Here is a 144,179-nt window from a genome sequence, read left to right on the forward strand (position 1 = left end):
CCACTCGCATTCTAATTTCAAATTTAAATATTTGGAATCCAAGCCTCTCTTTTAACATAGATACTATCTATCTATCCATCTATCTATCTATCTATCTATCTATCTATCTGTCTGTCTGTCTGTCTGTCTGTCTGTCTGTCTATCTATCTATCTATCTATCTATCTATGCGTGAAAAGCATGAAATTGAATATGTATCAGTATTAACATATTCCCCTTATTAATAATAAGAATACATTTACATTGATAAATAGGAAGTTTTATACGTGCATATAAAATACTATAAATGTTATGTAAAATTGTTATTATTTAGTTTCAAAAACATATATAAAATACTTTCATACTATACTATAACGACTGAATATATAAGACATAAATATTTTTACATTTATACATAATACATTTTTATTCTTTACTGTAAATACTGTACAATTCTTTTATATATAGTAAAAATTAAATACTATTTTTATATGTATATATAAATAAATCTTACAACTGTCATACTTAAATGTAAATACTATATATAGATATATATATATATATATATATATATATATATATATATATATATAGCATTTATGTATGTTTGCATTATATTTGCATTTATATTTACAGTCAAATTTATATTTACATTTAAACATAAACTCATACTGTATATGCTGCTATGTAAATCAAATTATATATATATAACTTTGATAATATATATAACTTTATACTTTATTTAGTAAAAACGTCAATTTACTAATGACAGTAAAAATGTTTAAAATATTAAAAAAATGTTTTTAATGTTTAAAGCATCATGATATTAGCCTATAGCAGCATCCTAATGGCTATTTTTATTGTCGAGTCAAGCTTATGTGACACGCAGAGTCATTACCTAGAGTCATTACCTAGTGTTCCACTGTTAGAATGCTGCCTTAGTAGGCAACAGACGGCAAGACGGCTCACTAGGTACAACAATGCTGTGCAACGTTCTAGAGTCAAGCCGTTAAAAGGGGGCATATGTTTGTTTGATTGAGGATGACAGCTTGTGTTTCTCTCTGAGAGCGTGTGAGGCGTCCATGCTGCTGAAGTAAGAAGTGAGGCAATCTATTCTTTACCTGCTGTGGCAAACTCCCAAACACACACACACACACACACACACACACAAAACACACTCCCAACCCATATACGAACACATTGATTATTTGATCTATACGGCGCTGGAAGCCTAAGAAGCTGTTTTCTTGATATGAAGTAAACAGAGCGTCTGACAGTAGCGTCGTCCTCTGTGTTTCATTTGCGTCGTGGCCTTTCCGACGCCGTTCCTGACCTCGTCCCTCATCTAATTTCCCCCATCACATTCAGATCAGACGGCCAGCGGTCAGCCTCATTAGGACCAATGTTTTAAATCACCTCTCTCGTGGCTCTTCGCCGGCCTGCGCCCCGTCTCTCCTGAATCATCAGCATTTAAATTTGGCTCCGGTGATTGCGGTTGCAGGTGGTAATACATTAAGGGACTGAGGCGGTTGGCTACGCCGGGCTGAAAGCACCTTTTCCTATTTGCGCTAAGTTCGCCTGTGCATTCTCAGGCATGTAGCCTCCTAATTAGGCCGCTAGTTTCGCTTGTTGTCATATTCAGCCGGGGCAATTTGATCTGTGTTGTACAACTCGCTGATTCTATATCACAACAGCGTGTCTATAGGTTTAAGATGGTGAACTGGTAAATTATGTCATGGGCTGGGGGAATTTCAAGGAGAGACGCTGACTTAATTCCTGCCGGGAAAAAGGCACGGTTCCTTTTTAAGCTTTACGGGCTCCGGATCCTGCAGGGACTACTTTAAACCTGCTCTTCAGAAGAGAAAACCAGACGTTCAATTTAAAGCGACAGGCTCAAAATGGGAAATGAGATATTACGGAACTGATCAAAAGACAAAAAATTGCTTTCAAAAATTCACTGGGAACTTAATTCCCATATTGATCAACGTCTAATGTATATATACATGAGCGATGTGGAGCTGAATTGTAGGGACAAAAAGAGGAACATATACTCTGTTAAATATAAGAAAAGTTATAAAGAGTTCTGATGCAAAAGCCTGGCCTCTAAGTACCGTTTAAAACACTTCACTATAAGGTGTCATTTGATAACATGAACAAACAATTAACAATACGTGTATTACAGTATTTATTCTTCTTTGTAAACGCTAGTTAATAAAAATGCAATAATTCTCAGTGCATTCATTAATTTTATTACACGGCTTTGTGGAATTACTCGATTCCGATTGGTCGGTCGCCACATTGCAAGGTTTGTTATTCCCAGGTAACAACCGGTAAAACTAATAACACAGGCTCGTCCGGGTACTCCGAGTCATCTTGACCGTATCACTCCGCTGTCGCTGACAAGTTTGGCACCATCTTGCGGCTTAAAACAATTAACCACGGTTTAAAATAGAGGGCTTCATTACTTACTCACACATTGTAGGCCTATGCTTCATGCATTCATTTGTTAGGAACTAGTTTTTTGCGGAAGCTTTACTTTTAATGAAAGAGTTGATGTCTCAGATGTGATAAACTGGATTATGTACACCATGGATGTACATTACCCCTTACTTAACAAACAGAACTTGAATTTAATGATACAGTAAATGTGTATGCTCATTTTTATTGTTTTAGTTAGCAAGCTAGTATTTTTAAGTAATTGCTAGTGATTATCGTCCATTTGATTCCACTGACCGTCTGCATTTACTAAAAATGAAGTGCTTAATCTTGTCATTGTACAGTAAGATCACTCTATTCTACTATTTGATACTGTTCAGTGCCTTCACACAATTTGCATTGTTAAAAAAGCTATAAAAATAAAAAAAGTTGTATATATCTACCTAATCAAAATAACCCAACCGCAGTTAGATTGAGATGAACTGGAATACACATTAAAAACTTTCGGTCTATACCAAAACGCTGCTAATTTTGAGCAGTCTTTTTTAGTTATTTACAATGAATGACTCACGTGAACGCAACAAGTTAAGAACCCCCGCTCTAATCTAAACATCCCCAGTCATTACAGCCCCGAACGGACGTGCAGAAACATGCATTTTCCTGCGGCAGCTTCGTGAAAGCATGTCACACGTTTCCCCAAATCGACTGCAAGTGCGGATAAAAAGCCGCCCTGACATCCAGCCGAGGGAAAATCCGCTTGAAATGACACCAATCAGTGTGTGCGGGCGTCAGAATCCACAGTCTTAGAGCAAAGAGAGAGCCTTTGTCCAATAGAGCTCAATCTCGGCCGCCCTCCTGAGGCTCTCGGAGGCGGGGGGAGCGGATTACGGGTTTCCCCCAGCACTCGGCCTAAGGCCCATCCAGGCGCCGATCCCTCGGCTCACAGCCCATGGAGCAACCCACCAGGCAGCCAGAGAGCAAAGAGACACTGGGGACTCGTCTAATTGTTCATGCTCTCAGCAGCGCTCGAGCAGCTCAGCGCCAAACGCAGAAACCCCCCTCGTCTTCTTCCTCCACAGTTCCCAAGACAGCGCCGGTCCTTCTTTCTTTTTCTTCCCCCTCCTCCTCTCATTGGATGGAGAGATTTAAAACGGAGAGCTTTGGTTTGAGGTTCTTAGGGACCGAGGCCCCCAAGTCCACCTGGAGATTCAGGAGAGAAGTCCAGAAATACTTCAATCAATATGGCTGCCTGCCAGTGCCATAGCAGAATAAGAAGGTCAGACCTCTCCACACTAGAGCTGCTGTGGCTCTGCGCGCTGCCCAAAGGACAAGCGCTCTCAAGCACAGTTTGTATTCATTTCTGAGTCTCAGCTTTAATAGAAAAGACACCTCCCCTGATAAATGCACAAGCTGAGTTACAAACTAAGCTTACAAATAAACAAAGTAAGCTTTAAAGTGGTAGTCCACCCTAAAAATATTTCAGTGTTTTTTTTAATGTCCATGCATTCTTCCAAAGTTTGCAGTATCTAAAAAGGAGAAAAAAATACCATACGTGCACCATAACGGCAGTCCATCACTGGTCCTTCATTGGCCTTTAGCAGCAAGTTCTTCACGCTAAGAATGCAAGTAGTTCTTTTGAAGAAATAGTTTTCATGCCGCCCAAGATGTAGATTAGTTTGTTTCTTCATCAGAATAGATTTGTAGAAATGTAGCATTACATCATTTATAGCGTATGGGTGCCGTCGAAATGAGAGTCCAAACTCCTGATATCAACATCAAAAACCAAAAACACCAAAAAAAAAACATAAAATCTTGAAAAGCTGAAAGCTGCATGGAAATAAGAAAGAAATCCATCATTAAGACATTTTTAACTTGAAATTGTTGCTTTCAGCCAAAATAGTCCTTTTTTGTTGTCCACAACTGTTAAAATCCACCTGTATGTTTGTTCAGCGATGTTTTGGACTGTTTTTACTCGTAAATGGTGATCTGTGCATATTTCTCTCCTGATTCGCATGAGACTTTTTCATTGGAGAAGGTAATATCAGGAATAGAGTTCTTGTTTGAAGTTTAAAAAGTCTTGAATGATTTATTACAAAAACATTTTTGGATTTACAAGACATTAGCTGATGGACTCTCATTCTGACGGCACCCATTCATTGCAGAGTATCCATTTTTTCGAGCAAGTGATGAAATGCTACATTTTCTCCAATTGTCTTCCCATATAAAGAAATACTCATCTACATCTTGGATGGCCTGAGGGTGAGTGCACTGTCTGCTAATTAAAATTCTGGGATGAAATATTGACGGGTTTCTCACACAAACCTATTACACGGCTTCGGTGTAATGGTGTTTAATTTTATTCAGTAGTAATTTTTTCTACCATTTGCGTTATGATGAGTCTTTTGTTTATGATCATATCCGAAGAGTCTTGACAGGATCCTGAGATTGAAGTGCAAACGGCACTGTAGTGACTTCCAGGTGGCTTGTAGATAAAGGTCTCGACAGCGATGTTTTCCCATACGAGACCACTCTGATTGGGGATTTCGATTGATCTTTATTGAAGCATCACCTGACAGACTACCTCCTCTCAGCGAGGGCTAAAAAGAAGAGACATTTGTTCTGGACATATTACAAATATCACCATGTTTCCCGCTGATTGTCACACACACTACCCAGACTTCACGCTGACACGGCTGCACACAGCGGCTCCGCTCAGCAGAGATTGTGTGCAATGATCTGAGACTCTGGTGTGGAGCAGCACATATTGTTTTTCGGCGATGCTGCTGGTCTCCTTCCTGTTTTATTTATTGTATCAGAAATAATGCCTGCCAATGAAGAGCTGGGAGGGTCAGGCCGGTGTGGCCGTTTCTCTGTGTGTTTGTTCACTGACGCAGGTTAATGCGGAGAACTGGAGAAACGCTTCTGTGCTTTTTGTATGAATATGAATAACCGTGAGGTGCAATCGGCCAGAAGTATATTAAACCCAGTGAGTGGAAAGAAAGCCACGAGCGGCGTAGTTTTGCACTTTACCCTCCAACATCTTTAAAATCTAGCAGTGCTTCAGGTGTGATGTGCGTGAGATGCCAGTGATGAAATAAAACAAAGAAAGGCTCAGTGCGTTAAAGTAAGCTGTTCAAGCAAGAGTTTTTCACCACTGGAGTAAAAAAAACCTATTTGTTGTTGCCAGTTTACAAGTTAATATCACATATATTTAGTTTATATAGCTCATATACTAAAAAAAATCCACCGAATGGTTTGTTTGAAGCCAACAGTTGTGTTAAATGTTTAACCCAACCTTCTGGGCAGTAACCTAACAGCTGGATCAAAAACAACCCAATTGCTTAGTTGCTTTACTCAATGCTGGGTTGTATTTAATGTTAATGTAGGTGTAGGTTAATGTCTTGTAATTGCAACTGTATACATATTTCGTTCACAATTCAGACTTTGTATCTGACAGTGTGTCTTCTTTCTCTTAATTGCTAGTTCATGTCTCATTTTGGACTCGCCATCGCAACTTTTGTCCCGACAGCAATTTTTGTATCACTTAGCTTGTCACTTTACATGAATTTGTCTCAAAATGTAATTCATCTCAGTTTAATTTCTTAATTTCTAATAATTCATATCTCACAAAGTGGCATTATTTTTTACAGCAGTACCTGAAGCTTTACAGTTTCAGTTTTAGTTCTCGTGAACTGACTGAACTCTTTCATAGTTTTGACTTGTTGTATCACATTCATGGTTTTATTTCTCATTATTGATTTTCTTACAATTATTGATTATTAAACAGGTTTCTACATAACAAATTCTCTAATTCAAATTCTTTAACTGCAGCTGCAATCTTTCACAATTATGTAGTTTTAATATTTTAAAAAAGTGATTTTATTGTTACATTTCTCACGATTGCGATTCTATATTTCATAATTATGCTTTAGTTTCTCATAATGTGACTGTATTATGTAATTGGAAATGTATTTTTCATAATTAAGATTTTATCTACTTTTTATTGCAACTTTATATATTATAAATCATCATCTTAAAATGGCAGCTCTTTTGTAAAAATCTTAGAATTAATTCTGAGAATTCATCTTAACCTAATTCTCATGTCCTCATAAGGATACAGTGTCCTTACTTCTGACGAATTGATTTTCATTTTTACATTTGTGACAACACAATTGCATTTGTATCTCATAATTATGACTTAATTTCTCATAATGTGATTTTATATCATGCAACAGCAAATGTATTTTCCATAATAATGAACAGATCTTACACTTTTTTTTTTTTACATTATGTTAAATTTCTTTCATATCTCAGAATTAATCTAAACCTAATGTCTCGTAATCGCAACTTGATTTGTATAATAAGTTATTTTGTTCTCACAGTTGCCATTTTATGCATTTTTTTACAGTTAGACGTGTTTGGCAAAAAAAAAAAAATGAACACTGACATTGTTAGATAATTGTTTCTTAGCTCTCCTGTAAAAACCTGAAGCGATCCAAATAACCAGCTTCACCAACGGATATTTTCGTTATTTCCCAACGACACGAGCGCAGCCACTTTCGCAAAGTTTGCGAGGTGGACGAGGGTCAACCGGGGGTCGTCTTAAATCCGAACGCTCGAGCCTTCCCCCGTCGATCACGAGAGATTGCGCCGCGCCGGAGCCTCTGAATGGCTGACACAACCCAAATTAGACAACCCACATCCTCTGGTACAGCTCTTATTGTCAGACCATTGTAAAAAAGAATGAGAGCTAAAACGCGCGAGCCTCGCGTGGCCGTCACGCCGGAGGCAGTGCAGCGAGAGGACAGCTTCACAATACTCGCTAACTGAGCTATGACAGGCTAATTATTGGCCCACTGTTGTAAAATTCTCTCTACATAGGTCACTTGGACAGTGTAATTAAAAATGCATTACAGATTCTTTTTATTGAAGCAATTAAATCAAAAAAGCAAAAAGTAATTAAGCGGCGAGGTAATGATAGTGTTAGTCAACAACGTTTATTTGAGAGATGAGCTGTGTTTGCTCAGCCTCTTAACGCATCGCGCTGTTGTATTTATAGCCGGCGATTTGATGAATGTGTCACGCAAGCCTTCAGTAAGAGCCAATTATGTTGATAATGTCAAATTTTGAGCAAAATTACTTTTATGGCTGTATTGTCATCTAGGAGGTAATTGGAGGAGCGGGTTCTGAGCACGATTCAAATCGTGAAGTGTACTTTAGCGTATTACGCCATTCGAAAATACTGCCGTTCCATTTGTGCCACCAGGTTTATAATTACATTAAATTGCTTGTCTTATCAGCACTTAAAGAGCCGGGATTATCAGAGTCGGGGCTGTTCCGGCCTTGCCAAATACCTCGCGGGCGTTTGCCCACAGCCCCGTGGAAAGAGAAGAAGAAGAAAGAAGATAATATTCCGAGGTTAAAAACCACAATTTCCTCTTTAAAGAGGGGCTCTGTGTGGAGGAGTCATCATATTAAAGCGCACAAAGCTTTGTGAGGTAAATCAGTCTGACTTTGAGTGTGGGAGGCATTAACATCCACTTGACTTTGAGTGTGGCTGGATCTTGCTGCCGACGTATATGTGGAGCTGACACATCAGAGCCCCGCATCTCTGTTATTATGTCAGGTAACTGAATTCTGATGATATGGAAATGCCGAGAGGCGGGCGGATTGGCGACGCCGGCCTAGTTAGCATATGGAACCGGTCCTCGCCGTCCCGGGCCGCCATTAGAATTCAGCGCGTGCACGGAGCCGCAACGGAAATACTAATGTAATTGTCAGGTGTGTGTGGGGGGGGGAAGCTGTACGGTGGCTATTAAGGTCAAATTTACATTCCTAACGAGGATAAAAAAAAGCACTCGACAATCACATTTCTCACGGTTCTGAGATGCGTGCTTCCAAACCTGTTTTTACTTTGATTTGAGTTCATGTTTAGTTATTTTGTTGTGTTCTTTTAAATATGCCCAAATGGTATTGGTTTTTTTTAGTTCGTTTAGCTACTTGAAAATGAGAAATGTTGCCTTGGCAACTAGCCGACAAAATCAGTTTTGAATTTTTTTTTCAGGCGAGACACTGCAGGTCAATAGGGTAAATAACTAATAGTTATCGCCTTAACTAGTTGATTGATTGTATTGATCATTTTTTTTTGCGTTACAAGTTTTCTCAAATGTTTGGTTTATATATTCAAATTCTTCAATGAAATATGCATTTATTTGCATATATTTCTAGTCCTAAAATATAAACACTGGATGAAGTCGGGTTTATATTGTTTAATTATTTGATTAAAAGATTAAAATGTTTTTTCACTCTCTCGGCACGCGAAAAATACTTCGAACAGACAGAAATCAACATATTTGCACAATCTTTTCTTAGGGAAAAAATGCTGAATATAATTAAGCAAATTATATACGAACAAATCCCTCTGTAAGAACCTATAAAAATGTGGTTGGTGTATGTAGATTAAGTGGAGGTTTATGGCTCAGATATATGTAAAAATATGTATTGTAATTGAAATCTGTTGACACAAATAAATAAAGTGCTATAAAAGAAACACTTAACAGTGTCTTTAGGATGTTTTATTTCCATTAGTTTGAAACAAACAAAAATAAATACTTTATGAAAAACCAATGAGCCCAAAACTTGATGTGCATGAAAAAAAAACAGTGTCTCCCCTTAATGTTTATTTTATATTAAGTTTTATATAGTTTGAGTCAACGATAATAACCCTGCCATGTAGTGAGATGTGCAATGCATAGATTTCTTTTCTGTAGAAAGCATAGCACGAAGCCAGTTACAGTCTTTATCTCAGTGTTCGCAATCAGCTTCGGCTTTTTATCTTCAAGAGATGTTTAGCGCAGCCGCCATGCTGGTTCATTTACAGCCGCTGAGATGATAACACCTCAGTATTACTTTTAATAACAGGTAATGCTCTGGAAACGATCTCTTATTAAGTTATGAGAAACATTCTCAATAGGATGGTTGTTCAGTGTTCGGTCTAACACGTTCTCGAAACGTTTGCACAAAAATGTTACCGGCGCACGGAACTTTTTTCCTGAAATGTTTTTAGATGTTACCAATCGTCTCAGAATGTTTAGGGAACATTCGAAAGTAGCATTCCCATAATGTGTGCGAAATGGAAAAAATGGAATGTTCCTCAACGTTCACGTAACCAAGAACTTTTTTGGACATTCAAAGAAGATTCGGAAATTTCCTTAGCAATTCAGTTCAATATATTGCGCAGGAAATAATATGACAATACATACAACGTCAGAGTCCAAGGCTAACTGTCATGCTTTTTACTACAGCGAACATTGCTCAAGGTAGACTGAAGTGCGTTTTTGCTAAAAATGGCATATCTAATGTGACTGCATTCAGCAGCATTTATGAAACAAAAAATGTTGCTATTTATCGACTCGAGTGCAAAAGGTAACACTAATCGATCCGTTGTTTTAAGTGACGTATAAAAGCATATCATCCAAAGCGCATTTGCCCTGACGTTACATTTATGATAGACTTGTGACGATTAGCCCCGGTCTCCCCTATACAGTTATTCGATAAGACGAATGCTGCACAAAGCTCAATGGAGGTGTCAGTAACGATGCTGTCTCCACAAAGCTCAGAGAGAGACGACTGCTCTTCCCGAGCTCTATTGTTATCATCCTTTGTCTTGTCATTGAGACAATCAACAGTAGAGGGCAGCTTGAATACACAAATAAATACATACTTCCATCGGTTAACACACGTTGAAAGCCTCACTCCTGTGCCTTTCTCCAGAAACAGCAGCGTTTGCATGAAGGCAGAGTGACTGACATTAACAGTCATATACTGTAAGCTATACAGCAGCCTACAGATGTGAAAGAAACAGTAACATACTGAATAAAATACGAAACTTAACATTTTAGCAGATGGATATCAGGTCATTGAAGTGCATTTTAAATCACCGCTTAGCTTGAATCAAAGTACTTTTGAACGAAACAACGAAAGCCTAGCAATTTATTAAGAAGTTTTAACGAATTTTAGAGGTTGTCGGATAAAAGCGGCACCGTTATATTATGTAACTGTGTGCAAGTCACTTAAATGTGTATAACAGACGCCAATTTCCATCCTGTAAACCAAAAAAATGCCAGTTCCCTATTGACATCATCTTACAGGAAGTGACGTCATTTTGTAGCGCGAACAACATCGCAGTCGTTAGCGAGGTTTAGCAATGAATCTGATTAATTATGTGGCGTTCGTCAGTTTGTATCACTCTAACAATGCATTTCACTCAAAAATTAAAAAAATGTTTGTTTTGCTTCCTGCTTGATTTACTTAATTATAATGAGCTCATTTGAAATAAATTGAGCGAGCGGAAAAAAAAAAGGCATTGCTTTTAAGTGAGAATGAATAGTTTACTTAATCCGCATATGCTGGGACTACCTGGATCATTTTCATTTGCATGAAATGAACTGGCTAGGGGATTTCTAGTTCCCTGTATGCTTTGCATGAGATTAGATTGGGAGCGTAAATGCTGAAATTAGTGATGTTTTGAAGATAAAAGGAGAGCATTTTTAATGCTTAAGCTACAATTACATGGATCTGGAAGTTTGGAGTCAGTATTCATTGACTGATTAATTGAAAGAAATGAATACTTTATTAAGCGAGCGTGCGTTAAATGGATCAAAAGTGACAGTAAAGACATAATGTTACAAAAGGCTTCCATTTCAAATAAATGCTGTTCTTTAAAACTTTCTAGACTAGAAAATTAAAACATATGATTTTTACAAATCACGTTAGCCTAATACAGATAATAATACGAAATGCAAATCAGCATATTATAATGATTTCTGAAGGACCGCGTGACACTATATGGAGTATGGCGGCTGTAATCATAATATTTCATAATATTCCTCTTTTAATATGCCATTTATGTAAACGTAGCCCTCTCGCGCGTAAGCAACCTCTTTCAAAAACAACTAACAGACCCCAAACGTTTGAGCGGTAGTGGACGTCCTTGATTCCCTTATAAGTTACTGTAAGCGTGTTTTGAAATGTAAAATGCAGTTTTTTAAAACTGTAATGCAGTGTTTGCGCGCGCGCGCGAACCGTTCTCGCGCTCGCGCTCGCGCGGAAGCTCACGAGATGAATCTGCGCGCGTGTGTTTGCGCGCTCCATCACTGTCAGGCGCCTGGCGGTGGTCCTCCTTTCCCTCCGAACCGGGTACCAACTGCTGACCAGAATTATCCTTCACCAACAATCCCACGGCTTTAAATAAACAGAGCGCTCAGTGGTTTGGGGAGTGCCGCCCATCCATCTTTAAGAACGAGAGTCACTTTTTCACTCTCCGCGAAGGCCGCCATTTTTAACAACCCCCACTAATCACATATTTCGCGCTCAGAGTAAACGCGCGGGAAAATGCTGTCATTTTATTGCGACAAACAAAAGAGCTCTGCAACGGACACTGTTTTACGAGCGACGAAAGAACAATATGATAAAAATAACATGTATTTGAGTCAAACTGGAGGAAATCTTCCCACTGCCTTTTTTAAGTCGTGACCAGCAACTTTTCAGACGGAAAATGAGCACAGGTATGAAAAAGGTATTTACTTATATATTTCTATAAATGTATTCAGAATATTTAACTAAATGACCAATGGGAATCAAGTATTCAGGAGGAGAGGTCATGATGTCACATAAAATCACAAGCTTCGGTGTAAGGTTTATATTTTGTCTGTTTACCCAGCTAACAAAAAGAATATTTTGCTAATGTTGCCATTACGTTATTAAAACGTTATTTCTGAAACGTTCAAAACATAATTTTTTAAAAAGCTTTTTCTTTTTCTTCAGTTACTAAACTAAATAAATAAATAAAAAACACGTTCCACGAATGACATAAAAATAACATTTTTTTTGTTCAAAAGTTTTGGGAACGTTATTACAGACTAGAGAACTTTCCATAAGTATGTTTGTTTGTAACTATAAGCTATAAACTATAATTAGCTTTAAAAGTTTTGAGCGCATTCCCTGTTCTGGGTAGAAATTTGGTTTTATTTAAATAAAGATAACGTTACCTTTATTCAGATGAAACATTGCATATTCATACCTGATAAATAAGGCACCCTTAAAGGAATAGTTCACCCAAAAATAAAAAAATCTGTCATTTACTTACCATCAAGTAGTTCCAAACCTGTATGGATTTCTTTGTTCTGTTGAACACAAAGGAAGATATTCATAAAAAAGTTTGTAACCAGGCTGTTTTGGGTCACCATTGACTTCAATAGTAGAAAAAAAAATTGTCAATGGTGACCCAAAGGAGCCTAGTTACAAACTTACTTCAGAATATCTTCTTTTGTGTTCGGCAGAACAAAACAAATTAATACAGGTTTGGAGTTTTAAACTATTCCTTTAAAATGAACCAATTTTAGACATTTCATTGGTAACTGTGGTTTTTTTAAAGCATACCTTCGTGTGTAAATGGAGAAAAAACACAGACTGGTCGATTGAATTCTGACTCGTTAACAGGCCATTGTAAAGGTAAAGTATTGTTACTGTGTTATTTGACTGGTGTAATAATAACACTAGCTGATGTTAAAGGCCTACTGTAAAAGAGACACGATTGATTGGATGGCTCCAGCATCCATTAGTGAGGGGGTGGTGGGGAGCGCCGAGGTAAAATGATGGAGCTCCCCCCATGCAGAGGCCCTCGCTGTGGGGTGGGATGATCCCTGCGAGGGGGTAGCAGGGCCAGCGATGCTACATCTGATGGCAGTTTGAGAAACTACAGGAGGGATCTGTGTTAATTAGGCATTTTTCAGCACACTTGGCTCAGCCTGCCTGTGATATTATTATCCGGAGCATTTAATCGGAAATATTCCTAAACAGCTAAACACGAAATCAACACCGACCCTATTTATTTTTTAATTAATGCACGTTGCTGGTTTTATCGCGCGTGATTCATCAGCACACGTTTGTTGTGTTCTTTGACCAAAATGTAACGACTTTCTTCATTACAGCTCGCTGTCCGGCTGACGTCACGGATCCCTCCTACCGTACTTTTCGGGGCTCCATTCTGGTACGTGACGCCGATTTTTCACAATAAGCCTCGCCCTAATATGTTTTCCATTGCATAGGCTATACTTTGCTCGAAAATCTCAGATAACCAAAGTAACAAAGGTCAGTTTGTTTTTGAAGTGCATGAAAGCCAATGAAGCAATTAGCGTATAAACGTGATTAGCAGCAGTCAGAAGAGATTGTATGTGCTGTATATAATCTCCAAAAATCTCGCGTTCTTAAATACCACAGTGTAGATTTGGTTTAGCGATTTAATTGCATATTCTGCATAAAAATGTTCTTTGACCAAAATGTAATGACTTTCGTGTTTCTGAAACAGCTTGCTTTCCAACAGGTGTCATGAATTCCTCCTACTTTTCAGATCACATACAGCAACACCAATTTTTCACAATCCAATCGACTCAAGTGTCATTGTACAATTTTTCTCATTCAGTATCTTATTGTGCTTTGAAAAAAAGAAAGTCGGTAAAGCAAGATTTTTGGTTCTAACCTATATATAGAAATTGCTGTGTTGTCTTATTTATTTGTTTTAAATAGGCAATAAACTCACTAACGGACATGAGAGAAAGACAACTTGTTTTACTTAGGTAATCTGACATTTTTAGTAAAACGGACCCCTTTCATTCATTTATTTTAAAATTCATGGTACAGATTTTATTATGCAGTGTAAAAAATGTTACAGTTTCTGAATCGGTTTGCTTTGTCATAAATCCCTCCAACTTTTCAGCTCCTTCTGGTACGTAAAAACCCATTTTTCATCCATGCAATATCCCGTTAGTAAAATGAGTGGACATAAAAAAAAGTCAGTTTAAAGTATAAAAAGGTCTATAAAGCAATTCATATATAAATGTAACTTACATCAATTTAATGTACTATGGCAGCAGTCGAAAGACATTGTACACGCCTTACTCATTTTCAAATATAGAAGCAAAAATTTCCGATTTGAGTCCGTTCAGAGTGGTTCAGATGACTTTCTTCGTATTGCATGAAGTGGGACGTCACAGTCACCTGTGGATGAGGAGGGACAGTGATTTAATTGCCTGTTAGTGGGATATTATGCAAAGCAGCGAGCGTCTCCTCCATGCCAAATGCCTCACGCTCGTTGGCCTTCACCGGTTACAAAAACGTGATTTCTTTTTCCTCCCTGACTCCGTCAATTTACCAGACCGACTTGCGTGCACGTTTTGTTTAATGGTTAGAGATAATGCAGCACGGGCTCCGTGATATTAAGCTAAATGAAAAGAGCATGGATTCATACCGCACAGAAATTAAACTGCAATATGACAGCCATAAATCACCTTAAAAAGGAACCCACCTGGAATACCTCTTGATTAGGAGTTAAATAAAATGACCCAGAATTCTAGACCTTTAGTCAATCTCATATGAAAGTAGGCGCTCAGATCTTTCCCCTCCCCCCTCCTCCCATTTTTCCCGCTCGAAACGCTCCTCGATCCAAATACGCACTTATTAAGTTCCCTAAGTTCAATTTGAAATGAGTTTCTAATTAACAAGTAAAGCCAAAGCTTTAAAATGTCAAATTTATTGTATTGCTATATCTCTGAAATTCAGAACTGAGGCAGAGTTCTACGGCGCCGTTGATAAGAGGCTTACACGGGCCGAATCTCAATGCTGATCACTCCGCTAACGACTTTGGTGGCCACTAGTTAAATTGGTTTCACCCTCATATTTGGGCCCTTTCTGGAGAGATACGGTTTTGAATGGTGGTAAGCAGTTTAGCTCGTCTTACAGGCGGAGGCCGATGCAAATTACCTCGGTTTTGTTTAATGTCCAACATTACGTGAAAATCTACGTTCAGCCCATCCGGCGCGTTATATGAGCTTAGCTTAGACACACCTTCGGTGGTCTTTAAACCCTCCTTGCATATCAAGGACGCCGGTACGCGGTATCTGATAATGCCATGCATTCATTACATTAATGAATCTAATATGAATAAGTGTCCCCCCATCAAGCCGCGCTCATTAGCATAGTCATTAATATTAATATCAATGCAGGTTTGTGTCACGGCGGAAGGCTGCGTTCGCAAAAATACAAAGAACTTCCTCCTAAATGCTAAACGCGGCACAGTGACAAAGTGTGATTCGTGAAATGTGCAGCAACAGAGGAGGGCGAGCACGTTGGCCGCGTCTCAAGCATGAATATTACTCATATGCAGATCAGGCTGGGGCATGCTACGCTTCGACTGCTCGTTTGAGGCCGGACAGAAGGAGGGGTGGGAAGCCTTTGACTCCGTCCACGGGAGATTGAGCAACCGAGACCATTCGCTGTCTTCTGCCAAACGCGGGTTGTTGTTATTATTATACATACAATAATGAAAGAAATGGTGGCGAGCGTTTGGCTTTATTTGATTAGGTCTGACAGTTTTATTAATCAGGAGCCTAACTGATCTCTTAATTACGTTTCAGGTATATATGCTTTGTCATATATGTGTGCATTCCTGTAGTTAAAACAGAAGCGCTTGGCTTCAGCAGTGCCAGTGTCGTAGGTTGGCTTCTCAGAGATTTCATAAAGTGCATAAATTATAAAATTGCATAAAGTGTGTACAGAGAGAGAGATGTATATAATGCAATGTAAGTCACTTAATTTTTTATTACATTTTCATTTAATTTCAAATTTTATTTGTCACATACATATACATACATGGTACGATATGCAGTGAAATGCTTTTTTGCAAAATTCTTTTATGAAATTTTCATACGTTTTCAAATGCATAAATACAAAAGTGGTTTTCCATAACAGTAGAAATGAGACAGCCGTTGTCAAACAGTATAGCATTATATAATATACAGCAATGCACTCAAATAATTTGATGATTTTGGTATAAGAAATTGAAATAAGAAATGTTTCAGATTATATTAAGAATTTGACTGCATACTTTAAATCTGATCTCATATAGGGTGCGTTGTAAGTCACTTTGGATAAAATTGTCAATTGCATAAGTCTTTCTATACATATGTGTGTGTGTGTGTGTGTGTGTGTGTGTATATATGTATATAATTTGGTCTTTAAAACTGAAAAATGCTTGAATTTATAGAGATCTATGACTTTTCACTCTGGTTCTGCAGCTGTCAGGTGACATTTAAAGGGCCTTTCATAGCCTCCATTATATAGCCGAGCTTCCCCATCATAACATCTTAAAATCATTTAACAGACATACTGTTTAGTTAAAGCAATAAACTCACACACTGTCAGAGCAGCTGCACTGAATTCATTTGAGCAATCAATATGAGTTAACCCTCGTGTTCTGTAGGGGTTCAGACAGACGCCGAGGCCCTTTTAATATCTCAGAAACACATTTAACATTAAAGGATCTAGTTGATACTTCGTGACTTTTCTTAATCTTATGAGAACTGATTATAAACAAACTTTTCAGTGCTATGGCATGCTGCATGAATTATGCCTGTTTCTTCTTCTGCCAGTTTGCATTTATTTGTATTTGTTTGCGCTTTTCTGCAGCTTGACCCCAAAAAGAACCGTGTTACTACAGTATATTCTATACAAGTTCATCTGAAAAGTTCACAGTTGTTTACAACAGAGGGTTAAAACTTCAATAACATCTGCTAAATGGCTTTTGATTAGGTCAGAGGAACGTATTAAAGAATTTAAAGGGGTTAATTTTAAAACCGCTGTTATATTTGTACAGAGAAAAACGTTACGGGAAAAAAAAAACCATTACATGGTTCTATTACAGTTCAAATATAAAGTATTCTTGATATGATTAGAATATTAGGTAACATTTTATTTTACAGTTACACCTAGTTGCATATTAGTTGCATCAATTTATTATGTATTTATGTCTTTTTCTACATCCCTAAGCATACCCAAGACCTAAACTTAACTAACTTAACTATTAATATATTGAGGGAAAAGTCATAGTTAATGTGTTACCTATACTAAAGTGTTACCGAATGTTATTTAGAGGTTACAAAAAAAGGCAACATTTCTTAGGAATGGCATCGTGAGAACGTTCTCCTTAAGACTTTTTCTCTCAGTGTTGTATATAAAATCATATAATATATGTGATATAAAGTTCTATAACTTAAAAAGGTTAGTGAAAGTATCTTTAGTGTAGATGGGATGTCATCTGCCCCCTGTAATCTATCACAGGAGGGCCGTTGGTCTCATCCTGCGCCGCGGCCCAAGGGTTCCTCTCAGCATGCTTTGGGTTTGGCAGCTGAAGAGATGCACTTTCACATGCCAGCGGAGGTCACCCAGATTTTCTAAAGTGGGCGGCCTCCCTCTTTTTTCCCAGCTGTTTCCAATCAGCTGGCCTCTTCTTGGCCCATATTTTCGGACTCTCTTTCTCTCATTTATTTCTTTCTACAACTCCAAATACCAAAATCAGCACCAACATCTGAGCACACTATGCCTGTATTAAAATATCAAATGTGTTTTAAAACAATGTGACCCAGAACTCCAGTCCATTGAGACTTTATAGATTTTGATTAGTAGCTTTGATTATTTCAAAGATGAAGTGTGTGTGTTTATGTATATAGATAGATAGATAGATAGATAGATAGATAGATAGAGGAGAAGCTACAGTTTTTTACCTGTAAATGTAATTGTTTTGTTTCATGTCCATTTCATTCAGTTTTCTGCAGTTATTTATTTAAACAATTGTGCAATTCATAACTGTACCAAAAGATGTATTTTAAAATAGCGGGACATATTGAACTCCAATCTGTTAATAGTTTATTCAGGTATTTTTTGATCAGTAGATTTGTTTTTTCAAAGGGGTGTATTTTTAGAACACTATGAAAACAAACTGTTTGTTATTAGTCTAACCAGCCCCACACAGCAACAGCAAATCAACCAATGGCCTCCGTTTGGGGGCGGGGTTAATAGTTTTTCTTAGCAGTAGCAGAAAAGGGTAAGTGTTCTGGAAACTATTTTTTGCATTTTCAATTAAATTAGTTTTTTGTCTCTGAGGTGCTATGAAAACACTGATCTGCTTGTTTGGTGTTATTCTAACCAACCCAACACAGCAACAGTGACTCAACCAATAGTGTCTGTTCGGAGGCGGGGCAATTTATTAATTAATTTTTTATGCACTTTATCTTTAAATGTCAATTTTGTTCGCTTTTCTTTTGTCTGTGTTTGAAGTCATAGTTAAAACTTTATTTTAAGTACACTGAAAAACTTTTCATTTTTCAATTTTCACCCATTCATTAAATGAAATAGTATTTTCTTGTCAAATGTACTGCAATTTTTTAAAGTGTATACCAAAATATGAGCAAAAAATACACTTATTCAAAAAACCAGAGACAGAGTAACCAGACTGGCTTCAACGGTGGTGACATTTCAATCTTGTAATTTAGGACCGTATTCCAGTGCAAATATGAAATGATATCATTTTAACATAATTGTCTGCCGTCCTCTGGGTAATTTTTTCAGTCCTGCCCCCCCCCTCAACGTGCATTCATAGAGACGTATATTAAATGTGACGCTTGGCGATATTCACTAAAGAACAGTTGTACCTCAAGGATCAGAGATGATTCATCACAACGGCGAAAAAAGCGGGAGACGAGGCGTGCTAAAACCGTCCAATGCAAATTAGTCCGATTTACAATCGTGTATTCTTCTGCAGACCATTGCTAAATGGTCAGGCTAGCTAGTCACAGATATTAAAATAAATTATGTCTAATTTGAATTTTAGTCACGGTACATTAACTAATAGAAAGTTATTAACATTTCAAGAGAGGAGGAAAAAAAAGCTTTTGCCTGCAAAATTAACAGTGGCTGGGCCTGACCTGTGCCGCGCACAGTTTGATCACTGTAATGACAGCCTAATGGCATATTTACATTTAAATCTCTGTAGCTAATATGGGATTCAGAATGGGACGCTAAGTCAAGGATTATTTGGTGTGGCCTGCTGGCCCCTCCGAGAGAATTTCTTCACTTCAATCCTTGGCAGAAACTTCTTATTTCATGACTATTTATACCAGAAGCCTCTGCGGTCTTGCCAACCCCTCCCATGTCCTAATGTGCTCTTTGGTGCGTATCTTTTATCTGCGTTCCTCTCTTCTCTCTTCCTCAGTCTTTAAAGGCAATTATCATCGCCCCGCTCCTCTCCCGCGTGCTTCCAGAGCCTCGTTAGATGAATGAAATTGCACACGGAGAGTGACGGCTGTTCGTTCGTAGCCCTCTGCCGCCCCCGTCCTCCAAATCCTCGAGCCCTGAGAACGGCGCAGGAGAGTTTTCTTGCATTTTAAACGCGTTTCTGTCTCTGCCCCCTCCGTTTTTTGCCTCCCTCTTTTTTTTTTTTTTTTTTGAGCAAGCGAGCGTCATCGCCGTGCGGCTGCACCGATGATTTGATTTCTCAGCTGAGGATTTAAGGTGCTGCGATCCACAAAAAAGTGTGTGATCTATATGATCGCAAAATACTGAAGCTTGTCAAAACAGCCTGATGCGTTGGCAGGTTTCGCGAGTGTGCGGCGTGAACACGACCCGTATGTTTCAATGCAAAGACAACCGGATAGATGTGAGACATTCAAAGAATTTTTAAAGATACGTTTCACGAGTTGATAAAATGAGAGAGGTCAGTTGCTAAGAGGAGTGATGTGAAATACTGACTGGCATAAAAAAATATTTTTTTTTTTCCTGTCAAAACTTTAAGTGTTTGAAATCTTTCTTAGCATGGTTAAAGATTAGATCCATCAACATCCTCTCGTGCCGTAAAACCTGATCAAAACGTGTTCCTGAAGTTTGACCTAAAAATATAAATTCGCATTTGAATGCTGAATCGAGAAGAGCTGAACTGACTAACTTAAGCACTTAAAAGGCCTGGTTTATCTGCAGACTATCTAGCCGATTCATCTTGTTTTTCCCCATGTGCTCTTTGCGGGAGGCATTTGAAAATAAATCTATTACAGGGAGCTGTGCCGCCGGCTGATGCTATCGGACTCTGACATTCTGCAGGTGGGGGGATGTGACGTGTATTTAAAAATGCAAAATGACATCTAGTGTTTGCGTGCTTGCGTGTTCTTCAGACCCCGAGTGTAGCCGGCCATCTGTTGATCTGGTCACATGAGCTGAGAGCTGGCACGACTCGAAACACAGCCTCTGTGCGCAAATGAGGAGAAAAGACAAGACCAGAAATTAGGGGCAGGGTGAGAACGGGAGAAATTAGGGAAAAAAGGAGCAAGAACAAGAGAAATGAGAAAAACGGGAGAAATAAGGACAAACTGATATTAACACGTACAAGGTAGTGGAGAAATAGTAGAAAAAAAATGTAAAAGTAGCTGGAAAAAAAGGTGAAAAAAGTAAGGAGAATTGAGAAGAAATGAGATGAAAAGAGTATCGAAGATGAGAAAAAGGAGAACAGAATCAAAAAGTAAAATTAAGAAAAATTAGAAGAAAAACAAGAGAATGGACGAGAATTGACAAGACAAATGGAAAAAAGAAGAGAGAAGGCAAGAGAGAGGTGAAATGAAATGGAAAAATGAGCAGAAAAAAGGATTTTGAAAGAAATGGGGAGGAAAAAAGTGGAGAAATAATGAAAAGGAGAAGAGAAATTAAAAAAGGGAGAAAGGGAAAGAGGAGAAAGCTTTCGAGGGGAAAGGGAAGCGAGAATTGAATAGAAAAACAGAAGATTAAAAAAGATGAGGAGAAAACAGAAGTGGAGAAATAATGAAAAGGGGAATAGGAATTAGAAGAGAAGAGAAGAGAAGAGAAGAGAAGAGAAGAGAAGAGAAGAGAAGAGAAGAGAAGGTGATATAGTGACTCCATGTGGAAAAGCAATATGGCCGAGGAGTCTCCACAGCGGTGAGACAATGTCACATTACTGATTAAAGCTCTTCAGAAAACACTAAAAATTAATATCATAAGCACACACAGAGTGGCCATTAGGGTGCTGTAATGTGACTCAGGAGGGACATGATGGATGTCCGGCGGCTCGAGGGCCTTATTTGCACACAGGCTGTTATTAGGCCAGCGCTGGAGGCAGAGGAATGGAAAGATGGCTTTTTATTAGTGGAACGTCCACAGAGTTGGACACAACCCATCACTAACACGGCCCCTGCTGCTCTCCACCCAGAACTGGTCGCAGCGCTGAAAACATGCTAATATTAATAATATCATGCAAATGAACAAATAATCAGTGAGATCCGGCTAACAAACATATGTTCTGAGAATGTTTTACTAATGTTCCCATTTTATTATTTTTCAATCATGTTTAAATCAGCTTTTTTTATTGATTTAAAATTGTCCGATCTCAGTTAATTGAAATGTTAGTGAATTGTTATGTATGTTCATTATGGAACTATTACTTTTAAATGTTCTCTGAATGTTCTGAAACAATGTTCAAAATGTTCTCTTGATTCTATGAATGTTCCATTTTATTATTATGCAAACATTCTCGGAACATTCAGAAACAAATAGTAACATTTAAAAATAGTTAGGCCAACATTCAAATGAAACATTTCCCCAAAAAAATTAAACACCAGATATATAGGTATGAAAACATGCTTATGTTTTGAGAACATTATTAAAAGCCAGAACTCTGAACTAACGTTCTATTAATGTTACCAGATGAACATTCTAAAAACGTTCCTTGTTAGCTGGGAGAAAAGAACCATTTTAGGTTTTGCAGAGAACCTTTCAGTTCTTAAGAGAACCATATTTCTTAGTGTGAAGATATATAATACAAACCTTTTGTGCAGCAGACTAATGGACCTTCAAGGTTCTTTATGAAACCACCTGCGCCATTAAAAATGCTTATTATTTGCAATGTATTTTATGTTTAATACGGTGACCTATTTCTTTACTTTTGTGTGTTTTTTGCTCTTTTGTGACACCAGCTGAGAAGCAGTGTTTTAGAGTGCAGCTTTTTTCCATAAGCCTGTCTTATCGGCCCTCTACGGTTCTCCTTCTTGATCAAAGCGCGAGTCATATCAGACAGTCTCCTAAACTAAAGCCATTTCCCTGTAAAACACTTTTTATGTATGGTTTTCACATTCTCAAACATAGATTTACTCCCTGGCTTTGCTCTCTCCCCCTTTGACAGCGCTATTGCATTCTCCTCCTTTTTATCTTCTCACATTTTAGGAGAATGAATTGCCCATCGCTGTCACTGGGCTCTGGCCGAGAATTCATTTTTGTGGGTCAAGTGTTTCAGAATGTCATCTCTGACAGGAACCATCCAACACGATGAATACAGGGACAGACCTTGGCTCGCCTCATCCTCCCATCACAGAATACACAAATACAAGGCCTCTGCCACGAAGACGTCCACTCGATGGTGGGCAGCATGCAGAAAATAACCACAATAAAATACCACAAAGCAGGGAGAATTTATGTGTAGAAAACGACTGACATATTTTAACCTCGCCTTTGTGTAACTGCCAATGAGGCGGTCCATTGAGCAGGTTTGAGAAGAACGGTTTTTAATGAAAAAGTCCCTTCCAGTAGATTTCTTGATTTTATTTTTTATTTTTTTATTTAGTTGTATTGATTAGGAATGGGCCAAGATGGTCAGCTAGTCTACTGACAAGTCATTTAGTGAGGTTAAACAGTATAAATACATATTACATTGTTAATTGAACACAAAAATCTCTCTCTCTCTCTGTGTATATACATATATTTATTAGGAAGTATTTATTAGTTTTCCTTTTTTTTCCGCAAAATTATTATTTTATGTATTTTTTGTTTTTATATTTCTAACACATATTAGGATCTTATGCCAATACTGCAAAATGTATTTATTAAAATAATAATGCAAAAGTAAATGTACATTGATTGCATGATATATCTACATTAATTAATTAATTATCAATTGCAGTTAATCTTAATGAAACTCTAAGTTGGTTTATTTTGATTAGGTAAAAAATAACTACAGTTATTAGCTATCTAACAATAAAAGACAAGAAGAAGCTAGCATAATAAAAAACATGATTTTCACACACTCACACACATACACATATAGTATATTCAGTAATTTAATGCTTAATGAAAGAAATAGTGCATATATTGCATCATTAATTTAATGGCTTAAAATAGAGAGAAAGACAATGTAATACTATTATATATAATATAATAGAGAGAATATTATATAATTATAATAAAATAACTATATATATATATATATATATATATATATATATATATATATATATATATATATATATATAACAAATATAATAGGATGATATTTATATAATTTTATTTTCTAATAGATATCATTTTATTTATATTAACATTAATGTTTTTTTTTTTTTGTTTGTTGCTGTTGTTGTTTTTACAAACATTCCAAAAATGTTAATTTGAATTCCATAGATAGATATTCAGGATTCAAATGCAACCAACAGCAATGACATCATAATACTTGCCTATTGAATTGTTATTGGCCTTGCATGTATTTAACCATTTGTAGCCACCTTTAAACTGCATGTCGACTATATTCATGTGCGTTTTTTCTGTTTTTAACAGAAAAAAAACCCGAAACCTAAACTTCCTAAAACTTCTCTAAAACTTCCTTTAGGAAGTGCAAATGTAGTCGTGTTTTTGATGTCTCTGCTCCTCTTGCTTTATCCCCTCGGCCCTGGTAATGAAGCTGAGGCTATGTGACAGAATTCAGCAATTACATCGGGCATGGTGTGGCTTTAGACATAGCACAGCGTCGCTAATGGAGAACGCTCTGCTGGAACACGGTTCGCTCTGTGTGGAAGCAGACGCACAGCCAACAGGAGGCTGGGGGGCTTCTGAGGGGCTACGTGGTCTCTAATGCGATCGGACTGTAACGGACAATCTATTTACAGGGTGCTCTGGGGAACTAATAAACAAATGTTGAGTAATTTCAGCCAGCAGTAATTACCCTTGCAGCTGACAAGGAGAGTGTGATAGTTTCTCCTTCACCCTGCACCCTGAGCAGGAGGCTGAGGTCCCAGGCAGTGAAACATACACATGGATCTGAGCCAAAAGCCAGTCCTGCAAGATCACTTGACTTACCACAGCCGAGAACAGAGACCGAGATATGAGGGCCCTCTTTGTGCTGAGAATGTGCATTGTGAGTGAACAGCACAGCAATATTAGCTTGATTTCTTGGAAAAATTAATGAATCAAGTAGGCTGGTTTGGGTTTTCCCTAAATAGCTATTAGGGCTGGACGAAATATATAAACACACACACAAACATATATATATATATATATATATATATATATATATATATATATATATATATATATATATATATATATATATATATGTGTGTGTGTGTGTGTGTGTGTGTTTTTATGTGAAAAGAGAGAAAAAAACAATATGTGTAATATATAAATAAATAAATATATAATTTTATTTTTTTAACTCGTGGTATGGTTTATTGCTACACATTTTCAGAATTAGTCAGTGTTATTAACTATAATATTTAGCTAGTTTTTCAGTTTTTAACCCAATATTAGATTTATTTATTAATTTTTTTTTTTTAAATTCTGTTTATTTCCACCATGAATAAGGCTTTTAACGCAAGCTATTCTTTAACATATTTATAAATTAATAACCAAATAAATTACAACCCAGCATTGGTAAAATACGGAGAAGCACAGTTGGGTTAAACATATGGAAAACAACGCAATTGCTGGGCTCGTCCATATTTTATTTAACCAGTACTTGGTTAAATAAAATATGTAACCCAGAGTTGCTTTGTTGTCTTACCCAGCGCTGGGTTATATTTAACCCAGCATTTTTTAGATTGTAGGGATGCAAAATTACTGTTTTCAAACAGGTTTCCCAGACTCTCCCCTATGAGCAACTATATTGGCTAGCTGCATAAAACTGATAGTCCCGCCCCTTCCCAAAGACCATTGTTTAAGCCACTGTCCGTTCTGTGGTGAACGGAATCAAACTGTTTTGTTTAAACCCTCCCATATTTGCAAATCGCTCGCAGAGAAATTGTGAAATTAGTTTAATGACGTGGCCTTTAGCAAACCTAATGGTGGAATAAATAGCGCATTCAAATCAGAAACATGAACACATTCAATATGTTCCAGGCCTAATGAGCATTAACAGAAATGATGTACGGCGCATGATTAATTCCAGACCGACTCTTTGTGAAGGCATTGGCGTTCTCCTCTGTCTGCTGTGGAGGTGTTCGGTGGGCCAGCGGCGTCTTCATCCCCACGGCTCACATCTTGATCCCGACCGCCATTCGCTCGGGCTGCCAAATAGATTTTTATGCAAATTCCCCTCTATCGATTGCAGCGCCTCTCATTGACGGACTGGGGGTTTGTGGAAAGCAGCAGTAATTAGATTATGTGATAATGATTACAGCGTAAACATCGGTGGATAAAACCAGTTACATGTATCTGTGGGGCAATCTGGCACAAACAATAAAGCATCTGAAATCCATGAAAATGTTTTCCGCACTTCTCTCTCTCGCTCGCTCTCTCGTTTTCCCCCGACTCGTTTTTTTTTTTTTTTCCTTTCCTTCGCTCTCCCTGTACTGAATAATAAGTGCTGGATGGCGTGACAGGCCAATATGATCCGCTGACAGACGGGCAGAGGGGTCTGCGAACGCCTCCCTCTCTCAGACAGGCAGATGTCGTGCGTCCCCGTGCGGAGCGAGCCGGGGGAGAGCGGGCGGCTGCTCAAATGAGGAGGTGGGAACTTGAGCGCTCCTCGGGGGGTTGAGTGGTCATTTGATGTCCGGCACAAGGGCAGCGTGTGATGGAGAAAGAGCCGGGCGTGGAGAACGGCAGATCTCTCAGTCTGCTGTAAAACTGGGCTGGCAGGAGGGCGAGATGGACGGGGGGCAGAGAGCAAAACACAGACAGGCTTCATCGCGTGTTTGGGGTCCTTTTATTTATTTATTTACTTACTTTTAGTCTTTTTTTTTTTATTTTTGACAGAAATGCACACCAGCAAATTTACTCTTTCAGACGCTTTAATGCTAAAGACCCCCTGCAGGGAACCCTCTTTATAAAATATAAATCTAATTATACGCATTTGTACTGCATCCATTTATACAAAAAAATTGTGATTTTTAAATAACTGGTATTGTGCTCATAGATATTAAAAATAACATATTCTGTAACTACTTTGTAACTTTATTTAATATGCTTTTCAATATAAGGCAAATTTAATAGAATAGGAATTTTCCACAGTATTTACAAATTTAACGAATGCTAAAAAAATAAATCAAATAAAAAAAAAAACAGGTAATAGGGATAGTTCAGCCAAAAATGAAAATTCTGCCTCTGCCCTCATCCTGTTCCGAACCCATAAGACCTTAACATTAAGATGCTTTGAACGAATCCTGAAAGCTCTCTGATCCTCCCGTAGTCAGCAATGATGATTTGCAGGGAGGGTGAGATCTTATTACTGCCAGCCTCTCTACCTTTAAAGATTGCAAAATGGCAGCGCAAACGTATAATAAACTGATTATTGTCATTGCATGCATGTCGTTTTTTTACATTTCTGCTGAAACAGCCATTTACAAATATTCTGAAGGCCCATTCACACCAAGGAAATAACTATAATGCTAACTGTAAAGTTTTAATAATCTTTCGCACGGTAGTAAGTAGGGAAGTCCATACTCCAAAAATAACACAGGAACCACTTTCAGAGCTTTTTTTTTTCAGCTGATGAAAGTCGTTTTAGAACATTCAGAGAACATTTAAAGTAGCATTCCCATAATGTTTGCTAAGTGATATAACGGTTCCTTAATGTTCATATAACCACGAAAAACGTTTTTTAATTCATGTAAAAAACATTCAGAAATAATGTTTTCACAACTTGCGAATGTGAACACAAAAACGCTATATACAATGTTCAGTGTTCAACAAAAACAAAAACAGCTGGATGTTAGTCTAACTTTTTTTTTTAATATTACCATTTTCAGATCGCATGCAAAAGCAATGCTCCCATCTTGTTTGCTAAATCATAAAACAAAAAAGCTCCCTCCATTTTTGCCTAACCAAGAAAAAATGCTTTAAAACAGAACATCCACAGTGTTTTCATATCGTTTTAATTGCACATTTGTAGTTATTATGCTTCACAGTGTTTATTTCTGTATAAAAATCAATAGTTATCATGCTTGACTCGTAAACGTCCCTATGTATCATCCTGTGTATCATATGCAGCTCTCGCGTGTTGGTGTTAAGCAGGAGATGTGAATATCGCTAAATGCCACCGTTGAGCTGGTGTTGAGCTCTCCGGGTGACGTGATGGTCTTTGATTTCCTGTGAGGGGCTCAGATGAGCGGAAGGCCAGCCTGGAGAAAGAGAGCGGTCACCGCACGGCTCTCAGTCTGTAATTAATCGCCAGCGATCGGAGGTGCGCTCCTCCGGTACCCGGTATGAAAAGCCGCTCGTCTCCCAAGCGGCCCAGCCCGCGGTCAGCAGACGTTAGGCTACATTAACTGCCTGCGCCGTAGCTATTTCAGAGAAAGAGGGCAAGGGAAGAGTAGGAGACTCATGAAGGTGCTTGATCCCTCGGAGCTTAGGTGCATGAGACAGAGGCTGTGTACCTTTCATCTTAGCAGAGATTTGGAGAGGGTTCACACCACAGAGGCTCCTTAATTCTCACTAATTCATTTGCGCTCCAGATTCGCTTGGCGGCGGATAACCTGAGAATGATAATGAAGACGAGGGAGTTTGGGAAGAGTCCCCTGCCTTTGAATGTGCCTGGAATGGATCGGGGGAATCTTTCTCTTTGAATCTTCACAAGGAGAAACGAATCTTATTAGTATCTGTCATAAGATGTCCTGAAGACAGAGTACGAGAGGTTTTAAAGGCACAGTTCACCTAAAAACGAACAAATTTTACTTTACCTTTATGTTACTCCAAACCTGTATGCAGTTTTTTTCATAATACAAAATAGTTCCAGAAAGCTCCAGAAATGAAGCTTCTCTGGCGTACACGCTGCAATTTCCTGTAGACCCGCTCACGTATATATTAACGAGATAAAATAATAAATGCAATATAGCTAAAACTCAGTGGATATATCGGATATTTCAGAATACTGTCATATTACCCAGCCATAAAACTCCTACCCCCCGGTTTCAAAGACAAGACTTATGCCTAGTCCTAGGCTGAAATGTATGCCTTACACTGACTGAGCCTATCTCAGGATGCACCCTAGTACGTTTTTTTCTAAGCATGTTTATAAAAATTACTTAAGAGTCCCAAGTGAACTGTGGCCTAATCCCGACTTAGTCTAACCGGGCTCTAATGTTAAAGCATTAAAGGGAAAGATCAGCCAAATATGAAATATTTGTCATCATTTACACAAACACAAAAGCTGTTTTTAAGAATGCTGGGAACCAAACCATTAATGGTAGCTGTTGACCTCTATATTATTCTTTTTCATACTATTGAAGTCAATGGCTGCCGGCAACTAAGCTTTCTTTAAAATATCTTCTGTTCAAAAGACAAAAGAAAATCGTGTAGATTTAGAACAACTTAAAGTTAAGAAAATGATGACTGAGTTGTCATCTTGGAGTGATTTTTGCTTCCATAATGATGTCTTTTTACACATTGAGGTGCCTATTATACTATAATTTATCAATTTGTATTAAGTTTTCAATTACAAAACTGTTTCCTCAAAAAGAGTCAGAAATCTCCACTTCAGCAGGACTTACACACACCAAACTTATCTATATTCCTAAGGTTTTTACAAATAGGTTCATTAGTTTGCCTGCATTATATAACCATTATATAATTATTGTTCCTTAAAACATGGCTTTTGACAGTATTTTTAACTCCAAAAGGTCAGCAAAATAAAATCGGAAATTTGAACCTGGCTTTATCCGGTGTTCAGATTTCTATTCTGAAAATGTTCTGCGAATCAGTCCGCATTTAATTATTTGATGAACAGTTTGCATAAAAGACACAATAATACAAATACATTTGACCTGACTATATTGACTATATTTCCAGTCTTCTGAACTTATACAAGAAATTGGTGTGAAGAACATACTAAGATTTTAGTCAATAATCCCTGAAATCTCATTTGCCTTCATGTTCACATTTCAAAATGGTGCATGACTAAAGATTTAAATATTTAACAGATTTTTCCAAAAAAAAACAATTCAATAATTTCTACTATCTATCTGTCATTTCAAGAGCTTGCCCGACTGTCGCTGTGTAAAAAAATAAATGCGAAGACTCTACAAAAAATGTCCTTTTGTATTTTACAGAAGAAATGAAAATCTGCTACGGATGAGTAAATACTGACAGAATTTCCATATTTGGTTGAGCTATTCCTTTAAACGTTCGAGCTTTTGCATGTTCAGTTTTTTTTTTTTTTTCTTTTCCAGGCCTCCCGTGTGAATTTAAAGCGGTGGGTGAGCTCGCTCGGTAGCAGCTGTGGTCAAGCAATTACGTCCGCTGATGTTGAGGCATGGAAAGCCATCCGTTCAAATGCTGATCACCATTTCACAATCAGATTCCGCAATGAATATTTATCACTCTGGAGCTGTAGGAATTCTCAATCAATAGATTTTACCCACTAGCAGAAAGATCTTCTCTCTCTGCTAACACCAACCTACACAAAAGTGGTACATTATCATCAGAGATGAGCAGCACCGTATTTACATTTATGGATTGAAATGCCACATTTTTTTTTCCAAGCGCACAGGAGTGAGTTGCTTTATTCCTAGCGCGCTCGGTTGTGAACAGGATATGCAGTGGAAACAAATGTTTTTATCATCAACAGTGTTTTTTACAGTGTCTTTAAGTTCACAACAGGCCATGAAAGTGCTCTCAAAACCCATGAACTCATGGGCCTGTATATCACTGAAATCTGACCTAAGATTTAAGGAGAAACTTTGTAAAAATGTCAAGGAAGCAACTGCCATAAATCGACAACAGTAGCACATTTAACATGCAATTGAAATGTCTAGTGCTAACATTTTTGTTGGTGACCTTTGTTCTCTGCAGATGTGTTTAGCAGTTGCTGTTTCTTGCCTTTTTTTCAGCTAGACTTTTTGAGTTTGTCAGTGCTTTTAATGCAAAAGTGTGCATTTTATGTGCCTGCAGCATCACCCAAAGCAAAGCGTCTCTAAATTGCAAAAATAATGACCTGCAGTTGGTCAGATCAATTTACTATTAAGAGGAATTCCTGCCATTGAAAAGACACGACTATGTTGATAATGAAATAGAACAGTACTCTTACTATTTCAATATTTATACTGTGCACAAGATGATCAGAACCGCACCTATATGTTTTTAGTTAGTAAGTAGTTAGTATTTTATAGTCAGAGAATAAAAAACAAACAAAAATGTAATTGCAACTTTTCATGTCACCGTTCTAAAATCTTTATAATCGCAAGATATAAACAATTCTGAAAAGAAAAAACAGAGTTGCAATAAAAAATTAAGAATTGTAAGATAATAAGTCACAATTACCTATTATTAATTACCTGCCTTCCCATGGCAAAAAACAGAAATCGTAATAAAGATGCATATTAGAGATGCAATATTAACTTGAAGTAAACTAGTATATGTGTGATTTTTTTTTTTACAGTTGCAAGAAAATGAAGTCTAATTTGTGAGATATCTAAAAGTTCTTAAATCAGAATGATTTTCCACATTTTCAAGTAAACATTATTGCCTATGTTTTTTAAGGAAAAAAAAAAAAAGTCAAAACTTTTTGTTTGCAAAATAATCTTATTTAATAAAAAAAACAAGATTGTTTTGCTTACCCCATTAGTAAATTAATATCCTTGTTTCATGTAAAATCATGTAAAATGATATTTTGGTTATAAACAAGACAATAAATCTAGGCTAGAAAAACCATTTTTTGCAGTGTATAAAGAAAAAAACAATTATAAGAAATCAGAACGTACAGTACGTTTACGTTTTTTGGGGGTTTTTTTATATTGCGAGATATTATCAACCTTGCTTTCGTCAATATACTTTTTTTTTCCATGCAACATATGTATGGTCAAAGCATAAATTCATTTCAGAGACGCATCCAATAAAAAGCCGCATCCAATTCCAGCTGTTCATATTAAGCCCTGCATCCTCCTAAATAAGCTCAAGGAGGCAGAAGCTGGTTCGTTTGGCTCTCTAGGCACTCACACTGAGATGCTGGTTATGATACGATGTTGAGTTATACACTTTAAACTAATTCCCTCAAGCTCTCGCTGTTCGTCCGCCAGTTTGGCAACGCAGAGCCGCAGAACTAAGACAGATCAATGAGGTGTAATGACTCTCCAATCTCCGTCAATACTCAATTAATGAAAAGGATGGAGAAAATATCAACACGCTGCCAGCCAGCGCTGCTCCAGAACTGTGAGTAATGATTACTCAGGAAGCACTTTACAGCCGGAGAGAATCCCAGCAGAGCTCTGGACACCGGGCTCCTGGGAGGTTTGACCATAAACAGGGAGATTCGGCCCAGATTTACGGTTTGGGGAGTTCTGCGAGCAGAGCCGTTGAAAAGCTTCACTCTCTCGAACTGAAGCGAGTCTAATTTGTAGCTCTGCCGGGAGACTTTTAAAAGAGAAGTTTTCTCCCTTTACAGAAATAAATGAAACTGGGCTGCATTAGGGTGAAATCATTGTGAGTCTTTTTGGGCATGTGGATTAAAACGTGACAATGAGGTAACGTTAGTGATTAGCATTTCATTATTGCAAAAATAAGAAGTGTAAATGTCTTTAACAGTCAGTAATGATCGCTAAAATAAATAGTCAAAAATTAAGTGAGTCAGACATTGATTTAGGAGCCGGTCTCATGGATTCAATTCAGCGATTAATTCTAACCGGTAACAAGTTTTTAGACTAGGCTTATTCATCGAAAGCTCATGATGGTGTGTGGGTGATGGTGGTCGGGCTAATGTTTTGAGTTTGACTGACAGGCTATCTGACCAATCAAAAACGCAGAATTTTGGCAGACAAAGAAACCAGACAGTAGAGTAGATTAACTATGGTGGACTCAGATGTATCTTCTGATGTTCATTCATGTTTATTTTGTGCTTTGAGTAAATACGAAAAGATGATCGGTTCACATGCTGCTTGAACTGAGGCACTACAGTGATCTGTCACGACGCATTAAAGAGCCACAAAACCTTATTTATTGTTTGAATTTCTACCCCAAAGAATTATGGAATTTGAAAGCTAAGACTTTGTTTCGTACCTTCGTACCTCTTTGCTCCACAGCGTTATTTTTCTCTGCATGAGAACACCACGGCTTATCGGACATACAGTAGCAACATTGTGGGTCCATTCAATCGAACTACAACTTACCAAAAGAATGCTTCTTGTCCTTAATGCATTATTTTATTGCATCACATTGAATTAAGATCGCAAACTCACGTCCACTAAGGTAAAATTATTTCTGTGAGCAAATTAGGGCAAATTAGCGCGAGATCGCAATTCCAAAACATCACAGATGGATGGGTGTGAAAATATCTGCTGGTGATTTACCGAATTCGAGCAAATTAAACAAGACGGATGCATTTCAATAATGGCCAGTGCAATCTACCAAGCGCAGTGCAAATTAGCGTAAGGATATGTTGAAATTGTGTGTTCTAAATTAATACACAATACAAAAAATCCTCCTTTTACCTCACTTTCTCTGAAGCCATTTCAAGTGCAAAATAGTTTACGACATGCTTGTTTTGCATTATTTAACTCATTTCACAACTCCTTCGAATGCATATTCAGTAAGTTCTGGTGCAAAAATAACCGTGTCCATGCATTTTCACGTTCTTTCACTACGTGTCTTTAGTTAATCCTGACAGTACTATTTAAAACCCAAAAAACAGTTCGATTTTAAATGACGTGTTTTCATAATAATTTTTATCAAAATGCGATAAGTTCTAGACTTCTAAAATGAATTTCCACTCCCATTGACGGAACAAATCATTCTTAATTTGCAACTCATTTTTATTCTTTTATACTACTTTAAAATTGCATCAGTTCAAGTTCAATGGTTCGGTGAATTATGTTATTGTAGTTATTGTGAAAAGAACTACTGTACTGGTAATTTTAATGTAGTATTTCAGCATTAACCACTAGTACATATAGCTAGGTTTTATAAATGGTAAACAAATTGGTAAAAGCACCCTACAGACAATTTAGCAGAGGCCTGTAACTTTTATTGTAAGATGATTCTATGCACGTCTTTTTTGCCAAATCTGATTTTTCGGCTATTTTATGTTGATCGCTACAAAAGAGGCCATGTTAAGTGGCTCGCTCAGCGAAACACTAGTATGAAAGCGAAAGCGTAGCAGGCCTGCTGGATGACTGTATAAACATAACAGGTTGTGAATGAATCAGAGGTCATCGCCTGTCTGCTGGTTAATACATAATTTATGTCTCAGCATTGCTTCATTACAGAGCATCAAAGAAATCAATGGCCCAGCGGGGTTGCTATCACAGAGTATACAAGAAATCTCACCCGTATCCCCGTCGCACCTTGAGCCGTAAAACTCTCCTGAGCGTCTCTGCCTGCGCGCCGACGCTCTGACAGCTAGGAAAATAAATCCCCTCCTTTATTCGGCGCAGAATTCAGCGCACAAGTGGCTGTAATCAATAAACACACAGCCGAGCGGAGTGATTTACGCGGCCCCGTGTTTCACGCACAAAGAAAAGCTCAGTTCCCCCCAAAGGCAGGCACCATAATGGAGGCCTTTCAATCTTAATGGACGGCTACGATTGTCATGCTTGTTGTAGCAGTATTCAAAAGCGCCATCCGATCAGCCTGCAGGACAGCGCGGAGCAGACAGATGATTAGGTACTGCAAACGAGCCTTATCGCCAGGGGAAATTGATGACTCAATCCAGGGGAAGATGGACGACTTCATTTGTGTCATATAAAGAGCTGTATCGCTCATAACACAGTTATGATTGAGCTTTAAGGGAAGCGTTCATAATGACATTACATCCAGATATGCCTCTCCTCTTCATCTGGCATCCATCCATGCGTGTGTGCGAGGGCTGGTAGGAGGCAGAGACGAGAGAAAAGAGAGAGAGAAACGAGCGGGGAACGCTCTTTCGCGATGCTTGGGAGACTCACTGGAGTTCTCAGCTGAAGTGTCAACCTCGTCTCAGGTGTTTCTCTTAAATTACTATCAAATTTTGACATGCAGTATCAGCGTAGCTCCGTATTTCATTTCTGACAGGGATGAAAGCGAGGCTGTGAGGGAGATATATGTAGAGTGCCATTAGTTATATTGTCCAGTTCGCAAAACGTCTTTTTTCCGAAAAAGTAAAAAACTTCCAGTGGACGAAAACTCTATAAAACAGTTTTGAATCATCTCATACCATTTTAATACTCTTATACTCAACATGTCGTCTAACCTGTCCACATGGAGCCTAGATAGCAACTCAGATTGTGTTTTGGGGCAAATTTGGTTGAGAAATGTTTGAGTTCTCAGACTTTGATTGCAGAATGTCTTGGTACTTCTGAGACTACTTGTTGAGATCTCTACTGAAAAGTGAGATTTCTTTATGGGTCGGAGGCTTGATTTATTTGATCAAAATAAATTGAATTGAAAATGTTTTGAAATTTACATTTCCAAAAATTCATTTTGCCATTAATTGTAATAATTATTAGTGAACTAAATTAAATCAACATTTGGTGTGAGTTTTTTCCCTCTGTGCACTTGAGCAGAGTTTCTCAGGGAACTTTGCAGGTAGGTTTCTTGAAGCATTTTGGAGACGTTTCCACAGTTCTTCTGGATTTGGTCTGTCTCAGTTTGTTCAGTTTCTTCATGTCGATCCAGACAGACTGAATTATGATCAGATCACATCAGATCTGTGTATGGAGCTAACAAAAATCTCACTGGATTATTACAGTTACTGGCACAATGAATGTTTAGAAATGTAAACTGATATGTCTTACTGACACATTACAGATAGAAATAGCTGGCTATAAAACATCATAATAATTTTCTCATAATTTTGGCCACCACTGTATGCATTTAGCGTTCTTTTGGTTTTTGCATTTAGTGCTGCTGTCTTCAACCCTCAGAACACCTGCGACCCCCTGGTAAAGAGAAACGATTGATATATTGAAGAGATCTCAATTGTGATTTTTTTTCTTATAGTAGGAAGTACAAGTGAGTCGGAGAAGGAGGAAAGTAAATCGGCGAGGGAACAAAGAGAAAACACTTGAGGCGATCATTCCTGGCAGAGAGCTGGCAGCTCCTGTGCTTTCTTTCCCGTTTTTTTCCTTTTCTTTTTTTCCTGTAATTTTAAAATGTTTCCCTCCACCTCCAGCAAAGTGCAATAACAGTGTACAGATTGCTTATGTCATCACATTTTGACAAACCTCCCAATCCAATTTGACCTTCATTTTCACCCATCTGCTTCCCCTTTATTTCACCGTTCCAGCGGCCTTTTTCTTTCTATTTCTCTAGATTTCCCTTCCTGTCATTCAGTCGTTCCATTTTAATTCATCCTTATAGTCAGTAAACCCAGTTTTGTTTTCATAACCTCTCACGTCTCCCATTTTCATGACGTTAATGTTCATTTTCATCTGCAGACATAAACGTGAAGACTCATTAGACTACACGGTTCAGTTATTTCCAAATGTACTCTATTGGCAAATGGGTTGAACTGTTGCCATCCATGTTTCTAGCTTGGAGACCAAAATGTCGCATTAGTTATCGCTTCATTTTCAAAGATCACAATTTCAGGACTTGAATGAAGTGTCTGTTTGGACTCAATTACAAACCTGTTTGATATTTACGGTTATATTGCTGTTTTCTGAATTACAGATGTGTACATATAGACTGCGAAGAGTTCCAGTAGAGCCACAAGATCCATTTGGTAACATTTTAAGGCATCGTGAGATGATGGCTACTGCAGAAGGTAAGCAGCTTATCCTTCTGTTGGCACTGCATGCATGTGACCCAAAAATGCAGTTAGAAATGGATGACTTTACCCAATATTTGTGCTTTTTGTTTTTTCTTTTTGTGCTCATAGAGCACTGAAGACAAACTCGAAAGTTAGAATTGACAGAAACCCAATATGTTTTCTCCGTTAGCTTTTGTATTATTATAGAAAATAAGCTTAGTGACAACACAGGTTTATGTTTCTTACATGTTTTGTAAATTAAGATGATTTTCACAAATGGACACAATGATTTTTGGTTATTACCATTAAAATGAAAGCATGAAAGTCACAGGTTCAGTATTTAAAAATTAATCTAGTTGTCTAGATATTTTGTTTAGTTGAAGCTGAAGTACTAAAATAACCAAAGCTAGTTAATAAAACAATATAAAAAAACTGCATGAAAAACTAAAACATTACTAACATTTTAAAGAACAGAATGAAAACATTTAAATGAATATGATACATTGCGCCCAATTTTTTTTACTGCAAAAGTAAAAATCTACAGTTAAGATCATTGGATTTTTTTTTTTAGTTTTTGTCATCGAAATGATTTCTACTGATGAGAAAACCTGATTTAAAATGTTCTATTGACGGATGAAAGTTTCAGAGACACTGTGTAAGCATGATTGACATAAGGTTGTATTTATTTTTTAACGTATATGAAAATTTGAGACTGTAAGAACTATACCAAGTAACTAGGTTTCGGACAACTCTTTCAGTCTTTGAAAATACATTTAGAAATTTGAATTAAAACAGTGTGGTTATAAACACAGCGAGGCTGTGAAAGCGATTAGTGAGTAGCTGTAGGCCTGTCGCAATAATCAATATATCGACTTATCATTCAATATATGTACATGAGCTCCATCATTTTTGGTGATGCAATATATATTGGAATATATCTGGATATTTACATAAAAAATAATGATAAAAATGATGATAATTATGATAAATAATGATAAAAAACACAAAAGCATATACTTTTTTTTTTTGCATTCCACTTTGCATGCCTATGTCTTTTGCAGCTTCTTGTACAGAACGTGCTGTAATTATGAGAGGCTAGTTCACATTTGTACAAATCCTTCTACAAAAAGGTTTAATCTGCAGATATGGCATTGTTTAGGGATCGGTGTTTTTTGCGCATTCAGAGCTCTGACCGATGAACAGGGATTGGGTTTTTCAGCAATTGTGTGCATTTTGAAAAAAATCTGTAGATGGAAAAATCTCCATAAAACGTTCTTCGTGCATCTGTCTTTTACTACCTGTAAGAAAATTTGTATTAACTATTTATTCAAGTTTTTTAAGGTATCTAATATTTTGATACTTAGTTTCCACGATCTAAAAATGGCCTTCTTGCACTATTATGCTGTTTTACTATGATTATACATTCAGTGACATAAAATGGTGTTGAATTGACAATGATATCACTTATCGCAATTATTTACGGGGCAATATGTCGCACAACAAAAAGTAGTCATCGTGACAGGCCTCTGTAGTCTTATTTAGCCACTTGTTATCAACTGCCTAATTCAGAAAAACATTAAAAAACGTGCAAAAATTGCGAGTCAGGTATTCCTGATGTATTTTATGTTGCAGAAAAGCATATGAAAATATCTTGAACACACACTTTATTTCATGCATTCAAAGCCAATTGACTTCAGAATTGCCAAAATGCAATTAGTTTCCAGGTTGATATTTTTAGTATCACAAATTGTACTAAAGTTAATTGGAAAAACTAGCATTTCAGTTAGGATGCTTTCTTCTAAGACAGTTGCCTGTGTAGGCCGCAGACAGCTCACTAGCTGTCTATATTGGCGGTCCAAATGTGATATTTAATATTCCCCTTCATGAATTGTCATCTGAAGTGTGTGTGGGACTATATTAGCTCAGGTTTGGTGTGAGTCAATCACTCATCGGAGGCAGCGCTATCTGATTTTCATGTGTGATAAACAGAGCAGCGTGAGAAAACCAGAGACGCTTCCCGTATCAAACAGACGCGATCGTCGCGCGAAACACTCACCGCGGGAGATGGAGACTGACATTTACCTGTGATTCTTCCAGTCGGGCCTGAAATGACAGAGTGCGTAATATGTTCAGGCCCTCAAAAAATGCCACTTCAGATCTGGAATCAATTTGCATTTCCCCCGAGCCCGGATAACACAGGCCTGTCAGAGGAGGATTTAGATCCGCCATCAATAATGATGTTACGGGAGAGGTTTGCGGAGGGGAGAGGGATCAAATTGAAAGACTGATGCTATATGTTTCAAATGATTGCCCTGTGAGCCGTGTGCTGGTGTGTGTGTGTGTGTGTGTGTGTGTGTGGTTATTGGACGTGCTAGCGTAGCGCACCCTATTAGCTCCTCTTGTTCTTTGCTCCAGGTTAAGACTAGCAGGAAAAGATGCGTTAGAACTAAGAGACGAACACGACAGCCACTTTTACAGAGGCTTTCATTTCAGAAGTGTTTTCCCCATGCATCTTTTCCCTGAAGGCTTTTACCAAAATACAAAAAAAATACATTTTATAAAATATATAAATACTCTCTAGTTCTTATATGTATAGAATGAACCAGACATCAGTATTATTTTAAAACGAATTTTGAATTTCATTTTCATTTAGTAATTTATTTTTATTGGTTACTGTATTTGTTTGAAAATCTGTAGCTTGTGTAATTTTAAAACAAAATAGGTTTTGTGTTTTGTGTGTTTTGATTAGAAAAAAAATACCAAAATATAATAGCTAACTAATACAATAAAACACAATAAATACATCCTAAAAAGCATGATTTTTGAAAATTGTTAAAAATGGAGACTTTCCTAAACCAGAAACCAAAACTTGCGCACACACACACACACACATATATACATATAATATTATATAACTGTAATAATCCTGCTACTCAAAATCAAATCAGTGCAATAATAAAACTGTTGACTTTTGCTGATTATTAATCAGAAGTATCCACATTATTTATTGTTTGTTTGTTTGCCTTTTTGACTTGAATGTGCAAGGCTTCCAGTCATTATCTTCACCAAAACACTAAATTAATGTCCCGATTAATGTTTCAAACTCGTATTAGTCATCACACTTTACTTTATAATAATCATAAACGCATTGAGTTACATTTATATAATGCGAGAGTGCATGGAGTCTTGAATGCTAAATTCTCCCATTTTCAGTAGTCCTTTTCAATTTTGCAATTAAACAAATTTCTAACGATAACGTGTGGCTTCTAAACAAATATCATCACTTAACATTCCTGCGCTCGCAGCGCCAAGGTCATGTATAATGCACACCTTGAATGCAATGGAAGTCGCTTTGAATGAAAGCATCTGCTGGATAAAATGCTTAAACATAACTTAAAATCACGGTCACAGTACGTCTGGTTTGAAAGGTTTGTATTTAATCTTCACAATCATTTCCACTGTGAGGAAAATTAATGGGATTTTGTCCTCTGGAACCTCGCTTTTCGTTTGTAGAAAAAGAAGGAAGTAATTATTAATAATTAAACAGCGGGAAAACAATAACCAGACATTCTTTTGCTCTCTTACACCAATTTCTATATTTGAAACGACCTACAATCAATAGAAGTGCTAAGTATTACAGTCAATTAGGGATTTCCAAATAGTAATTAAGATGTTAATAAAAATCCACGCTATCGGAGTTTGAGCCGGAATGCTGTAACAACTTCATTTATTGTCGTAATTAAAATGTTACTTGGATATTCGAGTAAAAAAAAAAAAAAAAAAAAAAAGATGGATAATTGCCACTGAATTAGAACAGAAAATTGTGTCACTCTACAGATCAAGAAAAAGCGGCTTTATTAAGACATAACTTTTAAATAATGGGCCACTCTTTGGTTTCTTGACGTTAATGAGGATATTTATTGCGCAGCGGCAGAGGAACAGGTATCAGCTGTTATCAGCACATCATTAAGTTCTTCCAGAGCTGCCGTTCTCGGCACGCTAAAAGGGGAACTACATGACACTTTGGCCACTTTGTGAAAATGTGCAGCCAATGAGGGATGATGGTATGATTATCTGGCATGTTCCGTCTTATGTGGTGGGGGTCGTTCTTGTGTAAATATATATGTGAAATGACAGGGAAGGGAAGCTGACCTCAAGCCGTCGGTGTTTGGATGGATATCATTGCTGGGCTCTTATCGCGTGAGACCGGGATGATTCGTTTTGGGCGTGAAGCGAGTGAGAATCGGTTGTTGTTTGCCGGAGATCTACTCACCCTCAGGCCATCCAAGATGTAGATGACTTTGTTTCTTCGTCAGAACAGAGCGTGCCATCGCTGAGGAATGGGTGCCGTCGGTGTCAGAGTCCGAACAGCTGATTAAAAACATCAGAATAATCCACACCGCTTCAGTACATCTGGAGAGGACAGCTGTGTTTGTAAGAAATAAATCCATCATCAAGGCATTTTGAACTTCCAACCATTGCTTCTGGCTACAATATGAGTCCTCTGTCTATAATTTGACTTTCTCAGGTGCATTTGATTGCGGCATCATGAGCTTAACTATATATGAGACTGACTTTTAGAAGTTCGTACATTTGTGTGCAGTTTTCTCTTTCCGGAAAAACAAGCCAAAAATGCTTATGACTTTTCATGCCCTGCTCAGATATTTGTCCAATTAATGCTGTACTAAATGAGAATGTCCCTTCCTCAATGCCAACGAGAGAGAGGAGTTACTACAATGAAACTTTCCACCACAGAACAAAAATAAATAAGCATAGTAACTGTGACATTATCTCACAGTTCTGATTGAGCGAGACAAAATGTTCTTTTTGTTTGACACCGAGTTTATATCATAATAACGTTTTTTTTTTTTTTACAGAATTTCTTTGGCAGGAAATATTTAAAATGTGAGGAAAGTTGCAATATTTGTTTTGTAATTCCATGGCAGAAGCAAAAATACATGAATAAATAACTGCAATCTAAATTCTGAATTCTGAGAATAAAATGTCTGAACTGTGAGAAAAAAAGTATTTTTAAACCATTAAAAAAATGTATATATATATATATATATATATATATATATATATATATATATATATATATATATATATATATATATATGTGAAATACATGTTAAGTGAAAAACACAACAAAAACATTTTATTTCAGATAGGTAAGATTGCTCATTTTCATTTAGTTAAACATGTTATTGGCCACTAAAATAACTAAATAAACGAATACTAAATTAATAAAAGCTGTACTGTACATCGTCTTTAAAGCTCCAAAGAAAATAAAACATCTAAATTAAAATCTGTAATAGTATGTAAATGATATCAAAAACAGCATTGGCACCGAGTCAGCTCGGGTACAAACATGCTGTTCATGTTCCCGTAGACACAGGAAGCAGACATCATCTCTATTTTAAACTCCGCCCCGAATGCAACCGGCAGGTATTCTGGCCGATCGGCGAGGCTAAGCGAGGTTGACGTCAAACACATCTATACACGTCGCAAGCGCTGCCATCTCGGCTCTCTCAAAATTCAGCAGGTTGACCTTTGCACCCTTACCCAGACACCTCTTCTCCTCCGTGATGGAGGAGTGAAGGTTGTGCGTTTTTAACTCTATGCAGCGAAGTCAAGTGCTAATTGGAGGTGGGCAGTTTGGCGGTTTGACTGGAGGCCACAGCCACCTGCTCTCGCTCTCTCTCTGCAAACACACACACGTTCTGCATGCACTTACGCCTTTGCTCACACAGTCAGTCCTGCCTGCAGCTAGACAGCAGCCTCTGTGGTCTCGCATCCCTGTTTGGACCGAGCAGCTATTCCATATCGATTTTTTGGAAGCTCTTTAAATGCGTTTATAAATGCACGAGTGTGTAGTCTGCTTCTCTTGGCAGTCCACAAACACTTTCTTTGTTTCTCTGTATAACCATATATATATATATATATATATATATATATATATATATATATATATATATATATATATATAATGATAACAGCAGATATTCCGTTAAATATCTCCTTGCTTGAAATAAATGTTTTTAGGTGCATACTACAAAATCTGTCGAGAACATTTACAGGCCAAATCTGATTCTTCCCCAAAACGTATTAGACAGATGCCATTTTTTTAAAATAGCTTATTGTCTTAAATCTTAACTTGAAAAAGGAGAAATTAATGGCAATAAAACATTATTATTATTATTCATTTTAATTTTTCAATTCAAATAAAAATAATTTTTTTTACACATTTAAATCTGACTGTATTTAAGATATTTTGAATAATGGCATTATTTTTCGAATGGCATAATTTGCATTACTTTTTCATTATTAGTCCATTTTTTTATCACTGTAATACGGTATTTTTACTGCGTAAAAGGGCAGAGCAAATATATACTACTGAGATATTTACAATTTTATATTTTAAATACATAACTTCATATTGTGTTGTAAAAGTCTTAATGCACAAGCACATAATAATATTTAATATATATTTATACACGCACAAACTTGTTATTGTTTGTGCATTTATTCATTAATTTAACCCACACAAACAAATTTAAAATAGGAGGGAAACTTCATAATAAAATAAATGTTTTTCTTGAGTAATAAGAAAATACTAGCCACAGTTAATCAAGTCGGTTCAAGTCGGGGAACTGTCAGAAGCTTGGTTTGTTCTCAGTGACCCATTTTCATTTTGATGTTTGTTTGTGGATCATTGCCCTGTTGAAAAATCCAACCTCTGCCCATTGTACAATTTCAGTAGCCCACAACAGTAAAAATACAGTAGATTTGATTGTACAAATGGGGTACTTTTTTATTACCCATCTTGAGTGTTTGCTGTCAGAAAGCTCATTTTTAGACCATAGAATACAGTCCTGTTTGAGGATCCAGTCGTGTCTGACAACAGAACATGTTGGAGTTTATTTTTGGATGAGGTAGGAGAATTCTTCTTGTTCTGCACATCAGAACTATATTCTTTGATTTCAATGACTTTGTGATCGATGATTGTGGCCTTTGTGTTACAGGAAGCCAGGGCTGAGTAATGCTCCAATTGGTGTGACAAAAAAATGCAAACATGAATAGGAAATATCATTCAACCATATTTTAATCATAAGAATGGTCACGGCTGTTGGTACCACTTTTATGTATTAGAGAAAATTTCATAATGTGATTTTTTTTTTCCCATAATCACAATTTTTATTTATTTTACTAAAGTTAAAGGTTGTATTTTTATCGTTTTGAACGAATGGTCAAATGAATAAACAGCGCAGACTTATTTTCACAGCCGTCTTATATTTGGGTCAATTATTCTTAAGAATGATTCAATATTTTTTCTTCACTTCTTACGTCGAGGACAATGGTCTTGACAGGCTGACATCCGCTCAAACGTATTTATCCTTTTTTCCAGTTTAACAACTGAGCTCGATTTTAGATGTAGTTTATCGTCACGTGCCGCTAAAAATACGACACGCAAACCTTATGACATTGTTCTGAATGAGCAAAATAAAACTGGCAAGTGATAGAAAAACACATGCGTGTGTTTGCAAACGTGTTGGAGAGCAAGAGAACGATTACGGGCACATTGTCAGATTTTATCAAGTAATTGCAGTAGTACTCAGATGTGGTAAGGCAAAGTACACATAAAAAGCATGCTCTTCTTTTTTTTATATCGTGCACTTACACACTTCACACGCACACAAACCATTAACAAATCCTTCACTTTTTTTCCCTCCCGAACACACACACACACACACACACACAGAGAGGCGTCAGGGATTGTGTGTATGGCTTGTTAGAAATGAGGAGATAAAACTTAGCATAGTGCTCCCAATTAGTGCAGCAGTGACCATGCGCTGTCTCGGACTAACGCTCTCTCCTGACGGCGCGCCGGAGACTCTGCGTGCGGAGGGTGAGAGAGGGAGATAGTGGAAGAAAAGAGGGTCGTGGGGAGAGAGAGAGAGAGAGAGATGAAAACGGCTTAAGCATTCATTCTGAGTAGAGAGACAGGTCCTATTAACATTTAACAGCATTTGTGCAACTTGGTGCGGAGGTTATGATGCAAATGAAGGAGAATTAAAAGTGGCCAGGGGTTTGGCATTGATGGATTGCAGTCTGGCAGCTCTCACACTTCCCAGTGTCCATCAGAGGCGATTACTATGTAATTAAAGCTTATTTCTGGACTCTCCGTCGCATAATTACTTTGTGAATGTAACCATCATCTAAAAGCTAGAGAAAACGCTTTAGCGTTTAGCCGGCCAGTCATTTCCGCCGGCTTGTGTCAGATATAGCCATCAGACGGTGCAAAAGAACTGTCACTTTTAATAAGAGGCAAAAAATTAAATGAAACAGTATGCTTATTACAGAAAAATTAGGCTTTCAAGAGTCCTTTCTGCGATTTGCATAATTTATTCTTTTTCTCCCCCCGCCTCGCCCGGAGCTTTAGGCAATTTCCCTCACATTTAAATCGATTGCACATTTAAGGCTACTTAAAGAAAATTATCACTTTGCATATTTTAATTGTTATGAAGGAAGTGATTTGAGAGAGGTCCGCGCCTCATCCTCTTGAGCGGCGCGTGTGTGCGAGGGAGAGAGAGAGAGAGAGAGAGAGAGAGAGAGAGAGAGAGAGAGAGAGAGAGAGAGAGAGAGAGAGAGAGAGAGAGAGAGAGAGAGAGAGAGAGAGAGAGAGAGAGAGAGAGAGAGAGAGAGAGAGAGAGAGAGAGAGAGAGAGAGAGAGAGAGAGAGAGAGAGAGAGAGAGAGAGAGAGAGAGAGAGAGAGAGAGAGAGAGAGAGAGAGAGAGAGAGAGAGAGAGAGAGAGAGAGAGAGAGAGAGGCGCGCGTCAGATAACCTCCGAGTTCACAGACTTTCCACTCCACTTTCATCAGAATGCTAATGAGGAAGCTAACGCTAGGACAAGTGGATCTTTGATATTTACAAAATAGGCCCTAATAACTGGAGTGTAATTTATTTCACACAACTTTAGTTTTCCCCTCTTTTCTTATCAACGCCTGTATTCTATTTCTTTCTTTCTTTTTTCTTGGCTCAATTGGTTTTGGCCAGAAATAAAACAGAATAAAGTTCACAGATTTCCACTTCACTTTCATAAGAATGCTAATTAGGACGCTAGCGCTAGTGGAGCTTTGATATTTATAGAACATTTAGGTCCTAATAACTAAAGACTAATTTGTTTTACACAACTTTACTTTCTTGTTTTTTAATCACCATTTTTATAAATGTTTAGTGTGCGTATTGGTTTTGGTCGGAAATACCCTTCGATTTTCCACTTTCATCAGAATGCTAACGAAGACTCCAATGCTAATAGGTTCTTATAACTGAAGTCTGATGTTTTACACAACTTTATTTGTCCCGTCATTGTTATTTTTGTTTATTTTGTATTTGTGTGTGTGTTTGTTCAGTTGGTTTTATCCAGACTTTCCACTCCATTTTCACCAGAATGCTAATGAGGATGCTAGCGCTATAACAACTGGATCTTTGATATTTACAAAATATGTCCTAACAACTGAAGTCTAATTTTTTTTATATAGGCTAGTGTTTTTATTTATTTTTTATTTTTAGTTTGATTCAGGCTTTCGTCTTCACTTTCATCAGAATGCTAATGAGGACACTAACAGTAGCGGAGCTTTGATATTCACAACATTTATGTCCTAATTACTGGAGTCTAATTTGTTCTACACAACTTTATTTTTCCTATACCGCTTATTTGTTATTTGTGAATGTATATGTGTTTGATTAGTTGGCTTTGTCCAGTAATATCTACAAACTTTCCACTCCACTTTCATCAGAATGCTAATGAGGAAGCTAACGCTAGGACAAGTGGATCTTTGATATTTACAAAATAGGCCCTAATAACTATTTTTCTGGAGGCTCGGTAAAAACAGAATAAAGTTTACAGATTTCCACTTCACTTTCATCAGAATGCTAATGAGGACGCTAGCGCTAGTGGTGCTTTGATATTTACTGAACATTTACGTCCTAATAACTGGACGCTAATTTATTTCACACAACTTTATTTATTTTTTTAATTCATTTTTATTTTATGTGTGTTGGTTTTGTTCATAAATATCAATTTCCACTTTCATCAGAATGCTAACGTAGACACTAATGCTAATTAATATTTGCAACATTAAGGCTAGGTCCTAATACACCTAATTAGTTTTTTTTATTAATAATAATAATTATTATTTGTGTTCTGTTTGTGTGTGTGTGTTCATTTAGTTTTAATCAGTAATACATACAGAATCCACTTCATTTTCATCAGAATGCTAACGAGGACGCTAACTCTATAACAAGTGGATCTTTAATGTTTCCAAAATAGTTCTTAACAGCTATTTATTATATATAGCATTTATTTTTATTCGGCTTTTCCACTTCACTTTCACAGAATGCTAATGAGGACGCTAATTTGTTCTACACAACTTCTTTTTTTCCCACCACCACTTATTTGTTATTTGTGAACGTATATGTGTTTCATCAGTCGGTTATGCCCAGTAATATCTACAAACTTTGCACTCCACATTCTTCAGAATGTTAATGAGGAACACTAACGCTAAGTGGATCTTTGATATTTACAAAATAGGTCCTAATAGCTGGAGAGTAATTTAGGTGCACTATTTATTCTGTGACGTTTGCTTGTATAAATAGTACAAGTAGTGCGTTCCAAAAGAAGAAAAAGTGCACTTTAAAAACACAGATAATTCACTTAAATTATTAAAAAAGAAAAGTGTGGGATGTCGGACACTTTATGCACTCAACTGTGGCAGATTTAATGATTACGACTGACAAAATAACTCCATTCATACACTACATGGAGTACATAGTGTATAAGTGTATATATAGTATGTCATATGGGACACAGTTTTTGTTTTATATGATTTTGCCCGTGTTTTAATCACATAGTGCATATAGTGTAAGTACATGCACGTGCGTGTTTATATAATATATACAGACTTTCTGCTGGATTTCCAAAACACAGCCTAGCTCTCAACTGGAATCTAATTTCTCTTATCTTTTTTTTTCCCATTTTCTTATCACCACTTATTTACTATGTTTTAAATATTATTGTGTGGCCTTTTGTTTTCGTCCAGAAATAAAGTCTACAGACTCCATGAGAATGCTAATGAAGAGTTTAATGTTAGTACGAGTGGATCTTAGATGGAAGAATTGTCTCAATTCTATGTGGCTATTTTATCCCCATCGTTGTGTGTGTGTTCTGCTCCCTATCATTTCTGTAATTATTTCTAGAAATAAAATCAAGTTCAAAGACTACATTGACGTTCATCATTCCAATTAGCAAGATGATATTGATATTTGGAAGACAGGGCTTATAATTGTCATTTTATTCAACGTTTTCTCAGTTAATGCTCGAGGAAGCTGGCAAATCTTTACGGACTGGACCAGATTATGCGCAAACATTTCCCGTCGTCTTGTCATTAATACATTTTCTAAATAGCTGTGTATATAATAAGTGCATATGAATATTAAGTGCACGCACGCACAAGCGCACATGATATTCTGCAGACTCGCTTCCACGAAAACACTCACCAGACAATCAATACCAGGAAGGAAGAGTTTTCTATCCGGCTCTGTTTGTTTGAAACTGAGAATCAAAGGAAAGCGAGTATCTCATTCATCATACTAAAACTGATGACAGCGAACCGAGGCCTGAAGTTTGATTTCACAGCCTGCCTTTGTGAACGGAAATGTTCTCCAAATCTTCTCTATCGAACGTTAAACCACAAAGAAGAGATCGGTTTAATTGCCGCTTTACAGACGAGCACAGAATATAGCGCCAGTGCATTTTAAACTTGCTGTATTGCATAATAAAGGTTGTGTTCTTATGTTGGAAATACTGAAAAAAAAAAAAAAAAAAAAAAAAAAAAAAAATATATATATATATATATATATATATATATACACATATTTACATACTGAGGCAAACGTCTTCTGCTTCTTTCCCGGTCTGTTTTGGGAATGTGTTAGTTTGTAGATTGGGGACCGAAATTCCTCGAAATATGGCAGGAACGAATGCATGTTTACAGCCAGCCGAGAGACGGTTATTATTATTAGGAGTTACCGACCTCCGCGGCTCTACCGGTGAGGAAAGTAACGATCAGTTTGGATCAAATGCGTCTTTGATAAGCGATCGCATCACAGCTTTGATCCAGTTAATCGCTGTTTACAGATAGCTATTGTAGAAATGAATGGCAAGTGCAGTGAAATTGAACGCTACCTGCAGCAAACGTGTCTATTATCACACTTATTATAAACTCTAATATAGATTCCTTCAAAACGAATGCTTAGCGGCACACGTCAAAGGGTGTCCATTGATCAAATGCTTTTTTGCCCCATAAAAGCGGTTTATTAATTGTAGTGAAGCCTGTCTTCTATTAGGATCCATTAAAAAAGGTTTCCAGTCTCCTTTCCTGTGCCGCAGTATTATGCTTTTGTTTGCTGACCTTGAAGACTTGTCTGTATATACAGTGATCCGCTGTTTAAAAAAAAAAACTACATACAGTTGGTTTAACTTTTGCAGTGAGATTAAATGACTCAAGAAAGTGAAAAGAAATCAGTCACCCTGTGTGCTTATGTATATGTATATGAAAGGGATGCGTGGAACTGTATGTTCTCTTGTGTAGATATTGCTTGTAAACCGTATACAGTACATAAAAGTATATATAGCTGCAATAGTGGACGTATGACAATATGCAATTGAAAAAAAAAAGATAAATCTTGAAGTGTTATACTTGCCAAGAAATTCAGATGTAGATCTCAGAAAATGAAAGACTAAACTCCTTTTTCTATCTGATTGCAGGTAACGACACACTATATATAATATATAATAACACTGTTATTTTTCATGCACTGGTCAGTTTTAAGGTTTAGGATTACAAATAATGTCGAAAATAATTTTTTTTCTCCCTTGCATTTGTGTTAAAAAACAAAAAAAAAGATAAAAAGTGACTAGAACAAGCTTTAAAATTCTTCTTTGGAAAATGATGCATATTAAAAAAGATTCACCTGTTAACCTATGGTGTCTTGCCTTATATGTATGAATTAATTTCTATTGGATATGCATGAATGCATATTTATATACTAAATATATACTAAACTAAATATTTACTAAATGTAATGCACACACTGCTGAGCAATACAGATGCGCGGTACCTGAGCTTGACATTAAGGACAAGCTTAAGGAAATAAAAAGTGACCAGAGACTTTTGATGGTGCTAAAGCCTCTTGATTAGAAGCCAACATCAGTCGATGCATGACTCAGCAACACTAGCCGGTATTGGCTGCCACGCTGTGACCTATATCGAAGTAAAGGAGACTTGCAGACACCATGCTCTCAACAGCAGAGTTGCAGAATTAATTGCATTTTAATGAACACTGAGGCAACCTTCCAGGTATTTGAAATAAAAAGGAAATGTACAGTCAAAATGAGAAAGAAATTACAACGCGTCTCCCATTAGTGTCCGATTCTGAAGGCGTTCTCGTGAATTTATCTCCCCACGAAAAGGCCATAAACACAAACTGCATGTGACGTTCGCCTTCTCTCTGTATTTAAGACATAAATTACAAATATGATCACCTCATAAAAACTACTTCTCACCGTCCCCTCGTCCCTGCGTTTCCGTGGAGGACCCTGTTGAATTGCATCCATTAGGAGAGAGTATTTTAACATGTACAGCCGTGGAAATGACACACAGCTCTTTACAAATGAAACATCCATGGGCACCAAATGCACCAACTTCCCAATGTTAATTGTACTGCAGCTTCCCACGCATAGACCATCCAACTACATAATTATGCCATCAAAAAAAGGGGTGTGGGGGGGGTCCAGGGCATTAATGGAATGTCTTATTCGAAATGAAGAATAATGAAATATCACAAACAATGGAAACTGTATTTAAGAAATGCAGCAAATGGTTTTGGAAACAGATGCTAATGGTCATCTTTCAGAAGCGTAATTACCGGGTAGCATCAGGACGACTCGTTTTAAGGCGTGCGCGCTGGAAATGTGCCGCTTAAACTCCAGGTATTGTGCTTTAAAAGCTTTAGTTTTGTGCGATGCAAAAGAGCGCAGCCTTTTAAATCGGTTGCGCTGGAAAAACTTCACCGAAGAACAACTTCAGGCCCTTTTTGAAGTCTGGGCAAAACAATGCATTGTCAATAATGGTTTTTATGAGGATAAAACAGTTAGCAACATTGTATAGTTGAATGCAGTGATTTAAGATGACATTTTTTTTCACCTATAATTTTGGTTTCAAACATTCTGTCTCAAATAGTGCACTAATAGACTACAGAGGGAGCTTAAGATAAAATCCAGACTGTTGCATTATTTTATCCGCAGCATCATCAGACTACATATATAAATATAAAATGTACGTCGCAAAAAGGAAGGGAAAAAAAAAAGATGACTGCTTTTCACGATCAAAGCTGCTTTACTGAAAAGCAAGTGGTCATAAATAATTTAAGCTGTATTTGCAGCAATTTCCAACCATTTGAGGGGGTTAATAGTTTTGTTCAGATGTTAGATTAGATTTTATTGGCTGGTTCCCGAAAAGTCCATTAACATTTATAAATGTGTACATTCACACATGATAATGTGCATTTCCAAACAAAATGAAATACAATCTTCAATTTCATAGATATACATACATATATACACACGTGTGTGTATATATATATATATATATATATATATATATATATATATATATATATATATATATATATATATATATATATATATATATATATATGTATATATATATATATATATATATATATATATATATATATATATATATATATATATATAATATATATATAATTTTTTACTGGATGTCTGTGCTGGTGCTCAGTTATGAGTAACTTTTTATTCATTTTTTCCACAAATGGGAAGTTCACAAAAACCAGCAGGAAACAAAACCCTTAATGTTCGATATATTGTGCAGTGTATAGGTCTCTCTCAAATACACCTTTCCATTTACCATGTCATTTCATTTCAATAGAGAAAAGCAAAAAAAAAAAAAAACAGATTCGTAGAGAGATTTGAACTAAAATTGTGATGCATCTGGAATGCAATAGAAAACTAAAAATAAAACACGACGTTTCAAAAGCATTTGAATGATCTTTTATTGTCCTTTGTCCCTATGCATACATGAAAATACATTTACGTTGAATGTAATTATGGCAATATTGTACATACACACACATATTAACATGTATGTGGTGCGTTTCAAAATGTTATACTAATAACAAATGTACATTAAGTACACAAATGTGCAAGTGTATCTAATGTACAAATATGGTATATGAAATGTACCTACATTTCATATAGAATTTTCATATAGAAAAATGCACACTTACACACTTCATAATAAGTGCACACACACATACACATCCACATGCACACTACAGTTCACGAAGGGGGAAAGCGATTTACTTCGATTGAGAAACGAAAGAAAAAAAAATTTGCATGTAGAGACCTTGGAGAAGACCTATACAGTCCACAATATCCCAGACGGTGGAGTTGGTGTGGTCAGTGTGCATCGTCTCTGCCTAATGTGTCTTTTTCAGTATGTGCAGCTACTCCACTGCTCAGTGTACGGACAGACAGTCTCTCTGAGGTAGACTGCTCAGGTTAAAGAACAAGCCTTTTTCATGGGTTGGTTTTTTTTTTTGTTCTTTTAAATCCTTTTTATACGTTTTTCTTCCTTTTTTTTATTTTCTTTTATACAAATGTGTGACATTCAAAAAAGACAGAACATAAGTACTACATGTCAATATGTAGCAATGAGGTAGAAATGGTCGTAAAGAATAATGGTCGAAAAACAAACACTGGTGACACTTGAAAAGAAACCACCGTCCACAGCGGCGCTGAAGCAAACGAACACACAAACCCGGAACGGAACTCAATCAAAAAGCATTCTTATCTACACAGGAGATGTGCTTTATAACTTTGTACCTTTTGGATGTTCCCACATTTCCTTTTTTTCTCTGCGATCAATTAAAGGAATGTTCCGGTTCAATGCGAGCTAAGCTCTATCGATGGCGTGATATTGATTACCGCTGAAAATAATTTGGACTGATCCCTCAGTTGTTTTTTTTTTTTTTTTTCTGTTTAAAAAAACAAATCAAAATTCATAGTTACAGTAACACTTGGAATGGAAGTAAACAGGTCAAGAGTGCTGGAGGGTTTAAAAGCATTTTTGTTAAAGCACTTACATGAATTATGCAGCACAAAGCTGTAAATTTGTTTAAATCGACCTTTATGAAGTGGGAATACTTTTCTAGTGGATGAACGGCTGAATATGGTGGAGTTGTTGGCTGGACTGCATCTCTGTCATGACATGAAAAAAATTGGTTACAGCTTTAACAAAAAGACAGTAAATTATATTCAATCAGACTAGTCTTAAACCGTGTTCTTGTAAAGTTACAGTGAGCTTGGTTTGTGTTAAAAGCAAACCCTAATTTATATTATGCGGTCAAGAACATTCCTTTAACCAATCACAAAGAGCTTTTAAGAATAAAATTTAGCAATCGGTTTTGTTCAAGAGCATTTAGGCTACAAACATTACCGTAGAGCACCAGCCCTAGAAAACACCAGCGGTAAGACTAAAAGATCATTTGTACTTTTCAGGGTCAACGTGGGTTTTGTTCATCAGTGCTATTTGGCTTTTAAATCCAGAGCTTGATCGTTTTCAACAAAACGGGAGCTAAACTTTGTGAACATTACGGGTGAAGTCCTATATAAGTTTCCCTAAATGTGTGGATGAATTCAAATCTTCAGAGATACGGATCAGGTTTTGATCAGAAATAGTTTTGTTCGCTTTGGTTTTGAGGGAGGACAATTAAGTGTGATAGGCTTTAACACAAAACGTTAAAAGTGCATTTGACAAATTGCACAATAGTAACTTTTTTTTCAAAACAACACAAAACAAAAGAAGGCAGAATACCACTTAAGAAGAAAAAAAGGTTTCCACTTCAGACGACAAAACAAGGTTAGAAATCGTAGTCCTTTGGGTGTACATATCACTTTACGAACATTGTGAAGAAAGTGGTGTCTCACAGCTACTGAAAAGACTATCTGGATGTCTGTCGAAAAAGCAGATATTTCTTCAAGGATATGTCATATATATACACACACACACACACACACACGTATTGGAGATCTGGTGCCTCCAACTGCTAAATAAGCACCTTAAAATGGTGTCGAATTACACTGCAGTGGACAAAAAAGAAAAAAAGTTGAAAACAGTGCATTCCTTTCCAACATTTGAGAGACATGATATAAAGACAGGCAAAAAAAAAAGAGAAAGACTGATTGAGGAAACACATCGCTTCAACTCTCTAGTGCTAAACAAAAAAAAAAAAAAAAAAAAGGCTGACACAAATGATCAGAGAAAGTAAACATATCAAGAAACAAACAAAAAAATACATTCAAACACAAGTTTCCCCTTACAGTTACCAACATCCTGTGCTACCTTGGGCTAGAAACATACTGTATGCAAGTACACAAAAGCAAACGCTTAGTTAAAGCATTGCGAGAGCCTGTTGAATGAAGAAAAAGATGCCTCCATGCTCAAGGTGGCGTAAGGAAACTGGGTGCACAAACATAAAAATATAAAGTGTTTGACTAACTTGCTCAGCAAGAGTCTATAGATAAACCGTTATGTCACCATTTTAGTAACTGTATCGATGCTGCATCCTTATACCAAGTCCTAAAAGTCCTAAGAGTATGCTCTCATTGGCACATGCAATTTTTATCGCGCAGACCGCTTCGTTGATTGGTTACGTGTATCCCATCACTGTTTAAACATGCCCGGTCAATCAAGTTGTCACAGTTAACACCCTCCAGATTGCATTTAAATCAGTTATACCACCTTAGAGTAATTAAGTACCACATTGATCTGCCGGTCTTTTTGCATAAAGATGCATTTAAAGGTTAATGACCAAACGTATCTTTTCAAAATTCTAGATGTTATATAATGATATCAATAACTTATCAAAAAAAATTAATTATACATTTGTTTGTAGTTGTAATTAATTTGAAATATTAGCCATTAAAGTTTCCATGAAATCTTGAGTACCTTTGGAATACTCATTCAGCATAGGCCTACAGCCATTTGGGACACAGTAATTATAATTTTTGAACATTATTTAGGATAAATAGTATGCAAATTGAGATGCAGCATAAATGTAGAAAAAGTTTATAGTGGCGACACTTCAGTGTTATGTTATGAATTGCAGTCTGACGTATTTTGGAAAGCAACAAAGCTAGCAATGTTTTAACTTGCGTTGCTATGAGCACTTGCATACTTGCGTAGAGTAGGTTTCTGACTTTAGGCAACGTGGCCCCAGTAAGTGGCCCCATAGAGACCCCCATCAATAATATATGTGTGTGTGTTTACACAAAGGGGTGTTCAGTGTCATCTGGGCACTCGAAGCAGAAGAATTGCACAGGTAGTAGACAAACGTTTGTTGTTTCTTTTCTTTCATTTTTTTTTCATTTTTTTTTTTGGAAAAAAAGGCAGCTTGTTCTTTATGGAGGCTTCAGAGCAGAGCAAACCTAAAGAGGTTGAAGACACCAAGCTCTCATCTTTCTGTTCTAGTTGCAGAGAAAATAGTGCTAAACTGAGGTAGAACAGAATGCAGGGTACACGTGATCCTTCAGATATCTTTACACCAACACCACACAGCAGCAGGACAGAGTCCGAAACAAAAACGAAACATACGAAACCGTTACGAAAAATGTGAAAATATTTCCACTTCAAGAATCTAGTAGCCTCTTTCTAAAGTTTTGGTTCACTCCAACTCTATTCTGCAGAAAGGAGACAAACGCAAATAGTGACGTCTACTGCATACTCTGACGTGGATGTGGTTTCGGACTAACCTTATCTACACAACAGATAGTGCCCATTTCTGAGCGTTCGTTGTAGAGTCTGAACTGCTATGCAGGGAGGAACAGGTGCTGTAGTCAATACTGGCACACAATTCTGCTTTCAAAACTTAAAGCAATGTCCACAATGAAATTTCAACGTAATTTGGAAAGAACAATAAGAATATAACGGAAGAGAAAGAAACTCCCCAAATTTTTCTTCCAAACAACCCAGAAATGTTCTGGTTACATTCATAGTCATATCCTTTTCATTTTTTTTTAATTGTTTGAGGTAAACCTAGAATTTTAGAAGAAGCAAATTAGAAACCAAACCCAATGTAGTCAGCAGTATGTAGTGCTATCGCATAATCTTTTTTGAGGTACTGTACAAATCACAATCACTTTCCTGAGTTTTTGAAGAAAATCAAACACAAACGAATTTCATAACTTATGATCCAGATTCAAAGTACAACACGGACCTTCTCCTGCCCTTCCTGGGGTCTACAGGTCAGACTTGATTGAGGAATACTGTTGTTCTTTTGAGAGAAGTGTCGAAAAACAAGGAAAGGAACGAAAAGCAGAACATGTCTGATTTAGTTTCATGTTAAAGCTCTCTATATTAGCACATGCCACCAATGTAGATGGTGAGGCAAACAAATCCAAATACAAATCAATAAAGCACCACTTCAGGCACTTCATAGCAACAAAATCTCAAAAACAGCAGAATGATATTTACACACAAAGAAGTTTGTCCTCACTTACAGAGTTTCTCGGTAAGCGGAGCTCTGCGTCTGCAGTACTGAGCCCAGAAAACAGTATTTCTCTGTCTGGATTATGTGCAAAGGGCCAGACCTTGACTTAAGTACAGCCATGCATCATTCAACTGTATCAGACCGTCCTTCAGGTTCTTCTTTAGGGGTCATCTACATTTGTAATAACCACACTTTTTAACTGCATGTGTCACCCAAAGAATTCTGAATTGTATCCCCTCTTAGAGAAGAGGAGGCCACCACAGATTTCATTATGCCCCCGCTCTTTACTGACTACAACCAAACATCTTATTCCATTCAGTGTATGTATCAAGTTCTTTCTGGGATATGCTGGGCTGGATTTTGCAAAACACATTCTCAAAGTCTTGGTACGAAACCGGTCTCATCTGACCTGGCATCATTCCGGAAAGGTCTGCGCCGGACATGCCATGGAGAGGACCAACCATGGCCTCCTGGCAAAGTCGGACCACATCCAACCCGGAGAAGCCGTCTGTCCGCTGAACAAGCAGCGCAACCTCTTTGTCGCTGAGGCAGTAGTTGTGCTGTGAGAGCAGCTGGCTGATTATCTGGTGTCGTGCGGTGGCATCCGGTAAGGGGACGAGCAACCGCTTTACAAAGTACCTTCGTAGAGACTCATCAATCTCTTCGGGTTTGCTGGTGGAACATACTACTAGAACATGTTCCTCTGGAGAACTTAGAACTCCATCGAGCTGGAGGAGGAGTTCACTCTTGATTCGGTTCACAGGACTTTCTTCACTCAACTGGGCAGACAACAGCAGATCTACGTCGCTGATGAAAACCACGGAAGGCTGCCGGCAGCGAGCAACTAGGAACGAGGCCTGGACGATCTTATCGCCCTCTCCAAGCCATTTTGTGACCAGTGCAGAGCCACTTAGAAGAAGAAAAGCTGCTCCAAGCTGACTGGCCATACACCGGCCGAGCAGAGTCCGACCCGTGCCCTGAGGTCCAAAGAGAAGGATGCTGCGAGGTAATGTGGCCATGCCGCTGAACATGTCTGGCCTCAGAATAGGCCACAGGACCTCATCTTTGATGGTGGCCTTTGCCATCTCCAGTCCAGCAATGTCACTCCAGTCCACAGGGGGTGTCTGCTGCAGAATCTCAGTGGTGACCATCTCTACCAAACTAGCATCGCTGTTTTTTAACTGCTCCTCAGCGGGGTGGCTGGATGAAGTGGCTGTGCCAATGGAATGGGGGTGATGCTGTCTGTTGTCGTCACCGTGGTCACTCAAAACCGGGGAGCCGAACTTTCCAAACGACTCGCCTGGTCGCAGGGGTCCCAAGGAGCCTTTGGAGGATCCATAAGAAGGAGGGGTTAGTGCCCTCCCGGACTGGCTGCCGAATTTCCGCTGTTGATCCGGTGGCATTGACTGCTTCGTGGGCTTAAATGCCAAAGATGATGTGTCAGCGTTCCTGTCAAATCCATTCCCTCTGGTTGAGTCAACAAGACTGTTGTCTGGCATTCTGTACATGGGGCTTTGAGCAGAACGCTGCTGGCTGTAGTTGAAATTTCCATAACTGGAGTCCATATCTCCCTGGCCCGTCATGTAAAACGCTTTTCTTTTCAATGTGTTGGCCGAGCTGCCGTTCAAAGGTGTTGGTGCAATTGGCGCATGGTTGTGGGACTGGTAGGAGTAACCGGGAAGGGTGGAAGGGGGCAGGGGAGTGGGGGCAGCAATGCCTGAGGGCAAGTAAGCTGAGGGAGGGGGTGCTCCTCCTGGGCTGTAGCCTGGGGCAACAGCAGTCTGTGGGGGATAACCAGCTGGAGGGTAATTGTAACTGGAGAGATTGGGGGAACTTGCATTGTAGCTGGGCACTAGGGTTGGAGGTGGCGGAGGTGGAGGCTGAAGAAGCCCAGCGCTGTGCAAAGGTGAGGGATGTGGGGATGGGAGAGCTGGTGTGCTTTGCCCGCCGCTGTAAGTAGAATGCAAGTATGAGCCATTGTAACTGCTAGCGAATTCCTGAGAGGGGATCCCCGAGTGCAGTGCAGTAGACGCATGATTCCCGCAGTTACTGCTGGAGTAGCTGGGCTCACTCAAGCTACTCGCCACCCCTGCGGAGCTGCCAACGCTTGCCGTCACATCTGGAGGAGGCAGAGCAGGCGTCATGCCAGTCTTACTTGCAGAAACCACATCTGCAGCACAGCTCATTGGGTAGATCCCCTCCTGCCATGCTTCGCTTTCCGACTTGCGTCCGTTTAAGAGTCCTGGGGCGCTCTCGGAGTACGAGCACAGGAGCGCCCGCTCACTGGGACCCTCCAGGATACCGGAATACTTCTCTGCATACTTTTTCAGAAGGTTGGAGGCCGTCAGTGCTGATATATCGTCATTGGCCCAGGCATACTGGTAGGTCCGCTGCAGGTGTCCACGGTATGCCTCTGCTTTATGTGCGGGGGAACGTGTGGTGGATGAGATGTCGAAATGTTGCTCGGCCCACTGCGCATGCTCTGGGGTCCACTGCATCTTTAAGCCTAAACAATCAACAAACAAAAACAAGCAGGTGTTAGAATCTGCTTTAAGTTCATAACTTTAACGGACGTGGTCATGTGGCTTAGTGTTGATGGGTAGTGTATATATGACCAAATACATGTTTTGCTGAGTTACGGCTTGCAAATGTTAATTAAACAACGTTTAAAGAAATTTGCATGTACATATTGTGTTTTGCGAAAAATAAGTATTAAACAGAAATCAGTGCTGGCCATTAAAAACGCATTGGTCGACCACAGGGCTTTTCAGGGGTTTCTATTTTGACATGTCGGAATCAATGATCCAATAAGCAACTGCTATTGAAAAGAAACGAAATGCACACAAACGGCAACAACAAGAGTAAAATATTATTTCCATTTTCCCCCATCCAGCTCTCCGAGAGTCCTGGCTTCATATCGCAGACACTGCTGACAGTTGGTATCGCAGGAACAGTGCCGATTTGGGCCTCCAACACCTGGTTAGCACAGTATAATGCACCCTGCACACAGCCGAGTGACACAGACATCGCAGGTCACTCTATAATCCAACTCTCATCTAAAGCAGTCCCAGACAGTTTCAAATCTGCTTGGAGGAGTGCAGCAAAGCAATCTCCCAGGCAGCGCTCTACTGCTTTCATCACACAAACTCACAGCACGGCATGAATTACAACAGCTTTCTGTCTGCCGCCCGCCCGCCTCCCGGAGCACAGGGAACTGGAAAGGAGGAAAAAACATGCCTGCCTCCCTCTCGTTCGCTCTAATGCTCCCCTTTCTCTCTCCTTCTTTTACTCTGACGCTCTGGGTTCTACCTCTCTCTTTCTCGCTGTCTTTTCTCTCCGCAGCCTCTGTCTTTTATTGGCTCCGGGGCTCAAAAGCCACCATCAAGTTTAATCCCAAACTCCATCTGCAAACACAAGCAGTTACATACGCTGTCATCTTAGACACAGCATGGGATTATCAAAGAGACATTTACTCAAGAGCCGACGGGATGACGGGGGTGGTCGCGCGCACACTATCGCCGTCTCTAGATAGACTTCTGATGACAACAGCGTTCGGCCGCAGTGTCCAGCAGGCGTGTTATTGTGCACACACCTCCCGCTTATCCGAGCTTACTGGGCCTAAGCACTCACAAACACTATTCACGGCACAAAGAAGAAAGAAGATGTCACAGAAAACGACACTGTTTACGAGTTCTTAGCCATGTGCCCGTGTACCTTGATCTCTAAAGCCTGTCAAATTGTCCAGAGACGGCTCCTTTGCCTGCACTCAATGGCAATTGGGTATTTAAAACTTAACATACGTCTCAAAACATGATATAAACAGATGACCGCTTCTTGTAGAACATGCATCATAAAAATAAATCTGTTAACAGTTAGAATACACAATAGAAATATCAACCCCAAAATAGCTATATAATAATAATAATAATAATAGAAATATAAGAGTATGTAAAAATAAATCGCACAAAACGCCACATTTATTAATTTTTTGTGTTTCCCTAAAACACCATTTTGACCAAATAAAAAAAAAAAAATCCACCAGTATAGCAATATATAGTTCAATATTACAATTTAAGACAGAACAGTTTAATATATGCAAAATGCAGCACCTGTGAACATTTGAGCAGTGAAACAAATTAATCATTTTAATTCATGGTAGAGTAACGGGACACTTTGAACAGGTTTATGAAAAATAAATCGAGCTTACAAAACTCAAAAAGATTTCCGCTTCAGTAATGAAAGCAGCATTTAAGGAGGCCTAAAGCATCGTGAAACTACTCTAATTACATAGTCTTTCAGTCACTTAATGAGCAAATTAAAAGTGCGCTGAAGTCGCTGCATTGGTATATTACTTAATTTTGCAACGCCAGCAAAATCATTACAAATATAACCTAAATATTTAATACATCACCTAGCCCTAGTTGAATTTGCTGAGACTGGGACGTCTACTCACTATATCTCTATAAATAAATCCCCTTTGATACTCCATCAGTGTATTGTGTGTATATCAGAGCACTTTCTCCACAATAGAAGATGGGCATGTGGTTTTCCCTCGCCTGAATCCCCCAGCAGCCTGGCCAGACACCACACACAGACACACACACACACACACACACACACACACACACACCGACACACAGAGCTAATTAGCAGGATGATGCTGAGCTAATTGTGTTAATTTACAAGGTTTTAGTCAAAGGGATCGCTGCTTTGGCTGGCAAGGCTGTCAGGCCCGCGAGTTAATGACTAAGAAAGGCTGAAGACAAAGAAAGCTGGCAAGAACATGGCAGACATGCCAGCAAGCCCATTAATAAAGCCCAGGGATAAAACCAGCACCGCAAATCTAGACAGATGTCAGTTCTAGCGTGATTATCAACTGATAAGCAATGCAACGCCTATGTAAGACTTGCTCGCAATAAATACACGTCATTATCAGAGTTCAGACTTTTCCTTATTCAATTTCCAAAAGCAGGTCTCCAGTGTGAGCATTTGGAAGTGCAATTGTTGCACGCAAATAAAAAAATACAATTATTATGCTAACGCAATAATACTTTTATTTTAATAATAATAATTTCAATTTTAGAAATTTTTTACTTTTATATATTTCTATACAGGTTTCTTTTAGTTATATTAGTACATAAAGTTAAACTAATTTAAAACGTGAATTTTTTTTTATTCATTAATCCTTGTTAACTTCAGTGTCTAATGTAATAATGTTACAATGTTTTGTAATGTAATAATGTTAATATTGTTACTATTGCTATTAATATTAATGGTTTTGCTTTTAGTTTCAGTTTTAGTTAACTACATTAACCATGGTCACGTTCTTTGTAATTATTTATAAAAATGTACTAATCGACTTCTGAGTAATACAATAAATCCTACATTGTGTTTTTACTACTGTATAGTTAACTAAAATTAAAAAAATAATAAAAAAACACTGACAAGAATTTTGACTCGGCGTGTATAAAATATTCCTGCACAAGAAATTGGTTTAATACAAATACCTGCTTTATATAGATAAACATCTGATGCATATTTGCCGTCATCCGAGAACAAGCTTTTCTTTTCTTTTTTTTTTTATATATAGTGAAAAAAGCTGCTGAATATTACCTTGGGAATTGAGCGGTTCGACTAGCTCCCTGCCTCTGTACATCCACTTGTTAATGCATTTATTACTCTTCTTTCATGTTCCACTTTGGAATAGATATATATTTATATATGGCTCCTCTCACAGGCAGGTCTTTGTGAGGAATGTGGGTGTTAACTTGCTCTACAACAAAGTAAGACATTTCAAGAGGTTGAAATCCTCCGCTGCGCACACAGAGAGATTTCAAACAATGCTCTCGTCTCGCGGTTTGATGGGTTTTATGAAACGCACTACACTCGAACAAAAGAACAAATTCACTTCCCGTCACTATTACCGAGCCATTACAAAAATAAAACCTTTCTCAACAAGATTAAAGCAGTTGGAAATGAGACATCAAGGATTTATTTTACGGGGGAACAGCGAGTCGCTCTGGACACTTTGAATTGGAGTACTCACCTCATGTATGTGCCAGCGTTTGTAAATTGCTTCTTTTCTATTTTTATTCAATATGCTTGCTTTGACCCTTCGCACGCACGCAGCCTCGTCCATATAGCTCGTTTGAACGCGAATCGGGAGCTTTGTGCGACGCCACCGTTTGAGAAAGATTTGAGGATTGTAATTGAACGATGGAGGAGGAAAACGAGACGCAGAGAGAGAGAGAGAGAGAGAAGCAGAAGATGAATCACTTGTAGTCTTCGAGTTTCTACTCTAAATCATCTGCTTCATTCCAGTCCACGCTGAGCTCAAGTTTCAGTTAACACGGACACAAACATAAATAACACAAAAAGCACATCCTTATCGCTACTGGAGGTATAAAAGTGTCACGCGGGCCGCTCTAATCTGTCATCGGCGAGCTCGCTAACTTCTTAGGGAACACGCTCGGCGGGATGCTTCCTGGGACCACACTACAGTTTTCAATCATGTCACAGTTCCTAGTGATCAACCCATATACTGGTACTTTTAGTTAAAAATTAGTATTAAAAATGATAAAATTATTAAGAATTTTTTAATGTTAACTAATGCAACCATATAATAAAGTGCTAGTAAAATGTAACTAATTTAACTAAATACCCAACTAAAAACAAACACATTTAAACAAGGTCTCATTTGTTAACAAATAACTTCAGATGACCAACTAAAAATTATTGCATTTAATAAACAATGTCATTTTCATTTAATATATTTTTGAAGTTTGTCTGTACACAACAGTACTATTATATTTTTTTTAGCTTTAATTTTTGTTTTATTTTTATCCTTTGTTTTCAGTGGTTTTGTTGTGTTTAAATGTACTTTAATTTAATTTGGTTTCATTTGTTTCCATTTCAGTTTCTATTAGTTTAGTCGAGGTACGTTTTAGGGAACGATAACACCGGTAAACATTACACACCCTGAATTAAAAAAAAAAATTCAACCAATAACACATTAACTAAAGTTAGGAAATGAAGTTAGTTTTGTTTTCAATGTCTCAACATACGGAGTAAAAAATTGCATCATGTATAGAGTTGCTCCACATCTTTGAGGTTCCAGTTAGTTAGGATTCTGTCTTCACTAGATTTAGGAAGAGGAACGTCAGCCCTATGTAATCTGAATAGTCATATAATCACAGTTTGTATTAAAGTGATGTTTGCAGCCAGCCCGAGGCCCCGAAGCTCCATTTCCACTGATTGACTTCTCACAAAACCCCCTTTTGTTTAATTCACCACTGTCTGCTGGTCTACTTTACGGCTGGAAAACCTTAGATTACGCTGACCACTGTCACTCAATTGGGTGAGATGCCAAACAAAAGTCGGCAAGACTGATCGCAAATAGGACTTCAATACATGAGATATTTGGAAGGTGCACTGAATATTTTCTTAAAGTACCAGTTAGCCAAAAAGAAGAAGTGACATCTATCTTACTGATAAAAAAAAACAAAAAAAACAATGGCACTGGGTAAAGTACCTCGCATATAGACATCCTCAAAATGAATGAAACTACAAGTAAAAGAAAATTAAAAGACCCAAAATGCAATAAATAAAAGGTTCATTCCACTTTTTTTGGAAATAAGCTCATTGTCCAACTCAGAGTTAAGTTGTGTTTTATCGTTTTTGAAGCCATTGAGCTGTTTTTCGGGTCTGGCAGCAGCACTTTTAGCATATTTTAGCATAGATCACTTAATCTGATTAGACCAGTAGCATCGTGTTAAAAAAGGACTCAAACGTTTGCTACCATACCGTGACCACAGTATGTGTACCATGCATACGATGTAACTACAGAAGAGTCAAGTTTTAAATAGGAAAAATATCAAAACTCTTTGGTCTTTTTTGACCGTGATGCTACCGGTCTAATTGGACTTAACGATCTATGCTAAGCTATGCTAAAAGTGCTATCGCCAGACCTGGAGATCTGCTGAATGGATCGAAAAAAAACATTAAAACTCAACTTATTAACTCTGAGGGAGTTGGAGAATGAGCCCGTTTTCCAAAAAAATGTTCTCAAAAGAAAAATTGTTTTCCTTTTTTATGCACAAAACTGCTCCCGAAGCAGAAACCAGTCATTAACAACTAATCCAGTAACACAACGACCAAAAAAAAAGCTACATTTCTGAAAGATAATATTCAACTTTCTCTTCCGAACATGCGACCATTAGTTAATCTGAATGATTAAAGATACGCCATACTTGCTCACCTATTACAAGCTGAAACCTGACAGTAATTACTGATCATCTGTGCTCGTCTAATGGCTCTGTTAGTTCTGCCGCTGATCAACACACCGAGTTAGGACGGCGGGGGGAGCGAGAGGCGATACACCGCAGTGTGTAATTTCAGACACTGTGATCATGGCCAATGAGACAGAGAAGCTGACCTTTTTCGGATCTATTAATCTGGCTAGCCTCGGCCGATTTTAAGCAAACAGCGGCGAGCTTGCGCTCTGTCTGTCCAATTTCCCAGCGCGTAAATTGGACAGCCGCTCGCACCATTCTCAATTCATTACTGTGCTGCTGAAAGGAAGCTATGAGGTGGCGGAGAGGTGTGTGTGTGTCCCGGTGTGTGTGTGTGTCGACTAGAGATGTGCAGTTCGGTCATTCTGACTGCTCCAATACTTCTAGATGAATCAGACAAATCCCTCGGTTCTGTCTGAGCTGTATTCCAGTTCTCCTGTTGGGAAATACCAAAAAAAATCTAATAAATAAATAACTGTTTGAGAAGGTGACTTGCACAGAATGTTAAATATCTTCAATCGTTTTCATTTTATTTAAATAATGGCAAATAGATTTATAGCGCACTTGATAATAATCATGTCCTAATAAAAACAAAGTTGTTTTTAAGTCTGTTATTTCTATAGCTTTCGGTGCGGCGCGTCAGTAGGAAATATTACTTTGGGTTTCCAAACTTTCCTTTTGCCATTAATTCTAATAATCCAGTAAGATTTATGTTTGCTTCGCACAGAGATCTGACCATCTTCCAGTCTGTCTGGAACGAACAAACTGAGACGGACTAAATCTAGAAGAACTGTGGAGAACGTCTTGCACCATATCAATGGAGATAAAGACTCAAATTAAAAATACTGTTAATTCCTTCCTGTTCCAGATGCAAGGACGTGCCCAAAACGACCACATTTTTTTACAAAAGTAACGAATAAACAAACTGCCGCAAATTCACTAAAATACAGTCCTAGCGTGGACGTGATCTTCTCTAGCAGAACTCGGTGTAGATGGACGCGGCTGCCCTAGGAGGAAGCTGTCATAATTGAAACGTGGCCTAATCAGACTCATTACCATTTTGGGCAATTTGCACCACCAAAGATGCTTATTAGGTAACTGTGTTTAATAAAGCGCTCTTTAGAAAGCTAACAGTAATGAGCTCTTTAAAGTCAGCTCGGAGTGTGATTATGCCAGTGGAAGTGTTTAGCCTGCCGCGCGCAGACTGCTACATTTAGTCTTGTGCAATGTCATAATTAAGCCATGCAACCTGCTTTCACTGCCTCACAATGGATGCGGCTGCGGCCTGTAAAACCCGGGAAAATATTTATAATTACTGATCATTACAGCCCAGGGATTTTTATCTGCGGATGTAAACACAATTATGAGAGCCTCTTGCTTTCATGTGCCTCGAACAGAGGACTCCATATGACAAGCGTGCAAATAGTGTGGACACACATTAATTACATTTATAAATAAAAACAAGCTCGTGTTTTTGTTTCAGCGCTCGACTGATCTCTCTCTCGCGCGCCTTTTCCCTTTCTCCTCTTTTGGAGCGAGCCTGGGATGTGCTTCTAATTCAATCGCTACTAGAAATCATTATGGCAATTCATCTTACATATCAACTTAAAAGGTAATTTGAAAATCCATGTCGTCCTCGTTCGAATGCTGCCGGAGACCGGAGGTCATCGTTTAGCCCCTAATTTACTCAAGAAATTTAGTCAAGGCCCTTTAACTGCCATTTTCCTGACCGCAGTGGAGGAGGAGAGTGAGGATAGCTTTTATTTTATTTTATTTTTTTTACGGTTGCGAGATATTAGTAAAGATTCTGACTAAACTAAATTAAGCGACATTGTGAGTAGTACTAGTAATAGTTAGATAGGTAGATGCTAGATAGGATCAAATATAATGGTTGGTAATAACAATAATAGAGATATAAATAGAACGACATAGATAAATTACAGTAAAAATGGATAGATAGATAAACAGATAGAACAACAGACAGAGAGAGATTTAAATTACAGTAAAAACAAATAGAAGTATTTTAACATGGGTGGAATGAGAGTTCGAACAAATGTTAGAAACAAAAAAATTGAACGATAGATGAAACGAGAGATAAGACAGATTTAAATTACAGTAAAAAGTGTTTTAACAGAATGATAGAACAAATGTTAGAAAGAACAAAAATTAGAACAATAGATAGAACGATAGATAGATTTAAATTTCAGTAAAAACAAATAGAAGTATTTTAATATAGGTGGAAAAATAGATTGGACAACAAAAATTACAATGATAGATGGATAGATGGATAGATAGATAGAAATTACAGTAAAAAACAGTAGTATGTTAACATAAGTAGAATAATAGTTCAAACAAATGTTAGAAACAAAAAAATTTGAACGACAGATAAAAGAGAGATAAGAGAGATTTAAATTACAGTAAAAACAAATAAAAGTATTTTAACAAAAGATAGAACAATTAAACAAATGTTAAAACTGAAGAACACATAAAAAGACAGAGATTTAAATGCATCACATTTAAACACAAAAAATAAGAAGTAATTTTAATTTCAATTTAAATTACAGTAAAAAACAACAACGAGCAGGATGTGCCCCACATGGGCCTGCGGTGTTCCCACACGCTCTTTGTTAATTAGTTCATGAGGAGCATCATCAAATGAAGTAACACCTGCAGAGTCACACACTACCTTCTGGGTGCTATCATTTAATCAAGCCCTATAAACACAATTAATCAATTAATTACTCTTAAACGCACGTCAGCCGCTGAAGTCCATCATTTAGTGATTTGGTTAATTGTGGAGTGAGAGCAGACACACCACAAACAGCCTCGTCTCACTAACTACAGTTGACTTCACACTACGAATGCAGACCTTCAATACACACAATAATTATTGTCAAAAATATTTTTTCAAGGAGATTTTTTATACAAATATCCTATCCGTTTTATTCAATTATTCGTTTTGAAAACATGACATTTCTCTAGGCTTGTCACAGAAGCATGATTAATGAAGGAATGAAAAGATGAATTAAAAAAAAAAAAAAAAACAAAAAGAGCATTTTGGTTAAATCATAAAATAATTAATAAATATTCACTTTATTACAATTTACAGACAAATATGCCTTCATTTTCTTGAGATTATTTGGTTAAACATGAACTCTACCTTGTTATTTTACCTTGGTTTCCTTGATATGTTATACATAATACATAAAGTACTTAAATACACACAGTATAAACATATTTTTGTTTTGTATATATAGACACACCCATACAGAAAAAATAAAAAATTATTATATATATATATATATATATATATATATATATATATATATATATATATATATGAATATACAAAATGAATATACAGTACACATACTTTATGCATACAAAAACCTTATTATAAATATATATATATAATAAGCGCTAGAATAAAAAAATACAAAAGTAAATAAAACGTTTAGATTTTTCTGGCCATAAGATACACTGAAGTACCTTGTCACAGAAATACGTAAATAAATAAATGAGTGAACGTTTCATGTTTTCTTATCACATGGCAACAAAGACCTCATTCCGGTTATATCACATAAAATAATACTACTTTCTTAATGCATTACTGTCTAGCAGTTACACCACCGTTTCTATGCCCCCCAATAAATAATAAATGTATAGAAAATAAGTTAGACATATATGCACTGTTGATTTTTTTTTTTTGAAATGTGACGTGGCACTGAGAGCAGCAGCACAGTATTAGATGAGAGCCTGCCTGCTGACAACTAAGTGTGTGTTAATGCTGAAAGCATTTCACCTCAATCAAGCTGCTTTAGAGAGGACATTGTCACACTGAGCCGTGTGCTGGGACTGAATAGCTAAAGCACAAAACTCTTTTTTTCCTCTTCTTTCGGCAGTGCAGCTGAATTCTCATTCCCACTGACACTCAGGCCTTCAGGCTTTTTCCAGCATGTCTGTTTAAATTTTCAGACTGACCTCTCTTCTGCAGATCTCCGCAGATTTGTGCATCTAACTCCAAACTCCTAGAGCTGAAAACAGCAACAGATCTTTTACTCGACGACACAACAGCTTTAAGAGAACACCATCAGTACGACCACCTGTAAACGTTCAACGGTATCATCGTGCGATGGGCTCATTTCAAAACATGCACGATATCCCACTGAACTTTAGACGAAATGGGAAAATCTCTAAAAGCGCAACTAAATGGAAATGCACAGAGAAAAAAGAAATTTATTTGAGAATTTATACACACAGAATATAGGTTTTAAATGATGGCAACTAAAAGAAAAAGCGATGAGAATGAAATCTAAACAGTGAATAATGTTTGTAATATAACAAAAGAAAAATAAATGAAACGCATACAATTATATTTTAAAATATTTCAAATAAAAAAACCTAAAAAAAATAAAATAAAATCATTTAGCATGATTCTTGGTAAAAGAAAAATTATAATAAAATAATAATAGTAATAATAAATTATTTTTTACTACTACTACTACTACTACTACTACATAACATTCAACAAAAATATTAAATATATTCAAATATATTTTAATTGTTAATTGATATACATTTTTAAAGATTGCAAAGGATATTTTAAATATTATATATATTATTATAAATATTATAAATATTTTAAAACATTAATAGTTAAATTAATTATTAATTAATATAAATAAATATTATTAAATATTAAAATGTATAATAAGTTAATACAGACCTTATCTGTAACACATGGCAAAGCGGACACGACTACTTTAATATATTAGTGCTTTTTTTAAAATTTCTTTTATAATGAAACAATATTCACACGCACAATATATACTCGTATAGACTGCAAATGATATTCAAAAATGAGAACGTTTAGGTAACACTTCTGCGAATCTGCCAAATGCACAGTTATTGAACGATGCGATAACCTAAAAATGCCCGAATATCAGCCGATGCATCGGCCTATCACATGTCAACACAACTCAGCCGCTCCATGACCTTCTCCGAGCGAGTCTTTCACACAGGAACAGTTGGTGCGGTTGACCACACTAACACACCAACAACCTGAAGTGGTCAATCCGTCAATATGTTTGCGAGTCTTGCATATGCGCGGCGGCGAAGCGAAGCTGCACCGAAGAAACTGGAGGCGGATAATGTGATAATTTCTGTCTAATGTACCATCTGCTATTGTATCAATGTCAGCGTTAGCACGAAGCAGCTTTGCTTTCCGTCTGTAGCCCGATGCTCTCAGAGGCTTTCAGCGGCGACTGCCAAAGCACTTACAACGGGAACCGAACGACAGCGCCCGCCGCTCGCTTCCCGATGAAACCGAAGGCCCAAACCCGAGCCTGCCTGTCAGAGCGCCGGAGAAACGCGCACACCGTGTACTTATCTTTAATGTAGTTGGCCTGTCAGTCAAGCAGTCAATTTCCACAGACAAGGCCACTCTTTGGAAATCAGCGTAATATTCACACTTCTGTTCTGAGGGAAGACGACGTGGACTGTGACAGAGCTGTAATCATTTCAATCTGGTAAACAGCGATTATGCCTCTCCAAAGCGTCTGGCTGTTCAACTGATACGGCAGTCTCGTCTGTTCTGGGAAACGAGACGCCAAGAGCGGGTTTCAGTCGATCCGCCAGCGGCGTGGGAAACCCCCCGAGCGCTTTCTGACGCCATGGAGGTGGCCACGGGTAAATTAATTGACCAGGATGAAGTCGAAACAATCGTTTCATCATTCGCTACAAATAAATGAGAATCTTTCAATAAGGCAAATGCATTACTAAAAATAAATCAAGAAAACTGCGCTTCTGTTGGGGTGATAAAAAACAATAAAAAGTGGCAATAATTTCATCTCTCAAGGACTGCAACTGAAATACGGTTCTGTGATTACTTTCCATGCAAACGTTTAAATAAGGCAAAGCTTTATAAAACGATCTCCATAAAGCTACCGCTGTTAAAGTGAGGGAAAAAAACTGCATTAAAGTAAAAATAATCCACAAAGTTAAATCGATCAATCGCTCGAATCATGCTTGATTTCCATGCATTCTCAACATTAATCCATAAAACTGGACCTGGAAGATAGAGTGATGCTGTAAATAAAACAAATGATAATAATAAAACCAAATCTATTAAAATAAACTTGAGAAAACAGTGCATCTTAGTAGCAGTCCAAAAAAAAAAAAAAAAAGAAAAGAAAAGAAAAAAATTAATAAATTTGTAGATGAACCAGGATCAATAATAATATCTTTCAAGGGCTTCGTTATATTATTGAAACTAGCTTAATTTCCATGCAAATCTTCAAACTAAATTCTGAATTTAGAGAAGCAAAATTCACAAATTCATGAAAGTAGTAAATTAATGCAAAAAAGATTCATTCAAAGTCAAAGAAATATTCTCATTTAAAGGCCCCAGACAGCAGGAAAAAATGTCCAAGCAAACTTTCTGATAATGCATTATCAAAATTACTAATATATATATATATATATATATATATATATATATATATATATATATATATAAATCATAAAACTGGGTTTCTGCTTGGGTGCTACTGAAAATAAAGTAAAATCCTTCTCTCTATATAAAAATCAGACACCTTTCTCTAAAAACATTCATCCCGGAGTCAACCTGAAGTGAGTTTCTGACAACGACCGACAGAGTGCTTCTGATTGGCCAAACAAAAACTAAGTGACTATAAAGTAGTGACTATACAAAAGTAGTGACTATAAAGCACTCGTATTAACACAAACTTCAAAGAAAGAAATCACACGTTTAACGTCGTCCCCCAAGTCTCCCTATATCTGTCCAGTTCAAAAAAAGACACAACAGAATATTTTACACAAAACTTTTTTTTTTCTCCCACGAGGAGTTGATGGTAAACAAAGGCGGTGTTTTTGCTGCAGACTCCTCGCCTCGCAGCTGTAGTGTACGATACAGCCCTCTTCTGTTCTTACGCTGACATTAAGGGCAGCAGAATCGTCTCATCTGCTCGGGTCTCATCCATCAGTCTAACTACAGTGAGCTAATTATTTAGCCCATAACCCAGACACGATGCGCATTACATCGGCTGAAAGATAAATCATTACACACGCTGCGCTTTCTGATATTAAGTGGCTTGTAAGTACAGTGGATGCATCATATTTCAAGAGCAGACAATATACACAGACGTGACGGCGGCCAGAGTAATGACCGGCCATTATCTTATATTGCTTGCAATAATAATTTTCAAGAGACTCGTTTGGTGAAGGGTGGTCCATCAGATGTTTGGGACAAAGACTTTCCTACGTAATCCAAAAATCGCTTTTTAAAGGTCGTTAAATGAAGACACGGATAAAACCCTGGGGAGGTTATTTTTACATCTAAAACGCCATTGATCACAGCACATCATGTGCGCTTTATAAATACATCACCTTTTATACGTCCCATCAATAATTTTACACAAACAAAACTGCTCTATCTGTTGCAGAAACGGGTGAAAAGGACAATATAAAATGCTATTATATCATTACTTTCTGGCTGTAAAAACAACAACAACAACAGGAGATAGATAGACAGATAGATAGATAGATAGATAGACAGATAGAGAGATAGATAGATAGATAGATAGGAGATAGATAGATAGATAGATAGATAGATAGATAGATAGACAGACAGATAGATAGACAGACAGACAGATAGATAGATAGATAGATAGATAGATAGATAGATAGATAGATAGATAGATAGATAGATAGATAGATAGATAGATAAATAGACATTGATAGATAGATGGACATTGATAATAGATAGACAGACAGATAAATAGACAGACAGACAGACAGACAGATAGATAGATAAATAGACAGACAGACAGACAGATAGATAGATAGATAGATAGATAGATAGATAGATAGATAGATAGATAGATAGATAGATTGATAGATAGATAGACAGATAGATAGACAGATTTAGATCTTACTGATTGCTAAACAGTTTGGAGATTACTAAATAAATACCAAAGGACAACATAAGACGTCATATTATATTTACAGATTTTCCCCTGGAAATATTTATAAAAAATTAATAAAAGATATAAAAGAAAAACTGCAATCATCTATCTATCTATCTATCTATCTAAGTCACGTCACAAACGTATAACCATGTTTCTGGCAATACAGCAAATGTAGAAATATTTTAGCTAAAAAAATTACACATTTATATTTTATTTTAAAAACAAGATAGTTAATAAGATATTTACTAAAACAAACAAAAAAAATGTACAAAAATATTTACATATTTTTTTCTGCCAATACAAAATCTCTGATTATAACTATTAAAGAATAAAAGTTTATTATGCATTTCTTTGATCTTATTAAAACAAATTATACCTGCTGCGCCTGTAGCAGGAATAGACCCAAACAGATTTGTTATGCATTCTAAAATATGTTTCTGAATTTTGTGAATTACTCCTGAATTACTACCGCTTTACTAAACACACACACACACACACACACACACACACACACACACACACCAAGACTGCACTCATTTGTTACTAAACTATAACAGACACTTGTAGAGACATTAAGCTCATGTCTGGCTTTAATAGCCATCATCTTAAACACTCCAGACAACCATGTTAATCCAAAATAAATAATTAAGACCGATAAACAAATGATGGTAAAAACAGAAAAGGCAAATCTAGTTACAATTCAATTGGAAACTTGCACCGAGTAAAAAAAAAAAAAAAAGCATAAATTGTGAGCGAGAGATTTGATGAATGGTTGGGGTCAGATGAAGAGTCTTGTGAAGAGCGTCATGCCCTTGCAAAAGATTCATCACAAAGCCTCTTTTTGTAACTTCACAAAAACTATTTAATGGCTATAGAAAAAAAAAGCAGCTTCTTTTCCAGTAACGTGAAGCGTCTGAAAATTCTGGATGAGTTTAACACTTTATAACATAACTCAAACTTTGCTAATTTAATTTAGTTAAAAACACTGAAGAATGCAGCCCAAGGACGGCGAACGGGGCAATGGGGAGGGAAAAAAAGAAACATTAATACCTGGACTTTTTTTTTTTTTTTTTGGAGTGGTGGAATGATTTTGATAGAATCAAATTCAATGAGAAATATTTTAATAAAAAAGGCATCTGAATGGCAGCCTTCTGCAATAACATACAGCCTGATTAATCAAGAATTCTTTCATTTAGTTCAGAAATCCAAATGTAATTAGGGTGAAGATGTTTTAGATGTTGATTTATCCTTCAGAAATCTCCAAACCATTTAAACAATCCACTTCAGCTGGGTCTGATTAACAGGAAAACTGAAATGTCAAGAACAAAATCAATAAGGAACTCATTTACTGGTCACGATTGCCTTAAAGCAACAACTAAAATACGCTTGTGGCATTTTTTAGATATTATTTCTCTCATTATTATTGACGCCAATGTCTTTTCAAACAGGCGCGTTTAAGCTACGTATTAAGGAATATTTTATAATAGTATAATATATTTAGTTTGTCCTTAATATGGCGCCGCATAAAACAAAACTTTCAATAAAAATAATGCTTTTTTGATGCACTATTCTCACATTGCGTTATTTAAAGTTTTATTCGTTTATATTTTGTCTTTAATAGGAATTCCCCTATTTTTATTAACAACAAAATGTTAACTAATAAAACATTTTATAAGAGAGAAACTGCTGTGGAAAGTCACATTCGAAAATAAATTAAAATTAAATCGTATAAAATACAAAAATGACATTTAATCAAGTTAACCGACAGAAACGTTAATTCAAAATGTCAAATTTTATTGTCACGAATGAACAGACATTAATAAACGTTAGCTTCGGTTCAAACTGAAATACTGGAAACTGCGAACATGCATTTATAATGTGACAAAAAGTGTCTTGAAATAAAATGACGAAATTATTGCAAAAAATAAACTTCTGAAACGACTGTCATGTAGAAAAATATGTATATAAAATTAAATAAAATTTGAACATTAATAGATAATTTCAGTTTCAGGACAAACACAAAGGGTACTAGACAGTAAAAAAAAAAAAAAAAAAATAATAATAATAATTAATAAATAAAAAAATAAAATTCATAAAATGGGACAAAAAAATGACAATGAAGCAAGTTAATAGACAAATCAAACAATAATATGGTTTCAGACCAAAGACAGAAATATTGGTGACTGCAAAGGTAAAAAAGAATTAAGTAATAAAATGCATAAAATAAGCAAATCATATCAGAGAGATGTTTAACTACACTACTGTGCAGTCAGACTCTATTCGCTATTTCCAGCAAGTCTGTATAGGTCCAGAGAGTAGGTGTCTACATTAGTCTCCTGCATCCGAGCGCCACGTTAGAGTTTGACAGCCATGAATAACCTCTGTAGAAACACCTCTGCTGAACCACTGACGCATTACAGAAATCATCCACATTATGCAGATTACCATCGCATTACGCCACTCATCCTTCAGCGCCACACTACAGAAGAGCTGCACTCATTTGGTCTAAAACTTCCTTCCATGAGACCGTTTAACTTGTTTAACAAATCTAACTCAAACAGGGCTTTTGAGTTACGCTTTAGCATTTCTGCTAAACACAAAACACCTAAACCATATCACTTCAGAGAAAGGAGAAAACTTGTCTGCGACCGTGTATAAAAATGTTGTTAGAAGATCAGAAAAGATTGGGAGAAAGTGAATGGGTGCCGTCAGATTGAGAGTCCAAACAGCTAATAAAAAACAGTTAATGTCTTTATAAAAAAAAAAAAAAAAAAAAAAAAAATATATATATATATATATATATATATATATATATATATATATATAAGACATTTTTAATTCAAATGGTCGCTTCTGATAGAAATGCTAAAAAAATGTTTTTGTGGTGAAGCAAATACTGCATAAAAACAAATGCATTTTCTATATCAAAAAATGTAGATAAAAAGAAAAATATGCTATATATATGTACTATATATGTAAGCTTGTAGAAACGTTTGAACGTTTGAACTCATAAGTATATTTCACTTGGAACCATTTATGTTTACATTTATGTTAATTAAATGATGTAAATTAAAGTAGGGCATGCGTAATTAAAGAGGTTATGTTTTTTCCTGTTTTATGATTGCTTTCGCTGTTCGCTTTAGTACCTTAATGTTTGTTTTTGTGACATCTGGAGTTAATTTTCTGCTCAAAATGACCCATACTCACATATGACACATTATTTTAAAAAGATCACAAGCTGTCTACGTGCTTACATTTTTGTAAGTGAAAGGACAAAAGGGCAAAATTAAGTAAATCTTACTTTTTTGTGCAGTGAATTACTGTTTGTTTTTTGGTTTTTTTATTTAACAGCACTTTTTAACCATTACAGCATTACTTAAGTAAAATTTACAAACAGAGAGTCAAATCAAATTTACTGGGAATTCCCAAAATTTCTATTTAAAGCAGCTAACAATTCTGTTCAGGCATTTACTTGTCATTTTTGTGAACTAGACTTTGTGAAAAATTGACTAGGGCGAAAATTGTTTATTCCAAGTAAATCCTACTATATATATATTTTCCAGTGCATAATAACTCTTCCTCCAATCAAAAAGTCGTCTGCACCGATCGAGCATCTGATGGTGGATTTCTGTGCAAGAGAAGATCACATGAAATGTGCTTTTTCAGTGGAGCAATCATTATTATGGATTACAGGTGTGTATTTTAACCAGAAGGGAACGCTTTAATAACGGATTTGTTTCTTGCAAAGATGCAGCTTTTCGCTTTTTCAATCCACGAGCTGACGGACTGGAGCGCCGTGCGATGCTTTCATCGGCTGTCGGGACTCTCATTCTGACGGCACCCATTCACCGCAGAGCATCCATTTGCATCCATTCTGCAAATCTGCTCCAATGAAGACGCAAACTCTGCATCTTGGACGACTTAAGAACGAGTAATATGATATATATTATATAAACTATTCCTTTACCTCGTAAAAGCTGCATGCCAGCTTAAACCCGTTGTAATTACTCGTGAAATGCACGAGCAATTTCTGAGCGCGAGTCATTTTTTTAAGCAAACCCTACATCATTTTCTTTCTTTTTTCCCAGTGTGTGTTTGTAAGTCTCGCGGTGGCTAGCAAGGCGTTTCGGTAGCCACCTGGATTTCTGTCCTCAGATCAGAGCAGTCAGATCGTGTTCGGCTGCTGAATGTGGAAGTGAGCTGGCCCTGACTCAAACTCATGCGCTGAATAATGCATCCCGCGTGTCACAAGAGGCCCTCTGCAGCAATTTCTAAGCCAGATTTAAATGTTCACACTCAATTGAGTCCAGCTATGATACATAGACTCGCTTCAACACACACACACACACACACACACTCATCACCATCATCTACATCCCACCTGAACGTGGTTTTATGATGCTCTCACTGGGGATGAATATAGATCAGAAACAAACACAGATGTAAGACAAGTTAAACAAAGAAGACACCCGAGGGCTGTTTTTCACAGGATGTTCTCGTTTGGGCTGCGATTACTGACGTCTACAGCCAAAAAAAGGCCACGTGCTGGACTAAAATTGCATTTATGATTACAGTCTTCGCAGATGCTTTCTTGCCAAAGATTACAAAGCTTACAAGACTTGAGACAATAAAACTAAACGCTCACGCCACATGCAATTTAACACCTCTTCGACTGGTGAAAAACAAACGCTGGCGTCTTAACAATGCTTTCCTGACAGAAGAAGCAGAGAAATGACTCGTGTGCAGACGGATAAAATGGTTTGCCTACTTTTTTTTTTTTTTAAATCGCATGTATGATTGCAATGCTCTACGTGAAAAAAAAAAAGGTCTGCATTAGAAATTGGAGGGAAGGAAAAAAAAATATAAAAATCTTTTTTGTGCGATTTATACAATTTCAAAAGCTGTAAAAAGCTGTTTAAGTAAATATATGTGCTTCATGTGCATGTCTCTGGTCGGTTTTCAATCAAAAAGGTTGAAGGTTTAACAGCTGAAAAGAAATTAATTGAAGAAATTAAGACAGCTTTAAGTAATGGCACTGTAATCTTGCAGGATTATAAATATATTTCTTAAATACTATACTTTTTTACAGTCAAAGTCTAATAGCAATTATTATATAATTGTATAACTTTAATAATAAATATAATAAATTATTTTAAATCCAACCAATAAATTACCACAATAATAATATAATAATAATAATAATAATTATTATTATTATTATTATATTTTACTACTATTGATTTTAAAAAGCAATTTTTAATTAAGATAGCTATAAATATTAGCATTCAAATTTTTTGTTTACACAAATTGGTAGCTATTTTTATCAACTGATAACAGCAACAATATTTTCTTAAATATTTTTTCATATAAATATTACAGTGGTTTATTTTTTGTAACCACGTTATTTCTACATTTCAATTTAGTTTCAATTCATATATATATATATATATATATATATATATATATATATATATATATATATATATATATATATATATATATATTATTGTTATATTTATTTTTACATGATACACATACTTTTTTCTTTTTATTTTAAATATTTTAAATCTAGACATCTAGAAAAACGGAGAACACCGTTGGATGCTCTTTAACAAATGGCTTCTCTCCTGTTTTGCAAGCCACTTTGGATAAAATCCCGCTGAATGCAAGACTCTAAATATAAAAAGTATTAATATTTCAATAACCAAGCAGCGTTCAGGCCTCGCAGTCATACAGAAGTGCTATTTATCTTGAATAAAACCAACACGCATGTACCATTCATTTAAAATCCGAGCTAAACAATTAGCTCGCGCCGGGTAAAACATTCAAATGGTTCACTAAACACGAACGGCAAACAGATCCGAGAGAGAAAAACCCTCCGGCGAGGTGTTAAGTGAGCGAGCCAAACAATCCACAAACACATCTCTGGCGAAATTCATCACGGCATGCTTAAAACGTGCTCGCGCGTCATCATTCAAATGCAAATTTAAATGCTCCAACCTTTTCACATAATCACAGATGATTTTATAGCTGATGAGCTGCGCGCCGTTGACGGAGCATATGCGCAGCCTAATAGCCCATGATGGCGTTCTGCCTGACTAGAGAAAAGAGACAACTGTTTCACATTTGGCATTTTCTTATGCAAAGCAATAATTCGCGGGGTCCTGTGCATACGTGGGGCGTCACTGCTCCGTCCAAGCGACGCTCATTAAGACGCGCCGCCGGAGGTCAAAAGAGCCGTGCCCATCACTTTACTCCAAAGAACACGCGAGCGGCGGGCCAGAGATGTTCCACCGCAGCCAAACATCGTCATCGGCGCAGCCTACGTGAAAAGCTGCAGAACGTTATTTATCTGCTACGACGGAGCGGGGCGATGATATGCACTGTGCAGAGACAGAAATACACGTTGAGATTATGCTGTGCAGTTTAGAGCAAAAAAAAAAGGGAAAGGAATATTACATTATGAGGCTCAAGCTACGCAACAAGAGGAAGAACTTAAAGTTCACTGGCATTGACTTACAGTATTCGTTTACCTGCCAGCAGCTGTTTGCTTACCAGGTTTCTTTAAAATATCAGCTTTTGTGTTTCACACAAGAAAAAAGCATGCAGTAAATGATTTAAGTAAATCACTTTGGGGTGTAATGTCCCTTTAAGAAATTAAAGGTTCAGTTTACGGCTGCAGAAATGTGCAAGTTGTTGAATTAACCTTGTTGTTGAATTGATTTATTTTTTTTATTTATGTAATGCGCTGCATTTTTACTGTTGTCGTTACAATTACATTACATCTATGATTTGCAACATTTTTAAATAAAGACATTAAATAAATATGATAAAAGGGCATTTTAATAAAGATTTTTTTCAAATCATTTAAAAAAATATATTATTTCAAAAATATATGTTAAACAGGGAGGCATAATGAAATACATTTAAAGAAATAAATATATATATATAACCTCAATATACAAAACTACTTTTATTCAACTGTGTTATGAGCAAAAAAAAAAAAAAAAACATTTTAATGGATTTTCTTGAATTGAAATTTATGGAGGTCTATAAAGTGCTTTAATAATATATTTGTATTTTTAAATACAATAAATATAAAAACAGTCATACTTGTATTTCCTGATGCATAAATATATTTAATTTTTGTTTTATATTCTATATTTTATACACAATGATTTGTCCTCGTTTAGGAACACAACATATTTTGTGTTCCTAAACATTAACATTAACATTAACTAACATTAGAATTTATTTTTAAAATGTAAAAGAAAGATTTTCTACGTGAGAATGGTCCATTAATTCAGATCCAGGACCAATAGAGCACTTTTTCCTAGCTTGACTAGACATTGTGGTATCGACACAACTCGTATAGATACAGTTATTAACAGCAATGCACCAAAACTCATCTAAAATCTCCAGGCCTATATTTGCTCCTGAAAGCACTGGTGTGTTGGTTTAGATGTAAAGCACAGCAATGCAGCCGTGAAGATATAAAGCAGATAGACTGTCTTAGAGGTCTGGATCAGTTGTCTCTCTCCAGAGATTACTTACACACTTCAAAGACGAGCTTCCCAAGCCTGCGACCTTGCTACATGAAGCCTCATTGACCAAACCCCCCCCCAAACACGCACATCCTCAGAGCTCGCCGTAATCTCCATAAGGATGTTCACACGCAGCTGCCAGAGCAAAAAGCAGGAAGCAGGGCAGGAAGGAAGAGCCGCAGTTTAGATGCTTAGCGCTTCACCGCTGAAAACGTTATTGGAATTAGAAGGCAACAGGCCCGGGCCGCCGCAAATGAACAGATTACCTTGTTCAGTGGTCCGACGCAGGATTGTGATTACCTCAGACCCTCCCCTCATTACACACACACACACACACACACACACACACACGGATAAAAAGACTGATCAGAATAATCAGATTGCTGTTAGCACGCCGCTGACGGAATTAATAAACAGCTGTGCTTCTGTTTAGATCTACAACGGTCATTATCTCCAGTCAGATCCCACACGATCAGTTCTCACGTTATACTGGACAAATCAAATCAGTTAAGGAAAGAGGGAAGTGAAAGAAAGAAAGAAAGAAAGAAAGAAAGAAAGAAAGAAAGAAAGAAAGAAAGAAAGAAAGAAAGGAAAGAAGGAAAGAAAGAAAGAAAGAAAAGAGAAATAAGTTAAGGAAGAAAAAGAAAGAAAGAAAGAAAGAAAGAAAGAAAGAAAGAAAGAAAGAAAGAAAGAAAGAAAGAAAGAAAGAAAGGAGAAATAAGTTAAGGAAGTGAAAGAAAGAAAGAAAGGAGAAAGAAAGAAAGAAAGAAAGAAAGAAAGAAAAAGAAAGAAAGAAAGAAATAAGTTAAGGAAGGAAGTGAAAGAAAAAGAAAGAAAGATCTCTATCATTACCATTCTCTCCCCTGGTGTGTGTGTGATTGGTCTACTGTTCTTTTTCTTTCATATATTATTATTATTATTATTTTGAATAATGATAGCAGTACCACCTTCTGGTAACCAGTCCTCTTCTCATTCTCATAAATACAATTTTTATTATATATATATATATATTATATACACAAAAAATGTTAACTAAAAGTATATTTTAAACATTTTCATTAACATGTTATTTTTATTAATAAAAATTATTAATAATAAATTCTAATATTTTATGTTAAATAAGTTGGCAAGATGAACAAAAATGACAAAGATAAAATAAAATAGCAATACTGTTAAAATAGTACCATTATTATTGTTTTTATTATTCATAATACTAATAATGCATCATAAATTATAATAAAAAGACAACAGCATCTTAACATTTGAACCAATATCCAATGTCTATTTTTAATTTAAATGCTATTTCATTCATAATATTTGATGCTATTTATTCATAACATCTAACGTATGTTTTTTTAATGCATACAATTATTAATTTTATTCCTATAAATCCCATTCACGACACTGAGAAAGAGAGCGCAGTACACCAAACACAAATCTTCAACGAGAAAACCATCGAGTGATCGTTTCAGAGCAAACACACACACACACACACAGCACACACCACACACAGCACACACCACACACACACCACACACACACCACACACACACACAGCACACACACAGCACACACACACACAGCACAGCAAACACACACAGCACAGCAAACACACACCACACACACACCACACACACACACAGCACACACACAGCACACACACAGCACACACACACACAGCACAGCAAACACACACAGCACAGCAAACACACACACACACACACACACACACACACACACTCACTCACTCACTCACACGCACGTACACACGTGCACAGACACACACACACACAGCACACACACACAGCACACACACACCCACACCCACACACACGGTCCAGTAGTAGTAGTAATAGTGTGTGTTTCAGAGTTGAGTTGCAGGTGTCCTGATCATCTCACATACAGGAGTGAAACTCAATCTGTGGTCAGCGTCCTCATCAGATCCTCAACACCCTCTTCTGAAACGCTACACTCCTCTCTCTCTCTCTGTGTGTGTGTGTGTGTGTGTGTGTGTGTGTGTGTGTCCTGCGCCGGTGAAGGAGATCTTGATGCCGCTCTAATTTTAGCAGAGAGGACCCGTCCGTTCCGAGCAGGGCAGGTAAACGGGACAGTCTCTACAGGACCACCTGCTCCTTCAACAAATAATAATACCTCCACTGTTCAGAGGAATAAAAACTCCTTAGTTACTGTAGCCACCTCCGACAAACAACACCCCTTCTCATGTCTCGGGAGACAAGCGTTGTGATTTTGAAAGAAAATCAAACAATATATAGCACTTCGTGGCTCTTTAAAGACAGTCTTTTCGTATCTAAAGCTTTTTTTTTTTACATTATGTTTTTTTTCAGGGTGTATATTAACGTAACAAAATCTAATAGGTAAAAAAAAAAAGTTTCTTTCAAACTATATTTTCAGCAGCACATTCTGCGTTATGATTGGTCAGTTTGCCTGTCAATAATTTTTGTTTTTACGAATGGTCAATTATGAATGCAAAAATCAACAACAAACTTTGTTTATTAACAAAACTCTTATTTTTATATATATATATATATCAACAACTAATATATATAATATATAAAAAAAAACATATATATATATATATATATATACCATATATGTGTATATATATATATATATTTATACCATATATATATATATATATATATATATATATATATATATATATATATATATATATATATATATATATATATATATATATATATATATATATATATATATATATATAGTGCTGGGCAATGATTAATGGCATTTCAAAATAAAAGTTTGATAATATTTGAACATAATGTGTGTGTACTGTGTATATTTATTAAGCATATATAAAGGCCACAAAATCCAGAGAAAATATTTGCATTAATTTACATGTATTTAATTATATACTCTAAATTATAAATATATTTAATATACAAACAACCTATTTTTCCATTACACACATGTATATTATATATATATATATATATATATATATATATATATATATATATATATATATATATATATATATATATATATATATATATATATATATACACACACACACACACATATATAAATCATAGTATACATAAATACTATAAATACAAAGCATGCGTGTATTATTATATTTTTTGTTATAACAGCAAAAAAATAAATAAGTAAAAATAAAAAAAGAATGGGACTTTCAAAGCTATAATAATCCTAATGGGTTATAAGAATCCCGGTCTGTCTGTGACGTGGCTCGTCATTTCAGACTGTCATTCATAAATATGTATTTCTATAAAGCCTCTCCACAGCCCTTCTGTTTGATTGCTTAACATTTGGTTTCTTGCTCTTAGAGACTAATAAAAACTGAAGTATGTGGTGGCTAAAGCGTCTCGGGCTTATGAAATATGTACAGCCAAGTGGCTATTGGATATCTGAATGGAATTCAAATAGCCTCAGCGCCACAGCGGAGCTCCAAAACATCACGCGGCCCTTAGCCAGCTGAGATCGATAGCCCTTAAAACAGCTTGTGAGAAGGACGAGACACAGACCATCAGTTTGGATGAAATTCATTTTTAAAATCCTTCCTGCATTTCAGACGACACGCCGGCATCGAGGAGGCATAGACAAGTCCACGATTCCTTTTAGAGCCCAGAGTACAGCTTTTCTGATAGAAATGACTGACATTATGTTTAGGCTACACTAGTTTTCACGAGTTGCACACAGACCCGTTTATTCTTTAATGCTGCTTTTCAGATTAACAGAACAGTAAAGACAAAAAAAAAAAAATACTCAAATTTAATTAACGTTAATATACAATTAAAATCAAAAGTAGATATTTAAGTGTCACAAACTAGCAACGGACACTTAGTACAAATCCAGTATCAGTAAGAAATAAAAATAAAAAAAAAATAAAAATAATTAAATAATTAAATATATATATATATATATATATATATATATATATATATATATATATATATATATATACATATACACACACACACACACACACACACACAAAAATTGCCAGTTTAAGGGGAAAAAAGCATCTCAGATCACAAGAAAATTCAGTCAAGCGTGTCTAAAGCAAAAAAATATTATTTTTATTATCTTTTTTTTTTTTTTTAAACACGTTAACGGATACAGTCACTGAAAATCTCTCGCATTAATTTTTATCTTAAAGGGTAATTGGATAAGATTTTTGAGCCATTTCATTTTATTAGTGTTCAGTCCTGTGTTATTTTAGCACAAATGTGATACCATTATAGTTTTTATTAATTTACAGTCATATTTAGTTTTTAGATTTTCTGTTTTAATGGATCACTTTAATTCAAGTTTTAGTTATTTTAATTTTAAATACATGTCTACTTATATACCATTTCATGTCCGTTAGTTATAGTGTTTATTTTTTATTTTTATTTTTTTTGCTTTTTTTCCTCAATTGTGTTAACAGAGTGGTACCAAAAACATTATTTACATTATTCATGTGTAGAAAGAAATTGATTTACATCCAATCGATGCGCAGCCTGAAAGAGGAATGCGAAAATTGCTTACAAACATAATAGTGTAAATGCAAACTTATTTTACACGATAAAAACACCTTTTAAATAAACCGAAACATGACCTATTAAATTTAAATATTATGCGAACTAACACTATCAATTTTATTAAATCAGAATGAATATAAAATGATTATATTTACTTAAAAATGTTGTATTTAAATTGTGAATTTTACACCGTTTTTTTCCCCCACTGGAATTAAAGCCGAGCGTTTAGTCTTTTGCTAATAATATCTCCGGCCAATGGCTGAACGACATAATAACAGCAGCTCGGTTTCCTTCCAGCATTTTACAGTAGCGCTGCTTACAGTAGAGAAACAATCAGAGCGTGTTTGCTACAAAACGTCCATACAGTGACCCGCGGGTCTCCGGCATCGAGGCGAACGTGATGTTCAAGTAGCAGACATCTTTAAAAAAGAATTCATGTAGGTCAGACCGAGCGGAGCGAGACCCCAGAAAGAAAAGAAACGGAGAGCCGCTTGAAAGAAAAGAAAAGAAACGCAAAAAAAATCAAAGGCGTCTCTATCGTCGCAGGCCGAATAAACAGCAATTAAGAATCTCAATAATGCTTTAATTAAGGAAAGCGGCGGCGAGGAGGAGAAACAAAGCCCAGGCGCTCGCGGTCGCTGCTGTAAATTGCAGCGCTGTGTCCGGGGCCCGCAGCACTCGCGGTCACTATTGACTGCAGCCACTAAGAAAGGTCAGCCGCAGAATACAGGCCGCACAAAAGGTTGAATGAGGCAACCGAAGCAATCTTTGGTCAGTATGAAATAGAAATCTCAGGGCTATACTCTGTTACAAAGTTACTGAAGTGAGGTAGCCTTGCTGTACAGCAAACTTTTACAAATGAAAGGAGCCTGCTGGGGAAATTGGTTCGCCCACTGGTGCTCCGACGTGCCTCACTCATCCAGATATATATATAAATAAAGCACAACACCATCAGCACTCATTACAGCTCATGCATTAGCCATACGGCCCAGATTTAATAACCCAGCATTTGCAATGCGGCCTTCCGTTTAGGCTTTTTTTCTAAAGGCCTAACATATCGAAAGCAATCTTTCTCCATGACAGAACATTATTTTTGATAAGATTTCTGTTTATATAACAGTTCAATATCTCTTCACTTGGGACAGCGACGTGTAGATTACATATATTTATAATTTTAGAAGAATATTTAAGATGGATTTTGCGTCTGTGCTATGAGTCAAGTAATGCATGTGTAACACGTTTACAAAAATACTGAATTGCTATATAGATATGTAGCTGTAAGCTGTTATATATAAAGATATATAGCTGTTTAAATGTTTTATTATTTTATATATTTATTATATAAACAGTATCTACAAAAAAAAATCTAGATGAATGATACTCCAACCAAAAATACAGTAGCTGAAAGCTATAAAACAGTAAATAATCTACTAAATGCAATTTTTAAAAATTGCAAATGTACTCTTGCTACGGATATATAAATAATATTATAATTATATTCAAATTCAAATTTTCAAATTCAAATTTTATTTGTCACATACACATACATGGTACGACATGCAGTGAAATATATATATAAATAAATTTGAAAAGTTTAAAACATTATTTTAAAAAGTCTATACATTATGTAATTTATTGTATATTTTAAAATTTGCTACTTTTTTTAGCTGCTTATATATGATGCCATCTGGAATTTGTAAAAGTTCAAAAGAACAGAATTTATTTGAAGTGTTGTTTTGTAAAAATTATAATTCTGTATTGTCGCTTTAAATCTAAATTATATATTCACTGCAGTGTTCAATTGATCTATACTTAACATATATACAAATTATAATATTTATTAAATATCATATTTTAAAATGTCACCATCAAAACATGTAATTTCATTATATAAATAAGTGATTAGTATAAAATTAGTGATTAGCAAATTGCTAATATGTGTGTGTGATGAATATATATATATATATATATATATATATATATATATAAATATATATATATAAATATATATATATATATATATATATATATATATATATATATATATATATATATATATATATATATATATATATATATATATATATATATAAATATATATATATATATATATATATAAATATAAATATATATATATAAATATAAATATATATATATATATAAATATATAAATATATATATATATTTTAATATAAATTATATCACATAGCAGGCTTCTGTGTCAAAATACTGTTGTTATATTGTTCCCACACTACTAGTGTATTTCAGGCATTAATGATAGAAAAACTCCAGAATGACCTAAACATGCGACACAAATGAAATGCTTATTCATCAACAAACACCATTCGAGGTGCGTCCTGGGAACACGCACCCGATGAGCTTGTGTGCCAAAATCTCAAGCATTTAAGCAGAAGGCAAAAGATCAAACGGTTTCAGCATCACTAGAAACACCATTCCAGTCCAGAGCGGCCAAACCTTCGACTGCTAGCTGGTGTATTTATAGGAATATCAGAGTAACGCGTTTTGACAAGGAAGTCTGCTACGCTTGCGAGCGGTTTGGATTTTTCTGCCCACATATCATGTTGATTCTCAGTGTTGATTTGTCCTGCGAGGTCTAGGACTAGACTGCAGTTCTGACAGAACAAAGTGAGAGGAGATGCACTCGGTACACTTTTTGGCAGGTTAAACAAAACCGAATCTCCCCGTCTCCATCAGTGTAGAGTTTCCCGCCGCGCGCTGTGTTCCCAGCAGCCTCGGCGCTCTGCCGGGGCCCTGACACAGACAGATCTGTCTCACTCGGAGAGAGCGATACCTCACGGCCGGGGTTCTCCTGTCATCCACGTATTGATTTGACAAGAGAGACAAAAGGTATAACTCAGAGCTAATGCAATTGTGAAGACAAATGCTCAGCTGAGCGCAAAAAAAAAAGGAAGAAAGAAAGGAGGAAGAAAGAGGAGATGGGATGGGAAGGGCTGCCGACCGACAAGCACTCAGATAAACAGTGGGAGGGAGCCCCGGCGGCTCTGGTTCGGGTCGGGAAAGATCACATGAATTTTTCCAGCGTATCGCAGTCAGGGCGTCTAAAAACGCATGCGTGCCTCGTTTTAACACCTTCAGGTTTTTATGCATGCTGTCATGACACAAACAACTATCCTCATTCAGACTCGCCAGACCTAATGAACGAGGACTGTGAACCATTAAGACTCGTACAAAGCCACAGATTATTTGAATCGGAAACATAAAATGTAGAAGAATACGTTTTGAGCTTGAAATTTTGGTCATTTGTTATAGTGGAACAGAAATAAAAAAAACGCACAAATAAATGTTATGCGAAATTAACTGCGTTTTCGTGGATTTAGCTTCTTGGAGGTTCTCGGGTTTGCCAAAATGCTTATTTATTTGATACATAATGTATGCATGAAAGAAGAGACCTTTTAGCTCGCCAGAAACGCAGAAGTTGTGCAAAATGTAAGCAAATAAGTTGTATATAACACAAGCAAATCACAGGCTGACGTCACTTCTGAAAATGTTTAATATGCATAATTATTAATGCTGTGCAACAATCTATGATTAATCATATCTAATATTTATTAATAAGGTATTTTATATATATAAACATTTTTTATTTATATATATATATATATATATATATATATATATATATATATATATATATATATATATATATGTATGTGTGTGTGTGTGTGTGTGTGTGTGTGTAAATACATAAATATACATACTACACATACTTTTTTTGGATGTGATTAATCTTTCCACAGAACTAGTAATTATGTTTTTTCAACAAAATGTTTTTTTTTTTTTTTTTTTAATCTACTGATGTTTTTGTTCCAAGGGAAGCAACGTGTGCACTACACATACTTAAAAAGGAGTACTTAAATACAACGTAAAAAGTCAATTCAGTGAAAAACGTGGCAGTGAAATAAGCGCATTTACACTGGATTGTCAGCTCACCGGAAACTATGCAACATGCTCAAAGTTTGTTTGCTTTTCTGCAAAGCAAACGAAATCCCCAAGATGCAAGCGAGACCGTAAGCTAATCATCAATCCAGTGCTCCGTTCACACGGACATGAGCTTCATTCACTTCACTTCTCAAACAGTTAGTGATGTTTTTTATGTGCGCTATAAATCGATCAATAAATCTAAAAGGAAGCATTCCCTTGTAAAGACAAAGCAAGTGGTAAATATGCATTTAAATCTGCATTTACACAAGCTTATATAAGAAATGCATACAAATGTTTTTACTTTAGTGCATTGCAAATAAAACAAGAGTTGGAAATAAGAAAATAAGCTGATTGCCAGCAATTCACTTGAGCTTCACTTCTAAAAAAAAAAAAGTCTTGCATTATTTTACTTTTTATATATATGACACTTGTTTAACTAGATACTTTGCATAAAGGTATTATTGTATAATTTCTCGCACTGATCAGATTTCTCAGTTTTTTCTTTATAGGGGTCTTCCGTGAAGGCAAAACACAAAGGTGAAAAGGTGCGTTTTACGCATGCATTTAGGGCGCATCACGCACTTAAGTGCGCTTATCTTGGCACACAGCTAAAACACCAAGTCGAAAGCAAGCAAGCCCGGGTTCAACGCGTACGACAGCGATTTCACTTCAACCGGTAATCGGCACGTAAACGGAAAAATTGTCCTCATGGAGGTGCTGAGCGTGCATCAAACAGGATTCTGTGCAACATCCACGAAAGTTCCCTGACTTTATCAGTTGCGCGGGCCGATGTGACAGGACAAGAATCGATGCCTGTAACCTTCAACGTCGTGGACGTGAAGACCATCAACACCGCGATTAATCAAACGGCCGAACGCAACACGTAGAGAGGCTGCTTTTAACCTTACGCATCAGAGTGTTAATAAATATTAATAGCTTTCATTTGCACACCACTTTTAACTCTATTTAAGAGCTATAAAGGCAGCGTCGGTGCGCATTTGGCGCTTCGCTCAGATCATGGCTGCCAGCTGTAAAAGCCGTTTGACAGGAATACCCGAGGATCTAAGTGGCGGAATATTGAATTGACATTTCCAGCAAGCCTCTGATCAACCACAGTTTTCCTTTACAAGTCTGCGAAGGATTGCAAATAGAAAGCCTCGTTACAGTTGTTCTTTCCGGCCAAATAAGCCACGAGCGCAGCCATGCAGATTAACAGGCGGGTGGCTGGCCATCTTAAACGGCGGGGGAATTAAAAACACCAGATTTGAAGGACAGATGTAATAGCGGACTGAGATATGCTGAAGAGTAAGTATGTGGAGAAGCAGATTTCAAATTTAAAATCTCTTGACTGTAGACTATATCGATGTTATAACTGCACTGAGAGTTGTGGTACAACCAATTTTTACTAGGTCTCATCATAAGAGACACAAGGAGACACAAAGCTAGCTCAACATTTCAAAAACAAACAAAAAAATTTAATCGTAAGAGATTAAAAGTTTGCTTTAACTTGAAAAAGAAAATTACAATAGTACAGTACAGTAAAAATGTTTAATCTTTTATACAGTAAAACATTGGTTGACAAAATTAATTAAAATACAGATTTGCTTAAATTAGCAATTTGTTACTTTTTTTTAACAAAAAAAAAAGTTATTTTTTGATAATAAACTGAAATCAAACCGACTTGAGGGGTCCATAAAAATTAAAACATGGAATTTGGAAAAAAAAAAAAACGATTTCACGCGGGCTTATGCTCGGCGCCATCTATTTAACAAACAAGCAAATGTAAAAATAAAGCTCCCTGATGCTTCCGTTAGCCAGCAGAACCAACAAAACGCTAACAATTAAGTACATACACTGGCCAATTTTTGTTATAAAACTTTCTGGCTGTAAAAACGAAGCGTTACTTTTGTAAACGCTTGCGTTTTTCCTAAACTTGGCTTGTGGCGCGCCGTCCTCATTGAAATCAATAGCTGCAAGTGTGAACTCTAGTGTGCACGTTCACTTAACTGTCAGAGTAGAACGGGTCCTTGACGCGAGTGGGAGTGTTTTTGGCATAGTGAAGTGAAAGAGCTGCTCTGATCACCAGTCACCGGTTAAACCACAACAATCCTTTAAGAGTCGCCACCTTCCATTAAACGCAAATGAATGTACAATTATTCATGCGGTTAAGTAACGATTGCATCTGAATGTGCTGTATTTGCATGTTCGGTATTCTTCCAATTAAAAGCTAATTAATTAGATACAATTCTATTAAAGGACAAATCCCACTCTTCAATATACACAACCTGAGGTCAACTACTGCGCAAATGTGAACGGCTTTTTTTTTTTCCCTTTCTTTTTGCATGGTGTGAAACTAAGAATAGCACGCGCTTTAGATACTGGAAAATATAAGCTCGGAGCAGAAACATGGAGACGTCGTGAACAAGATCGACTCTTGAGCAACGGTAACGCTTCTGAAAAAGTCAAAATGAGATACGCGTGTAAAATTTGCGTGGGTTTTTGCAGCAGTTTGCGAAAGTCATGCTTCGTTTTCCAGCAAAGCAGAAATTAAGTTATGATGAAAATACTGCCCGTATCTCTTTATCGCTAATATTTAGTTGATTATGGTGGATGACAGAAATATCAGGGAGCTTTTTTTGTGTGTGAAACGCGTGTAAATTCAGTTTTTTTTTTTTTTACTAAATTCTGTTCATTCCTCCCAATAAATTTAATTATACATAATTATTATACTAAAATACAAGTCAATTTATTTAAGCAAAACTGTAAGAAAATGCAAGTAGAACAGTTAAAAAAAAAAAAAAAAAAATATATATATATATATATATATATATATATATATATATAAAAAATTTATTAATAAAGTCAACAGTTTTTCATGTCAATAAAAATGCCAAAAAAGGGAAGTAATTTACAAACAATAAAATAAAATGCATAATTAATAATACATTTGTATGTCCATACCTTATACATATATATTCTGTAAACTTATTTTGAGTGCATTTACTTTGTCCAGTTATTTCTTAAATTTGTAAAATAAAAAAAATACAAAAAAAGCATGTGTACGCACACACACACACACGCGCACACACACACACACGCATGTAAATATAACATGCCATCTTCATCTAGAATTGACTACGACTTTCCCCCTCATTGTGTTTACTGGATTTTTCAATATTGCAAGATGGAGTTCAAAAGTTGTCCTTGAACGGCGTTCAGCATTTTCTTTTCCTCAGCACCTCTCTGCAGTAAAACAAGCCGTTTGTTATTAATCTGTTGTTGCTGTGCCAGCTTCAGACACCCCGGCCTGAGAAAGTGCCGTTTGGTGAGGAAACGTGAAAACGCTTTATAAACAACTCCGCGAACGACGAACAATTTATCTCAAAACTACTTCCAGCGTGTGGGCGCTGATCTAAAATACGGCTACGCCGTTTTTGGCTGCGACTTGTTAGAGTAAAGAAATGCTACGGGTCAGTGTGCTACTACAAAACAATGTTAAGCGAGAAGGAAAACTCCCGGTTTCTTTCCAAGCCGCATCTTTAATCAGCGGGTGAGCGTTAGCCGCGGTCGAGAGCTGGTTGACGACGCGGCCTCTTCTCTCAGTTTCGAGCCCGTCGCGAGCAGATGCGACTGTAAGCTTCCTTTATGAATGTTAAAGAGGAAATTGAAGCATACAAAAACGATAGAGTCGTGTAATATCACAACGCAGCTGGCTCTTTCAGAGTACAATGCTACCTCCTCGAGAGTCTCTTTCTCCGTCTGTGAAAGGCATGAAATTACGACAGCTGAGTGCATTCCCGGCTTTCCTAAACGCTCGGGTTAAAGACTGGAGCTGAAGATTACGGCTGGAATCCACCTTGCATGACGTTGCAGGTTGGATTTCCATAGAGACGGGGTTGCGGCGAGGCTGCGGTGTGTAACACTGACCCGTGTGATCTCTGACCTAGTAAAGCTGCCCGAGGCTCCTGCTCGGCAAATCCTCATTCGTTTGCAATTACCGGCCGTGCCCTTTCCTGACGAGTGCACTACCTAAACCTTCAACGGTGGGGACGGGGATGGCAGGCGTGAGGAATCGAACCATTCCGGTTGCTAGGAATGATTCTGTTAATGACAGCACAACTGCATTCACTCCTATTAAAAAAAATATATATTCTACTTATTTGCTTTTTTGGCATACTACTTAAACTTGACAGTGTGCTACTGCAATTATGGCTGGATCTTGTGCAATAAATTACTGTTGCAAATATTAGCCCTTTTGTTTGTGTGTTTATCTTACTGCATGATTAATCTATGTATTATGATATTTTATTATTTTTTATTATATATATTAAAACACACACAGTATATATTTTGATAGTATTTACATGCATGCATGTATATATTTATTGTATACATATGTATATATATATTTACACACATATATATATATACACACACATATATATATATATACACATATATATATATATACATATATATATATATATATATATATATATATATATATATATATATATATATATATATATATATATATATATATATATATATATAACATTTGTATTAAATATATACATGCATGTGTTTGTATTTGTATATACATAAAAAATATAAACACTATACAGATTATGTTAAGAACTTAGTATCTATATCTGTCTATCCGTCAATGCATCCCTATTATTCATGGTAACAATTGTTTATTTATTCTAAACCTTGTAAACATTAACCTTGTAAAGCTCGACATATTAAATATTTATTTACGAAAATAAACTTCTCATATAGTGCGCTATTGGTTAATATATGGGGAAAAACAGCCCAGTTTTATTCAGAGGCTGAGCAAAAAATATGCAATTTGGTGCAGATGCTGAAATTTATGGACATATTCTAAGATGAAATTCTGATTTAGACATGTTTATAACAGCTTTACAGACTACATAAAATGCATACGAGTCGCCGCATCTCCTAATAAGAAGTTATAATAAGATTATTAGTTTTATAATAAAAACATAACGCTATGCAAATACAATGACAACAGAGAAGAATAAATCATTTTCCTCTAAAGTGTGAGGATCGTCTGATGCACCTGAGCGGGATTAAAAGGATTTTAAAAAATGCAAACCAGTACGTCTTCATCCTGAAATATTACCACGACTATAAAAGTTATTACTGCATACACCCAATAAAAGCAAAGATTTCATAGCAAAAAGACACGGAGCTGGAGGTGGATGTTTGTACAATTATACTTTTAGTTACTGGAAAAAAGGCTAAACTCATGCATCACACGACACAGCAAGCTTTATAGAGTTAAATATCAGAATAAAAGTTTATTCTACAAACCAGATCGTGTAGACAGTAGACAGATTCAAACCAGTTCAGAGTCATTTTGACCAAAGCCTTCATTTGCGATTCAACAACACTGTGTATTACGTTAAAATGTAAAAGAATTCTATTGAGCAACTTCGTATTCTTCAGTTTGTTTGCTTTCATCACATTCACAGCTCAGCTTAAACGCCGCGCCGCTGTTGATGGAAGAACGCCAACGTTCAAGAAGCGTTAAGGAAAAGCGAACGTCATGAAAAAAAAAACCGGACGGCTGCTCAAATCCCGACTCCGGCGTTAGCAACATTTAGCTCAGAAGAAGCCCTCAAGATAAACAAAAATGTCTTTTATTAGGGTGTCGTGCTGCAGACAAACATGAGGGTGTCTCACAAAAGCAAAGGCTCTGTTGTTTTTTTTGTTTTATTCATCTGTGTCTGAGCTGTGGAGGAGAGATGAAAGGGAAAGCAGTTTTTTCCTCCCTCTCTCTCTCTCTCTCTCCCTGTGTGACTGGTCTCTCCAGTCTGCATGTCTCCAGTCATCTGTCACTGGTTTACATACATACAGTGACACCTCCAGTCTCCGTGGGAAGGCAGTGTCACCGCGCGCCCCAGCTAAAGGCTGACTGGGTGGGTACGGCTCTCCTCCAGGTACCCCTCGGGAGAGACATTAGGCCTTGGTGACAGCATGACAGGCCCACACACACATACAGATTTGTTCTCCGTTTCTCTTTCCACGACACACACACACACGAAGCATGCGATGCACGCAAAGCCAGCGACGCTCGGGCCTCCTACACAACCCCACGGTTGCATAAAGCGTAGCTTTTTTGCATAAAGCGCTGACTTAGCTCCACATAAATTTCGTCAGACACAAAATTATTTTTCAACCCCCCTCCCGGCCTCCGAATGCACAACTTTTTTGGAATGAATAATGGAAACAAAGAGGCGAAAGGCTTTGGGGAGCATTAAAATGTGGAAGAAATTTCGTCAGGGTATGGAAAGAAAAAAAACAATGCCTGTACGAGCCAGACAGACTGGAACAAACAGAGAAGCGAGAAAAAAAAAAAAAAAAAACTTGAACAAATGCTAAATAGAACTTGAGGCAGTTCTCTAGATATTGCTGTGAAATGTAACTTATACAAAGATATAAATATTGCATCGTTAACAAATGCAAAAGATGTAATGCATCTTCTCTTGAGCTCAAAGTTAAATGGAAATTGTACTTGACCAATAGGGACAGATACATGGATAGCACACACACACACACACACACACACACACACTAGAGAGAGATTTTCATCATTGATTTTCATTCAAATGAACAATCAATAACCTATTAATCATTGCAAATAATAACGGCAAAATTAAAAATACACACACATACATACATATATATATATATATATGGCAAGTCTCTGCGTTTTGGGCTACGTTTTCCAAAAGCATCGTAAACTTAAATTGATCGTAGCATTATTGGTTTCAATGGGACTGCAAATATACTTACGTTTACGATGCTTCTGGGACATGCCTCCCTGGCTGATTTTTTTATTTTACTGCAAAAATGTGACTGTTTGATTAACCAGCTATAAAATAAAGTTGGATATAAAAGTAGGCCTATTTCCAACTTCATTTGCATACATACACTATACTTAAGTAGGGCAATAAATATCTGAATCTCGACTGCTTGATTGTTTATATCAATCATAAAACATAACTATATCATCACCCAGCTCTAATCTGATGTGACAATATGGAATGGACATTTTAAGATGATATATATATATATATATATATATATATATATATATATATATATATATATATATATATATATATATATATATATATATATAATATATAAAAACAGTATCTATTAATAATAAAAAATGATTTTTTTCACTGCAGATGAGAGTTAGATGGACATCTATCTCAGCATTAATTCTGCAGTTTCAAGATGACTTGTCAAGTTAAAAATAGCTATAAGACAACGCCAAAAATAAGCAAGTCCAAGACCCTCAATACAGCTGTTTTTGAGCACAAAAATGCGTCGTACAAAACATGCATCCACGTTTCCAACAAAAATCAGGTTTTAAAAACAAACATGACATTTTTTAATCTTTAATTGACAAAAACATTGCAACAGAACCCATCTTTTTGGTTCGTAAGGGTCATTTGTTCAAGAATCGGACCACTCATGTTTATGTTTTTACATGCAGCCAGTAAATCATTTTTCTCTATACCTCAATTTGTGCATCACTATTGTTACTACTAATAATAACACACACAAAACAAGATCAAGCAATGCAATGCAATCAATCAATCAATCAATCAATCATAGCTGCCATTTCCAAGTAGTCGAGTGCCTAGTGACCAACACTCGAACCGCTGCCGCTTCCTCGGTAAAGAGCAGCGCTGCTGTCTCCGGTCGCACACCAGAGTGTTACACAGCACATTAGCAGCTATTCTGGACGGTGAAAAGTCAACATTCCTCCCTGAGGTGATTTCACGATAATGAACACAAAAGAGGTGCCAGCCCTCATAAAGCTCAAGGATGATGCTGAACTCTATATGAGCTCTTTCTCTTTTAAATTAACGCAATTCCATGTGGACATTTAAAGGGATCGTCAAATAGGCCAGATCCTAAACATGCTTTACATAGCAACCCGTCTCTTAAAGGGGACGGCTCACCTAGATTTGACACCTCTGTGCATATTAAAATAAAACACCTGAATAATGTAGAAATATTTTTCTAATGCGGTGACATGGACTTGAATGGCTTTGCAGAGATTAGCAATGCAATCTCAATATCAGTTAGATTTGACCGATATTGTATGCAAACAAAAATACAGTATAAAAAAAAAAAAAAAAAAAAATATATATATATATATATATATATATATATATATATATATATATATATATATATATATATATATATATATATATATATATATATATATATATATATATATATATATATAAATTATAATATATATATATATATATATATATATTTTTTTTTTTTTTTTTTTGTTGTTTTTACTGTTACCAATATTACTTAGTGTAAATGTTTTAAAGCACAATTGTGTGACCCTTTTAAAACCACAGATTAGCAGTGTTAGCAAATAGATAAGGAAAGGATATCCAGAATATCCAAAAGTACTAAAATTTTTAAGAAAAATCTTTTCTATTGACGTCTTGCGTTCTAAAGCATCACCAAGTTGGGAAATTGAATGCGAATAATTCCAAAACAATGGGAAAAAACGACGTATTTGCATTACTGAACATCATATTGGTCAGTGATCAAAATAACGCGTAGAACGATCATAACGTGACAAACTAAATTTCAAAAAGTAGACAAAAAGCACCCAACAAGACAAACCATTAAAACAGAGAACCAAACTTCAGATGAACGTCTCTAAACAAAAAAAACAAAAAACCCAACAACTCAAAAAGTGGGAGCTGTGAACGTCAGCTTTTCACAAACAAATGCCAGAGAGATGTTCAGCAAAACTCTCTGTGGAAATGTGGCGGTTCATATGGGAATCTCATTAAGAGAAACCTTCAGGCTCATTCCAAACCAAATTGGTTCTACTTAGGAGTGAGGAAACAGGGTCATCCTTAACGCCTGCTGAACGGGGTGAAAAAGGAAGGGTGGGGGTGCAGGAGATATGGGGGTTTGTTCAGACATCCTAAAAAAATAAAACCGAGCCTAAGCCCAAGGGAATGATCATTATAATCCACTCCTGCTAGGCCTCTAAACACTAAACGTTCCACATATTAATCAACTAAAGCACAAAAGGGAAGTCTTTTGTTTAGCAGCAATTACAGCACTGAAAATACAATTAAAAACAACTACGGTTTGATCTTGTTCTGCTTATAATATGCTTGATTTGATCTTCACGCTCATGTTAAGAGCGCTCGCTTAAAAGCTTGGACATCTGAGCGGCGGACAGCTTAACGTTTGCGTCTTACCTCGGCATTAACATATACATTAGCATACAATACAATTTCTACAATTAAATGCAGGAAATTTACATCTAGTCCATAATTATCTGTGTTGAAGGGCATGAATGAAGGGCACTTCACACAATCCACGTCACAAGCAGATTCGGCGATGTCCTTTTATGCTAATTTGACGGGTTAATAATTTATGGGCGTTTCAGCAGACGCGCCGTTGTTTTGCCGTTAATGTGTACGAAATACAAAAATGCGACCGCAATAATTGATAAACGTCGATACTACCGGTGAAGCCGAGAACGATAGCGATGTATAAATCAATCATACGCTAGCATTTGGCCGAGGCTTTTATCCGTTGCGTTCAAGTTGCATTCGACGTTTCGTTTTTTTCAGTTCCGTTAATGCAACGCCTCCACTTTCCTAAAGTATTAATGCTTTGGTGACGAACGAATGAATAAATAAATAAATATTTAATGTTTTAAAAGTAAAGAAGGCTGTACTGTATAAAATAATATAAAAATGAACTACAGCGTGTTATATAAAAGAGATATATACGTGGGATACAAAGAGTGGCTTTTCCTTGAAACTCAAAATCAAATGCTGCGCTCAATCCATTTTGCTTTTGTAATCCCACATGTTTCAGAGTGAAAACAGGATATTCAATAAGAAAATGTAGGGTTGAGTCTGATTTTGTGAAATGGACTGGATCTCAATAACTGGTAGTCGAGTATTTAGAAGAGAGGAGTTGAAAAACTGTCAGAGACGTCAACAGAGGTTTAGCAAAAACCATTTTAAGGTATGCATTTAAACATTTAAAATATAATTACATTTATACAATCAATTCACCGATTGAGAATTTAAAGTAAGAACTACCCGCTTCATTCATACATGCGTATAATTTCAAATAAATAAAACATTTCAAATAACTAAATTGGCTCACTATCCATTTTGCGATATCATATGTCTAAGTGAAAGCAAAATATTAATTTAAATTTAGTTGGAGAAGAGGGGGTTGAAAAGTAAAGTCAGCTGAAAAAGAAAGCAATTTTAGAAGCATCAATTGAAACCAGGATATTCACTTTGTAAATTTGCTGGATTGCAAAAAGTGGTTGCTAGGCACCAAAATAGTATGGGTTCGTTTTAAAAAAAGAGGGATTTAAAACAACAAAGAATATTATTTGGGAAAATGCGAGACAATGAATCGTGCAGGCATGTCCATTAAGAAAGTAAATGGGTCAATTTAGATCTCTCGTTGACTTTAACGAGACAATGCACGCAGGTTTTGGAGCCAAAAATCAACAAATGGCGCGGCTGTCAGCCCTTCGGGGCACTAAATGCAGGGTAATGCCTACGAGAGAGGTAGGCCGTGAAAGGCTGGGGTGAGTCGGGGTCAGCGGTGAGCGCGACAGCTGAAAAGCGCAGCTCTGCAGACTGCTGGGATGAGCTAATTACATTAGCACCCATCATTAGCACAGCCAGCCTGCCACCTCAGCAGCCGGTCATCTTCAGCCGGGCTTCACCACCTCAAACCCGCTCCTAATGGAGATCTCGGACATGATGGAACTCTCCAGGAAGCTGTCCGTTCTGTTAAAGTCGTCCGAGATTATGCCATAAACAGCTCATTAAGTCAGTTTGCAGGAAATTGTTTTGTAAACGGCTGCTAGCGTTCCTAACCTATAAACACACAACTTGGGGACTAATTCTCACTATTAACTAAGCCTCCTTTTGCCTCATTATTATTACTGGGGTAGTTGTTGGGGTGGATTAAATGATCTAAAATCTGAACATGCAGGAAATAAGGCATTCGTTTGTGCTTTTTAAATACTAATAAGCTGTCAATAGGGTAGTAATATGCATGCTGGTGTTTAACTAATAGTGGGAAATGTTACACGCGGTTTCAACAGAATGCTAGCCTGTTTATGAAATGGAGTTTTCAGAGTTTTTAACAAAAGCAACAAAACATTAAAGCAGTACATGTGAAGTCCAGCCATTTATCTACTTACAGGTAAACCGACGTCGCCATACTTTCCTGAGCTGATTAATCACAGCAAATGAAGACAATTGTTTTGTATTATAATTGGTCTAAAAATTAATATTTCATTAAATAATGCCTTGTGCGCCTATTTAAACGCATGCTAATTTGCACGGCTTTCCAAATAAAGCCAAATGTGACATTTTTCGATTTATTTTGCTGACCGAATTAAATCGCTTTGGATTTCTCCTTTTATCACTCCATAAATCAGAAAATAGTGTCAAAAACAGGTATGAAATATTAAATGTACATACACACACACACACACACACACCTTAAAGGCCTTCAGGAAATAGATAAAAGCAGAAAATAAATGTTTGTTGTCTGTAAGTGCTGCTGATTAATTTTGAATCAGTACAGTAAAAATAGGAAAAATATATATATAGCATATATATATATATATATATATATATATATATATATATATATATATTATATATATATATATATATATATATATATATATATATATATAGACATTATATAGTATATATATACATATATACACACACACATATATATATATATATATATATATATATATATATATATATATATATATATATATATATATATATATATATATATATATATACACACACACATACATACAAACACACACAACTTTAATTTGTATTGCACTGGACTATCATACAACAGACATATACATCTCATTCGTGTTGCATTTCCTGCAAAAACTCTAACCAGTGCATGAAAATGACTGACGGCATCACATAAGATACTGTACGAGCACCCACCCTAAATCCTTACCCCCCCTAAAGCCAGCAAGCTTCGGTACAACTGCACAACGTCCTTCCTAAGGCCTGACGCCTCAAACCTCCACAGCACTCTCCCATCTGCGTCCGCTCCTGCCGGCAGGCCTCACACGGCTCCTCTCCGCCACTCTCAAGGTTCCTCCTATCAATCCTTGGCACGCCGCCAACCTGTCAGCCAGCCGCGCTCCGCCGAGGACGAACAGAGCGCCGGGAAGTTAGTGTGTGGAGAGCACGGAGTCGGCACGATAGCTCACGTCTCCCCATGATCATCAGCCTAATTAAGATCTGACTGCTTTTATGTGATCTTTAGTAGTACATCAAAATATCAATTTGAGACAATTAGCTGCTGAACGTGATAACTCAATTCATCATTCCTGAAGGATTTTTTTCATTCTTCCATTCACCGGCACAGAACACAGGCGAAGGGAGGGGAAAAAAAAAAAAGAAACCGCCAAAATATTGGCTCTAACATTCAAATCGCTGAATGTTTTCTGCCATGCATATCAATGGACATGTTCTTTTTTTTTTTCTCAGAGGCTAATTTCAAGACATTAATTACAATTTTATGTTCTCATTAGACGATATAATTCCCTCTCCAAGTCGAGCTTCAAATGACTGTGATCTCCACTCACCATGTTTTCCCCGGCTTAGGGTAATTCACATGAATTTAAATGTCACGAAACATCAAATAAATGAATTAAAGAAAGGGATTTTAGCGCCCTGCAATAAAAGAAAGTGATGCCTATGAGAATGAACCGGGGAGGCTTTCCCGTCAAGGCTGTAATAATAGGGACAAATCGCTTTTATGCTTGGCATCGGTTAAAACCCTCTGAAATTTTAGAGCAAGCAAATTCAAGGATATAACAAATAATTTTTTATAAAAGACTAAAAAAAAAAACATAAAGCATTGTGGGTTGGCTGAAGCCTTGGAGAGTGAGCAGCAAACTTGTTGCATACGCAACATCTCAGGCAATGCAGAAAAAATAAAATTTTGTGTGTGTGTGTGTGTATGTATGTGTATGTGTATATATATATATATATATATATATATATATATATATATATATATATATATACACATATATATATGAAAACGTTTGTCCTACTCTTCTTTTTGCATCAATTCATTGACAGTTTATTTCTTAGTCATTCATTTCTCTTGTGTTTCTAATCTTTATGCATTTCCAGACACTTCAGCAGGCATAGAAACCCTCTCTGAACACACAACAGAACGTCTTGAAGTGGGACTGAAATTGCTCGTCTCATTTCTCAAGGTTGTTCAATGATAAAGGACGTATTTCTCAGTTGTGTGGACAATTCTCGCTTGCCCCTGCTATTCTAAGCTCGGGTGACATCGGTTTTTCCCTGACTTTGTGTTTAACATTTATTCAAATTGACAATTTAGACCAATCGCGGTAACGCAAACGCATCTGAGGGCTTCGAACGCCAAGCATCAGTAAATAAAGCGCCTTTCTTGACGACTCTTGGCGCCGAAACCACGTCGCGGCTACCTGCAACTCGCAAGACTCGCGATGCATCAAAAGTCGGCTGCGCTTCAAAACCAGATAGTCTCGCATCAAAGGTCGGAGCAGAAATAATTATTGTCGCGCGTTAAATATTCAGAAAAAGTGCAGACTGTCTTTCATGGCGAGGTGCAAGGTTCGCTCTCAGCACGTCTCCTTCGACTGAAGAAGAGAAGGTGTCTTGTTCTGCAAAGCCCATTAAAAATCAAAAAGTTTAGTATGTCTAATTAAAATGTAAACAGAGTAATGAAGACATCAGTGATTTAAGGCGATGTCTCTCTCCTTGCCACTGGGGGTATGATAATTACTCAAGCAAATGTGGGAACGCGGGAGAATCCGCGCGCTGCCTAGATTAACAGTTCCGCTGCTAAAACTGGTTTTTCCCACCAGGGGATTGAGTGTTCGCAACCAATCCCCAGCAGGCAGTGCGCTGCCACTTCGCTTTACGTATCCAGACGGCTTTAGTGACCAGGGACAGCGAAAACAAAAGCTCAGACTCATTGTTTGAAATGGCAGAAGAAAAAAAAAGAAAGGACGAGAACGTGGCTTATGTCCCGTTTTAATAATTCGCATTGTTTGTTTGAAACATCTGAGACACGAAAGGATCTTATCCTCAGAGCTCGGCCGATTCAAACTCAGATTCAGCAATTAACTATGATCATTGGTGTTCATTCAGTAAACAAACAAACAAAAACGGTAAAGAAAACACTGGTTATTTTAACCGGATCTTTAATGTAGTACACTTCTGACAAAACTTCATTGAATTGATCAGTTCAGACTGAGTTTCAGTGAACCGAAGTCATTTACAAAGCTGTTTAATGTTGCTGTAAAGTGCTTTTCCATGCAATATTATTATCATTATTATTATTATTATTTTTTTTTTTAATCATTTGTAAACTATAGTTTATTGAACGGCGTATTCGTGCATATGAAACTATGTTCATTCAGTAAGTAACTGAATTTTTAATGCATTTTACTTTTGAAAAAATTTTGGAAATTCAGTTCAGTTCGAAATTTTGCCAATGAATCGATTGTGACTGATTCAGTGATATATTGGTGATGATGCTTAACATTAATAGAAGCCATTGCATGCATTTTTATTGTATTAAAATGTAAAGGTATACTTAATGAAATTAAAACAACTATTATCCTTGCTAAAAAAAAAAAAAAAAAAAAAAAAAAAGAAAAAATCTTGATTTACTTGCATTTAACTTAATGTAAAAGTCAAGGCAGGACAAGTTTACTTCTACAGTAAATTTCATACACAGTGGTAACTTCTTTACATAAAAGGAAGTAAAAAAAAAAATCATAAAAAAAAGGAATTAAAAAAAAAACAAACAAGGAATGTAAAAACAAACATCCTGAAACATTAAACTATGACTTACATGAGCGTTTGGCTGACATGAAGTAAATACATTACACTCCTTTGCAGGACGAGTGCAGAAATATTTATACATTAAAATCACAAATATAATGCTTTAAATGAGATATTTTTAGCTGTAACATTTGAACCTATACCATACGTGCATGATGGCCACTCTGAACAAAAGCAACGGTGTTCTTTCATGTTGTAACAGAACACTACGTTCTGTGTTCGCCATCCTTGCAGAGTGAAACCTTTTAAAACGGAGCCAACTGTAAACGGTGTGCGATTTTGTTGTTGTTGTTGTTATGCTGAGCGTGCGTGTGTGTGTGTGTGCGTGTGTGTGTGTGCGCGCACGGTGGCTGCCGACGTATCGTAATGAACGGGAGTCCGCTGGCGTCCTCACTGCTGACTGTCAATCACAGTTACGCTGCGGCGCTCCCTTGATCAGATCACGTCGCCGGCTAAGTACGGATCAAACTGTCCTGACAAATGTTAAAAACAGCAAATTTACATGGAGCCAGTCGGCGTGACCCCGCCGAAAAAGGAAAGACATTGAGACAAACACCTTTCAGCGTCTTTTCTTACACGGTTATCGACTAAAAATAACCCACGGCGCACTAAATGAATCAAATCAAGCGTTCTGCGAATCAATACGTGCGGCGCGTTTAAGTCCTCATTTGTAGATTCGTCCTCGCGGAGAGGCTGATAAACGCGCGAGGGATGAGGGCACTTCACTTCCATTCAGGTTTCCTTCCAACCGCCACGTCTTTGGCGTCACCCGACAGTCTTTTTTTGTGCCGAATCTCAGCGTTTACCGCCTTTCATTTTGTGCTTTTTCGCCACGGCGAGCGTTTGACAACGAAGAAACGCACACCTTTTGGGTTTAAAAGAATAATAATACGGGGATGCATTGTTCCGCGCGACCCGGGAGGATGATTTGGGAGCCGGCAGAAATCGGAGAAGGCCTGCAGCACACGTGCATTTTAAAAAACATACATCCCGTGTGCTGTCAGTCACCACCGGGGAGGTAGAGAGAGAGGCCGGCAGACAGAAAGTGTCTAAATGAGCCGGTGGAGAGGAGCGGGAGGGGGGATGTCAAGGATTCGTGGTCCTTCATCTTTGCAGTAGAGCAAACACATCTCTCAGTATAGCAACAGACAGCTGCAACCACTTCCAAATGCACTCTAACTTAGATCAGTGAAAGAATTGTCAGCGCACAGCGAATCATACGAAGATAACACGGCCAGCTGCCACGAGAGAGAGCCGGTGGAGAGATAGATCCCTGCGTGGAAATGAAATTTGTTGCGTTTTGCACGCGTCCGTCTCCCTTGGGGTCCTCCTCTGCGTTCGGATGAAAAGCGCGCGAGACGACGCTTAACATATTTGCTTAAAGATGACAAGCCGCTACTGATTTCATTTGAGCCGGGCTTTTGTCTGAAGCGGAGACAGGGGGTACCGAATAAGATTTGTTACACGGACTGACAAATGTATCCGTCTGTACGGATGAGTGTTTCATCAATTTGAAACGGCCCCCGAGATCCCCCAAGGTGCTCATCCGCCAGCGAGCCGAGTTAGTCTGAAGGTTCCCTTTAATTGTCACCATTAGATTGAGATAAAACCTGTCATTCTCATTTATACAAACAATCCCAGGAGGCCCGGGCCACTTACACGTCTAACGCACACCGACGCCATCGTCTTCTGCCAACGCTGGGCTTCCGTATCTCCGATACCGGGCACTGTGATGCAACAGACTTCGCTCTACCGTAGCGCACGCAAGGAATATTTTTACGGTATCTGCGCGAAGAAAAACGGTAATGCGAAAATACACGACATATGCGGGCCACAGGTTTGCAGGTTTCTAAGCCAAAGCAAGAAAAAGAAAAAAAAAAAAAAAACTATGTCAGTCGTTTTAGTTTCATGTGTAATTCAATGCCGTTCTTAAGCGTGACGTTTTTTTTAAGTGTGAAGTAACAATTTTTATAAATATTTTTGTTATCATAACCGCAGCTCATCCAACAAGAGTGTGAAATATTTTTAGCACATAATTCTAAAAAATTGTATTTTTTGTACAAAATAAACGTTTTTTGTCAATTTTTCACCTTTCGTTCAATACGTTGTTAACCTTGCTCTTTTATGCACGATTTTGTTTTGCATTTCAAGCAAAAACAACTACATTGTGATGTACGGTTACTGTATATACGATGATGCATGCTTTTATACCACGCAACCCCAACCTGTACGTGATTTAAAAATACCGCTCTTGCACTCTCCGTCTTATACTATTACTAGAGTTCTTTTAGGAACATTTCATGTTTAGCTTGTCTTACGCAAACACTTGAAGGAGAAAAAAAAATCAATTAGTAAGACTGCAATTTAATGTCAAACACACACACACACACACACACATTTCTCTCCATATCATGCAATGATGAGTAATAGCTCACGATCCCAGCCTGATGCACTCGCTTCAAAAAGCTCAGCATGTCAAATATGGATCAATAGAACAACTCAATGCAAAAAGTGAATAGTTGCAATTCACTCATCTGTTTTTTTTTTTCCCCTCCATACCGCCAGACTAACCAGTTCAGCTTGATTCTGGCTTATTAAATAATATAGTGTAACTGACCTGGATAAATCCAGATCAAATGTTTTAGGTTATCTGCCAAACGCTTTTCACAGTGTACATGACTGATGGTCTATTTAAAAACTACAGCGCATTTCACACGCACCCTACAAACGCTAATGGCCACACGTGAATATGTAAAAGAGCAATTTGTAACCCGGCTGAACGGAAGGAAATTGAAATCTGCATATTGAAAAATATCATATTTACAACAGATATGACTGGTCATGTCAGATGTGAGAATTCAACCGTTTCCTTGATGAACAATGCTGCTGCTGTGCTGCAGCCCATATTAAAACATCAAGCCAACAGGCAAGTCAGCAACAACAACAAAAAACATCTTGTTCCGACTGAACGCACGCTTTTATGAATGTGTATTAAAGCTATGTTACGAAACATGAATAGGCCTATGTTTGTAGGTGCATATTTATATGCAGTGAATGCAAAAAAGAATTGCCTTTAAACGAATTTTAAAGCATAAAAATGCAAAATATGACGTAAAACAAAAATCACAGAACGACTGGAAAAACCATTGAATATGCATCTTCCCATACCACTTAATGTGCAATTTTTTCAATAGAAAAGCTCATTTTATCCGTCTATCCATCTAGTATGCAAACGTGCATTTACATCTTAGATGACGCAACGCACAACAACGCTAAATATTTGCCTTTTTAAAGTACAAACCTCAAAAAAAAGGCAGTTTATCACTTCATGTAAAATAACCACAGAACAATCAAGTTCAACATGTTTTTTTTAACTGCATGAAACTGGACGGCATGCTCATGTTCCCCAACCAGATAAGCCGTCTAATTCTAAGCAGTTTTATGCTTGTGTGCAAAAATGGTCAAAAAAAAAAAAAAAAAAACAATGTGGTAAAAACAACGAACCGCGTGATGCATGCAGCCAAATACGGATTAAACATTAAAGCCGACACCGCGACTGTACGACTGCATCTTGTCAAAACATTGCCCGAACGTGAGCCTCGATGTGATCGCGAGCATGCATCTGCTAATTGCCGCATCAGTCGTGCGAATCGGAGCGTCTTCCATAGGTCTGTGTATATAGCGATCCGCCTGTAGTCCTGTGCTAGAATGTCAACACCGGATGCATCAAGCAAAGAGGGTGCTGAAAAGGGGAGGGGTCAGCATCTGTCATCATGCACACCACAAAACTCAACATGAGGTTTCATGTCAACCCCGCGGACTCGCAGGCGCAGCTACACACTGACGTGCCGTGTGTGTGAAGCTGTCGTGTCGTTTAACATGCTCATAAAGCCCAGCCTGGGGTTAAATCGGGACCGAGTTAACGATAACAGCGCTTTCACACGTCAACCGCTCGCTGCGCCCACAAGGAATCACTTCAAGCGCATCGCTTAGTCAAAATAGTATCATATTAAAAGCTTAAAGTAATACTTATTAATAACATTTACACCTCAAACTCGTATCCGCGAAGCTAAATCGGGTCACCGATGCCTGTTGTGTTAATATACCTCTGCTAACTGTAGCACATTACACATCTAATGGCTTATTAAACCTCGGCGCAGGAAAGAAAAAAACACATGCTCAATGTCCACTTTGATTAAAACGCATCACAAAAAACACTCTACGGTAATGAAATCACTCATCGTGTAGTGCATTTTTCTATTGATAGAGTTGAAGAGGCTTGGAAAACACACTTCAGTCTTCGCCAGGCAATTTTGATTGTGTTTTTAAATAACAAAATGCAAATGCGAGGGTTTTTTTTTTTTCAGGAAACAGCTACTGATGTTAAAAAACGAAACAAATGGATGGGAGGCCGTGCATTTTGTTTAGTCGGCCCGAGAGCGAGAACGTGAAAGTGTAACGCATCTCAAAGAAGGCAACGCGCGATCGCCTTAAAAAAAGGGACTACAACTTGGCAATGACGGTGGCGTAACCTTCAACGGATCAATGCCCGACCTCAAATTTCGAGCCTGGCGGTATCCGGCAGAACTAAGACTGTGCGGAAGGAAAGAAAAAAATAGCAAAATAGCAAAACGTGCATAACGCTGGGCGCACATCAAAAATTCATGCAAATGTGAGCTCAAGAAGTACATAAAATGTAGTGATATACAACCCCACTGATGGATGAAGTCCAATATTAAGGCTGAAAAATGTATGCAGCCACATACAGTCCTTCCTTCTGTCAACTTCTCTCTACTCCGGCTTAGCTACTAAAAAGGAAACATGCACAGAGAGCAAATCATTGCTTTAAAATGACTTTAAACGTTGCGCGTGCGGACCGAATTAGCCTGTGTTAAATAACGCAGTTGGTTTTCGAAAAGAAAATTTGCATTTGCATGAGCCCCTACGCGAAGTACATTTCGAAGCTGTTGGAGAAAGATTTTGGGTGCAGGTCTTGAATAACGCGAACGTTAAACGCTCCAGAACGAAGTTTTATGCAAATACAATTAGGCAAACGCCGCCAACAACTCAAAACTGCCGTTGAAGAGATTTTTTTTCTAAACGTAAGCAAACAACCGCAGCCTAGAACAACAAAATAAGGCGAATGTAAAACAATAATTTGTGTCAGGAGGGGAGAAAAAGGGCTCGGGGATATATTCAAATATTACAGTAAGCGTTGGTGATTTAAATAAATACTTAAAGTGGCTTTTTATTGAAAAACGCGTGCACTTGGAGTCGCTAGTCATCATTTTGACAGTAAGTTAACATTGTGTCAACTTAGTTCTGACAGACATCTCCGACTGAGGTAAACACATCGCGCGCGACACATAATTACCCGTCAACATATGCCAATTCACGCAACTTTTATTAAAAAAAAAACATCTGCGAAATAGATATAATATATATACACACACCAGAAGTGCCGTGCGCGACCGAAATTGCGTACTAATTCATCATTAACACGCATTCTAACAGGTTACGTGAATATTACGCCTCTAATGCGCGCCTCGCGACTAAACAAAGCGCATCGGCGCGCGTGCGAGCACACTTTTGCAAGAGTGTATGCCAAAATATAAACAATAAAATCGACGTACCATGTACACTGGAGCTAGTGATCATCTTCTCAAAGGCGAAAACGGGAGAAAAGAAAACGTGAATTCCAACGGTCGCTTACAGCCACTTTTTCCTCTCGGCTATCGAATTACACTGTGAAAACCAAGGGGCCTTTTCGTCAGGTATTCATTTAACCTACATGCATATAATTAAGAAGGCAAAACCAACAAAAGCTCTCGGACAACATGTGAGAGGAGGAGAGAGAGGGAGAGAGGAGGAGAGAGAGAGGGAGGGAGAGAGAGAGAGGGAGCGATAGGAAGGGGAAAAAAAACACATGACCACGACAGCGAGCTCATGTCAGTTTTCTTCTCGGGCTGAGGCGAAACCTCACCGGGTTTAAAAGAAGCGGATTTCTCTTCGCGGGCGCACGCACGGCGCGCCCGTTCACTTTACGAACGCGTCCCCTCGGCTCCAGAGTCAAGCGTTTAAAAAATGCATGACACGCGAAAAAGAAACTTTTCCGGGCGACGGTGGCGTATAATGCGGTTCCTGCGCGGCGGAAAGTTACTTTGTAAGAATTTCAACCCCACCCACTCTCACTTTCCGACGCAAAATCGGATGCTGGCGTGATTGATCGCGTTCAACTATTGCTGGCCAACTTCATCCGCCCGAGCTTTGCCGTGCCCGCTGCACGCGCGATCGCGTCTCGCGTTGAAAACGCAGCCTGCGCATTTAGATACAGACAGCGCGAGCGCTTCGTTTCAGCCCGGTGATGCATGGACTGGACATGCGTTGCGATAAAGGCAGGCAGGCAGGCAGGCAGGCAGGCAGGCGCTCCTCTCCTGTAGTCCAGTTAAATTCATAATCTCGGTAGAAATAGCCGGGTTAACTCTTACCTGTTAGTATGACAGGATAACCTCTCGGGTTAGAGCGGCATCGATCCGACGGGCTCGCTGATGAATGCTTGCGCGGGTTAAGCGACTTGAAACCATTCCAAGTTAGTGTGGGGAAGACTGACCACTGCCTCTGCCATGTTGGAATTTCAAACCCCAAACAGCTGCTCTAGAGAAGCACAGCGTGCCGCAGATTGCGCATGCGCGCTGCGGGAGAGCCAAATTCAAAGCAGCTCGGCGCGCTCGCTCGGATTTGCCTAAACAATCTCTTGTCACACTACACTGACAGCAACCCTTCGCTTGTTCGTGGGGTGTTTTTGTCTCGTGAACAACGTCTAAATAACGCACGAGGTAGAAAGTAAGCGCGTGTAAGATTATTGCTACGTACTAGGCTGTAAAACGCACGATAAATAACTAAGGACGAATTAGAAGAGCATTCAGAATTACAGTAAAATACAGTAAATATATACAGTAAGATATGCATCATTGACGCGTGTAGATAGATAGCATTGGGTTAAATGAATTTGCTTGATAATAACGTTTTAATGAAAAAAAAAATTCTGTTTAAATTGATTGCATTTTATTTTTACTTAAATTTTTGTAAAAAATATTATTAAATAGTCATTAAATGTAAATATCATTTATTAAACATGAAAAATGTCACTCCCGGCATGCAAGGTTTAAATACACTGCTCAGCCTCTCGGACCCAAATATGTAATAAAATGCAGAAATTGGGAATTTATTAGCGCTGTACTGTTGCCCATCCTTCACGTTATGGATTTTTCCAAAAACACACAGTTACTCCCACAACACCCCTAGCACTGTGGCATTGACTCCAGCACGAGAACCACGAGTCCCCTTTTCTTCAGAAAATATAAAAATGCACTTAACTGGATGATTTCCGTGCCGTCCATTGGAAAAGCAAAAACGATATCGCGCGTTTTAATGCTTGAATGCTACCGTTTAAATCATGATTATGATGCATAGATGGATTAGACCGACACGTTATGGAACTGAATCACGCACGAAGCATTAAAACGATCTTTTTTGATATTTATTTTATATCTTGTTAACTGGAATAACTGCAGATATCGTACGCCCGCACGGGTCTTTTTTTGAAACCTGTCGGGGTTTTTGAAAAAAAAAAGCGAAGGGCAAATCTCGATGTGTCTTCTTAGAGGATTCACATCTGACTTTGACATGCTGTCGTATATCACACCGTGACAAAACCACTCCACACCTCTTCTCTGTCGTGTCCCAGCGCTCTTTTGACAATCCGGAGGGACCCGGCTGAAGACCTGGAGTTTAGACACATGATGTGTATTGTGGAGCCCACAGTCCCAGCATGGCCTCTCGGATTCGTGCGCTGGGGCCTTGGGTTGATGCATCGATCTGGCCCTGAGCGTTCCCCGATGAGTTTGCAGGCCATTTCCAGCACAGCCCCGAAGCCTTTGGAGGATTTCCGCCCGTCGGCAGTCAGCGCCTGCTCCGTTCAGCCTTTCTAACAAACGACCGCTCGCCGCACTCCAAGGTAATAATTACTGTACTGCTTCAGACTCTGATCGGTGGATACCAATTGAGCCTCTCTTTCTTTTGTTGCGTCTCAAATTTTGATTTGATTGAGTCCCACCACACCTTGCAGCCCTCATTATGTCTGAACAATATGTATGTGATGAGGAAGCGCGCGCTTTAGGAGGGGGAAAAAGAGCATCCGATTAAATGCTGCAGACGCGAATGATAAACTGGACCAGACGAGAGAGAACAAAGAAAGAGAGAGAAATAAAACGGCTCTGTTTCAAAACCCGGTGAACTGCCTACATAGGCAGACACTTTCTAGGGCACTATTCTAACAGTAATAGAATCTCATAAGTGACTGATTGGGAACAGGTTTCCCTGTAAGCATGTAAACTGACTTTTATAATATTGCAACTTGCAAGCACACACGTCGAGATTATACTTGCATTGAACAAATATGTGCATCTGAGAAAGTAACCACAGGCCTTGTTTTGTCGAATGACGGAATCAAGGCCAACCCTACATTTTTTGCTTATTGTAGAAGCTGTTTCACCTGGATATGCATCATAAGCGGAAAAAAATGTGAATTTATTAGCGATTTCAGGTAAACTGCTCATTCCAGCTAAGTCAACAGTGTTAATCTCTTATAATACACAAAAACCTGGCTAAAACGGTACATTTTTTAGCTTGATATTCTAGTTTTATATTTTTATGACATTGGATATAATGGATTTATGTGAAGATTATGTGAAGTTCTCTTAAAGCAGAAGTTATTTTATTAAAGTCTAATAAATATCACAATTGATTTACTGTAACGTTGAATTAATATAGTCAATGGTTAAATATTAGAAGAGGAAAACATTGTAGAGGCATCAGTATTGGTGTCATTAAAACTGGACTTTAGTCATAACAAAGATGCCTTTATCAAATATTAAACTCATTTTATGTTGTTACTTTATGTTGTTTGTACACTGCAACATAAAAGTATATTTAAAAAGTAAAACTTCAGAAAAAGCATGCGATTAACGTGAATATTTTTTAAAATCGATTTAATTTAATCGATATCCACAAATGATATTTATCATGAATAATCTATTTGCACTTTATTCAAAGAATGTTTCCATTTGCATTGCATTCAGCGATTGCATTGGCTGCAAAAAATTGACCAGATTATTTATTATAACGCTATTTCCTTTTTAAAAAAAGTCTTCGCATCGAAAGAGCACTTGTGCCGCTCTAAATGGCTGCCTTCTATCTAGGCGGCTCGCTAGCGCTAGTGCCCGAGCGAGAGAGAGAGAGAGAGAGAGAGAGAGAGAGTAAGCTGTGTCAGTACTGTAGATGCAATCAGGACGGTTATTAATCTCCAGGTTGACAGTGTAAGAAACAGCTGAAGAAAAGCCGCCCATTAGTATTGGTGTTTCTCTACCTGCGCGCCGCACGGGCACGATGCAGGAGAAATGCAGGAGAGCCTGGCTGTCTGCTGCCTTCCACCATCACTCTAAGGACGAGAGGTCAGAGAGAAAACAACCGCTGTGTAGACTCCAGCCGGAGCGGCCGCCATTGTCTCCCAGCCGCATATGAGAAAGTTCTCTCTGCGCCTTTTGTCCTTGTGTCAGCAGGCAGGACATTCTAAATTATTTTGCTCAGCTGCCTCCCTGAACTCTTGCTACGGCACGTCAACACACACATCATCCAGACACACACACACACACACACACACACACACATCGGAGACGTGAGTGTGTGCCTGCACTGCCCTAACATCCAGCACAAACCCTCAAAAACACTAATACACACACACACACACACACACATTGGCTAAGGATGGAGCACGGCTCCGGTTTCTTGTTAGTGTATTGATTAGTCATTTAATTGGTAATTACTGTTGAAGTGCACACCGTTCCCTTGTTGTAGGGAAATTTTGATAACGTATTTAGTCATTGAGCTTGTCGAATCAAAACATTCTGATGAGATACAACAATGCATATTGACATAATTGGCTGTACATTGTTAAACCAATAAGCCCCACTCGCAGGGAATTTACGACGGGATGTTTTTAAAGCGATTAAAATACCCGGAGGCTGGTGGGTTTCTGGTCGCTGTTCGACTGAAGCATCTGGTCTTATTAGGTGGCGGATTGCTCCCTGCCCTCCGATTGGTCGTTTTCACATCGCTGCTTATTTGCGTCCAGAACTTTTCACTGAAAACGAACGACATCCGGTTTGTTTCTGCAAATTGCCGTCAGCGTGAACAACCCTCAGCTACGGTAGAAATCAATTGCCGCAATGCTTTCACGAAAGACTGTGATGTGATAAAAAGCACCAATGTTTAATGAATGGCAGGAACATCCTGAGATCAAACGCCTATGCGATCTAATTCCAACCAACAACGATTCAGCGATAAAATTGCACAAAACACGGATCTAAGAATAAACAAATTACACAAACATAGAAATTCTCAATTTATCAGCGATGGAATAGCAGTGTTCCGTCAACTTATTAATATTGCGCCTAATTGCATTTCACGTTATCTGATTCTGCTTGTCTGAAACATGCACATTCAAACGTAAACGTGTTAATCCGTCTTTTCCATTTTCATTGCCCATGAAAAATCATCACGCCGTATTATCAGATGCGTAAAGCATCGCTGTAACGGTTAATACCTCACCCGGTGAAGTCTGGCTCCAGTGTGCGCTATATAAGTACTCATTAAAGAGGGTGATGAAATAGTCCTTAAACGCATGACATTACACCTTAAATGTGTTTTTCCTCACTTCAGCCGCTCATCCCTGCTGTGGTTAACAACAGCCATTTATCTAAATGGATTTCAACTGATTAACCATTTAAGTAATAATGATCGGGGCAGTGTAGACTCTGCATTAGCCGCTAATTTGATAGGAATGTGTTTCTAAGGTTGTTTACTAGACACACACACACACACACACGGAGTGAGATTGTCTGGTTCCTCAGGACTGGGGTTAGGGGTTTGTCCAGTCACGTGATGTGCTGTTTTTTAACCTTCTGCCTGCAGACTTCGCTGTCAGCTTCCATCATTTCAACTGAGCTTGGCAGAGATTTCATGAGTTTTTTTTTTTTTTTTTTTTTTCATCCGTTCTTTCTTTCTCGATGGAAACGCATGCTTTGGAGAAAAAGCCAAACAATGCTGGCTCTGAAAGCGCGGCTCGCGAAGTGATGTGTTTAATTTAAGACACTTAATGCGGTCCGTTATGATTTAAATCACGGCAACATCATTGAAAATGTCTTCATTTGCTGGCTGTGCTTTCTCCTTGAACCGAGCACATAATTGTGTGACTGGTCTGGTTCTGCTCATGCTCAGATGAACCGTGCAGAAACAATGAATAAGAATCTACGGTTTAAAAAGAGAAGAGAAATGCATTTTTCGCAGATCAGACTGGTTTCACGCGAGCGAATCTCATTTTCATCTATTGTTTTTTGCTATTACATTCTCTTCATTTAGTTGATGGTGTGCATGTGAAGATGAGCGCTTCCCACATTACTATTCTTAGACAAAAAATATTATCTATTGACACATTAATTGCGTATTAACACTAGAATGTCTTTTTGGCCATAGTTGTATTGTTGCATTGGTGATTTAATCCTCCTGCACCCAAGAATACAGCTATGTTTTACATATTAACAAACAGCCTAATCCTTTAATTAAAGGAATAGTTCACACAAAATTAATAATTTTGTCATTAATTAGTCACCCTCGTGTAATTCCAGACCCGTTTTTTTATCAATAATGATTTAAGATCCATCCATCCATGTCGACTTTGCTTTTAAAATCTCAAAATCTCCATGCGTATTTTTTTTTGTTGCATTAAACGTAAACCACTTAATATTGATATAATTGATATAAACATTTACTGAAGTACAATACAATATTATATAAAAAAAACTTCTTATTTTTGTTTAACTTTAAGTACAAAAAAAATAACAATGACAAAAACAATGAATTTACTAAACATTTCACTGAAAGATTAGTGAAAACAGAACTATAATGATAAAATCTAATTCAAATTCATTAATTGTTTTTTAAAATAAAATATTATTTTATTCATTAACTTATTAAAATGCATATTTAATTGAATCTACAGTAGCTAGTATTTCAGCAAGTTGCCCGGGCAACATTTCTTATCTAGTTTAACTTGAACTAAAACTACAACAAATGAATGAATTAAAAAAATAGCACAACAAAATGACTAATGCGAACTAAAATTAAAGCAGAAACCATAAAGAAAATTAATTCTTTAATTTTTTTTTTTTTAATCTCTTTAGGAGACAAAAATGCCTCTGCAAACAATATACAGAAGACTCGCTTCTCTTCCTTTCATAGAAACGTCAGCGAGCCTCCAACCAGTCAGAGGCGGCGGTCTCCGCAGAACGGGGCTTAAAGAGGGAATAACGGGCAGGCGACTGAGACGAGAGCCGGTGAACGAAAGCGAGAGAAATGAAAGGTTTGGTTTCGCATTATATGATGATGTGTAGCCAAGTCCCTTTATGGTCTCGGGCTAACGTCCTAATGGGGACAAGCTCGCAGCGGATGAAGCCCACAGAGGATAAGATACTAAATCTCGCAATAAAAGCAATGTGATTTACAGTAAATTCCAGCAGGCTGACAGCGCCACAGCTGAGGGCATAAACACGCTCCTTTCAGCAGAGCTCCTTCTCTCGCTGAGAAGTACAATTGCGCGGCCAGGCGTTCTGGCTCACCAGCAATGACTTTGATAAATAACCAGGAAGTCCCACTGTTGGCTTAAAACTAGAAGTTGTTCAGTTGCAATTCTGCATTTGTCCTCCTTTAATGGGTATGGAAGTGGCTTTAGCCGTAATCTGGCATTGATTGATTAGGTCTCAGTACGGCTCCCGCCCCGCCTCCTCGGTGGAAATAGACGGCCGGCCGCAGCTGCGCGGGCTCTTACCGAGCGACGGCTGTATTAGGGCCCTGCACGCCTTATTTACCTGCAACACAAACACAGTTAATTCCACTTGGGTGGACGGACCGAGGGTGGACTCCAGGAAAACAACAAACGAGAAGTGACATGTTTTCCTTGGCACTCGAGATATCTAGTGAAGAGGAAAACAACCGTGGATTCATAGAGCTGTAGCTGGCAGCCGTTAAAGAGACAGAATGGACGCGGTTTACTGCGAACGCAATGAAGTTTCTCGGGTCTATTAAAGCAATGGCCATGGGTGAGGGCCGTTTCTTGCGCAGCGTAAGAGAATAAATATCTACATTAATTCATAATATAGCAATGGGTTGACATGTAACATAACTAAGCACGTTAAAATAAAATGCGTGTCACAGATACATATTATTTGCTCTGTATATATAAATCTGAATATATACACGGGAAAGGGATTTATACTGCGCAGTATAGAATATCTGCCTTTTTTATTTATAGCAATATTTAACTATATTCATCGGACAGCATTTAACTGGATATGTGTTATCGGATATGTATTTTAATAACTTAATCTGCATACAGTGCGCTCTCATATTCTTCCAGACAGTTTGTTTCTGTCTAATCAAACGATAAATTTTTTTTCACCGTGGTAATGTCTGTTCATCATCATAAGCATCGTGCTTAGGTACAATATGCACAATATAGACACAATTTTTAATGAATAGTTACATTTGATCATCAGAATAACTAATTCTAAACGCTCTACCATTTTACAACTTCACACATTAATAAAGCATGTATCATGAGCATTTATTTAAACATTTTACACCTTTGGAGAACAGTTATTGATTGTAGTTCATATGAAAAAAAAATATAAAAAAAAATATATATATATATATATATATATATATATATATATATATATATATTTTTTTTTTTTTTGTGTGTCTGTGTCTGTATATATATATATATATATATATATATATATATATATATATATACACACACACACACACACACACACACACACACACACACACATACATGAACTCAATACATTTTTTACTACAATTTTACCACAAAAAGGGCTGTTCAAAACCATAAGCATGATACTAAACTAAATAGGCACAATATTATGGTGGAGTGAACATCTTTGGTTCCCTTAGTTTTGTTCACTCATATCAAGTCAAATATGGTTGAGAAATGGATGTTGTTCGCTTAACATAGCATATGACAAAACACGTTCCTACAGTATGACTTAATACGATGTTCTCACGAATCAATATCTCGTGGCCACGCAATAATAATGTCACGTTCCTAAAACGATGTAAACCGAGGACGTCCCCTTTCGGTCATCATGCAATATAGAGACGTTTAATCGTTTATTAGCTTTAGGCCACTTCACCGTCGTGACTTGGCACACTGATAAATAAAATATGAATAACATGTTTATTTGAACATTTTACAATAGTTTGTTAGCTAAACTTTAGACGGTTCCACAGTTGCAAGTTCACACATTAAAATAAAGCATGCATTTATTTGCATATTTTCAACTTTTATATATATAAGAACACACATTTCCCGCCACGATTTCAGGGCTGTTCGCAATTGTAAGCAGAACTAAATAAACAGTATAGCTGCAATATTTCTTAAATAGCTTGCATTCGTTTATTTTAGCATTTTGCAATGGCTTTGAATATGGCAGACTTCAGTTTGGCTTTTATTCCTCGGTGCTTCAGCTGTAGTTTTTTTTAGCGAGCGACAGTTTAGCAAAAGCAGTCCAAAACGCATTCAAGTCGGAAATCAATCTATCTGTCTATACAACAATGGTCTCGAGGGTTTACGGAGTGAATCCGATACATAGGCCGCGTGACTTAAAATCAAGCCGTGCATATATTGAACCGAAACAGGACCAAGAATTGACCACTTACAAACGGGGGTTTGTGGACGTTGTTCGGCGTAATGAAAAACAATGTTTGTTTTGAATGAGGCACGAGAGGTTGAAAATGTAATTTCGACAGAGAGCCGGATATTGATTGTGTTTTACCAGCAGCAGATCCATTTTAATTAAATATTAAATACGAATGCAGGACACAAGAGCTACAAGTTGTTTTCAGCTGATCGTCGAGCATCTTCTAAGAAATCGCAATCTGCGCCGATGGCCCTATTCTTTAATCAAGTATTTAAATCGGGGCTGGGCTGAAACGCAATTCATTTCACATTCAAAGAATACTTTAGTTATTTTTAACAGGAGGTCTTCGTGTATGAATTTTAATGGAGACACTTAAATGGTAATTATTCTACTCAGACTCAAACGCAGGTAACAAATGGAATTCAATCAGTGGCTATGCATAATGACCATCATTAGGAGACAGAAAATAATAATGACATCCTCTCCGCATTAGAGACACGCGCTCGGCGAACTAAACCCGTAGCCATTATTGATCGCCATGGAGATAAGCAATTGTCACTTTCCCGCAGCATTGTGTGTGAATGTTAAATACAGCGGAACGATCCTCGCCCCCCGCACACCTTTTGTCTGCAGCTTTTTTTACTTTACCATTTTTCTGAGTGACAGAATGCGTTTGGTGTAAAATCTTCGCGGCGTCCGGCGCGAACGGACGGACGGACGCCGCTGCACTTTTGGTTGCTGAGCAAAGGTCGCGTGACCCTCTTCGTGCCGCTTTTGTGCTAATGTGAGAGGTGCGCTGACATCACTAGAGCATATGCAAATGACAGCGTGGAAGCGCACTGAGCAGTGTCGTGCCTTCAGTAGCGCAGGTTTGTAGGCGCTGGACACGAGCGACGTTTGCGGACATGGTGAAGCTGAGCCATAGGCTTGACTGTGTTCAGAAAAGATCATTTTGGTATCCTGCCCAGAGACGACGTGTATTTTAGCAGATTTTCAATGTTTTCGTACATATCTGTGCAATGCGATGAGGGGCCAAACAAGAAGTGCATTAAATTTCTCATACATAAAAGATAAGTACAATAAATAGTACGGTAGAACTATAGGTAGAACGATAGATAGATAGATAGATAGATAGATAGATAGATAGATAGATAGATAGATAGATAGATAGATAGATAGATAGGAGATAGATAGATAGATAGATAGATAGATAGATAGATAGATAGATAGATAGATAGGAGATAGATAGATAGATAGATAGATAGATAGATAGATAGATAGATAGATAGATAGATAGATAGATAGATAGATAGATAGATAGATAGATAGATAGATAGATAGATAGATAGACAGATAGATAGATATTGGATAGATAGACAGATAGATAGATAGATAGATAGATAGATAGATAGATAGATAGATAGATAGATAGATGAAAACAACATTGGGAACAAAGTTACTAGTAGCATGAAAGGCGAAAGTACATAAGAAATAATGTATACAAATTAAATATGTTTAAATCACATACTTTGAATTATATATTTGAAATATTAAAAGATAGATAGAAAAACATATATATTATATAAAATTTTATATATATATTATATAAATATAATGTATAGACAAACACATTACAATATGTAAATATGCAGATAGATATTAGATAGATAGATAGATATTTATATTTAGTCATTTAGCCGATGATCTGAAAACTGAATGAAATAAGCTGGTTTGTTAAGATACATTAAGGACAATATTTGGATAGGAGAAAAAAATAAATATTGAGAAAATGAATTAACAATAATGAGAAGTTGTTCAAATGGATTTCTTAGCAGTGCACATTACTAATCAATACATTAGCAATTTATACACTAATGATTTTTGGCATGAAACAAAAAGGCATAGTAATCAACGGACAATACTGGTCTTCAGTATTAGCTATTTTTGGCTCTTTATGATATATATAGATAGATAGATAGATAGATAGATAGATAGATAGATAGATAGATAGATAGATAGATAGATAGATAGATAGATAGATAGATAGATAGGTAATTATTAAACATTTAGATTAAAATCCCTCTTAAAAAAAGATTTGAAAGCCCTGAATAGTCAATACTGAAGTTCAGGCCAAATATCTGCTGATTACTAGGCCTGACCAATACTTCAGCCTATCAGAAGGCTACCTAGAATAGAGCATTATATCAAATCTAAAAATTAAACGTCAGCTCTGAATGCAAGCTGAAAGCGCAGAGCGTAAAGTCAGCTACGAGTAAATACAGAAGCGTGTAAGACACTGGTTATGAGTGAAGATTGAAGAGTGTGAAGTTATTGTAATTGCGTGTCAGGCGGATGCTGTGGAAGGTGAAGGACAATGGTGTTCAGTCTGGCTCTGAGCCAGTGGGCAGCACGCGCCCGCTCTCTCGCTCCGTCCATTCGTCCGTCCTAAAGCTTTCTCTCTCTCTCTCTCTCTCTCTCTCTCTCGCCAACCCTGTCTTTCTGTTACACATGCACATATTCACAGGTCATTTTCCCTTACACACCTAAACGCTGTCTCTCTCTTTCTCTCTCCATCCGTCGGCGGCACGCGGTGCGCTGCGTTGCGGTGCCGGGGTCTGAGCCCACCCCAGGTGAGACAAGCTCCGCTGCTTTGATGGATCTGCCATTTCAGCCCCGCTCCGTCCGACAGCAGGAGCCCAGGCCTTCACCCTCTCCCTCTCTCCCCCCGCCCGCTCATCTCTTAATCTGAGAGAGAAAATATATATCCTATATCTCACAGATACATCCCCCTGAGCCGGCTGGAACAGCACTCATCTGGAATACAGACCAACATGCTATTATTTATTTAATGCACTGACAGAGAGAAGGAGGAAGAAACAAATGGCAGAACGCAGACGTGAGATGTAGGCAGCGAGCGAAACGCGTGAGAGTTTGAGTCAATTAGTCCAGAGCCTGCGCGTTTAACGTGGAATGGATTTAGACGCGGGGGAAATGTATTAAATTCATTGTACAGACTGTCAACCAAAATAAAGTTTTCGTTTACATAATATGTGTGTATCGTGTGTATTTATAAATACAGGCATATGCATGTGCATATTTAAAAAAAAAGTTATTTGATGAAACATCTTAAGTGAATATAAAAATATGCATATACATATTTTTCTAAATATATGCTGTGTGTCTATATATACATAATACATACACGCACATATATAAACAAAAGCTTTATTTTGGATGTGATTGGTCGCCATTATTTTTTGGACATCCCTTCAAATAATTTTGAAGTAAATCACATTTTCTTGTAGAACATACTACAAATAAACTAGAATAAATGGGATAGCTGAGTTAAATGTGAAATAGTAACTTTAATTTTTTGTTCACAGCTTCAAATAGTAAAACATTCTCAAATAGTCTTTATTTACACTTTATTCATTTATCTACATCTAAGTCAAACTGGACATTAAGTGAGAAATAAGTAGGATGACTGGATCAAATAAACACTCCAATGGTATTTATTCATCTTCAAAATGTATATATTTCACAGTTTAACGTTGAATATGTCTGGAAGTCATTTTTAGTGCAACGTTGCCTGTTTCTGATATTGAATGAGAAATAAGTAGAATTTGACTCGATTTTATCACTGGGAATTATTTGGATTGGGAAAAAATAAATGTTACGTAACACAATAGATTGCGATGGCTGATTGCGAAAGGTTAAAAACAAGAGGGTGTTCGCGAATGCATGATTGTACTGCAGGTTGCCAAGTTTTTATTGTTGTTGTTGGCTTTTCTGCTGATGGATGTTATGCTAACGCCAATGTTCCCCACGATTAGACGTGCAAATCGTATCACAAATGACAAAAGTGGTTTCTGGAAGAGAAAAGGCTTGGTTTTTCTTCGCTGCTACCGGTACCTTTCCATTACTCGAATGACTGTCAACGAGTAGCACATAAATTGCTAATGCTTAAATGCTAATGCCGGTGTTTTGCACGATTAGACGCAGCCGATCTAGGATTTCCAGAAGAGAAAGGGTTTCTTTTACTCACAGTTACTAGTGAATTTGCTTAACTTGAATATATACTCGTCGGTTGCTCACTGCGCGTCGTACTGAGCTCAAAGAAAGGCTTTCAGATTGATCACAAGACCAACATCACGCACGAACACTCCACAAGATACACCTCCTTGTTTCATCTTGTTCAACCCGCCAAAACTACTAGATATGCTCAAGAGGCCGACGGTATGCGAAGATTCGACAATATGCATTTCAGATCTCGCGAATGTCTAATTTATGAACACGCCACATATAGAGACCAAACAAACACCCTTTTGAGGCTCATGAAAAGAGAAATGTCTTAGCCTCTCGAACGGATATCAACCGGCAGACGCGTTTTTGTCTCTCTGAAGGACTGCGGTTGTGTAAATTAAACTTATTGTGCCGACTCTCACTCGGTACGTGCCTTATAACCACGTTTCTTTGCTACATTCACATATGATGATCACTGGGGCCTATTATATTTAAAAGCCTCATTGAGGTTTCCTGAAGAAGGTCACAACTGTTAACCATAAAATGTCATTTTCAGCAACAATGGTCAGTGTTCAGGGAGACATGGTCAAAGCACATGGTTTTAAAATACCCACTAAAACACAATTTTTCCTTCCTCTCTCTGCATTCGATGTTGAAGTGGAACTCCTGAAAAACCCACCCATGCCAAGGTCGTTCAATTAACGCCTCTCCCTTTCATGACCGCCAGGAGTGTGATTGAGAGAGAGAGAGAGAGAGAGAGCTAGATTCTCTGTCTATGGCGCTAAAGTGCTGCGTCTGTAGCCACGGCGGCCCAACATCCTTTTCACAGCTGGAATATTCTGGGAAATGCCTGATATGCCGTGAAAGGCTCTAACAATCGCCACGAGTGAATAGCGCGGCGCTCGAAATGCTTCAGAAATAATAACTCAGAATGCAAGTAGAGATTCTATTTCACATATTAAGAGATTTATCAATTTATCTTTAGCAAGGTCGTTCGCATTCTTAAATTCACTTAAGTAAAAGCTCGTGAATATTAAATAATTATGACAATCAAATTGTAACGCGTTTGCTTTACTGCTCAGGTTGATTAAATCACAATACGGCATGAGTAAAGCGGCCTTGCTTTTTTTTTATTAAACGCTCTCGATGCATAGTAGCAACAAAAAAAAAAAAACACACGTTATTACAATGCTTTAAATATACTTAAACTATTTCAATTTCTTCAGGGACATCGCTAAATAAAAGGTGCACAAAAAAACTCGAAACCAGCGTGAGGTTATAAATGACCCTGTTCTTATGTTCTAATTAAATAAAAAATATTTGCGATTTTTCATAGAAATGTGATGACTATCTACACGCTATCAGCACTGGCTCTGTTTGTCTGGAACAACCAGGAACTTACAGTAAAGAGGCTTATGTAATTCAACTTGGAAATATATTAAATGCGCGATGAATGCAGCTATTAAAATGAAAAATGTTTTTATTTATATGAAACCAAGTAATCAGCATTTAATAAAATATCTAAGAAATAAAGAAGAAAAAACGAGACACGCTGGGGACTCGTTACGTGAACCGGTTCATTTGCATGAACCGTCTGAATGAACTGATTCACTGAACAGAATCAGATTATATGAGAGCATAAGATAATTGTTTACTGCATCGATGACAACTAATACCACGCTAAGTTAGAGACTGCGAACAAAGCAATGAACAGCATTCAGTGAAATATTTTTGCTCACTAAGACTTCTATCCTACGAATCAGTGAAATTTGATTTATGCCAGCGATCCATCTCAATGAACTGATTCACTAACAGGTATAATTGTCACATCCGAGAGAGCAGACCGCATCGATGGCTACTAAAGAAACTAAAAAACACCCTCATTTACATAAATCAAAGCATTTAAATAGCAAATATTTCCAGAAATAAAGACCCGTTACCTGAACCCGTTCATTTGTGTGAACCATCTGAATGAAGCGATTCGCTAAAAGGAATCATTGTTACATAGGAGAAGGTAAACTAATTATTTACTGCAATTGCTACTAAACAACAAACACGCTAATTAACATAAAACACTGAGCAGCTGCGATGATAAAATATTTCCCCCAAAATAAAGAAATCTGTGACTATAACCGTGTTATTTGAACCAGTTCATTTACTGAACGAACTGTTTCACTAAATGAATCATGTGAGGAAGTTCATTATTTACTGCAGTGATAACTCCTAACGGTCTGAATGAACCATCTGCACGAACTGATTCACTAAAACGAATACATTTTACATATGACAGAGCAAATGCATTTTTACTGTAATTTTATTTTTATCATTTGGCAATGCTTTGACTTCATTACGCCCATAAATAAGAGGATGTTTCATGTCTTCATCAGTGAAGTCATGCATGATGATTTTATCGCGCTGCACCACTAAAAAAACCAAACGAGCTTGCATTGTAGAAACTAGCTAAGCTACTTAGTCACTGCTTTCGTTCAGTTACTGCCCAACGCTGAATGTCTGTTAATGTCACTATGTAAATCTGTGCCAATCTGTCATTTGGTTTCTGTGTCTAATTAAATAACTTTATTCCCAGCATGAAGATCAGTCACTGGTCCTTCAATTAGAGCCATTAGCATATGCCAATAGAGGCGTTTCATACTGGCTGAATGATGTCAGAGCTTCACTTCACCTCCGATTTTATCTAAAAGAACTCCAACCTCACGAAGAAACAGAAAGAGAGAGACGTATAATGAGGTTCCTTATTATAAAGCAACGAAATTAGCTGTTAATATGTAAACAAACAACACGCGCTTGATAAAGGAATCGGCGTTATCACAAAAAGAGATGCAATCTTAATAGCGATATATATTTTGAATCATGCATATTAAACAGATGCCAGTTCCGACTTTATTTTTTGATAAATTAAAAAAAAATACATACGCAGCGATTCGGCGCATTAGAATGATTTTCGAAGGATCGCGTGACGCCGGGTAATGCTGCAGAAAATTCAGTTTTGCATCGCAGGAATAAATTACATTTTACAAGATATTAAGACAGAAATAGCTATTTCAAATCATCATAATATTTTACATTATTAATGTTTTTGCTGTAGTTATTAACATTTAAGCTTTGCCGAGCATCCACACACAAGCAAGCAATTCAGTATGCATATATTTCCAACATGTTACTCCACAGTTTTAGGAGGTTTTAGCCGTCACGTTTTATACCTCAACTTATTTGCCAAGGCTAAATTACGGTAATACCTCTCGTGGCTCATTGCTTTAACAAAACAGCAGCAACAGCACTAAGATAATGGACACCAGTGCCCTGTAGTCAGGCACAAAATCACCAGCAGAGGATTTCTCCAACTATCTTCCCTCCATCTCGACTTCAGCGAGCATTTACCACGCCATTGATCAGTGTAAATATTAATTCATATAAACAGCTATAAATAGAGGCTACATCTCACCTACAGCAGCCTCCTCTAATACCTCCATTACACATATATACACTTGCTCGATATATTGACTGCGGCGGTGAGGGCGAGCTGATAGAAAACGCATGTTTTCAATGTCAAAACAACAAAGCGGGCCAGACTCCTGCTGCAGATATTTTGCATTATAGATCTGAACAGCCAAGAGAAAGATTTGGAAAGCATGTGCGAGGATTACAAATCACCTGCTTATTATGAGAAATAAAGGAAACAGCAACGCGTGCAAGGCAGAACAAGAATAGTTTTAAAGTTTCGTGCAACTTTAGGTTCGCAGTTACGTTTTAGACTTACAGTAACTGCAGTAGTTTAGCACTTCGGTGGCAGCTGGAAAATGTTTTCGGGTCCATCTGGTGTTTCAGGTGTGTTTCGTGTATAAATATATTAAGTGAAAAAAAAAATGCTGATAGTTCATTCACTCTCAGGCCGTTTAAGACGTAGATGAGTTTGTTTCTGCATCAGAACAGATTTGGAGAAATGTAGCCTTCCATCACTTGCTCAGCAATGGATGCTCTGCGGCGAATGGGTGCCGTGAGAGTCCAAACACGCTCCACTACGTCAGTTAATATCTTGTGAAGTGAAATCTGCTTCTTTGTAAGAAACAAATCAGTCGTTAAGGTGTTTTTTAACTCCAAAATGCCACTTTTGGACAAAATACCTTGATCCGTAAAAACATTTCCTCCGGTGAAAAGTTGACCTGAACACCAGTTGACCGTTTTCTTAACTAAAAGGCTGTTTAATTTAAGTGTTTGTGGATAGTTTTGGTTCATGTTCATTCAAAAACTGAGGTGCGTGAACTCAAATCATTGAAAAAATTGAAAATTGAAAACTAAAAAAAAAAAAAAATCTAATATTTGGTGATAATGGTACAGCAAGAAAATTTAAGCCATTTTTTATACCTGTAATTTTATTTTGATTTTGATTTAGACATTTTGTTGTGTTTTTATGCGTGTGTGTGTGTGTGTGTGTATATATATATATATATATATATATATATATATATATATATATATATATATATATATATATATATATATATATATATATTGTGTTTAATTAAGCTTTGGATTTTATTTATTTTATAATTCTTTTATTTTTATTTTTTTTATTTATTTTTGACAGATTTAATACATTTGGGGCGACACATATTTTTCGGGCAGTTCTCGATCATCCTCCCTGCTTAGACAGACTAAATCCTTCTGTGGGAGACTTTGAGCTTTGTGACCTTGCATATCTTATACACGCACAAACAGCTACATAACGCAGTTCAGAAAAAGCGAAACATGAAAACGCATCACACGACCCTGCTACACTGTTCCAACGATAATCTAATGTCTCTTTGCATGGCAGAATTACACTACTATAAAAGATGGAGTTAAAATATAACCGACTGTTGAGTTTGTGTGCATTTTCGCAATTCACAGTTGACCAGACTTTCTGGGAAATATCAGTGCTGCCGCATTGCAAACACTAAAATATTCTTCCAGCCGAGCATTTTAGACAGATGGGCAGATAGTTAGAGGCTAAAAGATCTATATGCGCTGAAAAACACTTCTGTTTTATGCCATGTTGAGTTTCCACACACAGTCGGGAGTTTGTCCTGATGTTTGTAGTCTTTGCCTTTCTCTCCCACACACACACACACACACACGCACACACACACACACATAAGTCATGGTGAGCGATGGACTCCTCAGTGTTTACTCACTCCAAACCAAATGATCTCTCTGCAGCTCTGCCACTTCAGATGTGAAATGGAATTTGCCGGCCTGTTCTATTCCGAGTCCATTTCTCTCGCCGTGCGCTTTACCAATTCCCAAATAGAGTTCACTCGCTCACAGATAATGTTTGTGAGGATTGAGCTCGACTCCTCGGCCGTTCAGCGGGCCCTGGGGAGGGACCTCCGGAGAGCCTCGCGAGCGGATTGGAAAGCGCACGACGCTCCATTTCATTTTGTACTATTTGCCAAATTGTGTTTGTTCGTTTGAAGACGGTTGGATATCTACATTTAGTCGTGCGATTGAGCAGGAATCGCACCCGTGGTCATTTTTTTTTTTTTTTTTAGGGGGGCCCTGAGCATCGCAGTACACCAGAGCGTGCTGGAAATGACACCTGAAATTAACTCCGCTAGCGAAACTAGTGTGACGATCAATCCCCAATCTGACTTTCCTTGCGCGATGCTGCAGCTGCGGCCAATGACATTTGTGGAGTACCGTAGAAATATTTGAGCTTGTTGGCCGTTTACTTTCGCTTGATTGCATTATATGCATGACGTGCCGGATAACCGAATTCATTCGTAGGTAAACATGCGCGTTCATTTGTGCATGTTGAGGTCGATGCTGAACGCACTGACAGAGCTGAACATGTAAATGCACTTTAGTTCGTACTTGTACAGATTCGCGCAGGACTATATTTATCAGTAACCGATAGACAAACTGTCAGAAAAGTTTATTTACGGACAAAATACTATTAAATATGTTGGGCCAGCATTGCTATTGTTAATCATCAATGGAGGATTTACTTAGAAACCGTTGCAAATAATTAAAAATGGCATGTAATGCTGAACTAAAGACTGGTATTTTCAGTAAAATGCGATGCAATCCTAATTAAAAATTATTGCGGAAAATCATTCTCTGTGTTGTAAAAAATAAAATGTATAAAACCCCTCATCGCCAATGCAATATCCCTCATTTTAATTTAGCTAATTTCTCTTTCATTAAGTACTACGATAACTAAAACTACAAAAAAAGTCATAAAAAAATTATAGAAATATATTAAAAAAAAGTATAATAAAAATGGCAAAAACAACAAATACAAAAAAAAATCTAATTCAAAATATTCAAAAAACTACAATTTTGTAGTAAAATAACTTATTTGGACACTTTTTACGGCTTCATTATTTTCGTGATTATTCTCATCTTCATTCTACTTTTATTTCGCTTTGAATAAAAGTATATGTCCTTAGAAACAACACAAAACGGAAATAAACACTAATGATGTCAAATTAGCTCAGTGCATTGAATAAATGAAGTCTAAAATATTTTATCTTATTTATTAGAAATACGGTAACCTCGAGCTGTGGACTCCATGAATACGGTATTCTACATGAATCTCGACAGATTCATTGACATTAGTACGTCCAAAACGGTACAGGCTTCAATGTTATAGCTTAATATCAATATTGACACGCGCATATGAATAGCTATGAATATTAATGAGATCATGTAGGAATATTTGTCACAGGGGAATCCGCAAGTAATCATCTCAAACCAGATCTCAATATATTATTATTGCTCTGTTTATGAAAGGATTATCCAACACTTTCACGCATTTACTAAAATGATGTTAAAATCAAGTCGTAGCTGATTAGAAATGGAGAGTGAAGTAACAATGAACTGTTTTTATTAAATATTTTAGACTACTAGTTATTTTTATTAGCTATTTTGAATAAAAGGCTATTAAAATTGTCGTAGTTTTAAAGGATATTTTATATTAGCTATATATTATATTTAGACAGTTTACAGTTTTGATTCTAAAGGAAATATTTCAGTTTTTTTGGTAACACTTTACTTAAAGCCTTTATATATTATGCATTAGAAAATGCATGAATTATGCTTTATAATGCATTTTATAACTGACTTGTGTAATAAAATAATACTTATCTGTTCATTACACATCGCCAAAGTACAAGGCATTAAAGACACAAGGTAAGCAAACCTTCAAATATTATATATATATATATATATATATATATATATATATATATATATATATATATATATATATATATATAAGGTTCATTAGTTAACATTGTTTAACAACATTAGCAAACATGAGCGAAGAATGAACAATACTTCTACAGCATTTATTAATATTAGTTAATGTTAATTTCAACAATTACTAATGCGTTATTAAAAACACAAGTTGTGTTTGTTAACATTATTTAATACACTGTGAAGCAACACGAATAAACAATAAATGATTGCATTTTCAATAACTAACATTACCCAAGATTAATAAAGAGTGTAATAAATGCATTGTTTATTGTTAGTTAATACATAACTAATGTTAAAAAATGACACCTTATTATATAAAGTGTTACCATTTTAACTTCTATTACAATTATTTTCAACCTATATTATTAATACCTTTTTTTGACAAAACAAGACAAAAGCTATTAAAACCATTGTAAGTTGTAAAGAGTAGATTATAGCATGTTGAACATTTTAATGACGCTCTTTAATAAAATCTCTTTAACTTATAAGAATGTATGAAATACGTCTATCTTTGTCTTTTTCCGTGGCATAAGAATAAACGCAACAGACACCGCGCTAAAAAAGAAAGCAATTAGCCAAATAAGGGGTAATGAAACTAAACGTAATTCTCGATTTTGCTTCTCTCAGGTAAATGCATCTCGCTTTTTTACAAGTCTACAAGACAATAATATTGATTGAGAGCGCGATTTTGCGCAGCACATGCTTCGGCTTTACTAACTACACAGATATGCTTCGCTCTAATTAAAAACAAGCGGTCCAAACGCGTCTCCCTGATCGTAGCTGGCAGAACCATGATCATCTATTAGTTTTCCACTGTGCTGCAGGTCTTCCGCGAGGACTAAACCTGGGTTTTTGTCTGTTAATTGGAGAGCAGAGGGGACGGAGCACCATTGATAGGTTCTTCTCTCAATCAGTGCATCACGCTGTGGAGAAAGAGAGGTCAGAGGCTGGATCGGCCCGTCTCCCTGCGGACATCCTGCCGCGGCCCGACCAACACAGCAAACAATTAAACACAAGCCTCTTCTGGCCCAAGTGGCTGGAGCGGTCGAGCCAGGAGAAGCTGCAGCCCAGCGGGTTGTTGTTAGTCACTCCTTAGAACAATAAACTAGTGGCCTGAGCAATCAATACGGCCACAGCCGCCGCAGCTTCCATTATCGGCCGGCGAGCCTCACCGAGCCGCACGCATCCCCGAGCGCCTGTGTCTCCGTCTATCACTCTCAACATTTCTCCATCTCCGTCTGTGTCTAGGGTAATCTCGCGGACTCCGGCCGCCTCGCACAGGGACTAAACGCTCACCGGTGGTTTCGAGAAAACATTTGCTGCATCGCAACAGGTAATTCAGACGCGCACCGACGGTTGTGTCGGGCCTTAAATGTTAACAAACCTCGTGATGCATGCTGGACAAAAAAATACAGCACTTGAGGAAAACTCCAATTAGACTGCATCGATTACTTGTGGAAGGAAAAAAAAAAATCTAAGATACAAGGCAACAGGCTGATATAATATAATATAATATAATATAATATAATATAATATAATATAATATAATATAATATAATATAATATAATACTGATGAATGAATGAATAAATAAACAAATACAGAAGGTTTAGTGACGTTTAAGCTTGAAAAGAAGGTACTTTTGCAAAAAAGTAAATGCATATTATTTTAAGGACATTTGATATCTTAAACACAAAAATATTCAATGAAATCCCGATTACGTTATTTATTTATTATTGAATTTTTTTTACATCTTATTTTTCAGAAAACAATATCTAAATATCCTATTAAAACTATACATTACATTTATAATTTTGTTTCTATATTTATGTATTTACATTTACTTACTCCACTGGCATTAGTAATCATTTTTTAATAATAATAAGTTATCGTTAGCATTTACATTCATAAGCACTCCATTAAAACTGTATATTACATTTGTGTAAATGTTGCTGGCAAATTACTTTTTCTTGTTTTCTTGTGTAAAGCTAATGATTTTTTTTTTATATAATGTAACTAAAACATAAAAAACTAACAAAATAGAAATATGTCCGTAAATATACAGTCAAATTTTACAAAATTGTCGCAACTAATGAAAACCAAACACCAATTTAAAATGATATGTTATATAAAAAACTGTCTGAAAATATTTCTGTAATCGTTTGGGTCCAATAGGATTGCTTTGAAAGTAAATAAAACATCTGAAAATGCAATACTAAAAAAAATTAATTAAAATCAAGCATGCGTGCTCCACCTTTTCTGTCTCTTTGTATGGAAATGAACGGAAAAGCGACACAAAATGACACACAAAATTCAGTGGATTCAGATCCAGCGGTGTTCACAAACAGAGAGCGAGTCTAGCTTTTCTTCTCTGGAAATAGGCAACTGCCAGCACAGTAAAAGCGGCACTGTCAGAGCCATTGTGAAGCTCAATGATCATATTGTGAGCTGGGTAGAGCCAGGGGGCATTTAGCACAGAAAGAACATGACAATGTGTGTGTGCGCGCACGTGTGTGTGTGTGTGTGTGTAGACGGATCTGGCCTGTACCTGCTCAGAAACACCGGCGTCTTGCCTGAGGCGGAAGCTAACGGATCCGCTATCAAAGCCCTCACACACACACACACACACACACACGTGCGCAGAGGTAAAGCACACTCAACTGTGATAAAGAAGACAAATAAAGAAAGGAAAAAGGAACATATTTGTATTCACAGACACAAAGCAGAGAACAGAAACGGGTGGAGAGCGCGAGGGATGAATGAAGTCAAACCACATTCGGCTCTCGTTGACTTTGTAGTTCCACTTTGCGCTGCCATTGTTTGACTGCTGGATAAAAGAGAGCGTTTGTAAAGAGAGACCAGACTAATGCGATCATTACACGGCCCCCAGAATACACAGAAACAACACATCATACACATTACAAGGCAGAAATCAGTGTTTTATGGACATACTGGACTTGACAAGTGAATAAATTCCCTCCAATTACCTCACTGAAGCATTCATACTGAAGTCAACATGATACAAACAGCCATTTGACTTCTGTAATCTGACATTATTCACCGAGAAACATATTATTCACTCTATGAAGCCTATGAAACAATACGCTTTTTTAAATAGGCTTTTTGGTATGAAATAATGGATAATCAGTTACGAAAAAGCTAAGATGCTTCGGCCCAGTAAGTTTTTCTTTCAAGATTCTTTCAAGATTTCAGACTTGATTTTTATCAATCAGGAATTGATTGGATGGTGAAAGTTGGCTATTATATACCAGAATAAAGTTAGGTGGTTGATATTGATAATGTCAGCTGAAATGAAAAGTCATTTCATAGGCAGAGCAAGAAAAAACTAATCTGGAATAAATTGCAAATGTCTTTTTCATGTTGACTTTAAAGATCGGTAATTCATTTACAGACCATCTGATGCATATTGCACATAAAAAAGCCATATATTTATAATATTACAAAAAAGTACCATATTTTTTGGAGACACCTTGTGATACCATGTCAGTACCACACCACAATATAGGGTTGCTACAGTTAACTTAATCTAAATTTCAAAAACTATTTTTTCTGATTTTATATAAATAATTTGGAAAACAAAGGTTGCCAAGGCAATTCATTTATTTTATATTATTGTATGTAAATAAAGATTTTTGAAAAATAATAATAATAATAATAATAGCAATAATGAAACGACAAATTCACTAAAACCTTACCCAAAATAAAAAAAAAAACTATAACAGAACACAGAATGTAAAGCTGTTTTGAATAATAAAATAAAATGTGGCATGCAGTATTTTCAGTTTTAAAATATTTAATTCTCTGGATCATGTCAAAATGTTTTTTTTTTTTGGTAAACATACAGTTGGTGTGATTTTCATGCGAGTTCATAAAAACAACCCCTACTGTAAACTAAACTTGACTCAATGCCTATAGTCAAAGTACTACACTCACACACACTGACACTGTCAACAAGATGTGCTTTTCCCTAGAAACCCTCTGCAATAAACACACACATACCCGACACACTCTCTCATACTTTCCATCCAAACACACACTTGGTGCATTAAAAACTGCACTTGGCTCTTCTCCAACAAGTCGCCCTCCGGGGAGACACAACGCTACACTGGTTCCATAATTAAGCCATTGGCAAACAAAGAAATAGTCAGCTAAATGCTTCCTGGATATGAATCATAACAGATCTGCTGGGATTTACTAGACGTGAGTTTTTTTCTCAGCTCAACAGACTAATTGGTTCCCCTGCTCATTGTTTGTCATGCACAGTAATATGAAAGCACCTTAACTCAGATCCCCTCAACCAAAACCAAACTCACAAACGCTCCTTCACTTCCCTCTCTCTCTCTCTCTGTCACTCGCCAATTAAACAAGACTGATACGTTTGATTTGTACCAAACACCTGTCCGCTGGCAGTGATGGAGAACAGGACAGATACTGGATTTACAATCACTTTACCTGCACGCCATATTCAGATTATCGGCATATTACGAATATACTAAATCATGCACGTTCTTCTCACCTATATTCTTGCATTAATACTAGAGTTCTGCATCTACATGTTTTGATGGAGTTCATTTATGAGTGATTGTGCACAGTAATCTGAATCTGATGAAATCGTATTTGCAATCAGTCTAAAGGTAATTTAGAAATTTAGCAGCAAATTTCTCCGCCATAAACCATATACTGCATGTCAATTAAGAACTGTATGAATGATGTACATATATGTTTTTCATATAAAAATTATGTATGGATAATCAAGTATGCCTATTGTTCATTTGAAATGTTACCACCCACTTAAATGTTATGCTTACATTTAGTTTAAAAAAAAAAACAGAAGATAAAATCAAATGATAATAAGAGGTTACGGCTAATTTATCTAATACTTTACATACTATTTTGAAAAGAAAAAAAGTAGTTTATGTATTTTAATTTTAGCTAATGTTTTAGTATTTTATGTTGTCATTTTTGTTAGTTATTGTTTTTTTTAAAGGTCTTTACATGTTTTATATTCATTTTACTTCAGCTTTAGTTTTAGTTACGTTAGTACATCAAGTTAAGGTAAATGAAGAAATGCTGCTTCAAAAAAAGTTTTTTTGTTTTGTTTTATTTTTTTGTTCCACTTAACGTTTATTTAATTTCTTTTTTTCAGTTTTAGTCTCAGTCAACTATAACTGATGCTGATTGACTCTGTGGTTGAATATTTGTGATATAATCCATTAACCCAATGGAACTTTTTCAATTCACGCTTCCCCTGATTCATATTATTTCTAGTATTTCATATTTACATTTTTTGCGATTTAGCAGATGCTTTAATCCAAAGCAGTCAAAATCGACAAACGAGCAATGACATGCAAGTGCACGGTTAGCTTACCGTAGTACACGCGTTAGTATAAGTAGACTGTCACCAACACACATTCTACTGACTAACTTTTCAAGTACGTTAACCTATTCTAACCCGAACCCTACCAGTCTGCTAATACTCTACTAACGCTCCACTGAAAGGTAGTTGAGATGCAAAGTTACTTATTGTCAGCCGAATGTTCATAAGGGACCATCAAAACAACTTTAAAATTCCCGAGTCACTCTTTCTTCCCACTTAATAACCATTTCTCAAAGCGATATCGGACGTCCATTTACTATTTGTTGTATCGCTTGTAATAAGTAGGATAATGTACAGTCAGACGTTGATTGCACAAAACGAAGCTCTTCAGGATGATACAGATCACCCAGCCGGGGCTTATTGTGTGATAATGACCGGCTGACTGTACATTATCTGTGACTGGTTGACTGCAGTTGGGTGCTTTCTGTGGGCTCCAGTGGAGTGTCTACAGAGAGCTACACTTCAACATTACGTAAGCGATTGTTTCTGTAGTACGCTTCTTCTCCAACAGGCCCTTAGCAAATTGAGCTACTTTGGCGCATGAAGGGAGGTTAAAAGAACAACACTTCACAGCTAGAGACTCATCTTCAAATCTGTGACTGGAAGAGAAGAGTTGGAAAATGGGCTCTATTTTTGCAAATTGATGTCCATTTTCTCTCGAGTAAATACATCCTCAAAATATACTTCTGTAGAGATGTGCTAAACAGCACCTGAATATTCATTTCTGGCAAATCGCAAACCGCCGAACTGAATGCAAATGTGGGGGCATCTATTACCGATGGCGGGAAAGTGTTTGTCCACTCTGCGGTTAAGAGATAATGTAAACATTTCACTCAAAAAAAAGCCCGTCTAATGGAAAATGTGTCATTTACTGAGGCGATCTCGAAGTACTCGTATACGTAAAGTGCGCTTATACGTAATAAAAATACTTTTTCGTGCATTTAAATGTGCAATATCAACCTATGACATGGATCCTTTTAAGTTTAGAGTTTGAGGTGCATATAACATTGTATTCATAAGACGATTTCGTCATGCTCACATAAAAGAGATGAATTAATAACATTTAAGATATCTTATTTGCACTGAACTAATTTGACATCATAATGATTCTGTGTAATTTCTCCTTATAACAAGAGTTAAACACTAATATTTCATACTTGAGTTAATTAATCCATCTGTACAAAGAGTGCACATTTATTTCATCACTTGCTGTAGTAGTCTTAGACATTTAATAGTCCATTATCTATCATTTATAAAGCAATTTGGCGTTAAAAGTCATTCTTCATTCTTTGGTTTTCTACACGGCACAGTATTTTCTCCTTCAGTTTCTATAAATGAACGTTTAAATGAATGAGCCTTTAGAGAAAATAAGTAAGCGAGTGGATAAATAAGCATTTTTAATTTTATGATATCAGGCTTTATGGTCAAATAAATGAACAAATAAATGCTCTTCAAAAGCCTGATCAAATTTAATACATTTAACAGGTCCAGTAAGTGTCCATCTTGAAATATTACTAACAATATAAGTCATTCTTACGTTTAATTTATAAAATCAGTAGAGATTTCACGGCAAAAGGTCACGTGAAGCATGAGGTCTTTTGCCTTTTAAAAAAAGTGAAAACTATCGTTCAGAAGACATGTAGTAGATTTCGTGCAACAGGTTTTTCAGTCGAATTTGATCATTTAGAAGCCATTTAGAAGCTGAAATATGATAGAACAGGCTTTATTGGATTAACGAGCAGATGCACAAATGCCTACGAATATGAACGGGCTTCAAGTTTACTGCCTTTCTCTGATGGAGTCTAATAAATCCAGATCCTCAGCACAGAACTGTGAACGAAGGGCTGATTTTGCAGTTGAAACCTGTTTTTTTTCCGAGAGCTCATGAAATGCTGAATGCATGAAGGGTCATCTTGCAGAAACCCACTCTCTGACCGGCAGACGAGCAGAATCCCAACCGCTCGCAGATCTCAATGTACTTTCAGACCGCATGAAAACAGGTATTGTGCAGAAGCCTGTGGTTTTGTTGTATTTTAGAGAGCAGAGACCTCCGTGTTTTTGATCTGGTGCACTGAGGTTGTCAAATACTAAAATGTCAGCAGTCAACAACAATGAACCAACTACACTCAGAAGTAAGCTGGTGCAAGTAAAATATAAATATTGATATAGACATTAACAAATAAGGCATGCCACTGCTAGAACTTTTCTCCGCACATCACTTGATTTTTACCTCTTTTCACCCTGTATATGGGCTTTTATATATATATATATATATATATATATATATATATATATATATATATATATATATATATATATATATATATATAGGCAGGTTTTTAAAGCTACAACCAATTTTTGTTAATTATCGGGTGACCCGGACTCAGACCTGCACCAATTAGCTGATGGCTGCTGGAGGCTTTGGGTCAGAACTGTAATGCAGTTACCGCTGAGCTCACTGTACTTCTGATGCAAGACCGACAGAAAGCTGTATGTGAAGGAGAGAAGGTTTTCCTCAGAGTATCTCACGAAATAATTGAAACCCAACAGCATCTGTCATAAACAGTGCTTACAGGAATATTCAGCATTAACAAATTAAATACAATGCGTATGAGCAATATACAGCCTGAACCTGAACTGGGCAAAACATGTTTGTGTCTCGTTTCACCCTAAAATCAGAAGAAAATACGTAATTGGCCTTAACTGCACAATAATATATAAAATTACTGTAATGTACAGTACAGGTACACAAGTATAAAATCTTAAATGCTTAAAATCTTTTTATACATTAATGAATGAATGAATGAAGCATTTATCTAGCGCTTTATTTTGTACTGCTGTACAAGCAAAGCACTTTACAATGATATGGGGGCTTACATTTTATGAAAATTAAGAACAGTTTTCCACGAAATTATAATTCTGTCAATGTATACTGACCTTAATGATGTTTCAAACCTAAAGACATATAAAAAAAAAAAAAAAAAAAAAAAAATATATATATATATATATATATATATATATATATATATATATATATATATATATATATATATATATATATGATAATAGCATTATAATTTTAGCGAAAAGTATTTAAAATAAAGCAAAACACAAAAAAATTTTCCTGGCTGGTTCTGTAGGAAAAAGCAGTCAGAGAATTTTCTTCATCCATCTCTCCATCTCTCTTTCTCTCTCTCTTTGCCTGCAGGGACTTTGCTTCACTCATTCTGCTCACAGAGGTCTTGCCTGCAGGCAACCAGAGAGCCAAAGCAGCAACAAAACAGCTTGCTACAGGCTTCTTCACCGCGCTCCTCTCTAACACACACAGACGCTAATCAAACCCTCTGATTTCACTAATGCACACGACACACACTCGAGGAAACTCAAAGACACTTTGGTCACTGTTTGAGGCCTCTTATTCCCAGACCGTTTGATGCTTAATTCCCAGAGCAGATCAGCTGTTTGTGATATGAGATGAAGCCGCTCACTGGTGTGCTGAAGCAGTAGTCACTGGATTTGCCAAAAAAAACAAAAAAAAAACCAGTCAGGTTAGTGCATAAAATCTCTCAGAAATATATCCAGACTTCTGTTTTGAGGCAGTTCATAGCAAGTAAACTACATATATATATATATATATATATATATATATATATATATATATATATATATATATATATATATATATTTATATTTATATTTATATACACAAAACTGCAAATACTGTTACTAATACCTTTAAATAGCCAATAGCCTGCATTCTGGGTGTTGCCAAGGTGTTACTAAGGCATTCTGAGTGTTTTACAACTTACTGTGTGGTTACTAGGTTATTCTGGGTGGTTTCCAAGGTGTTGTTACAGCAGTCTGAATGTTTCACAAATAGTTGTGCAGTTACTATGTTATTCTGGGTGTTCGCTATGGTGTTGCTAAATCATTCTGAGTGTTTTACATCTTGCTGTGCAGTTACTAGCTTATTCTGGGTGGTTGCCAAGGTGTTGCTAAGGCGTTCTGGGTGTTATAACACTTTATTGTGCGGTTACTAGGTTATTCAGTGCGGTTGTCAAGGCTTTAATATCCAGCTGCTGATGCTTTCTTAATGTTTTAACACGTGGCTTTGTGATTGCCATTTTGTTTCCAGGGCGTTGCTATACAGTTGTTAAAGTGTTTTAAGACCTGACTGCGTGGTTACTAGGCTGCTGATACGCAACTGAAGGAGACAAGCCCTGCTGAGTTGATTTATCCACATTTTAATGTGCCTCTAGTCAGTTAGACTTCGGTCTTTTTAGCTTGATGCCAAGGCTTTTTAAGGTCGAGCAGAATCTGCGATCTCTGACCCAGTTTGTTTGACGGCATCCATGGCTGCAATACGCTGAGTTTCGCACTATATGGCAACCCTGGGTTTCAAAATCTCGTGGGCTGAATTGACAGTGTGTTGCCAAATCTTTGCTTTTCCTGCAGGACTGGGCGCGGGTTAAACCAATTTCAACTGAGGAGAAAACAGTGGAAAAAATGCGAGTGGGCAAGTTTTGATTAGCAGACATCTGATTTTGTTTCGCAGACTTGGCAACCCCGTAAAAAGCACCCCACCGGGTCAATTTAACATTGACATACATGTCGAATTTAGACAAAATTTTTCCCCCGAAGTCGCAACCGAAATTTAATCAAATACCAATATATTATGACGTTGTGTGCCTTTTCGAAGTAGAATAATTGGCTGTAGCCTTGTTTTTCAGAGAAACAATATGAGAACCGCAAGCATAATATGGTATTTTTAGGCTTCAGCAGCCTCAGTCACCACTGTATGCATTAAACAGACACAAATATGATCTTACTAAAGAATGACATTAAAGATGAACAACTTCTGCATGTCCATGCGGCGGACAGCAGCCCACGCTGGCTCTCTGCCATTCCTGAAGGTGACAGCGATAGTGCCGACGTTTCACGGCAGGACACACACACACACTCGCGCCGAGGGGTCTGTGAATCTCAATGTCAACTGCGTTACAGCGTTTACAACTCGACAGAGTCAAACGCAACGCCTTGACTCAGCACATTCCCTCCCCGGTGCTCAGAGAAAGACGGAGATGAAGAAAAGTGTGAAGCGGAGCAGCCTAACTGAACCCTGTCAGACCGCCGCTGTTCCGACACTAATTATTGATTGGATGATTAGGGCAGATGAAGAGATCTTTTTTTTTGAAAGCGCGGCCTGTGATTGTGCATCCTGCACGCGGCTACAGAGCCAGCGCGAGTGAGCGATGGAGCAATCGATACTTTCAATCACGTTGAAGAGCGTTTCTGTCAGTCACGCTATAGTGAGGTGATTAGGATTGAGTCTTAAGACAGTGAATAAGTTCCCGCTGCTCTCTCCGGAGCCTCCTTCAGTTTCCCGGGCACCTAATGAACTCACACGAAGCGGCTCGGCGTTCTGTCTGCACTGAGTCGGACCAAACTGTAGAAAGGAAACGCGTTACAGATCACAGATTACGTATGTCTGGAAATTAGGCAGTGGAAATGCCTGGGTTTGTCATGTTTTGTCATAATTGTGTCTTTTTACAATGCTTGTGGGGTGTGATGCTGCATAAATTGGCCTGTACAAATAAATATATTACAACAACAACACACGCAGATAAATCTATGCCTACGCAATCGAGCTGCAAACATAAACAGCCTGCGTTACCGCTAGACTGTCTTTCACATATCAGTAAGGAATTTGTCACCTAAAAATAAAAAAACAGCAATTTGATTTAATGTCACCCTCATGATGTTCCCCCCAAACTGTTTGTAGTTATCTTTCCTATGTGAAACACGAAACTTTACACAAATTTGTTGCTATTAATTCAAATTGTAATTCATAGTGTCGGTGTTCTGAATAAACAAATAATGACAGTGAGAATGTTCGTTATAACAACACATTTAATAATAATAATAATATTTATTATTGTTGTTATTAAATAAAATATTATATATTTATTGAAAATATTATATGTATTTATTTATTTATTTAATATTATATTTATTGAAAATAGAATATATGTATAAATATATTTATTTAATATTATGTTCATTGAAGAAAAATAAATTAATAAATAAATAATAATAATAATAATAATAATATATATATATATATATATATATATATATATATATATATATATATATATATATATATATATATATATATAGAAAATCAGAATAACTATAGCTTTTAACAATATCCCCAAATAAACAAACAGATCATCATACAATATCACTTAATAAAAAAAATAAAATAAAATAAAAATAAAATAAAAGTCTTTAGTCACTGAAAAACTGGAAAAGTACATAGTCGAAGTACAGTATACACCCTTTTAGAAATATATATTATCAAAAATCTTCATTAAAAGGTTACTCCACCCCAGCATGAAGATCTTGTCATGAAGCCTACGTCGTTTCAAAGCCGCAAAAGCTCTGTTTATTTCCAAACGATACTCTGCTATACTCTTTAAAATGTTGCTACGGTGCTTATTTGTTGAATTAAGTTGCAATTTTTTGTTTTCTTTAAGTAAAAAAAAGTATTCTTGCCATTCAGATTGAACCACTGTTCTGACATTGTGATTCATACTTTTCTGGACCGTGACATTTACAGTCAATGGAAACTCACAAGCCTCCCAGTTTTCATCTAAAATATCTTAAATTGCGTTCCAAAGACTGAATGAAGCTTTTACGGGTTTGGAAGTGATTAATGCCAACATTTATATCGTGGGGTGGAGCAACCCTTTAAGAGACGCCTTGAGCAATTCCTTAAACTACTTACTGCACACCGGTGTTGTTTTATTAAAGCAATAAGCCACGAGTTACCGTACGTTGCATTGATTTTATGATAGTAGCTGTACTGTTACTGTACATCACTGTAATAAGCAGCAGCTGAGCGAAGCAGATGAGAGGCATAAGGAGGTGTGGAACCTTGTCATGGAGAATCTGTTCACCCGCTGAAGAACCAAAAGAGGAGAGACGGGCACAGGAAGTGGCATTATTTCACCATCATCCCAAGTCAACACCAAATCAGATTCGTTTTTCACACTTAACACCCATTTCTGCTTAGGTTGCGTCAACGCGCTTGATTCCAGAATACAGATACGAATCACGAACTCCAACGAAAACCCAATAATTAAATAAAATGGAATAAAATCCACCGTTCTGCGGTAAAAGCGAGCAGATGCAGCGCGCAGGTATAAACGGTTTGTTTTAATTTTTCCTCCAGCAAAAGTCTGAATTCTAATGAGCGAAGCTGAAGAGGCATATTGAAATCGTTAAGCAGAAAATCCTTGACCTTCTCTTCTGTAGAAAAAAAAAGAAGAAGAAAAAAACTAAAAGCAAAACAAACTCTGTCTGGCTCTCTCTTACGCCGACTGTCAACATGTCTCTTGATGTGGCAGCATCAGACTGTGTTTATTGTGTTGCTTCGGTGTGATAATAACTGTAATCGCTGTGTGGGAATTAGTGTAGAGTATCTAGTGGAGAGAGACAGACAGAGAGAGAGAGAGAGAGAGAGAGAGAGAGAGACAGATTGACAGAGATTAGAGGTGGGCTCTGCTGCTGTCTCTTTGTGTGGTGCCTGTCTGTCAGCCAAGAAAAGAAGAAGAAGAAGAAGAAGAAGAAGAAGAAAACGCTGCTCTGTCTGTCTCTCCGAGTGCTGATCTTGTCCTTGTCAGCCTTAAAAAAAAAAGATTCTGTGCCAGAACGCCTCATTGTGTGCCAGCGATTCCAAAGGAGGATACCTCAAAACATATTAAGGGAAGGGAGCACATACGCTTACTGTAAATGCTTGTAGTAGATAAATACATAAATGAAATAGCATTCATAGTTACAGTATTATGCGGATATTTGAAGCGGAATTGACTTAACATCGCGTTTATTTTATCACGGTAATATACACATCAGTTTAAAAAAGCATTAAAAAAAATTGGATATTCTGTTATTCGTTGAACTTTTAACATTAAATTAAATCGAAATAAATAAATAACCACGTAAACGTAATTTGTGTATTGTATACACACACACACACACGCCGCTTACGTTTAATCAAATATTTAAAAAATGATAATAATATAAATGCAGAATGACGAATAGATCGTGTATTTATCAATAGTCATGTTCGTTACATTTTGTACAAAAATATAATCCAAAAATAAAAAAAAGATTACATTAATTTATTTGATTGTTATTTAGGCGAAGAAAAAAAACAAAAAAAAAGAAGACGTTTATATTACTATAATATATTATTAATATAATTATTCAGCAAAGACGAATTAAGTTGATCAACTGTGACAAAGGCATTTAGGTATTTTAAATCAATTCTGTTGTCAAAGCATCATTAAAAATATGTATACAAAAATACGAAAGAGAAAAAATGCCACATAAATAATATTTTTTCTAAGCAGCAAATGAGCGTATTAGAATGATTTCTAAAGGATCACGTGATGATGCTGAAAATACAGCTTCGCCTCACAGCAATAAATTGCGTTTTACAATATTTTTCACTTGTTTTAAATTCCCGTTTTCCGATACTACCGTTTTTAATCGGATGGATGCAGCCTCGGAGGCTCCTTTCGAAACCTGCCGCGAACTTTCGAACGCTGGCGTCCCAAAGCTTTTCCTGTCGCGCCAATGAAGCCAGCAGAATCTGACGGAGCAATCAGAGCTCGAGCGAGATAAAACAGGTCGGGTTTCTTCCCGGCGTCCACCCTCCCCCATCCGCTCCCCTTCCCCTCTGGCCCCTCTCTCCGAGCCTGACATCGGCTGGCTTTTGAGGGAGCCAGTGACTTGTTAGTACTCTAAGCAACACGAGGAACAGATGTGTCCCTGGCAGTGGATGGATGGTCACACTCCATCTGGCCAGTGCAGCTCTGGACAGGGATGATGAATACAGCTTCATCACTGAATGACTGTCATCAATCCAGCGCGGCGGCCGTCCTCTCTGACAGCAGCAGGCCCCAGGTGGAGCCGCCCAGAGAGAGGCCATTCCAGAATGCAGGTCAATCAGCCCCGGCCCGAGCCAATATTAGCTCTCAATATATAGGATGCCGGACGCATTATGCCGCGAGATCAAGTCTAAGCTTCGCGGGAGAGGAAAGACGGGCTAAATCGCCAAGGCTTTGATGTAGACGCCGGTGCATTTACCGGCACGCGGGAGGCGAGCGCCGCCGTTTCCCGAGGAATGAGAATCAAAGACAAAGCAATGACGCCGAACCCGACTGCATGTTTATTTTTCGACGGCCTTTGGTTGCAAATATAAGGGGCGTTTCGAAAAATGTTGCAATCGAGAAACGGAAGCCTTGAACTCAGCCGGGTCTGGTGTTGATCGCGAGACAAACGCTGATTTGAAGCACGGCCGAAATATAAGTAGAAAATACAAAAGTATACGCTCTGAAAGCATCTGAACATAAGCAAATAACAAACTAATCAACAGACTGCATTTTAGTGGAGTAAATAGCTTATTTCATGCACAATAT

General features: G+C 37.1%; 1 protein-coding gene across 2 annotated transcripts; it reads right to left on the reverse strand.

Moving 5' to 3' along the window:
- Positions 1-51,083: 51,083 nt before the first annotated feature.
- fign (fidgetin) lies at positions 51,084-109,834 on the reverse strand. Of its 2 annotated transcripts, none has more exons than XM_043248151.1 (2): positions 109,660-109,834; positions 51,084-58,378 (listed from the first exon to the last, which is right to left on the reverse strand). In XM_043248151.1, exon 2 carries the CDS (start codon positions 58,368-58,370, stop codon positions 56,157-56,159), a length of 2,214 nt encoding a protein of 737 aa, XP_043104086.1. In that variant the 5' UTR covers positions 58,371-58,378; positions 109,660-109,834; the 3' UTR covers positions 51,084-56,156. The 2 variants fall into 2 exon arrangements, with proteins under 2 accessions (XP_043104086.1, XP_043104085.1); XM_043248150.1 differs by lacking the exon at positions 109,660-109,834 and adding an exon at positions 108,805-108,934.
- Between the last annotated feature and the right edge of the window lie 34,345 nt (positions 109,835-144,179).

Source organism: Puntigrus tetrazona, chromosome 9, assembly GCF_018831695.1.
Source record: "Puntigrus tetrazona isolate hp1 chromosome 9, ASM1883169v1, whole genome shotgun sequence".
Classification (NCBI taxonomy): Eukaryota; Metazoa; Chordata; class Actinopteri; order Cypriniformes; family Cyprinidae; genus Puntigrus; species Puntigrus tetrazona.

What these genes read in the sequence shown, in the direction of transcription:
- fign (XM_043248150.1), bottom strand. Translation starts at nt 108,829, where the DNA reads ATGATCACTAGCTCCAGTGTACATG. An exon ending in CACTAGCTCCAGTGTACATG is followed by an intron (nt 58,379 to 108,804) that starts GTACGTCGATTT and finishes TTGATTGTTTAG; the next exon opens with GCTTAAAGATGCAGTGGACC.